Source organism: Podarcis erhardii (assembly GCF_964252035.2).
Source record: "Podarcis erhardii genome assembly, chromosome: 14".
NCBI classification, from domain to species: Eukaryota; Metazoa; Chordata; class Lepidosauria; order Squamata; family Lacertidae; genus Podarcis; species Podarcis erhardii.
The window spans coordinates 9,720,340-9,846,202 of NC_138503.1; the positions used below are offsets into that span (position 1 = coordinate 9,720,340).

The 125,863-nt window shown below is 45.8% G+C and overlaps 3 protein-coding genes and 1 long non-coding RNA gene across 5 annotated transcripts; 2 read left to right on the forward strand and 2 right to left on the reverse strand.

Annotated features, from left to right (window-relative positions):
- Positions 1 to 16,476: 16,476 nt before the first annotated feature.
- On the forward strand, positions 16,477 to 22,825 carry LOC309328921. Its single transcript, XR_014150876.1, has 3 exons — positions 16,477 to 16,810; positions 20,493 to 20,545; positions 22,695 to 22,825. It is a non-coding gene; the product is annotated as an uncharacterized lncRNA (long non-coding RNA).
- A 14,608-nt stretch (positions 22,826 to 37,433) lies between these two features.
- LOXL1 (lysyl oxidase like 1) lies at positions 37,434 to 73,494 on the forward strand. 2 transcript variants are annotated; one of them, XM_081838982.1, is made up of 7 exons: positions 37,434 to 39,152; positions 61,471 to 61,579; positions 64,488 to 64,625; positions 67,489 to 67,645; positions 69,343 to 69,438; positions 70,050 to 70,207; positions 73,270 to 73,494. In XM_081838982.1, the coding sequence occupies exons 1-6, from the start codon at positions 37,943 to 37,945 to the stop codon at positions 70,167 to 70,169; spliced, it is 1,830 nt and encodes a 609-aa protein (XP_081695108.1). In that variant the 5' UTR covers positions 37,434 to 37,942; the 3' UTR covers positions 70,170 to 70,207; positions 73,270 to 73,494. The 2 variants fall into 2 exon arrangements, with proteins under 2 accessions (XP_081695108.1, XP_081695107.1); XM_081838981.1 differs by having other exon boundaries at positions 37,442 to 39,152; positions 70,050 to 70,165.
- A 14,558-nt stretch (positions 73,495 to 88,052) lies between these two features.
- Positions 88,053 to 95,081, reverse strand: LOC309328757 (zona pellucida sperm-binding protein 3-like). Its single transcript, XM_081839095.1, has 9 exons — positions 94,557 to 95,081; positions 93,328 to 93,446; positions 93,138 to 93,241; positions 92,689 to 92,866; positions 92,476 to 92,596; positions 91,250 to 91,341; positions 91,005 to 91,153; positions 88,809 to 88,928; positions 88,053 to 88,216 (listed from the first exon to the last, which is right to left on the reverse strand). The coding sequence occupies exons 1-9, from the start codon at positions 94,968 to 94,970 to the stop codon at positions 88,059 to 88,061; spliced, it is 1,455 nt and encodes a 484-aa protein (XP_081695221.1). The 5' UTR covers positions 94,971 to 95,081; the 3' UTR covers positions 88,053 to 88,058.
- Positions 95,082 to 101,689: 6,608 nt separating this feature from the next.
- On the reverse strand, positions 101,690 to 111,265 carry LOC309328599 (uncharacterized protein). Its single transcript, XM_081838667.1, has 9 exons — positions 111,007 to 111,265; positions 109,182 to 109,315; positions 107,349 to 107,407; positions 106,467 to 106,603; positions 106,241 to 106,365; positions 105,654 to 105,712; positions 105,120 to 105,274; positions 104,608 to 104,717; positions 101,690 to 103,007 (listed from the first exon to the last, which is right to left on the reverse strand). Exons 1-9 carry the CDS (start codon positions 111,056 to 111,058, stop codon positions 102,747 to 102,749), a joined length of 1,092 nt encoding a protein of 363 aa, XP_081694793.1. The 5' UTR covers positions 111,059 to 111,265; the 3' UTR covers positions 101,690 to 102,746.
- Between the last annotated feature and the right edge of the window lie 14,598 nt (positions 111,266 to 125,863).

The following is a 125,863-nucleotide window of genomic DNA, read 5'->3' on the forward strand; positions in this document are numbered from 1 at the left end:
CAGCTTCCAGGTGAGAGCTGGAAGGGTTAATAATAATAATAACAAAATTTTATTTATATCCCGCCCTCCCCAGCCGAAGCCAGGCTCAGAGCGGCTAACAACAATAAAAGTAACACAGCCTTTCTCTGCATGGGACAAATCAAGATTTATCTGTAAAACATTGTTTTGTATTCTTTTTCTCTTTCCTTTCCTTTTTTTTAAGTTTAATTTTTTTATTGTAATGTCTTAATAAAACTTTGTTTAAAAGTGGAAAAGGAAGACACCAATGTAAGCCTCTTCTTGCTTCTTAGGGCTCGTATTTCCTTCAAACCGCTCCATCTTCAGGAGGCAAGGCTTCAGTTGACACTTCCCGGGCAGGGATGGTTGGTGCAGAAGGCCCAGAAAGTTTGGAATCTGCAGGAACAAGATCATGTGGCTCCCTTCTTGCATGCTCCATGGCCTGGGGAGAGAGGGGGTGCCTGAGAAGGGTGCGTGGCATGGGCAGAAATCCTAAGTAATCCGAGAAGGTCATCTTTTCCCATGCTGTCCTGTACGCACTGCATGCAGTGCTGCTTCCGTTGTGCTGCGGTTCGTTTTCTGCAGTTCATTGAAAGCACTCCCCCCGTCATCTCTGAGGATCACTCTCCCAGGCTGCAATGCCTTCTTCTCCAGGGGACCTTTTTATTACCCTGAGATGCCTTTTCAGTGGACAAATGCAAAAGTTTGCCTCTGTTCAAGACTTGACAGGGTGAATGATGGCGAAAGCCAACAGCAAGTCAACTTGGATTATTGCTATGAGTCCAAAGTCAACCTTGGAAATCTTTTTGTTTTTATACGTGTGCAGAAGAAAGCCTGGGGAAAGGGAAGGCACTGTGGCCTTTTGTTAACAGCATGTACAGGTTCACGGCACACGGCAACTCTGGGGCTTGTTAAAACACAGCCATATTGGAGACCGGCTCGTAATTGGCATCTCAAATGTGAGCTTGCTGGACGCAATGCATTAAAAAAGAAAACCATACAGCACCCAGAGGACCATGTACCGATGAGCAGCTGGACAGCTCAGGAAGGCAAAAGCCCTTTATGAGAAGTCCACTGCTAAAGAATCCCAACAGAAGACGTCCAATAAATCAGGGCAGATTCATGCGGTGCTCTGAAATGCACAAGAAAACGAGGGCCAAAGAAGGTTCAGGGCAGGAGCGATGAGCCTCTGGGCTTTCAAGCCTCTCTTTGTGGCCCTGTGAACACACCCCAGGTCATGTCCAGGATTGTGGGGGGTTTCAATACAATTCAAGGTTAAAGAGCGAACTTTCGCAAGGAAAGCACCAAGGCAAAAAGAGAGAGAGGAAAGGTGGGGGCTTGGACAAGCACTGCCTAGAAATGCAGCACAAAATGAAATCTGGGTGAGCCTTCGAGCATGTCCACCAATTTCCATTGTATCAGAAAGAGTTTTAAAGGTAAAGGGACCCTTGACCATTAGGTCCAGTCGTGACCGACTCTGGGGTTGCGGCGCTCATCTCACTTTATTGGCCGAGGGAGCCGGCGTACAGCTTCCGGGTCATGTGGCCAGCATGACTAAACCACTTCTGGCGAACCAGATCAGTGCACAGAAACACTGTTTACCTTCCCGCCGGAGCAGTACCTATTTATCTACTTGCACTTTGATGTGCTTTCGAACTGCTAGGTTGGCAGGAGCAGGGACCGAGCAACGGGAGCTCACCCCGTTGCGGGGATTTGAACCGCCGACCTTCTGATCAGCAAGCCCTAGGCTCTGTGGTTTAACCCACAGCGCCACCCACGTCCCTTAGAAAGGGTTTTACTAGCATCCAAAATATGGGAATGTCACAAAATCTGGGCTAGAAGACCTGTGGCCCTCCAAATACTGTTGGGCTCCAATTCCCATCAGCCCCCCCTGTGTCCTGAAAGATCAGAGATGATGGAGCCCAACAAAATCTGGAGAACCAGCTCCAATTTATTATTTTAAAGCACAACTCTCTGGCCCAGAAGTTGTCTGATATCCATTTATTTGAGGGGAACCCACGACCCAGAGCACAAAATGGGAAACCTCATTAATTTGCCATCTATTCAATCCTGCTTTTAATTCCTACATTGCTTTAGCGGGATTGTTTGGTTGCATATTTTAATTACGGGTGTTTATATTTAAATGTTTTTAATAGGGTCGGTTTATTGCGTCGTTTGATGATGGGTGTTAATATTTCGGTGTTTCTGTCAACTGTTTTTATACTTGGAAACCACTTAGAAGCCTACAATGGCATTAAGTGGTATATCAATAATTCAAGTAATAAATAAATAAAATAAATGAATATCACGCTTTGTCAGCCCACTTCTTGGTTTACCGGACACGGCACGCTAGACACTTCTAGCTTCTTGTGGATTTCAAATATGCATAGCCTGAGCCCTAGCTCAAAGTAGCCTCCCTGCAAATAGAAAAAAGGGGGGACAAGGGGTGTTACACACCCCACCCCCCAGAGTGAATAATGGGAGGTATTTTTTCACCTAATTAGCTCCAACCACACCTCGCTGCTTCTGGAATGCCTAGGAAATGGGCTGCAGGAATAATGAAAGCAACCTCCTTTGCATGTGAATGAGCTCTCCTATGTTTCCAACACCAGCATCTTGGCTGCAGCAGCAAAAAAAACCTAGCATTGCCAGGGCAAAACCTGGGCCCACATTTCACCCCAAACCCTAAATGGGCATCTCAGTTTCCTCCACGATGTGTGCGTTATCTTCTGTGTCATTTGGCTACTATGTTGATACTAACAGTAAGTGACAATTGGCACCAGTCTAATATTGTTACATACCTTCCAGTATTTTCTCACCCAAATCCAGGGCGTTCTTCCCCCCAAATACACACTCACACACCATGCCTCTGCCACCGGCCCTCGCCCGCCACTGCCATTGCCCCAGCAGCTTCTGTAAATCCCAGATGCCCTGCTCAAAGCGAGACTACGGGGTAGTAAGTTGTTAGGGGCCCTGGCAAGCATTTCTTATTAAGCAGATTGGTGGTTAATAGTCCACAATCTCTTGGCTGATGTTTCATCAGTGATAACTATTCTTCAGGTCCTCGGATAGGTAGAACTCTTTCACATGCACGCATGCTGGCACACTAAAACTCTCTGGCAGCTCCTAGTTAGGCCCCTTCCAGGCCCCTGCCTTCCTTTGTTAATCAATGACCTCCATGGGCCTTTCTCCCTTAGTGGTTCTGTGGGTGCCTCTGGCAGGGGGGTTGCAGTATTAGGATATTCCGTTCCACCTTAAGTACAGGCATGACTGTTGTGTGTCACATGCCTGTTTACACTCCAGCACAGCTTGCTGGGAACCTCCATTTGATGCTTTTGAATTATGGTGCTGGAGGAGACTCTTGAGAGTCCCATGGACTGCAAGAAGATCAAACCTATCCATTCTGAAGGAAATCAGCCCTGAGTGCTCACTGGAAGGACAGATCCTGAAGCTGAGGCTCCAATACTTTGGCCACCTCATGAGAGGAGAAGACTCCCTGGAAAAGACCCTGATGTTGGGAAAGATGGAGGACACAAGGAGAAGGGGACGACAGAGGACGAGATGGTTGGACAGTGTTCTCGAAGCTACCAGCATGAGTTTGACCAAACTGCAGGAGGCAGTGGAGGACAGGAGTGCCTGGCATGCTCTGGTCCATGGGGTCACGAAGAGTCGGACACGACTAAATGACTAAACAACAAATTGCTTTTGCTTGCCTGCTTGGACACGAAGGAGAGAAGACATGTTTTCCTCTTGTCCTGATGTATGCTGAATAAACTGCTTGTAAATATGCTCAACACAGCCTCTCCCTGCCACTTCTGTTGCGTAGCGTTTACTCTGCTGATTAGATTGTGCTCCAGCTTCTGAAGCTGGGGTCGCTGATGCTGCACCCAGGACCAGAGATCGCCTGGCACACCGACCGGTGGGCTGGAGCCAGCTGGGGGCCTGCCAATTGCCCCTGTTTCCTTGGCTACATGCCAACATGCAGTAGGAGCAGGCCGCCCCCCCCCCCGTGTCACCACTGAGGGGGGTGACAAAATGCCGGACGGCACTCACTGCGGCACCTGCAGCACACCCGAGCCACACATCTCTCCTGGGAGAGACGTTGTGGTTTGTGCACGTGCAGGCTCTGCACTGCCCAAACAGTCCACCCGCTGCCTCCCCCCCCCCCCCAGCTGTAGGGCGGCTGAGTGAGAGGAGGGAGGCAAACTCCAGCGGCCTCCGGACTGCCAGTATTTTGTGGGAGGATTCAAGCACCTGCCAGGACTTTAGGTCTGTGTATTTAAAAGTGGATTAAATCCATCAGTTGCCCTGTGCAACAAATCCACCATGGGAAGGGTGTGCCACACATTTTTGTACACTATGCTTAGCTGGAGGGACACAGGTGGCGCTATGGGTTAAACCAAACCACAGAGCCTAAGACTTGCCGATTAGAAGGTCGGTGGTTCAAATCCCTGCGATGGGGTGAGCTCCCGTTGCTCGGTCCCAGCTCCTGCCAACCTAGCAGTTCGAAAGCACATCAAGTGCAAGTAGATAAATAGGTACCGCTCTGGTGGGAAGGTAAACGGCGTTTCCGTGCCCTGCTCTGGTTTGCCAGAAGCGGCTTAGTCATGTTGGCCACATGACCCGGAAGCTGTACGCCACCTCCCTCGGCCAATAAAGCGAGATGAGCGCTGCAACCCCAGAGTCGGCCACGACTGGACCTAATGGTCAGGGGTCCCTTTACCTCTAGCTATGCTTAGCTGGAGAACCAATTTGAAAAATTCAGAGGAATGCAAATTCCAATGGATGGATTTCGGTTTGTCTGTGGTTTTGGAAAGCGCAAATTGAGTAAATGCTTCTTCAGAGGGGAACTGAATCAGATTTCTCCCTCTTCCCTACTCTGGTCCGTCTGCTCAGCAGGGCCCAGCTCTGAGACTTGCCCAGGCTGGCTCCTTTGCCTCTTTTTGCTATTGCTCTCCCAGTGTATTCTCTGCTGCATTAACCTGATAAAACTGGGGAGCAGAAGAGATAAAATGTGACAGGATCTAAATAGCTTTGTTCTGCTGTTCGCTGTGCTCATTAGAGCAGGGTATGGATTTATCCCCATCGCGCAGGGTATGTCTCTTTCCAGCGACAGTTCCCTAACTCTTGATGAATCTGTAGCATCCTTTTTTATTACCCCAAAGTTTAGACAAACACACCCAGCCCAAGGCAGCCTGGCTGCTCCCGACGTGAGATTGGATCGGTTGGAGACATCGGCACAACAAGGAGTTTGCAACAGTCAACTTTGTTTCTCAGGAATCTAACTCCACTTCATCTATGACTTATTGGGGTGTGGAGAGAGATTATCGCAGGTGAGAGCAAAAAAACGTCTGCAGGCAAAATTCAGTATTTAGTTCAGCTTCCCATCCCTGAGGTGTGAATTCCTGCAGTTCTGCCATTCCTTCAGCATCACTAGGGCTGTCAGGATTTCAAAGGTGGAATTGACATCTGGGGGTGAAATTCTGAAAGTTGGTGCTTTGTCCTGGATCTTAGGCAAGTCAATCAGAAAATTGTGGGGGTGGTTTTTGGAGATTTTGTAAAAGAAAGCTCAACAACTGTCAGGTTTTCCTTTTAAAAAGCTCAACCATTTTGGTGGTTTCCTAAAAAGCAGCTCAACAATTTTGGGGCCTCCCTTAGAAAAAGCTCAACAGCTTTCAGGATGTCCTGGTATCATCTATCCTAGTATCACCCATTCAGATAATGGTCTCCAATTAGAGCAAGGATGGGGAACTTTTTTCAGCCAAGGGCCACATTCGCTTTTCATAAACCTTCTGGGGGCCACATGCCAAGGGCAAGTGCGGCTCAGAAGGAAAAGCAGACAGAGCAGCAAATGCACATTTTAGCTTTGTCCACCAGTAGGCTAGTTTCTACAAATATTCTCTTCCCCATCCCCCTCTATCATCAATCCAGGCAAGCAAGAGTTATGATTGGAGATCATGAACATATTCCAGCCAGACAAAAACACTCAAGGAGTGTTTGCGTCAGTGTGATCTGGATCTAGGTAGTTTAGTGGAGTTCAGACCAAATGCCGGCATCTAATGTCCTTTCTCCTAGATTCCAGGTGTCAAGTGAAGGCCATTTTATTCTCCCACATGTCCATGGGAAACTCACAAGAAGACCTGAGCGCAGCAGCACTCTCCCCACTTGTGATTCTCAGCAACTCATGTCTAGGTGTATATGGCCTCCAGCAATGGAAGGAGAGAATGGTCATCACGTCCAATCATATAATCAAAGGAAGGTGGTGGGTGTGGCTATGGGATGGAATCCGCTGAGAGCAGTCAAGTACAACATTCCTTGTAATTCTAGAGAAGACATGCGGGGGAATGTTTGGTCCAGCCAGTCAAAACTTCCTGTTCCACCTGGCTGGAGCATCCTTCTTTTGCATGTGATAGAAAGTGGCTGTGATCTTACCTGTCCAGGTAACAAAAGGACAAGTCACACAGCACACCTCTCTCTTTTTTCACTTTCTTCTTCGTTTCACCAGCTTTTAGCTAGGAATGCTCTGCTGGCTTCTCAGCTAGCAGAAGCACTGGGATTATTCCCCCATATGGGGTAGATCCACATGTACATATTTGTAACTAAGTCTGCCTTCAGGAATCCAACCGTGAACTGATGTGAGTAAACTTCTTTTATTGACTTTGAATAAGATTGTCGTGTCTTTATTCTTTTAAGAGGGATTCAATGGAACTTACCAGGAACATACAATTCAATCTGATACAGACTGAATTCTATAATAGTGAGAGGCTTACACAAGCCTGCAACCAGTTATCTGCTGTGCATGTAAGAAAGGGGATTGTAACTCTGCTACATAAAGAAACTAGCTAGCTAGATAGATAGATAGATAAATTTATTGTCATTGTCCGTATATACACAGTATACACAACAACGAAAATCAAACACCCAAGACCGGATTCACATACACATTTGCACGTATCTCCAACACTCTCATCCTATTCAGACATAATCTATTAAAACATACATAGAAGCATAGCATAACCTAAAACCTATCTCATTCCTTACTACTCACTGCTTGCTATTTCTTACAACTGGCCCTGAGATCATTATTTAGTGCAATCAGAGCTCTTGGATAGAAGAGCTCTTGACGACTATAAATTACTTGTCCCTGAGTGTTCACAGTCCATAGCAGCAGTAAGTTCACAGATAAAAATAAAACACAACTCACTGAAAACCGGTCTTCGGAGTGCCGAGCCGCTGCAAGTGCTTGCGCCGCCATCTTCTCCTCCTGGAATTAGCCCAAGTTAGGAAGGATATTAATAAACAATATAGCCTCTCCTGCCACCCTGAACATTCCCACAGTGGCTGCCTTGCCCTGTCTGCTCATCAAAGTGTGTGCGGTGATTGGGTGGTTTTGCTGAAAGGTGGGGAAGACTGTCCGCTTTCAACAAGCCTTTTCAATAGAAATCTTCATCCCGGTCTGCATCTAAGAACATAAGAAGAGCCTGCTGGATCTGGCCAATGGCCCTTCGAGTGCAGCATCCTGTTCTGCAGTGGCCAACCAGATGCCTGTGGGAAACCTGTAAGCAGGATTCAACCACGAGAACACTTTCCTCTGCTGCTGTTTTCAGCACCTGGCCTTCAGAAGCATTACTGCCAATGACCATGGAGTAATGGCTAATACAGTGGTACCTCAGGTTACATATGCTTCAGGTTACATATGCTTCAGGATACAGACTCCGCTAACCCAGAAATATTACCTCGGGTTAAGAACTTTGCTTCAGGATGAGAACAAAAATCGTGCTCCAGCGGTGCAGCAGCAGCGGGAGGCCCCATTGGCTAAAGTGGTGCTTCAGGTTAAGAACAGTTTCAGGTTAAGAACGGACCTCCGGAACGAATTAAGTACTTAACCTGAGGTACCACTGTAGCCATTTGCATCTGTATTAGAACCATTTTGAGATACACACACACACACACACACCTGTTTTTAGTTGTTTTACACCTGTTTTATTGTTTTTAAATAATGTTTTCCTTTTTCTCACTGTATATTTTATTGCTGTAAACTGCCCTGGAACCTTGTTGTGAAGAACGCATAATCTAATAAAATAAATTCTTCATTCTTTTAAATAACAGAATAGCTAAATAAACAAAAAAATGGCCAGCATCAGCCTTCCCCTCTCTGCTTGGGTTCCGGAGGACAGGAGGTGTCCTTATGCTTCAGTTCTAGAACTTCAGTTCTTTCACTGAAGCGTCTTTCTTGGCCTCCAAATGGAGCAGCCAGTTGAGTTGGATCTGGTGCATCCCCTTGGCTCCCTTTCCTAAGAGCTGTGTTGTATTGCAAGAACATTAAAGCAGCCCCTAGGAGGCCGAAAACCTGAGGCAGGAAGTTTGGTGGAGATAAGGGAAGGGATGTTTCTCAAGCAGAACCATTTATATTAGGGTGACATCTTTATTAAATTTACAAGAGCTGAGAGGAACCTCCAGCAAAAGCAGTACAAAGAGTCGTTTTGCTTTGCGGGGCTCTGCTGTGCCACGTCCTACTTCTTCCATTAAAAGTGCTCCTCTTAAATGTGGCTTCAAGGCCGAGCTAAATCCCATTAGTCTCAGAAAGAATTTAAAACAAATTATATATTCAACGATGGGGTTGGGGGGAGGAGGAGGTAGGAAACTTTAAGGTAGAATTGTGGCGCAGGCACTTGCATGTCTCCCGGAGTCTAAACGCAGACCCTGCAAGTGCCCCTGTTTTCCAGGGACAGTCCCAGATTTACAGAAGGCATCCCAGTTTGTGATTTGATCCCGGCTTAGGACAGCCCTATTTTCATTGGAGAAATGTTGGAGGGTATAGAGTTATGTGATCCCCGAGCCAAGGCTCCCAACATACATATAAAAACATAATAAAGCACTTTAAAACTTCCCTATACAGGGCTGCCTTCAGATGTCTTCTAAAGGTTGTATAGTTACTTATCTCCTTGGCTCGGGGGTCACATAACTCCATAGCCTTTGACATTTCTGCCTCAGGCAGAAAAATGTCTTGAGACTGACCTGCTCCCAAGCCTATTTATTTGGTAATACAGTGGTACCTCGGGTTAAGTACTTAATTCGTTCTGGAGGTCCGTTCTTAACTGAAACTGTTCTTAACCTGAGACACCACTTTAGCTAATGGGGCCTCCTGCTTCCGCCACACGATTTCTGTTCTCAGCCTGAAGCAAAGTTCTTAACCCGAGGTACTATTTCTGGGTTCGTGGAAGCTGTAACCTGAAGCGCCTGTAACCTGAAGTGTCTGTAACCCAAGGTACCACTGTATATATTTCTGTGTGTGTGTGTGTCCCAATTCTCCCCCTGCAAAATGGAGGTGCCCAAGCTGACAAATGAAACAAGACATACAATGAAAACCAAAAATGAAACAAGACACACAAATAAAACCAAAAATACAAACTGGGATGGGCATCATGAGATGTGATCCCTCTTCCAAAGCATTCTCAGCTGCCTAAAATTTTGTGTGTATGCCTTAGAGGGTTTTTTTCCAACAGAGGGCAGTCAAACATAGACCTGGTGAGAGATTAAGCCAGTCGTTTTTCAGGCCATATTAATATATTTCCGAAGATGAAATTTGAGAGCCCTGCTGATTTGTGGCTTCCTATGGCTCTGTCCTAGGCAATTCAATTTGGGGGAGTGCGTCTGTAGGTATTTCCAGACAGTTGCTATTTTCAGGTGGGATGCAATGACAAACCAGCAAATTCAGATTAGGCAACTGAAGTTGATTGTGCAGCAAATTCAGCCCACCACCACCACAACAACAACCACACACGTGAAATCTGACTTTGTATAATATGGAAAGCAAGGGGAAACTGCACTGGAAACTCTGGGAGATCCCCTTGCTTGACACAACATTGTCTAACACCTGTACAAAAAGAAAATAAATCAGAAGGAAGGCTCATCTATCCTTCCTGCAAACTGCTCAATAAAGCAGATGTCCAGGAGTGACCTACGTAAGAGCACATGGCACTGAAAGGGTGCTGGTTGTATTTCCACTGAGCTGGCAAAGCATTTTCCCCCCTTTATTGAGATGCAGGGATAAAGGTAATAAAGTGTGTTCCATTTAGGCTGACACACAAATGAGGTTGAAAATACATTGCCCTGCTGAAAACACTTACCGGCTGCCACGGCTGGTGTGTAGAGCTGAGAAATAGGGAAGCCTTGCCTTACCATAATGATTTTCTCGCAAGAAATCTTTACAAGTCATATTTCCCCATTGTCTTTCCAATAGGAAGAGTTAATGGGGTAGCACATGGCTGGCCTGAGATGGCATTCATGCCCCCAGAAGGAAGGCAATGATCATCATCCCCAGTTAGGCCTTGTCTGAATCCTTGGAGAGGGGCTGGGGAGCATGTGGGTCTTCAGATATTGATCAAGTTCACACACACCATTAGGCCAAACTAGGGCTGGATGAATCCGCCAGTTTCTCTCAGTTTCTCACATTTCACAATCTGAGATTTTCTTCCATTTTAAAATCCTCATAAACATTTGCTGGCATGCTAGTACAAAGTTCTCCCAATAAAAACATGTTTGTATGCAGCTTTGGGTAACGTGCACATTTTTGCAAGTGATTTCCCTGAATACGATACATTTTGCATGACTACATGCTTTTTTTATCCATAATATATGCATTTTTGTACAACTGTCTCACCACAGATTTGGAAACGTGCAGATTTTGAAGAACAGCTGTGTTTTGGTTCATGCGTTGGCTCAAGAAGTGCAAATGGGGCAATTGCTCATGAAAATGGAAACAAAATCACATTTCTCCCAAGAAGCAAGCCAGCAATAAATCACACAGTGCAAGTTGGAGTTAACTCTTTATTAGCAAAAAAAACATGATCTGTCCAGACCTATTGAAATATCACGCCTAATGAGCAGAGCAACTCAAGGTGCCTTCATTATGCTGATGACCCAGCTCTATTCCTCCATAATGTCTGAATCAGGTGAGGCTGTGCAGTCCCTGGGCCATTGGCTGGACGCAGTGGCCAACTTAAAAATGGAAAGTGTAATGCTGGTGGTCAACAAAAGAGGTTTAGAGACTGTCTCAAGGCAAATCTAAAAAAAAATGTAGTATAAACACTGACAACTGGGAAACACTGGGCTGTGAGTGCTCCAATTGGAGAACAGCCTTTTCCAAAGGTGTCATGGACTTTGAAGACACTCGAACTCAGGACAAAAGGGAGAAACATGCTAAGAGGAAGGCACGCTTGACAAACCCTCACCGTGATCAACTCCCACCCGGAAACCTATGTCCCCACTGTGGAAGGACGTGTGGATCCAGAATTGGCCTCCACAGTCACTTACGGACTCACTGTTGAAAGTGTGTTCATGGAAGACAATCTTACTTGGCTACAAGGGATCGCCAAAGAAGAAAGAAGAAGCAGTGGTGAAATGGATGGGGGGAAACAATATGAGCTTGAATCCTGACAAGACAGAGGCCCTGTGGGTGAATCGTTCCAGTGTCCAAGAAATTGGTCAGTTGCCTACCCTGGATGGGGTCGCACTCCCCCAGAAGGAGCAGTTTCATAGTTGTGGGGATACTTCTGGATCCAGATCTGTCACTGGAAGCTGAGGTAGCCTCAATGCAAAGGCAGATCTATAGGAGCGCAACCAGTTCCATCGCAGCGCGCATGGAGCTTTGGGGGCACTGCAGCAAGCACCGCAACTATGAAATCCAATGGAAAGCGAGAGATGGAGGGCACTGGATTTTGGCATCACCCAGGGCGCCACTGAAATTGAGAGGACAAGACCCGCCGCTGCTCAGTGGCAATTACTATTATCATCATCATCATCATCATCATCATCATATTTATACTCTGCCCATCTGGCTAGAAATGCCTTTTATCAACTGAGGCTGGTTTGACAATGACGGCCATTCCTGCACTGGGAAAGCCTTGCCACAGTAGTTCGTGCATTGATTACTTCAAGAATGGATTACTGCAAAGCGCTCTATGTGGGGCTTCCCTTGTGCTTGATCCGGAAGCTGCAGTAAGTTCAGAACGCTGCTGCACAATTGCTGACAGGGCTGAGGCCTTGTCAGTACAGTGGTACCTCGGGTTAAGTACTTAATTCATTCCGGAGGTCCGTTCTTCACCTGAAACTGTTCTTAACCTGAAGCACCACTTTAGCTAATGGGGCCTCCTGCTGCTGCCGAGCCACCGGAGCACAGTTTCTATTCTCATCCTGAAGCAAAGTTCTTAACTCGAGGTATTATTTCTGGGCTAGCGGAGTCTGTAACCTGAAGCGTATGTAACCCGAGGTACCACTGTATATGGCACCGGCGCTTCAAGATCTGCACTGGCTGCTGATTTGCTACCGGGCCAAATGCAAAGTGGTACAATTACCGTATTTTTTGCTCTGTAAGACTCACTTTTTCCCTCCTAAAAAGTAAGGGAAATGTGTGTGCGTCTTATGGGGCGAATGCAGGCTGTGCAGCTATTCCAGAAGCCAGAACAGCAAGAGGGGTGGTTGCTTTCACCGCACAGCGATCCCTCTTGCTGTTCTGGCTTCTGAGATGCAGAATATTTTTTTTCTTGTTTTCCTCCTCCAAAAACTAGGTGCATCTTGTGGTATGGCGCGTCTTATAGAGCGAAAAATACGGTAGTTTATAAAGCCCTTGATGGCCTACAAAATCACCTTACCCCACATGTGCCTACACAACTGCTTTGATTGGCATAACTGGCACTACTACAGGTGACACATAATACCCGTTCCACAGCGGTAAGAACTCAATCATTTTAGTGTGACAGCACCTATATTTTGAAACTCCCTGCCTATTGAGATCAAACAGGCACTCTCACTGTACTCTTTCTAGCTCCTGCAAAAAGCATTCCTGTTTAGACAAGCCTACTCAGATGCTTAGAACATTAAGGTAATTTTAATCTAATTTAGCATTTTAACTTTGGTGTGTTTCAAAGTAAGGTTGAGAGATTTTCAAGTGTGTGTGTATAATTAAATTTTATATTTTACAATTTGGAATACGCATTTAAACGTCCTTAAAATATCAACGACTTCCCTTCCTCTCTTTCCGTGGTTCATTTTGCATATCATAAATCCCTGCATATTTTACAAAAACTAAACCATTCAGTATTCCATTACGAAATCCACCAAAACTTATTTACACTGTTGAATTTATCTTAATGCTGCCAATGTTTTCAAGTGTACACAATTTCCCCAGATATATTCAATAAACATTTTCCAGTCTTCTCTAAATGTATGTTCTTCTTGTTCTCTTATTCTATATGTTAAATCTGCAAGCTGTGCATATTTTATCAGCTTAAGTGGCCCCAGCTTCCGTCAGCCCCAGCCAGCATGGCAAGGGTCAGGAGTGATGGGAGATGGAGTCCTACAATATCTGAAGGACCACATGTTCCCCATCCTCACTTCAGGCTTCTTAGTTGAATTCTGCACATCAGGTAGACAAACCTATTTCGAGAAGGGTGGTGAGGATGGGTTAAATTTAAGCCCAGCTTGCCTCACACCATGTGAGACTTATACGCGATACCACAATACTACGCCACAAATCATTGTTATTTTTTCCTTCTGTGGGTTTATTTGGGACTTCAAAGGGAAACACAAATAAATCGGGAGGGGGCTGGAAGTAGAATGGCAGGACTGCTGATGCGGGAAACAAAGCTGCCCTTTCTCTGAGTAATTCTCCATGAAATTGTTCTGCGGTAGCGTATCTCGAGAATTAAATGGATCAGAAGGAAGTGGAGAAAATTCGGGGGGTTTTATTTTCTTTTAATCTTGATTGTGGTTTCTTTCGAATGCTTTTGATGATTGAGGTTGGTTCTTTCAGAACTGAGGAAGGGAAGATCAGAGCAATGGAAAAAGTAAGGCAGGGGGGCGAATGCGGCCCTCCGTGACTCTCTGTCTGGCCCTCAGAATGCTCCACACCTTTCACTGTCTCTGTTTTCCACCCGAAATGTTAGTTGTAGTTGTGTTGCCTGGTTTTAATGTATCCTTGATCTCTGATCATGCCTTGATCAGTCTTGCTTGACTGGAGGAAGAATGGGGAGATCTGTGTGAGTCTGTGTAGAAACGAAGGTCAGAGTTGCATTTGTTGCTTCTCTGGCCTGCACCTGGCATGTGAGACACACACATACACACACACACACACACACACCCCAAAGCAAAGCAAGATGAATATAAATTGAACTGTGCAATTTAAAATACTCATTTTACATCCTTAAGATATCAGTGACTTACCTTCTTATTCTTCCATGGTTCATTTTACATATCATCAATCCCTGCATATTTTACAAAAACGATACCATTCTTTATTCCATTATTGCATCCATCAAAATTTATTTACAATGCTGAATTTATCTTAATGCTGCCGGCTTTTTCAACTGTACACAATTATTTCCCATATATATGTTAAGTCTGTGAGTTGTGCATATTCTGTCTACTTATGTTGCCATTCTTCTTTAGTTAGGACCTCGCTCGTTTTCCATTTTGGGGCTAACTAAACATGGGCTGCAGTACAGTGGTACCTCAGATTAAAAACTTAATTCATTCTGGAGGTCCGTTCTTAACCTGAAACTGTTCTTAACCTGAGGTACCACTTTAGCTAATGGGGCCTCCCACTGCCACTGCGCCACCGCCACGTGATTTCTGTTCTCATCCTGAAGCAAAGTTCTTAACCTGAGGTACTATTTCTGGGTTAGCGGAGTCTGTAACCTGAGGCGTCTGTAACCTGAAGCATCTGTAACCTGAGGCGTCTGTAACCTGAGGTACCACTGTATATCTAACTGTTGACCACTTGTGTCTAATGGAGAAAAATATACCACCCCACCCTCCAAAGCAGCCATTTTGTGTCTGGCACCCACAGCACTTTCTCGAAATTGCAAATGTCTCCACTGGCCACAAAAGGTTGGCAACCCCTGAATTAGCTCATCAAGGAAAAGAAAGTGGGAGATCCTATTCAAAGATCCTCTGCACCACCATTTTGTTTGGCCTCGTCTCCCTTGCAGTAATGACATTCAGAAAGCCTTGTGTACAGTATTTGCAGCCTTTATCCCTGCTTGTTTCCTGCGGTCAAGATATCTGCAAGGTGATATTCTAGTTTGAAATGCTCCATATTACAGTCCAAACACCATCATGGTCTCCTTGCTGGTATCATCATTATTAATTATTATTACTTCATACATTTGACTCTACAAAAACCCCTAGTAATTTGATAACATGATATCCAATTACTCGCCTGACTAGTTATTGCAAATTACTTCAAAATATTTAGGCAGTTAACTTGCTAAGTAATTGAATCACTTCTGATGTAAAGGAATGCAAAACACCAGCAATTACTTTAATTTATCAGAAGCTGTCAGTCAAACGGAAAGGCTGCCTGATCACAGTTTGATCATCACGCACTTTTACCTGGTGGTATGCACCTGGAAAAATGTCTCCAGGGTTTTGCTTTTTGAACAAATGCAGGTGTCATGATACTACACCTATAGTTTTGTTTTGTTTTTTTACTACTATGTGTTTTTTTTAAAAAAAACTGATTTTACTTATTACTCTGGATTATGTTTTGCTTTTTAAGTCATTTTTGTTTTTTTCAAGTGAAAGCACACACATAATGCCTGCTTTGCACGAGATGATAAGCCAAACAACGGCTTGCCAGGACTGTACAAACATGCAAACTCCTGGAATCTACAGCCATTTTGCTCCTCTCTGCCCCTCTTGGTTTAGCTTAGTATATTTGTTGTCTGAACCTGGGCTCATGGCTAAGCTCTCTCCTCATTAATCATTGTTAGCAACATCACTTAAATAATGTGAGAATTCATTGTAAGGAGAGCTGAGCATCCTTAAGAGATCCTTAAACCCCTCTCTGAGCTACAAGTCCCCTTGGAAGAGAGATTGGTTATTAAACCACACTGGGAATTGCAGCTCAGTGAGGGAAGTCTCCCAACAACTCTCAACACCCTTAAAAAATTATAACTCCCTGAATTCTTTGGGGAAAGTCATGATTGTCTATTGTAGTGTTTTAAATGTATGTGGCCACAGATAAGACAGATAGTAATGAAAGCTCTAGAAAGGCCACCTTAGATACAGCATCATTTTGATCAGAGCAATTGACAAAGGCAGAAGCTGGAATGTTTTGCTATAACAGTTTAGCATTCAGGTTTTGTTAGCCACTGTAATATGATTATTCACATACACACACACAGCCCAAAAACCATGTAAAAATTTAAAATCAGACGATCCGCTAACTATTACGGAAGATATTTTCTTAGTGGTCAGCATAAGTGTGGTGGCATAAACAGTTTTTAAAAATTGATTCTGTAAAAATGACTTTAAGTTCAGTACAGATATTGACTAGGATTTTTTAAAAAAGTTATTAGTAGTTTAACTTAGAATAAATTCATCTGAAGTTAAAAAAAACTGTGGGTTTTTTATGCACTCTCAACACAGCCAAATAGGGGATGGGGGTTCCAGAATGTTCTAAAGTGTTCTGTGTGTTCCCAACTGCCGGATATATATTTTCCACAGAAGCCCCTCTGTTCCAGCTCCAGGTGGCCATAGGAAGAGGGAGCTCAAGGGAGCAAGAAAAGAAGGAGGCACGAGTGAGGAGAGCACACCGAGAGGACAGGGAAGCATGCCTTGGACCACGTGTCGTGGGGATATGGTCAAGCGGCGGTACCTGTGGTGGGCTTTGGGCTGGCAGTTTAGGCAACTGCTACCACTGCCCTTCCTCGGCCGAAAAGTGCACCGCAGAACCTGGCTGGGCCCAAGCGGGGAATCAGTACTGAAGATCAACCAAGCCAGGCCATGGGGACCCAGGGAGCGCCCACAGGTCAGTCACAGAAAGATGGGTGGAGATGAGACTGAGGAGCCAACCTGGCCAGGCTGCACCACTTGTGGAGATGTGTGTGTGTGTGTCTTTGAATTCTACTCAGGGCCATCTTTAGCATATCCAGCACCATGGTGCAAATATCTCTCTGGCACACTCCCCATTTCCCAGAGTTTCTTTAAGGGGGGGGAGCTTCGGTCCAGCTTGTTTACATCATGTGGTCCAGCACACACTCAGTGTGGCATGTAAGTAAGAGGCGCCCGGATCATAGCTGTCAACCTTCCCTTTTTTTGTGGGAAATTCCCTTGTTCCAGCACCATTTCCCGCTGCTATCCTGGATTGTTAGATATCCCGTAGACTGTCCCCAGAACAGGTGAGGCTGCTGATCCCTTATTTTCTTTTTTTCAAAAATAATATTTATTAAGATTTTGGAAATTACAAAAAGAAAAAAGAAAAGTTAAACATACAAAGACAGAAACAAAAACAAAAACACTACATAAAACATTAAATTAACAAAACAAAACAAAAACAATTAAAAACACTTCCAATATTTTCGATCTTAACTTTCATACATCCCTTTTAATGCATTAACAATCTATCTGTACCTAGTTCCTTCTAACATTTCTGCCAAAGCCATATAGCTTCATTCCACCTTTTTTCTAACATTCATTAATTTTACAATATTTCCGTAAATAATCTTTAAACTTTTTCCAGTCTTCTTCCACCGACTCATCTCCCTAGTCTCGGATTCTGCCAGTCATTTCCGCCAGTTCCATATAGTCCATCAACTTCAGCTGCCATTCTTCCCGGGTGGGTACTAATCCCTTATTTTCGAGGCTGCTGATCCCTTATTTTCAAATCTGAAAGTTGACAGCTATGGCCTCCGGGACTGCAGCCCAGATGGCCTTCCATGAAGCCTCCCTCTAAGCGCCTAGTGCCCCTTACCTGCCCCCATCCAGGGAAGTCTGTGCCACATGAGGGCCAGCAAGCAGATCAGGTGGCTTCCCGGCTGTGCCATCCTCGCTCGGCACTGGGATCGCGCAGGGCGCTTCCCTGCTCCGCTCGCAGACTCCGCAGGGAGGCACGCAGGCAGCGACATAGCCAGAGAGGGGTGCCCCGCGCCCACCCCCAATCGCACCTGTCAGGCACCCAGGCAGCCCCGGTGGGAGGGGACGTGAAGGGGATTCCCTGAGCCAGATGCAGCATGCTCCAATGGGTGGCTGAGAGGAGAGGAGTGGGCTGCCCCAGAGCGGGGAAGGGAGAGCACCCTGAATCTCCTTCCCTGACACTCAGCTTGTGGCCCCCTTCAAAATCTGGCGCCCTGCGCCACTAACGTCTATGGGTAAAACACCCCTGATTCTACTCAATATTGATCCAGAGCAGATTCCAATATATAATAATAATAATAATAATAATAATAATAATAATATTTATTTATTTATACCCTGCCCATTTGGCTGGGTTTTCCCAGCCACTCTGGGTGGCTTCCAACAAAATATTTAAAATACATTAAAACATCAGTCATTAAAAACTTCTCTAAACAGGGCTGCCTTCAGATGGCTTCTAAACTTCAGATAGTTGTTTATTTCTTTGACATCTGATGGGAGGGCGTTCCACAGGGTGTATAGTTAGCAGTGTAAAAACTTAAATTTGTTGCCCAAAAAATAGACCAAAGGCAATTATATTTCATCCAGCAGAGCTTTACTGCTGCTGAAGACAAATGAGCATAATGGTCACAAATCCAATACATTCAAGATTGGCACTGCCCATAAGAAATCCAGTTGCAGCGGACTTAACTTAAACTTACAATAACTTATTAAAGTTAGAAAGTTATAAGTTATATATATATAATAAGTTCAGTTCCCTGGAAGAAGGACTGATTCCTAACTTGCTGTGTGAACTGTAGCTCTGTGAAGGAAATGGTGGGGTCTGCTAGCAACTTGTGGCACCCTTATCAAGCTACAGTTCCCAGGAATCTATGCGAAAGCCATAACTTTAAAAGTGGTATAATGATACTTTAAATGTAAGGTTCAAGTGTGGCCTTGGAGTTGTATTAAACCAAGTTTAATTCAGAGCCAACACACTGAAATTAATGGCCATGGTAAAGGTAAAGGTAAAGGACCCCTGGACGGTTAAGTCCAGTCAGTGGTGCCCATGGGGTTGTGGCGCTCATCTCGCTTTCAGGCCAAGGGAGCTGGCGTTTGTCCACAGACAGCTTTCCTGGTCATGTGGCCAGCAGGACTAAACCGCTTCTGGCACAATGGAACACCGTGATGGAAACCAGAGCGCACGGAAACGCCGTTTACCTGCTTGTCACAGTGGTACCTATTTATCTACTTGCACTGGCATGCTTTCGAACTGCTAGGTTGGCAAGAGCTGGGACAGAGCAACAGGAGCTGACCCAGTCTCATGGATTTGACCCGCTGACCTTCCAATCGGCAAGGCCAAGAGGCTCAGTGGTTTAGACCACAGTGCCACCCACATGCCATGACAAATGTATGGCAATCAATTCCCAATAGGTCTATTCTGAGTAAATGTTAAATGATGACTACCTTTCGTTTCCACTTCTCACATTCCTTAAGGAACAGAGGAAGCTGCCTTACACCAAGTCAGACCATTGGTCCATTTAGCTCAATGGTTGCCTTCACTAACGGGCAGCAGTCCTCCAGGTTTCAAACAGGGGACATTATTATTATTATTATTATTATTATTATTATTATTATTATTCCTATTATTATTATTATTATTCCTATTATTATTATTTGAATTTATATACCACCCTATACCCAGAGGTCTCAGGGCAGTTCACAGAAAAGACCAACATGAAATCACAATATATATAATCAAAATGAAAATAACAACCCAATAGCACCCCGGCCCAAAAAAGAGCCACGTTTTAAAAGGGCATAGGGACATTCCTAGTCTTAACTGAAGGTAAAGGTAAAGGACCCCTGGACAGTTAAGTCCAGTCAAAGGTGACTATAGGGTTGTGGAACTCATCTCACTTTCAGATTGAGGGAGCCGACGTTTGTCCACAGACAGCTTTCCAGGTCATGTGGCCAGCAGAACTAAACCGCTTCTGGCACAACAGAACACCATGATGGAAGCCAGAGGGCACAGAAACGCTGTTTATCTTCCTGCCACAGTGCTACCTATTTATCTACTTGCACTGGTGTGCTTTTGAACTGCTAGGTTGGCAGGAGCTGGGACTGAGCAACAGGAGCTCACCCCGTTGCGGGGATTTGAACCGCCAACCTTCTGATCGGCAAGCGCAAGAGGCTCAGTGGTTCAGACCACAGCACCACCAGGGATTGAACCTAATACATTCTGCATACAGAGCAGATGTTCTAGCACTGAGTCACATCCCTTCCCCAAAAGGCCCGTCGCTTGATTTTCCCAGAACATTTAGGAAATAATAGCCATCCAAACTAACTCTTTAAGAAATAATTTCAGAGATCCAACACTCCACCAGTCCACTTTGACTGAGCATAAATGGGGCCAGATACAAATGGCTTAGATTGTTTAATGGAAAATAGTGGATGAGGTAAAGATTAGGGAAACGATATAGGGAGGGGGCACAGATTAAAGAAGAAGAAGATAGAGAGTCGGACGTTGCTGAGGTGATGAAGAGACGGTGGTTGGCCAAAATTGCAAAAGAGCTAAAATGTAATTATTCTATTTGCAGGCTCAATTGTAAGAACAGTCTGACCATTAAGTTATTGATGGCACAACGGCAAGGTAGGTCATGAGTTTTTCTCTCCCTTTGAAAGTGCCAGGGTGTAGAGAGAAAATGATAGCTTCTAATCTTACCCAGAAAAAACTGTGTGGTACTGTCAGCCACGTCTAGATATTTAAACTGCCACCTGCTAGGGATGCTGGAGTTGCAAGATTGCTGCACCGAGAAAAGAATTTGATTAGATAGCTCCACAAGATCCCTTCCAACTCTACAATTCTATTGTTTTATGTCTTCATATTATTCTAATTATTGCTACTACAACTACTACCTGCAAAGTCCCAGGGGAGGCTGCAACAATTTAAAATTAAAAAATGAGAAGAAAGATGCAACAGATTATAATCACAGGAGTAAGAAAGCCCTGAGATGTCTTTTTATATAACAGCAGCAGCAGCATCTTCAGGTTGGTAAGATTTGTGAGGCAGGCTAGGCTGAGAGAGTATGGCTGCCCCAAAGTCTCCCAGTGAGCTTTAGGGTTGAGTGGTGATCCCTCAGTTCACTGGCTCCAACTCTAAGGGGTCCCTTTGAGCCCCCAATAATACATCAGACTGAGCTCCTTGCAGGATAAAAATATAGTAACTAGAATAAGGTGGTGACAGGATATCTGGGAGCATGACTAAAGACAAGCAGTACTGATGTAAAAAACTTAGGATTTTGGTTTGGGGCCCTAAAGGGGTCCACTACAATCAGAGAAGACAGGTGATGTCCAAACAGGGAGAGAAAGAAGCGAGCAGCTTTTTAAAAGCAAGTTCCTTTATTCAGTTGCCACCAGATTCCCTACGTGAAGGTGATAAAAGGTACAAGGAACCCCGCCCAAAGGTAAGTCCAGAATTTTATACAGTCACAATTGTGGGTGGTCTTATTTCTTATAAGAAAAAAACTTGCTCCTTTTCCCTTATGGGGTACCCAAGAGCCCGTATAGAGACCTTATGTAGGTTCCCTATCAGTAGGAGAAAATAACAGGGGCCAACCAGAGAATATTGAGAAGCAAAGCAGCTAGTAAGCCTGATCTTTATTAACTGTTGCAACAGGGTGCTCTCAACCACACAGTGGAGGCAGGAGGGACCCAGAACATTGGTGTGCAAGCTCTTATATAGACTTTTGAAATTGCCCACCCTGTAGCCCAAGACCACCCCCCTGAAACATCATACATACATCACAGAAGGAGGCGGTCTACAGCAGAAATCATGTTTGCCAGGGTACCCGATAATGGTCACTGATTGCTTTTACCTTTTATTGCTTTTATCTGAAGAAGTGTGCATGCACACGAAAGCTCATACCAAGAAGTGACTTAGTTGGTCTTTAAGGTGCTACTGGAAGGAATTGACGACAACAGGCTCATCACAGCTATCTGCCAATCACCCATTCCCACCACCCTTCTGAGTAATACCCCTCCCCACCTTCTCACTATATAGAAGGGTCTGGAAACTTCTGTTTCATGTATCTGAAGAAGTTTGCATGCACACGAAAGTTCATACCAAGAACTGACTTAGTTGGTCTTTAAGGTGCTACTGGAAGGAATTTGTTTTGTTTTGACTATGGCAGACCAACACGGCTACCTATCTGTAACTGCTTTTACCTAGGCAGTCTGGCTACTCTTTTGTGATGGTAAATACTCAGTTCCTGAATCCAGGTCACAGGCTCACCCTATTCATACACAGATACACCCTTAAGACAGGATTTGTGAGCAAAGAGACAATGGGGAGGTTTTCCCATTTCGAAACATTTGAGGTCAATTAGGGAGAAACTACCGTATTTTTCGCTCTATAGGACGCACTGGTCCATGGGGTCACGAAGAGTCGGACACGACTAAATGACTAAACAACAACAGGGAGAGTCAAAATGGTTTCAGGACTAATTTCCTGTACTGTTTTCAGACATGTGGTTTATACTGTATATATTTAAGACCTTAAATTGTTATAACATATTTGTCACAGATTCGTCAAATTACAAAGTAAGGGGGAGGCACATGGGTGCAGGGTACAAAAAGGGGGGTTGGGTGCAAGATGCAAGGTGGGGTGCAAATCCTATCCACATGAGTTAGGTAATACCTAGAAATCCAGGAAGAGATGGCAAATGATGTGGTAATCCGTTTTTCAAGATTAGCAATAGGGATGAGAGTGTCATCCAACAGTTGGATTTTTCTCCCTACAGGGTCAAAGGAAATGGATCTGGTCCTCTGGCACTTTACGGAAGAAGGAAGGGGAGCTGAGTGGAAATGATTAGTTTGAGGCTAAAAAGAACATTTATCCTTTCATGGTTGCAATAAAGTGGTGCAATTTGAATACATGGGTTCCAGTTCTTATTTTCCTGAAAGTAGTTACATTCATTGAGAAGTCGAACGAATGCTGATAAGGCACAAGGATACAAAGAGGTCAGTTCCATTTGCAAAGACGCCGAATGTTACAATTGCAAAAGGGTCACCTTAGGGATTCACATTTACAAAGACAGAATTATGAGAAAAATACCTAGATACTTTAAAATTACCTGGATACAATTACAAAAGAATACAGTGGTGCCCCGCAAGACGAACGCCTCGCAAGACGGAAAACCCGCTAGACGAAAGGGTTTTCTGTTTTGGAGGCGCTTCGCTAAACAAATTTCTCTATGGGGTTGCTTCACAAGACGAAAAAATCTTGCGAGTTCCCGCGGGTTTTTTTCGCTCCCCCCCCCCTTTCCTAAGCCGCTAAGCCGCTTATCAGCTGATCCGCTGATAAGCCGCTTAACAGCTGATCGCTAAAAGCCGCTAGACCGCTAATAGCGCTAATCCGCTAAGCTGTCAATGGGCTTGCTTCGGAAGACGAAAAAACCGCTAGACGAAGAGAATCGCGGAACGGATTCTTTTCGTCTTGTGAGGCACCACTGTACTTGGATACAATTATTAAAATAGAAATAGGGTAAATTCAGGCAATAGGGTAATAGGCAGTGAAGGGAAGAAAGAAAAATGCTTTACAGTGGTACCTCAGGTTAAGAACTTAATTCATTCTGGAGGTCCGTTCTTAACCTGAAACTGTTCTTAAGCTGAAGCACCACTTTAGCTAATGGGGCCTCCTGCTGCTGCCGCTACACCACCACCGCACGATTTCTGTTCTCATCCTGAAGCAAAGTTCTTAACCCGAGGTACTATTTCTGGGTTAGCGGAGTCTGTAACCTGAAGCATCTGTAACCCGAGGTAGCCCTGTATTTGACAGAAAGGAAAGAAGGGATTTGAAGGAGGGGAATAATGGGAGAAGCAAATTAAAAGGAGAGCAAACTAAAAGGCAAAATTCAGACCAAGGTTTATATATATATATATCTTAGGTTGTCTTCATTTGATTTATTTGGTCTTGATTTTCAGCTTCTTTAGCTTTTTTTCTACACCAGTACTTAGACAGGAGTGCATGAGATAGTCTTCGTGTCTTTTTCTCCATTCCTTCCATTCAGCTTTTGCAAAGGTGTTTACTGGTGCTGGAAGATTTCAGAGGCCCTGGAAGGACACAACCTCCACCCATGAACCTGACCCACCACAAGTAGCATCTCAGCGAATTTCATTCTCATCTGTCTGGCCTATGCATCTCAGTCAGCTCGAGGCATAGAGGACTCCAGGGTAGTAGATTGCTCCCAGAGGTCATGATGGACGGATGTTTCTTGCTAAGACATTCGGCAAATGAGACCGTGGGGCCTGGCCCACAACTCAGCAGATGACAAGACCATGGAAGAGCTGCTGGGTGTTGAAACATGACTATTGCTCTTGTTACAAACCCTGTTCCATTCAAGTGTGGGGAGGAAAATGGAGCCATGTCCTTACCCATATCATCCATCCATCCATTAATAAATTACCATTCCCCCAAGTTTGCAATAGCATTGTCTTGACTAACGACATCATGGATGTCGGCCCTATCACAGTGGCCTTATGAACTTCTCAAGGTGTCATTATGAAGTGACTCCTTTCCTTTAAAAGCTAGGAGCATAGCAAATCCCACAGGCAGGATATGAGTAAAGACCATTGTCCTCTCCTGCTCTTGCCTCCAACAGCTAATTGTCAATGGCCTACATCCTTTGAACCTGCCGTCTTCACAGCTTCACGAGTTTGCCTAATCCATTTAAAAATACTCGAAACCATATGAATCTGTTTAAAGACAATTATGAGAAATGCTGGTTGGAAGTGAAGAAAGATTTTGACATATGGTCTAGACTGAGATTATCCTTGTTAGGCCGAATTGCTGTTATTAAGATGAATGTATTGCCGAGATTGTTGTTTTTGTTCCAGACACTGCAAATTATAGACAAGATGGATTGTTTCAAGAAGTGGCAGAAAGATATATCAAAATTTGTCTGGCAGGGCAAAAAACCCAGAATAAAATTTAAGATTTTAACTGATGCAAAAGAAAGGGGGGGTTTTGCGCTGCCGGACTTAAGACTTTATTATGAAGCAGCAGCTTTTTGCTGGTTGAAGCAATGGCTACTTCTTGAAGACACAGATATTCTAGACTTGGAAGGGTATGATAACAATTTTGGCTGGCATGCATATTTATGGTATGACAAGGTAAAGATCTACAAAGGCTTTAAAAATCATATTGTCAGGAAAGCTTTATATAATGTTTGGAATCGATATAAGGATTTGTTGGAAAATAAAACACCCAGATGGTTGTCACCAATGGAAGCTAGAGCGGTAAAAAAACTTAACATGGATTCTAATTGGCCAAAATATAGTGAAATTATAGAATATGACGGTGAAAAAGTTAAATTACAGAGCTTTGAGAAATTAAAATCCAAAGTTCGAGACTGGTTACATTACTATCAGATAAATGAGACTTTTAAGCAGGACAAGAAACTAGGATTTCAGAAAGAGAGGTCAAAATTGGAAACAGAATTGTTAGAGACCAATACTAAGAACTTGTCTAAAATGTATAACTTGTTGCTGAAATGGAATACACAGGATGAAACAGTTAAATCAGCTATGATTAAATGGGCACAAGATTTAGGTCATGATATTATGTTTGCTGACTGGGAACAGTTATGGACCACAGGCCTTAAATTTACGGCATGTAGTGCCTTGAAAGAAAACATAATGAAAATGATCTATAGATGGTACATGACTCCAGTCAAGCTTGCAAAGATATATCATTTGCCCAGTAATAAATGCTGGAAATGTAACGAATGCGAAGGAACTTTTTATCATCTTTGGTGGACCTGCCCAAAGGTTAAAGCCTACTGGGAAATGATCTATAATGAAATTAAGAAAGTCCTTAAGTGGACATTTATAAAGAAACCGGAGGCTTTTCTCTTGGGCATGGTCGGCCAATTGGTACCAAAGAAAGATAAGACCTTTTTTATGTACGCAACTACAGCAGCAAGAATTCTCCTGGCAAAGTATTGGAAGATGCAAGAATTACCTACTCTGGAAGAATGGCAGACGAAGGTGACTGAATTCATGGGACTGGCAGAGATGACCGGCAGAATCCGTGATCAGAGGAGGGAGACAGTGGAAGAGGACTGGAAAAAATTTAAATTATATCTTAAGAACTGTTGCAAAATCTCGGACTGATAAAATGTTAAGGGTTAAGAAACAGAGAACTATAGCTGTAAATATTTAAGTTAAGAAAATTTGGAGGGAAATCAAATTTTGAAAAGGAATGAAGGATTGCTAAAAGTTTTTTGAAACAGGGGTGCAGTGAAGGGGAGACATGGGGAAGTCATGTATTGTTTGTTTATTTGTGTGTTTTTTGTTTTATGAAAATTAATAAAAATTATTTAAAAAAAAAAAAATACTCGAAACCACAGTTAGGCAAGAGGCGAGGCTGACCCCTATCATCAGGTAGAGTGAAACCAACCCCAAGAGATCTGGGAGACAGTAAAAGGTAAAGGGACCCCTGACCGTTAGGTCCAGTCACAGACGACTCTGGGGTTGCGGCGCTCATCTCACTTTACTGGCCAAGGGAGCCGGCGTACAGCTTCCAGGTCATGTGGCCAGCATGACTAAGCCGCTTCTGGCGAACCAGAGCAGCACACGGAAACGCCGTTTACCTTCACGCCGGAGTGGTACCTATTTATCTATTTGCACTTTGACGTGCTTTCGAACTGCTAGGTTGGCAGGAGCAGGGACCGAGCAACGGGAGCTCACCCCGCTGCGGGGATTCAAACCGCCAACCCTCTGATCGGTAAGCCCTAGGCACTGTGGTTTAGACCACAGCGCCACCCTCATCCCTCTCTGGGAGACAGTAGCAGATGCCAAACAACACCAACCCTAAATGTCAGCCCTAATGATAGAAAGCAGAGCCAGGGAACCTCAGACTTAGGAGTCAAATGCGATCTTCTAAACTGCTCCATCTGGCCCTCAGGACTCTCCCTAGGCCAGTGGCTCTCAAATTGTTTTCCTCTGGGCCACACTCTCAGAATAAAAATTTGCTTGCGCCACACCAATTTTTTTATTGAAAAACGAGCAGAAACAACTCCTAGCAGTGCCTGATTTATAACATCGAACACAGCTATTTTATAATACGATCATGGGACACCCAGAAAGTATAAAACAATGCAGCAACATAAGAACATGAATCACTCCCAAAATATAATTATAAATGAGCCTCTTACGTATGCACCTTAGGTATGCATACAAACTCAGTGAGGGGCATGAGCTTGCTTTTGCAGGGTAATCTCGTTTATATTAGGTCTAATTTGAGATAAACAGACTTTCTTCTCATCAACACAAAGAAGCCTTTCTCTTCTCTGGTCTTTCATATTTGTCAGAGTTGAAAATCCATGCTCATGATATGGATATGTCATGGAGAATTGTAGAAGAATAGCCAAAGCTTTTGAAGAGAGGCGTGGATACTATTTCTGGCCTCTGATCGGTAAGCCCTAGGCTCTGTGGTTTAACCCACAGCGCCACCCGCATCCCTAAGGCTGGCTTATGCCATAATAAAATCTACCACTTCTTAAGGGGACACAGGACTCTTGGTTTGTAATGCTTTCAAGCTATCCGTTTTATCCAATTGTCGATGCACGCATTTTAAAACTGAGAAAAGAAAATGTCCATTTCAAAAAAATAAATAAATTAGGAACTACAGTGGTACCTCGGGTTAAGTACTTAATTTGTTCTGGAGGTCCGTTCTTAACCTGAAACTGTTCTTAACCTGAAGCACCACTTTAGCTAATGGGGCCTCTCGCTGCCGCCAGAGCACGATTTCTGTTCTCATCCTGAAGCAAAGTTCTTAACCTGGGGTACTATTTCTGGGTTAGCGGAGTCTGTAACCCGAAGTGTCTGTAACCTGAAGTGTCTGTAACCAGAAGCGTATGTAACCCGAGGTACCATTGTATAGAATTGCTCTTCCTTTGAAAAAGCACTGTGAGACTTATCTCAGCTGTGGCAAATTCAGCCACAGAGACCACGTCTAGGACTAGGTTTTGCTAACCTCATCCGTAATCATTAGCAGTCATGGATATTGCTAGTCAAGTAAAGCAACGCTGGGCTAGCTAGCAGCAAGGGTCCTGCCACCCTTGTTTCATTTCATTACCCAGTTTAATTGCGTTTTATAAAGGTTGCTGTATAGGGGAATAACAAGCACAGTGGAATACCTTTTCTGCCTCGTCTCTGCTTGCACTTACACTCACCCCTGGTGGAATTCATTCTGCTCCTTGTCCCCTGGGGAGAGGACTGGCTAAGATCCTCAAACTGAGCTGAATTTTCAGAAGCAGGGGAGCCCAAGTATCATAACTGAGATGATACACAATTCCTGTACCAACTGTTGAGAATTTCCATTCCACCTTAAGGAGCAGACATGGGATTATTACGTGTCACATGTCTGTTTACATTCCAGCACAGTCTGCTGGGAACTTCCATTGTGTGTATAACTTTTGCTTTTCTCTGTCTCTCTGAGGAGAAGAAAGGGAGACGACATGTTTTCTTTGTCCTGATTTATGCTTAATAAATCTTTAGCTGTTAGTATGTTTCCAAAAGCCTCAAGCCTGTTCTGTTTGTGCAGTATGCTCTGCTAATATAGCATGCTCAGGCTTTTGAAGTCTGAGTCGCTGATTTATGTCGCACCAGAGATCGGGGGATCGTCATGGCTGGAAGGGCATGATCCAGCTGGGGGCTAGCCAGCTGGCATTTGGCCCCCTAAGGATGCTGACACCAACATGCTCCCACCAAAATGTCTTAAGAGCCCTTCTGGGTAAGAATTTAGTCCAGGGGTGAGGAATCTGTGGCCCTCCAGATGTAGTCGGATGCCAACTCCCATCAACCCCAGTTAGGATGGCCAATGGTCAGGCATGATGGGATGGAGGTTCAAAGGTTCCTCACCCTGATCAGCAGTCAACGGGACACCTCTGGGAAGGTCACAAGAGAGGTATGGAAGCAACACAGCCCTCCCTATTGCTGCTTCCCAGCAGCTGACCAGCATACTGTGTCTTCTAATGCCAGTTCTAATGCGAACCAACGCCAGTGTACTGGAAGAAGCATAGATCGCCAGTGTTGAAGCAACAATTCTTCAAGATCAACTTCATTGGACTGGTCATGTTGTGTGGATGCCTGATTATCGTCTTCCCAAGCAACTACTCTACGCCAGACTTAAAAATGGAAAGTGTAATGCTGGTGGTCAACAAAAGTGGTTTAAAGACTCTCTCAAGGCAAATCTAAAAAAATGTAGTATAAACACCGACAACTGGGAAACACTGGCCTGTGAGCACTCTAATAGGAGAACAGCCTTTACCAAAGGTGTCATGGACTTTGAAGATGCACAAACTCAGGACGAAAGGGAGAAACATGCTAAGAGGGAGGCACGCTTGGCAAACCCTCACTGTGATCAACTCCTGCCCGGAAACCTATGTCCCCACTGTGGAAGGACGTGTGGATCCAGAATTGGCCTCCACAGTCACTTACGGACTCACTGTTAAAATCGTGTTCAGGGAAGACAATTTTGCTCAGCTACGAGGGATCGCCAAAAAAGAACTGTGTCTTCTCCTCTTTATTATTATTTAAAGGACGTACATACTACTTTTGATCAGAAAGGATCACATAGCAGTTTACAGCATGGAACAAAAGACAAGAAATGAAACACCGGATGCCAAACAGAGGCTTAGAGGGCGTCTGCAGGGTTTTCCAATGGTGTCTCAAATATACGCGATGTCCCTTAAATGTGCGGGGCCTCGGAATGTGACCCCTGTGTAAATGGGGAGCTTCCTGGGTTCACACTTCTCTGAACTTTGCAGTGCTGTTCCCCAGCCAAGTAATGTGTAGAAAAAGGCATAACTAGGGTCAAGTGTGTATAAAGTGAAACTTTCAACAACCATCTGCTCAGGCTTGGGATATTTGGAATCACCCACTGAATGTCATATGCTATCTACATGCTTCCTTTCTTCTGTGTTTACTGAAATTGTGGTGATCCAGATGTTTACTGCTTTACTTTGAGTTTTATAATGTGCATGCCAGGAACAGGGGAAGTCGCTTAATCTAGTTTTATATGGTTTTCTCTCCATATATTTCTTTCTTTCTTTCTTTCTTGGTAGGCTGTCCCTGCTGAAAATACAACAAAATTTTATTTACCAAAAATGCTTATATTAGTGAAGATAATATACAATAAATGCATTATATTATATTCACTTGCAAAACATGTATATTAGGCAAAGTTGCATTTTAAAAGGTGTATATTGGATGTAATTCACACTAAATTAAAAATCAGATGTGGAACTGAACTTAAGATTGGAACAAATGAGCAACAGAAAAAACCCGAAATGGACTGATTTGCCTATTATTGAGAGCTGGACCATAAAGAAGGCTGATCGCCGAAGAATTTATGCTTTTGAATTATGGTGCTGGAGGAGACTCTTGAGAGTCCCATGGACTGCAAGAAGATCAAACCTATCCATTCTGAAGGAAATCAGCCCTGAGTGCTCACTGGAAGGGCAGATCGTGAAGCTGAGGCTCCAATATTTTGGCCACCTCATGAGAAGAGAAGACCCTAATGTTGGGAAAGATGGAGGGCATAAGGAGAAGGGGACGACAGAGGACGAGATGGTTGGACAGTGTTCTCGAAGCTACCAGCATGAGTTTGACCAAACTGCGGGAGGCAGTGGAAGGCAGGAGTGCCTGGAGTGCTCTGGTCCATGGGGTCACGAAGACAACAACAACAACAACAACAACAACAACAACAACAACAACTGCAGCTTAAACCTATTGACAGGTTTTGGGGTGCAAATTCAATCTTCTCATTTGGATCAAACCCTCTATATATATTTGTGTGTGTGTGTGTGTGTGTGTGTGTGTGTGTGTGTGTGTCAGATTGTTAGCCAACATAGCCAAGCCCCCAGCTGTAAACTACAACATGAGCTAGAAAGAGAATTCCTCATTTAGCAATGGCACCCCAACCTTTTCCTCCCTCTCCCCACCTCCTCTGTTTGAAAATAGGCTCACCTGCAAACAAACAAAAAGGAGATAACTTTTAGTCTGTTGCAACATCGGGACTCATTTCCAAAGTGACAGAAAGCTGAGCCAAAGGTATCATTATGCTCAGCCATATACCTTAGCAGAGTGTTGACGGCAGCTCCTGCAAAGTTCAAGTAGGCATCCATGGCGGGGAGGCCATTGTTTCTCTGAGAAGTAAACAACGGATAATGGATACCTTGCCCAAAGTCAGCTGAAAGGTAATCATTTCCGCATCCTTTGACTGGCAGGCAGATTGCTAGCTTCCATACCCTTTCACAAAAGGAAAGGGAGATATAATTAATCTATTTCTTCTTAACCAAGTTAGGCAACTCATTGTTTCCTCTCTGTGTGTGGAAGCCAGCTATTAGGAGAAGGAGAAGGAGGGTTGCACGCTCAGGGCACTTCAAACTAGTGTGCAAGCAGCAGACCTTCCCACAAAGGGCACTCATCCAACAGGACACTCTCTTTCACAGATTCCCTGTTCAAATTCCCCTCCTGCTTGCTTGATATGTTATTGGGGCAGGCCCAGGATGAAACAAAGAAGTACCACCCTGTCAAAGGCAGCCATTGCTTTCTCATCGATGGATCTTTCAACCAGCTGGACTAAACTGTTGGATTATGGCACTACCTAGTGCACCATCCTTTCCAACATGGTCAGTGTCCATATTCGGAACCAAGGATGTTTTAGCACAGGCAGGGGAATGAGGGAGAATCCCAGGTCCTGGGAGCAGATGGGGACTTGAAAGCCTCTCTATCTGGCTCTTGGGACCCTCCCCAGGTCTTGCTTCATACTCACTTTCCCCCAAAAAATAATAATTGGGGAAGGGGTTTCCTCTGGGTGAAACACATCCTTGAACTCTGATGATGCCTTCTGCTTGCATGGATGGAGGATAGAGGTGTGAATGCATGTGCGTAAAACCAGCCTGCTGTAGAAAGCTACAAATCACATTTAGGCCTCTACCCACACTTGCCTCCTGCCTTACCCATCACTGGCATGTGACCTCCAGAAAGTTGCCCAGAAGGGAATATAGCTTTCAGGTTCAAAAGGTTTTTCCACCCCAGGCTGTATATACACCAATCACTTTTCCATTATTATTTTGTTGTTGTTGTTGTTTAGTCATTTAGTCGTGTCCAGCTCTTCGTGACCCCATGGACCAGAGCACGCCAGGCACTCCTGTCTTCCACTGCCTCCCACAGTTTGGTCAAACTCATGCTGGTAGCTTCGAGAACACTATCCAACCATCTCGTCCTCTGTCATCCCCTTCTCCTTCTGCCCGCCATCTTTCCCAACATCAGGGTCTTTCCCAGGGAGTCTTCTCTTCTCATGAGGTGGCCAAAGTATTGGAGTCTCAGCTTCAGGATCTGTCCTTCCAGTGAGCACTCAGGGCTGATTTCCTTAAGAATGAATAGGTTTGATCTTCTTGCAGTCCATGAGACTCTCAAGAGTCTCCTCCAGCACCATAATTCAAAGGCATCAATTCTTCAGCGACTTCTTTATGGTCCAGCTCTCACTTCCATACATCACTACTGGGAAAACCATAGCTTTAACTATACGGACCTTTGTCAGCAAGGTGATGTCTCTGCTTTTTAAGATGCTGTCTAGGTTTGTCATTGCTTTTCTCCTAAGAAGCAGGCATCTTTTAATTTTGTGACATCAAAGATTATTTACACTGTTGAATTATCCTAATGCTGCCAGCGTTTTCAGCTGTACACAGTTATTTTCTGTATACCCAATTAACGTTTTCCAATCTTTCTTAAATGCATTTCTTCTTGGTCTCTTATTCCACATGTTAACTCTGTGCATAAGTTGTGCATATTTTGTCAACTTAAGCTGTTTATTCTTCTTTGGTTGGGACCTCGCTCACTTTCCATTTTGGGGCTAATAAAACACGGCCCCAATTGTTGCATACATAAATAACATTTTCTGACACCTGGGGATTGCAGTCTGAGTTATCCCCAACAAAAAGGACTCGGGGGGGGGGCGGGTTGGGGGAAAAGTAATTTTAAACATTTTTTTTCAATTCATTATAAATCATTTCCCAATACTCTTTTACCTTTCTACATGGCCACCACATACGAAAGAATGTTCGCTCCACCTCTTTGCATTTCCAGCGCTTATCTGATTCAGTCTTGTAAATCTTAGCAAGCCTACTCAGTTAGAGACCACCTATGAATCATTTTCAAATAGTTCTCCTGCAAAGAATAACATGCTGTAGATTTCAAGTCCACCCCAGGCCTTTGGTCTGATTCAGAAGGGCTCGTGTTGTTGTTCCTATTGTTGTCATTGTTGTCATATTTATACTCCACCTTTCCCCCTGATAACTTACTTCACAGTGGCTTGGAATCCTTCCCCCAGCACTTTGGACTCCACACATCACAGTCTGAAAGATCCAGCTCCCAAGAGGGAAATCTCCCATTTCTAAGAACCTCCTTGCTCACTCTCTTGGCTGAGTTTCTCCTGTCATCAAAATTAGGTCAGCAAGCTGTCCGCATTCCTTAGGAACATAAGACGCTGCCTTACTCTGAGTCAGAACTTCGCCTGGGGAATGACACCACCCGCCACCCCATGTTCGGCTTGCTTGTTAGACGATGCTTCACAGAACTATGATTCCCAGAGCAGATTAACGTACAATCCCCCTTCCCAGGGAACAGGGGAATATGGCTCTCCTGGAAATTCTCAGCACCCTGCATTTTCTTTGGAGGAAGCCATCAGCCTTTAAAGGACTTTAAATGTAAGATGCAAATGCGGCCCTGAAAAAAGTGCCCATCTGTGATCTAAAGGAAAGACCATATTTATAGTAACTGTTTTGGATCTTAAGAGACCTATATTAGATCCTTCCTACTGCCACTAGCACATGGGTAGGCAAACTAAGGGCCGGGAGCCAAATCCGGCCCAATTGCCTTCTAAATCCAGCCCGCGGACGGTCCGGGAATCAGCATGTTTTTACATGAGTAGAATGTGTCCTTTTATTTAAAATGCATCTCTGGGTTATTTGTGGGGGCCTGCCTGGTGTTTTTACATGAGTAGAATGTGTGCTTTTATTTAAAATGCATCTCTGTGGGGCATAGGAATTTGTTCATTTTTATTTTTATTTTCAAAATATAGTCCTGCCCTCCACAAGGTCTGAGGGACAGTGAACCGGCCCCCTGCTGAAAAAGTTTGCTGGCCCCTGCATGTGGCCCCTGAAAACTTGCCCTGAAGGGAAAGCGGACCTTGGACCGAAGAAGGTTCTACATCCATGAATGGGAGATCTGGCTCACAAAATGATCTGCAGTACGAGACTAAGGGGCATTAAAGTGTGCCCTTATTTCCATCAGCTGGGGGGGGGGCCTCAGAGGCAGGAGTTCTGCCTGCCTGCCGTCCCCAAACTTCAGGCTCACTTGCAGTCAACTGAGCCTTGTGTCCTGTGTAACTACATGGGGAGCCCGGCTGTTGAAAGAAAATGTTACAAGAGGATTTTGTATCTTTAAACTCTGACCGTGTTTTAATTTATTTTCCCCCTGCTGCTTCCAATTCTCAGCTTGAGCGCAGAGGAATGGGGCCAGCTCAAGCAAAGGGAAGAGGGAGATGTTTGGAGGCCAAATGGAGCGCATTTGGGAAGGCCTTGTCAGGCCACCGGTTTCCTAACACCCTGGAGTGGGTTGCTGGCAATGGGATCCTTCGGCCAAACAACAGCTCAGCGTTCAGGACCCCAAAGAACTTGGTGCCCTTGTGTGCTATTTTCCTGTTTATTCTCTCCCCCTCTCTCTTCCTCTCCTCCTCCTCTCTCTTCCCCCCTCTCCCCTTCCCCCCTTTCTCCCCTCAGGGATTGGAAATACCAGAGCTGATGTCACGAGCAGACAGCACTCGCCAGAAATAAAATCTTGGATAAACTCACAGGCTCCAGCCAGTCCTTTTCAGTCCCTCTCTTTGCCATCTATATTCTCTTCCCCTCCCAGCGCCACTTCCCAACAAGATCTCAGCCTGAGCCAACCAACTTCCTCCCCACCCTCCCAGGAGGAAGAAATATATATTTTTTTTAATTGCATTAAGGCATTTCAAGCAGTTGGTCTTAGAGGGCAGATCCCAGACCAGAAACCAGTTTTCATGTCAGAGTGTATGGATAGGAGTCACCTTGGCTTGTGCCTGGTAGCTGTGGCCCAACAGGTTTGTGGACAGCAGCCTACTCACAGGGGTGTTGGAGAAGTACTTGAAAGAATCAGGGTACAGCCCCCTGACATAAATCTGTACCAAATCTGCATATGCTAATTTATATATCTAGAGAGGTGCATATTTAAGGCAATGGACGGTTGGAGATCTCACTGGCAATGTGCTTTGCAAAATGCCCAGCAGCTCTGCAAGCAAAGGCCACAACTTCACCATACATTTAAAGCCCTCTTATACCAGTCCTGGCTTCTCCAAAGAATCCTGGAAACTATATTTTATTAAAGGGGGTGTGTCCATTGTTAAGGGGCCACCACTGAGAAAGCCTCTCTTGTTTTTAAACCGATGTCAATCTAACATTCATTAATCTTATAATATTTATTAAGATAGTCCTTAAATTTCTTCCAATCTTCTTCCACTGTCTCTTTCTCCTGGTCTCGGATTCTGCCCGTCATCTCTGCGAGTCTCGGTTTAAAAATAATGTGGTTTTCAGAGATGTTGAGTAAGAAAAGGAATGGAATTAGTAAAAAACTTTTGGGAAATAAGGGAATGGATTTTCTGATGGGATAATGAAATTAGAATACAAAACGGGGAGGTATGAGGAAGTCGGGGAAATTAGGTTGAGAAAATAAGGTTTGAAATTATACTTGTTGTCCTTTGTTTGCGTTTGTTCTTATTGTTGTTGTTTGTATTTGTATGTTCTTATTGGAAAATTTAATAAATATTATTTTTTAAAAGAGAGAGAGAGAAAGCCTCTCTTGTGCTTCCCAGGGAAACCTCTAGATCTTTAATGGTGGGCTCCCAAGAAGGACCCTTGAGCTAGATCTTTGTATATGGGAAAAATTATTTGACCGAAGATGACTGTTTAGATAAGTTACCCCCATGCTGTTCAGGCTTTGAACAAAAGGGGGTAGGTATCTAATCTTTCCTTCTCTCTTCCTGGCTCCTGTTGCTTGCAGCTCTTCAGCCTTGCCAAGTGATGCCTGTTACTACTGACCAAATGGCATGTGATGGAGGCATGAGCAGGGCATGGCTCATAGAAACCCCAATGTCATCACACATCCTCTGCATGGGAATACATGCGGCCTGGGTGACTCAATTACTTCAAGTGTGGTGCTGATAACACCAAGGCTATAGAAAACTCAAACTTTTATTTGGCTGGAAAGTAGCCTATTCTACAAGTGTCCTGCCCATCACTCTGCCCACTTCTGCCTCTGGTCACACTGATCACCAGCATGTGGTTCCTGGAAGTTTCTCCATGAAGGAATGTGGCTCTTGGGCTGAAAAAATCTTCTCCATTCCAGCCTTTGCCAGTGCCTTGAGTGGTGATGGTGGTTTCCTGACAGAAGGAGGAAACTGGCGGTGCAATTCATTTCCTACTCAGACATTAAAGATTCAACAGCCTCTGTCAGGAAAGGAGAGGTCAATTGTGAATCTGGGCTCTTAGTAATAATGTTCAGGAACATCTGGGCCAATGCCAACCCTCCCAGATGAATATTCTATAAACAAGCCAGCTATGTCAGCCCCTCAAATTCCCCTCAGGCTACAGCAGCATATTTATTGATGCCGGATTCATTCCTCCACGACGACTGATTTCCATAGTTTCCTCCATCCCCAAGGTACAATCTTCAAATTCAATTTGACGACCAAAAACACACACCTGGTTGCAATATTTCCTCTGCGCACAACTGGGTGGTTTCCATCCCGAGAAGCATCAACGCACTAAGAATGTGATGCTTTCAAAGCTGGGATAAAATCATAGGCAGAGACTAACCTCTTGAGACCATGGCCTACAAATAATGCACAGTTGTGAGGGCCCCATCCACATCCACCCAGGGCAGCATGGGACCCTGTTCCCTGTGATGCAATCCTAAACCCTTTCTGAAACTGCATCTCCTCTATTCCATCTTTCAGGTTGCATGTGCCATTGGTCATCAGGGCAAAAAGGCTGGTGGAAGCTGGAGTTCACCAATGTCTGAATGACCACAGGTACCCCATGCCTGTCTGACACAGCAATGAATTTCTCCTACATAGCAATGCTTCAACCCTTTCCCTTTACCTCCACCCAAGAAAAACCCTTGAATACAGAGTCAAATAAAAAGCAAAGTTTCCTTGCATGCTGGAAAACCCACGCTCAGCTGTATTTTCTGGGTATGTTGCTTGTGTGCGTGTACACATTCATTTTGCCCTTCTATCATGGCCTGGCAAAACATAAGGACATGTTTCAGTTGCTCTGTCTAGTTCTTTGGGGGTGTTCACTGTTATCCCTGAAGACGGAGTTTGCTTTGAAACATTCAGCTGAAGCCGTTTGGTCGAGGTGCTTTGAGAGTGGGGGGTGGGGAAACACTGAGAAGCTAACAAAATAAAAGTGGGCGGCTTTTAGGACCCTGCATACCAGACACTCGCAAAAGAGTCCTGAAACTTCCCAGCATTTTTTCAGAGCCTGTTGCTTATTCATTCAGACCAGAAGCAAAGACATTCAGCCAAGAGTAAGCAGGCTCAACTGGCGTCCCCTGCGATGGGCAAAGCAGCAACGTGAAGACGACGACCAAGAGCAAGAAATAGACAAGGAACAAAACTTTCCAGGCTCTCCTGAGTTCTCAAGAGACTCGTTCATCTTCCTCTCTCCCTTTCTCTTTCTCCTCCAACAAGCTCAACATGAAGCTTGCGGGAGACCCCTGGAGCAGCTTCAAACAAACAGGGAATGGACAGAGTTGAGACCGATTCACCTAAAGAAGAAGAGAAGGCAGCGGAGAAAGAGAAAGGGGACAAGCTGTTGCCACAAGCCCTCCAGGCTGCTCTTCCACGACTTCCTCCCATCAAAAACACCCCTTAAGGTCATTGATCCCTTTCATCACCATGGCACCTCTCAGCTTCTGGGACCTGTGGGCTTTGATGGGCTTTGGGGCTGTCCTGCTGGTCCGGGGGCAACATCCACAAGGCAGCAACGTAGACGCCGGTCGATGGAGGCAGATGATCCAGTGGGAGAACAACGGCAGAGTGTACAGCCTCCTGAACTCAGGCTCCGAGTATGTCCCGGCCAGCCACACAAGGGCAGACAGCAGCGCAAGGGTCATGCTGGCTGACGCTGCCGCCAGCCAAGGCAGCAGAAGGGTCCCGGGGAACACCCGGCGGCAGGCTCCCACCTTGCCAGTCCGGGCAGGATCCGATACCATCCGGGGCCAGACACGGCATCCGTTTGGCTTTGGACAGGTCCCTGACAACTGGCGGGATGGGGCCACCGGGGATGGTCACTCCAACTCTCCACGTCCCTGGTCGCCCACCTATCGGCAGCGTCAGGTGGGCTCCTCTTCCTCTTCTTCCTCCTTTGCACATTCATCGTTTGGACAGCTCTACCCGCAGGCCTCTTACCCCCAGCCACAGCCGCCGTTCGCCAACCAATATGAGGCCTACGACCCGCAGGTCCCCCGTGCGTACGACGAGAGCTACACCTACTACCGCACCACGGGAACCGGAGGGGGTGCTGTCGCTGCAGCTGCAGCCAGCGCTGGGGTCATGTACCCTTTCCAGCCCAGGGTGAGATACGAGGAACATGCCGAGGAGCAGAACCCCTACAGAGCCCAAGGATACTATCCTGCGCAGGAAAGACCCTATGTCCCTGCTGTGCCCCAACAGCTACAGCCCTCGGACGGCTTAGACCGAAGGTACTCGCACAGCCTCTACCATGACACTGGGACTAGCTATGACCAAAGTGTCCAGGACCCTTATGCCCAGAACCAGCAGTCTGCGGGGCAAGGGGTGCCTGTGGCAGACAACTTGCACATCAACTCGGGGTCCCCCGTGAGTGCTGGGACCAGGTATGGGAACGAGCCGTGGGCAGGGCAGTACCCTCCCTTTGGAGAGGCGCCCGCAGAACCCTACGTCCCTCCCCGCAACGTGGAACCTCAGCCACCTTTCCGGCCCTTAGACCCCCATGGGGTGCCTAGACCAGAGCCCTACCTTCCCATCCGGAACGCTGAGCCTCCCCAACAGATTCCAGACAGCCAAGGTGCTAACCAGGCCCGGGTCAGCGTGGGCAGCATCTACCGGCCCAATCAGAATGGACGGGGTGAGTCACGGACCCCAATGATTGGTGGGAGGGGTGCTGGGGAGGAGAGGAAGCAGTGGGTTGTGGGGTGATTCCTTTCTGTAGACCTCTAGGGACGAGGCGGTCCAAGAAAGAACCTTCAGCACCTTGTCTTAGCTTGAATCCCTCCTACTCTTCTTAAGAAGAACAGCTGGGAAATGCCATGTCTTCTGGTAAAGCTACTTGAGCAATGAGCTGCAAAGCTACAAGAGCTGCATATAGTAGGTATAGGGTCTAGGAGAAGAGGGTCAACTTCACATTGGGGCATATTTGTGCTATTGCTTCCTGAAAGTGTGAAACAGTTGTGTTGGTGTGCAGGGACTAGCACATCTTCCCCTATGGAGGCTGTGCCATTGCCATTATCTTACTCATTTGTTGGTGGCTCCTGCCAAGTTAATCTAATCAGCTAATAGAAATCTCTTTAGATGGCACCAAATTGGGCAAAAACAGGGATGGGAAACTGATGGACCTCTGGATATTGTTGGACTACAAGTTGCATCACCTGTGACAACCGGCCGTGCTGGCTGGGGTAAATGGGAATTGGAGTCCAACAACACCCGGAATGCCACAGGTTCTCTATCCCTGGGCAAAAGCAACTGATAGCTAATTCCTAATAATTTGTATGGGATTTGCATAGGGGAGAGTATCGCCTAGAACAGGCATCCCCAAACTTGGCCCTCCAGATGTTTTGGGACTACAACTCCCATCATCCCTAGCTAACGGGACCAGTGGTCAAGGATGATGGGAATTGTAGTCCCAAAACATCTGGAGGGCTGAGTTTGGGGATGCCTGACCTAGAACGTCTGCAGACACAAGGAAAACGCAGAGACGATTTGGGCAAACAGAATACTATGGTTAAGACCAAGGGAAAGCAAACGTTGTGTCTTCCAAATGTTTAGGCAACTCCCATCAGCCTCAACTATCATTGCCAACAATCACAGATGATGGGAGTTTTAGTCTACGAAATTTGCAGGGGATATTGGCTACCCCTGGTTCATAAGATCAGAAACAAGCCACAAGTGCAGGAACACTTTTCCTACTCGCTTCATTTCTGATGTGTGACTTCCCTTGCACTTTCCTGTTTTGCATTAGCTGCAGTTTTCAGTTTCCAACATCCAAACCGAGAAAACACATTTCCTATTGCTAGGGTTGCTGTTTATTTCTTTCATAACTATTTCTACTTGCGTGTTAGTTATTTTTTTTAAAAAAACCCTCAAAGTGGTTTACAAAGAGAATAAGACAATAACACGATCAGCATACCGTATATCAGAATATAAAATTATCAGCAACTATTTAAAACATTAAAAAATGGTAATAAAATAATAACAGATTAAAGCATGCATAGGCATTCCACATGCCTGGGTAGGCTTGTCTGAACAAAAAAAAGTTTTTAGCAGGTGCTGAAAGGCGCATAGCGAAGACGCCTGTCTGATGCTGTGGGGAATGTGCCAGAAATTCAACAGGCATAGCTTTCCCCTGTACTGGGTATAGGGAGGGAGGCAGATAAGATGCCGTTTTTAATCTTGCCCTGCCTGTCAAGCAACTGGCTGGACAGGGTTAGGGAACCTCAGGCCTGGGGGACCAAATGAGGCCAACTGAGCTTCTCTGTTTGGCCCTTGGGATGCTCCCCAGGCCACACATCCACACACCTGAGCCGCACACCTGAGTCTCACCCATCACCTGCCCTGCTTTGCACCTTGCTTGAGCATTTCTGCCTGGCTGGAGCATCTCCTTGAAACTTCGACCATGCTACTTGTTTGCCCAGATGGAGGGTAGAGAGGGGTGGGTGAGTGTGAAGAAACTGGCCCGCCCTACAAAGGTAAGATTTGCCTGGATTGCTCTGTCCACTTTTGCCTCTGTCCCACTAGAGATGGGAGAGAAATCAGATTCAGTTCACATTTAAAGCCAATTTATCAAATTTGCACTTTCGAGACCTGAAGCACAGCCCTCTTTCAAAATCAGCAGTGCTCCACATTTTGCAATGCGGTTCTGCAGCCCAGCGTTTACAAAAATGCATACTCTATCAGGGTGGAAATGTGCATAAAATTCATATATCAGTGAGAGTCACAGACGAAAGACACTGTGTTAGGTTGTATTACATTCCTCAGAATGCAAGCAAAAAGTGTGTTCACTGGGGGAAATCTGCACAAAAAGACGGGAGAATTTTCAGGAGGATTTACAGAAGTTGTTGCAGAAATCTGGAGAAGTGGGAAAATGAGAAACAGAGAGAGAGCCAAAACGGACTGATCCTTCCATTCCTAGTCTCCACCTACAACTGATAAGTGACACCCCAATAAAAAAGTTGCCCAGAAGGGAAGGTGACCCTAGGGTTTAAAAAGCTTCTCCAACCGACTTGTGAAAAACAAAGAAGGCTAAGACCCTTAGCACTATAACACACACACACACACACACACACACACACACACACACACAATCCACCCTTCTCCCTTTCCTGGCCACAAAGAAGTTTCTGCACGAGCTGTAGAGGAAAATGAAGGGGAAATGGGGCTCATCAACATGGGAAAGTAGCCCATCTAGGAAAAGGAAAATGCTGGTCCTAAATCTCCGCTGCCTTGTGGCTATACTCATCCCATCTTTGGGAGAAGAAAAGATTAAGGACTAAACCCAACACAAATTCAGAGTGGAGTCCCTAAGCAGTGGTGGAGCTTCATGCTCCGGCACCGGAGGGGGCAGACAGCAGGCGGGGGCAGGGCTGGCAGGTGTCCTGGGGGCATGGCATGCCACCCACAGGGGCGTGGTGTGCGTCCTGGGGACGTGGCACACCGCCTGCAGGACGTGGTGCCTAGCACGGGGGGGGGGGGCAGCCACGATGGCACCCCACCGGGATCATGCTGTCAGGGGCAGTACACTCCCCCCACACTCCTCTTCCTCCCCCAGTGTCCCTAAGGCAGTTGGACGGCAACTTGTACACCTCCTTTCGGCAACTCCTGCAGCCCAGCTAGTGTCAAACGTCTCGCTCTGCTTTTCTTTGGATCACATCAGCCTATTGTTGGAGTCAATATATCCCTGAATGCCTGTTGCCAGCATGGGCATAGTCAGGATTTGCGGGGGGGGCAGAACCGATGTGATTGGTCAGTTAGTTAAGTATTTCTATGGTTTTACTTGATTTTGAGGGTGGGCAGCTGCCGCCCCCGTCCCCTTGGCTACGCTCATGGTTGCCAGGAGTCACAAATGGAGGGCGTGGTTTTTTGCTTAGCTCCTGCTTGCAGACTTCCCATAGGCTTTTGGTTTGCCACTGTGAGAACAGGACGCTTGTCCGGATGGGTCCAGCAGGGCTTTTCTTGAACTTATGGAACTTTCTTAGCCCTGCAAAGCCAGCACCAATTACTTGTTCTACAGGGGAATGTGCAAAGAACATGTGCCTACAGCCTGAGGCTGTGCTCCTGAAGATCTGTGGGTTGTGGTAGTGATCTGCCCTTCACCATCTTGCATGTGGTCTATTCATTTCCTCTGCAATAACTCCATCCTCTGCTTCTTTAAAAGCCAAGAGGGTGATGTTTCTTCGGTTTGTTAAAGATATAGTAGGAAACCAGGGTTGTCCTACAGTGTATTATTATTATCGGTTGGAAGCACAGTAGCTGCAGCTTGCAAAATGTCAGGCACAGCATGATGACTTACAGCACAAATGTATATAGCTTATTCAAAAGTGAGGCCCACTATGTTCCATGGGACTTATTCCCAGGAAAGTGTGCATAGAAGGCTGTTTTGCAGCTTTAGAGTTTGCATGCATTGTTGTTGTTGTTGTTTAGTTGTTTAGTCGTGTCCGACTCTTCGTGACTCCATGGACTAGAGCATGCCAGGCACTCCTGTCTTCCACTGCCTCCCACAGTTTGGTCAAACTCCTGCTGGTAGCTTTGAGAACACTGTCCCACCATCTCGTCCTCTGCCGTCCCCTTCTCCTTGTGCCCTCCATCTTTCCCAACATCAGGGTCTTTTCCAGGGAGTCTTCTCTTCTCATGAGGTGGCCAAGTTATTGGAGCCTCAGCTTCACGATCTGTCCTTCCAGTGAGCACTCAGGGCTGATTTCCTTCAGAATGGATAGGTTTGTTCTTCTTGCAGTCCATGGGACTCTCAAGAGTCTCCTCCAGCACCAGAATTCAAAAGCATCAATCCTTCGGCGATCAGCCTTCTTTATGGTCCAGCTCTCACTTCCATACATCACTACTGGGAAAACCATAGCTTTTACTTCCAATTGCTGTTGAACCAAAACACCCAACAGACCTAGCCAGTTTGACTAATAGTCAGGGATGATGGGAGCTGTAGTCTGGGAACATCTGGAGGGCCGCAGGTTCCTCATCCCTGCATTTACCCATGTACCCAGTCAAATTCAACCTTATCTGGAACAAGTCCCATGGGATACAATGGGGCTTACATCTCAGTAGACATGTAGATGATTGCACCATTAACTGCTTGAGACCAGAGCTGGACTTTGGACATTGACAGCTATAGCTAACAAAATTGAACAAGTACCTTGGAAGGCCCCAGGTTTACCAGAACAGGCTTGTTACGTCTGAACCCGAGAGAATTCCTTTCACGGTGCAACAAGACCATGCTTGAGTAATGGCAGAGCCAGCCTTTGGCTCTCTTTTTCTCTCCCAAGGCCTGGTGCCTCCTGATTAGATAACCCCTAGCACCGGAGTCACAAACTGTCTCTCAGACTGGTGGGAAATCCCAGCGGTCCATGAGGATGCCAAGCTCCGAGCATGTTCCTGAGATTAGACCTCCTCCTAGGAGTGCACTCCACGTTTTGTGCAAGCAAGAGTGAACAAAAGGCTAATTTCATTAGCTTGACCTCATCTGATTTGGGCCTGGCTCCAAGAGCTCTAGAGGCTAAAGGGAGCCATGAGTGTGAATATCCTTGTCAGCTCTCTCTGACATATGTTAGCTTCTCTAAAATAAAAACAAACTCCTACTTTACTCCCCTTCGTTCCACTGGTACTGCCCTTTGCACTCTCCTCCCTGTATTAGCTCACACCAGTTAGGGATGATGCAAACCTTTCTCTTCAATCAAGCCCTGAGGAGAATTCAGCTGTTCAGCAGAATTCAGATTACAGGATGTGAAGTCAGGTCTGTCTTCAATGAGTCGCATTCCAGAATGCCCCTGGATTTTATTTATTTATTATCAATTAACTGAGTACAGTGGTACCTTGGTTTACAAACTTAAGCTGTTCCGGAAGTCCATTCTTAAACCAAAGTGTTCTTAAACCAAGCCTTGCTTTCCCATAACAGTGGGGGGCTCAATTTACAAATGAAGCACACTCAACAGGAAGCAAAACATGTTCAGCTTCCAAGGCAAAGTTCACAAACCGAAACACCTACTTCCAGGTTTGTAGCGTTCTTAAACCAAGTCGTTCATAAACTAAGCTGTTCTTAAACCAAGGTGCCACTGTACCGTTATCAGACATCTCATCACCAAGCTTCTCTGGACATGGAACCATTTGTTATAAACAGACCCAAATATAAAACATTGACAGATCACTGCTCAGAAACCCAGCCTTTGTCAAACCAGAGCTGAGCAGAGTTCATTCCATTGCAGCCTGATTCAGCAGGGCTTTTCTTATGTCCTGAACTTATGGGACTTTCTTAGCCCTAATAATGCAATGCAAAGAGTCCTAAAACATTAATGCAGAGCTAAAACACAACATACAGCAGAGTTGTGCAGCCTGTGACCCTCCAAAAGTTGCTGGACCACAATTCCCATCATCCCTGATCATTGGCCATGCTGTCTGGGGCTGATAGGTGGTAGCTCAGTCGGTAAAGCATGAGACTCTTAATCTCTGGGTTGAGGGTTCAAGTCCCATGTTGGGCAAAAGATTCCTACATTGCAGCGGGTTGGATTAGATTAGGGGTCAGCAAGGTTTATCTTGCCTGGGCCAGATCAGTCCCACAGAGATCCCTCTGTGGGCCGGATTGCGGGCATGCGTGAGTTCGTGCATGTGATGGCCTGGGACTCGGGCTCGGAACTGGAGGAGTCTCGGTCTGCACCGGATCCTCTGCCTCAGGTGGCATCTGAACCAAGTCTGGGGCCTGATCCTGAAGAGCCCCAGTCTGCAGAGGTTCCCCCTGCAACAAGCACCAGCTGGGCTGAGTCAGGGGCCTGAGCCTGCGCTGGCTCCAGGTGCAGGGATTACCTCGTTGCCCTCTGCTGGGCAATCACGTGCAGCTGCTCCACTACCAGTTGGGTCAGGAGAGGCTGAGGTGGCCTCTGGGTCTAGTAACCCACCGACATCTCCCGAGCTGCAGAGACTCAGGTCTGAGAGAAGGAGAGTGTACTGGACCCTGACCACGTTGCTCGGGTTAACCCCCAGGCCCAGCACAGTGCGCCCGCGATTTTCAGGCGATTTCTGGCGCCGCAGAAGTGAGTCCCTGCTCAGCGCACAAGCAGGCAACTTGGTTCAGGGGCAGCTCGGGGGCCGGTCAAATGACCTCCGCAGGCCGCTTCCGGCCCATGGGCCTTAGGTTGCTAACGCCTGGATTAGATGATCCTCAGTGACTCTTCCAACTCTACAATTCTATGATTCTGTGAACATCCGGAAGGCTACATATTCTCCATCCCTGTCCTAAAACCACAGCAAGTAGCAGAGATTACTTTGCTAATATAAATGTGCTTCTTCTTTTTTTAAGCCTGGGGTTTTTCTTTTAAAACTCTGTTTAATGTACACACTAGGCAAGTCTCCCTGAGAAGAGTGTTCTACAGTCAGGGAGCCAATACTGAAAAGGCCCCAAGGATATGTAACCAAGGTGCCAGGTGAGCCTCCCTGGGGAGGGCATTCCACAAGCAGGGAGCCACCGCAGAAAAGGCCCGTTCTCGTAATGCAACCCTCCAGGCCACTTGTGGAGGAGGCACATGATCATCTCAGGGCTGGTTCCTATGGTGAGAGGCAGTCCTTGAGTATTGTGGTCCTGAACCATTCCTCCTGTTCTGAACCTATAGGCACAAACGTCTCTGCCTCTCCCCTTTTTCTTTCTTTTTTTCTTGGTGGGTGGTGCCTGCTGGAACTGGTGAGACAGAAGACAGGAGGTCCAACAGGAGGTGGCACCAGAGCCAATGACACACAGAGTCAATGAATTCTAGTTTTGTTCCTGTCCTCCTTCTCCTCCGTGCTGAAGTCTACAGAGTCAACACGGAGGCTAAGGAGCAGGAAGCTGACAGTCACCCCCTGGACTGGATGTTGTTAGGATGCTGCCAGCAGTTCCCGGCTGGTTGCCCAGAAAAGTATAATTTATTCAATAATTACAGAGAGAGGCTCTAGAACCCAGCCTCCTGGATAACGGCGCTGTCCCGAGTGAATCTCCAACCCCGTCTCTCCAGCTTCCTCATTCGTCACTTCTATGGGTGTTGCTATGTTCCCTCTGTCTTTGAGCTCTTTGCTCTCCTACTTTCAAGGCTCACCGGGCTCTAGGAGAGGGTGAATCTGGAATGATTTCTAAAGGCACAGTGTCCATCAGCTGCCGCTCTGCTTATGTCCCATTCTCCTCCTCCTCTCCCATTATTTCCCATCTTTTCCCCTCATCTGCCTCTGAGCTGTGACCTCCGCAAACTCTCCACAAACTGTCTTACTCTTCCTCCTCCCTGGAGGGATCAGGCTGGAGAGGCAGTCTCCACCATTCCTCCTATGCCCTGTCCCTGAATAATAATAATAATAATAATAATAATAATAATAATAATAATATGTATACCCCTCCCATCTGGCTGGGCATCCCCAGATGTACATCAAAGGCAAGCTGAGGTTGATGGGGCAGGGCCCTGTGTTCAGTGGTGGGTCAGCCTGGGTGGGTTAGTAGGGGGTGTGGACCTACAGCCCTCAGCCTAGTTTCTGGCAGCCTGAATCTTAAGCACTCCAGAGATAAGGAGGCAAATACAGTGGTACCTCGGGTTACAGACACTTCAGGTTACAGACTCCGCTAACCCAGAAATAGTACCTCGGGTTAAGAACTTTGCTTCAGGATGAGAACAGAAATCACACAGCGGCAGCAGGAGGCCCCATTAGCTAAAGTGGTGCTTCAGGTTAAGAACAGTTTCAGGTTAAGAATGGACCTCCAGAACGAATTAAGTTCTTAACCCCGAGGTACCACTGTAGGAGGGAGAGGGCTTTACAATCCAGCAACGTTGTGAACCCTGCCCATTTTTTACTCTGGCACCACCCACTGCCAGCATGCAGTCTTCAGTAGAAGACAGAGAGCGGGGGGTGGGGGGTGAGCAGTGCTGGACAGGGGTGGGGGGAGAATAAAGTTTCCCCACCCCCTGTTCATCATGTGCCAGGTCGTATCAAAACAAGCCTAGACGTCTTGCCAAAGAGTTTAGGAACCATGGAGAAAGCAAACAAACAAACAATGGAACTTTTGAGGCTATGAAAAGAAAAAGTTATTAAATGCAACCTTACGAAGCAATAGGGGAAATCTGCCCATCTTGAAAGGCTTATGTGGGAGACAGCAAACAGGAAGCAAGACCAGGACACAATTGTTTCTCCCTGACAGGGACGGAACAGCAGCAGGAAACTCCTGACTCCACCCAGAAATAACTACGTCTAGGGCCACCTAGTGGTTAAGCTATATAACAACAGTATCCACACGCCGCTCCTTTCATTTGCAATGTTCCTTCATTCAAACCTTGAAAGCACAGGAAGCTCAAACCAGCCAGGACATACATTTGATGTTTCTTCCACATTCTCTTGCACGTTGGTAACATTCAATAGCCCGAGAGTCAAAAACATTCAGTGTTTTGCCATGAGAAGCATCATTTTATTTGTTTAATAGGATTATTTAATATTAAAAAATGTGAAAGCATTTTTTAGCAGAATCTCCTCACAAAGTAGCAAACATAGGATGCAGCAGCAAACCAAATTATAATCTCCAAATGTCTAAACATCAAATTGGGTAACACAGAGGCAAAAAACAAACAATCTGGCCAGCACAATTAAAAGCACTGCTTAAAATCACTTCATAAAAGTGTAAACATATTGACTGGTACCCATTGAGACTGGTAGAGCAGAAGACAGGGAGCCCTCCAGTTGGTGGCGCCAGAGCCAATGACAGGCAGAGACAACTAATTCTAATTTGGTCCATTTCCTCCTTCCTACTGAGATCTAGGAGGCCAAAGAGGAGGAAGTTAACAGGCAGGGCAACCCCTGGATAGGCTGTAAGTAAGAAGGCAGGCAGGTAGGGCCTGGCTGAGGGCAAAGTGAAGTTGGTGAAGCAGCGTCCCATTTTCTGCTAATGGACCAGCCTCTACTGCACGACAGATGAAAAACTGTAGATGGCAGCTGAGGAAGAAAGCTGTGCAGAACAGAGATTGCATGGAGATGTCAACACATGTCCAAAATGTGTGGATGTAGACTGTATATAGGTAGATGAGCTTATCAACATATGGAAAAAAATTATTAGTATTAGTATTAGTATACCCCACCCATCTAGCTGGGTTTTCCCAGCAACTCTGGGCAGCTTACAGCACCTATAAAACATAGTAAAACATTAAAAACTTCACAATACAGGGCTGCCTTCAGATGTCTTCTAAAATTTAGATAGTTGTTTATTTCCTTGACATCTGAAAGGAGGGTGTTCCACAGGGCGGGTGCCACTACCAAGAAGGCCCTCTGCCTGGTTCCCTGTAACTTCGCTTCTCACAGTGGGGGAACAGTCAGAAGACCCTCAGAGGAGGACCTCAGTATCTGGGCAGAACGATGGGGGTGGAGACGCTCCTTCAGGTATACTGGGCAGAGGCCAGAATGGGCTTGATGTTTATCTATCCCTCCATACATTAATTATCCCCAGAACTGTCATCTGTGCAGGGCTCTAATCAGTCCATGCATACTTCAAACAAATTCCTAACAACATATTAAAACCAGCACCATTATGGCAATTCAGCTCTCAGAGCTAATCTACAGATCAAAGTTGCTGTTGCTGCTTTTTTTTGTCCTTCTACTGTGGTTGCATTTTTATTTAAAGTTTTTCTCTTCCTTGTGTCCATTAACTGGCCACTGAGGAGCTGAACTCTTGCAAGAAGCTCCTGATTGATGTAGCAAGTTAGCTCTTGCAAAGCTGATCTTAATTCTGTAAGCCTGCAGGAACAGCTTTCTCGGAAAAACAAAAAGAGAAACACCCCAAAGCCACAGGGACAGTGGATCAGATCGAAAGCAACCTAAAACCTAGACCAGGCCCTGCAGTGGTAATCTACCATTTTAAAAGAAAACACTTGCCTTCTATATTCAAGCCTGACCCAATGACCAACAGAGGCATTCTGCTTGAAGCTGCCTGCCTTCTCCTCTGCAGCCTCCACATGTCTCTGATTAGATTTATTTTCATTTTATTTCCGTATATGTACGAGGATCACTTAGCAACAGCTTGGCTTTGCATATTTGTCTTGGATTCCCACCGGGATTTTGATTCACCGCGTGGGCGTTGGGGTGGTTTTTGTGTGCCCCCCCCCCTCTTTTTCCCATTTGCAAGTTGGTCTGAATCTCAGACCCTAGGATACTGGCAGCAAGATAACCAGGTCCCTACATTCCTTCCCTGTTCCCCAGGTGCTCACTTAAAGTGGATGGTGATTCCTTGGGTTTCTGCTGAGAGGTAACACCAAGGTCCTGACCCAGGGTGCCCTGAAAGATTCCTTGACAGTTTTTGCAGGCGGGAGAGGGAGAATCTGCGTCTCTTGGACGCTTTTCCATCTGAGTAATTCGTTTCTGGCTTATCGGAAATTCCCCGGGCAGTTCCAATTACCGAACTTCTTCTCCTATAAACAATATTTGCAAAGCACTGCTAACACAGAAGAGCTGTCCATTCCACTTAAGAAGGGGCTGGGCTCAACATGCCCAGATGTTCCCAGGCTGTATAGGAAACCCAACAGTGCCCAAGCCTCATTAAGTGAGCCCAGAGAAACTTGCTTTTAGGGCCCTCTTCCCACAAAAAAGCCTCCCCTGTCTTGAAAGGCAAAGAGTATCAGAAACTGCCTTATAAAGATGCACACACACCATAAATTTAAAGCCCATCTAAAGCACATGCATTCCGCTAGAGAATCTCAGGAACGGCAGTTTATCCCTCACAGAGCTACAATTCCCAGCACCCTTAGCAAACAGCAATCCCCAGGGCTTTGGGGGGGGGGGAGTCATGTGCTTTGAACATATGGTGTTTGCACAGGCAGAGTCTGACAACTGGTCCGTGTGGCATAGTAAGATTTATTCCAATGCAAATCACCCTGTGCAAGTTAGCCTAATTAGTCTAAATTAGCCTAATTTCCCGGAAAAAAATCTACATATCCTTCCCTCCCACCCCGAAAACCCACATCACTGGTCTTCCTTCTTCCAGATCCACCGACTCCAGTCCATTCCTACCTGCTCCCAGTTTCCCATTTCCCCCAAAAAATCAACAGTCGACATTAGAGGAAGCACCGTGGTTCAATGGCAGAGAATCTGCTTTGCATGCAGAAAGTCCCAGGTTCCATTCCTGGCAGGTAGGGCTGGGAGAGAGCCTTTCCTGAAAGCCCAGACAATACAATGGACCAATGGTCTATATATAAGGCATATTCTTGTGCTCCTGTGTGGCAACTGCCCATGCTCAGTCTTTGTTAGGCTGCTTTTGCAGGTTCCCCCAAAAGCAGTACTCCTGAAAACCTTTGGGAACCCCCAACCGATGGGCATGGTTGGTGCTGTTTTCACTGTTTTAACTGAGTACCCGCTGGGCTTTTAAATTAGCAGAAGAGAGGCTATGTCACTGTACCATACAGTAGGTGGAACGCAGCCTATAGCAGGGTGAAATAGCAAACCAGGGCATGTTGTTGGATCCTTCCTTCAAGACCAGGGTTGTTATATAAGCACATTTTCACCTGTAACACGTTGGGGGTCCTGGTTGATTGCTACCAAGCTGTCAAAGCAAAAACAGGAACTGATGGTGAAGCCTTATTTACCTAGGGATCCATTAGCCTCGCCATCCCCTGGACCATGGAGGGAACAAAAGTACCAGGAAAGCAACTTCTTCTTTGGAGAAAAGAGTTTATTGCAATCTGCGCAGAGTGACAACCAGCAGGATCTCTCCTGAAAGACTGGCTGTGTCCCAAGACACTTCAGCAGACTTTCTTATACTTTTCTGAACACTCTTCCCCCCTCCCATACCCTTTCCAGATTTGCCCAATCAGCTGGCAAATGTTCAACTTATTCCCTTATATGGCACATCTATATTGCTTGCTTAAACACATTTAATGCTTGCTAAACATTCCTTATACGTGCCTTTCTGCTAGCTAAGCACTCCCCCCTCCCCTCTTGCTTACACGTGTCTTTTCTTATCTTTGCATTAGTAAGCATAAGACAGGAAGAAGGGGCCTGGTTAAATCTGCAAACAGCAGCTAAAATATTTTTGCAAGCTAAGAAATGGACTTTTGACCTGCCAGACAAATTTAGCTGGCGATGTGCTAATCGTCTGGTAAATTTGCAGAAGTGAGATTAGCACAGGAATTTTTACTGCAGACAGCATTTGAGAGCAATCTTTCTTAGGTACAAAATACAAGGCACAGAGAGTATTGAAAGAAATCCTTCCCATCTCCCTTTACTCCCTCCTCTTCTTTTGAACAATCTATTACTTAGATTCGTTCTGGGGTAAGGGTCTATATTCTCTCATTACAGCAATCACGCGAGGTCCCATCATGCGAGACATCATTTTTCCCATCATATTCTGCAAGCATTGCATCAAGCAGGGAATACAAAAGCAGAGAAGCAAAAGGATTATAAGTGGCCCTGCTATAAATACCATAATATTCCTGATCCAACCACCATCGGGCAGCCAAGAATATAACCAATTCCATGGATCACCTTCTGTAATTTTTAGCGGGTTTTCAGCTATCATTGTTTCCATGTGGTCAATGGTGGCCGAAATGCTGACATTATTATCTGGGATAAACATGCAGCAATGAGAATGAATTAACGCACAAACTCCTCCCTTCGAGGCCAACATTACATCTAAAGCATAACGATTTTGCAAAACGACCTCCCTCATAGCAGACACTTCTTGGTTGAGGTCCTTTAATGCCTTAATGGTATCATTAAATAGTCCTTCTGTCCAATTGGCGAGCAAATGAAGATCTTTATAATTCATGGCTGCCCCTAAGGAGGGTAGTAGGGCCCGCGATATCTGGGTCCCAACATAGTGGTTAATAGGTGCGTTCACTGCCCTGCGGTTACGCAGTCTGAGAGATGTTGGTAACTCTCCTATTTTATATAAAAGGGGAACCACCACTCCTAGGGTACAAACTCCAGTAAGATCTCGGGGAACGGATTTAAATGCTGCATCGCCACAAATTAGCCAGAGCTCTTCCGGAAGAAGGCGACTGATGTTTTGGTGTTGCTCCGACCACTTGAAAGCTTGTGAAAACAGAAGGCTTACGTGCCATAGCTCCTGGGTAAAATTTAATAGGGTCTGAACAGAGGAATTGGAAATAGAGCTTTTGTGGAGATGGTGCATATCAGTCATTAACTTGGCGCTAGTATCGGATTGATAACACCGGGAGGTATTTCCATAATTAACGAAGGCAGAGCAGGCCCTATCAAATACAAAATTCAATACATGTAAGCAATCAGGGTAAATCCCTCGTGGGGTTGACCCTTCAGAAAATTTTAAACAAATAAAAGCTGGCTCGGACAGGGCCAATTTTACGGGCGGCCACTGAGCTTCTTCAGGGTTTTTTCTGTTTTCTATATTGAAGATATCATCAATGGGAATTCCATGTAGCATCAAACCTGGCCTTTTAGCATAAGGTGGTATGTGCATACACAGCCAACAATTGGAAAGATTTAACATTGTGGTGAACTTGAACATATCCTTGATATAAATATTGTCTTTCCACATCTTATGATAATTTTCTCCTCGTGATATTTTACTCAATAATCTAGTTCCCATCTGACCATGTTCACCAGGTGCAGCACCCTCCTTGTCTCCTGCAACTAGGAGAACGAGGAACACTAGGAGGATCATCAAGGGGATAGAAGGATCGGGCCGTCGTCTCCCGCAGAGCCTATGACGCTCATGCCAGCAGAAAAAGAGACACATCCATGTGGCAAGGGCAGTTGAAATAACTCCCATCCACCATCCCCAATCACTCCATGGTTCCTCCCAGCAATATTCAGGGGGTGTGCTCATTGTTGAAGAGCCCACTGATATTTGTGCTCGATTACCTGTTGAGCCTCAAGGATGAGAGCCCACCGGTGAGCTGATGCTCCCACTATGTGGGTCAACTTTTCTACTAACCCTGTTGGGTGGATTGAAATCTCGTGCTGCCTCCCTACTGACCAGAGCATATGGAAGCTGAAATCCTGGGGTGGCAACTCTTACTGGCACTTGTTCAGCAATTTCAATGCACACCTGGTTAAGGCTCCCACCCCTGCAACACTTGCATTAAGATAGGTTCCGTCCCATCTAACGCCTGGATTAAGAGTAGGACCTGGTCTATCAGATGAGGTTGGTACAGTGCTCTACCCCCCAGATAACAGTTGACTACCCTCCCACAACAGCAAGAGCGGTCCAGAACTTGATAGAATTCGACCGTTTCTGCAACTTCCCGTATGAGCACTACCCACGCGTGCTGGGCAGTGGTGTGGGAGAGGAGCCACAACGGGGCAGTGGGGTGTTTCAATACGGCAATCTCATCAAACCCCAGTTTCCAATAGCCAAAGAGCACACCATCTCTTACCACTGGCAAGACGAACCATTCGTAGCAGAGGCCAGCAGGCCAGTAAGGGCGATATGGCTCAGTGGGGTCAGGGCTGTGGGGCATAGAGCAGATAACACACACACAAAAAAAGAAAAAGAAAAGTCCTTATGAAAGTATTAAATGTCCTGGTGGACTTCCTGGATCAGTCCCTAGCACTGGGTTTTCACGTTGGGGACGCTGCCCGCGGGCGCCCCTCCCATCCAATTCTTCAGCTGTGCGTAGAGATATCAGCTTCCGGTGTGATATCAGCAGAGCGGTCGTCAGTGGAGGGTCTGGAGATGGTCAGCCGAAGGGTTTAATCGGGATTTAATTGCACAGTCCAATCTGTAGTGGTCACTCTGGTGTGGTGGACCCAAGGGGTGATGCCGGCAACTTTCACGGCTGTGGGTGTGGAGAGCAGGACGGTATAAGGTCCCTTCCAGCACGATTGTAGCTGCGTCCGTGCCCAATCTTTTACCCACACTTCATCACCTGGCTCGAACTGATTCAGCCAATACACAGGGGTTGTGAGCCTGGGTCCACCTGTTGAGACAAAAGAAAACTCGGAAGAATGTCTGGACATAATTATTCAATTGCATATCCTGATCAGCATGTGGGGACAACATTCTGACATATGGGACCGGTCTCCCAAACACAATTTAATGGGAGATTGCGGACCCTGAGTAATGCCAGAGGTAACATTGTCACCCAATTAGACCCAGTTTCCTGTGTCAGCTTGGATAGCCGATTCTGGGGTCTGTATGCTGTATGCAACTTTCAGTTGATTTGTAGTGCCTTAGCTAATTCCTGCAACATTAAATGAACAAAGGCTGGTCCATTATCAGCTTCTGCCCCTTTGCCAGGTTTAGGGTTCTGGTGAGCGCTGTTATTTCTACCAGTTGTGCTGATATTCCAGGTGGGAGTGGCTTTGCCTTGATCACCTGGTCTTCCAGGGCTACCACTGCATAACCTGCCTTCCGGTGTCCAGCCTCAATGAAGCTGCTTCCATCCATAAACCATGATGGCCACTGGGGTCTGCTTCATCTTTAAGGTCAGGCCTGCTAGAGTACACCTCATCCATTACTTCAATGCAGTCATGCGTGGGCTCCTCACCTTCTCCTACCGGTAATGGGGCAGCTGGGTTGAGGGCTGTGGTGACTTGGAATTTCTAACGCGGATGTAATAATAGCATCTGACATTTCCTCATTTTAGCCTGGGAGAGGAAATAGGTGCCTCTCGGCAGATGGCATGCTGATTCTTTCCTAAGCGGCCTCGCCCTCCTCCCCGGGCGGTTTCTCCTAACGGTGGACCTCCCATCCTCAGGGCCATCACTTCTCCTTTTTCTTCTGGGCCTCTTCCTCCCTCTGATTATAAGTGGTTTGGGCTATTTCTAACATCCATTTCAGGGTGTGGCCCATCTGGATTTTTCGGCGAATATCGGGCGCTGCCTGGGCTACAAAGGCAGTTTTTATGATAGGGACATTGGCAGCCTTATCTGGGTCCACAGGGGTATACCGGCGGTAGGCTTCCTTCAGCCTCTTTAAGTAGGCTCCAGGGGCCTCCTCTGTCCCTTGCACTATTTTTCTGGCCTTCACAAAATTGGTGGGTTTTCTGGCTGCCCTTCTCATGCCATTTAAGACATTCTGGCGATAAATGGTGAGGGTATTTTGCCCTTCAGTGGTCTGATTTGCTGGGTTTTCCTCAAACGAAGGGTTTTGGTTCCTCTAATTACAAACTTCTGCACTAGAGAAGGGGGCATGTTGAACTGTATAAGTTCCATTGGGCACCACCCCATCAGGTCCCGTGGGGGCCGGAGGGTCATATACTCTACGTAGAGGCATCACTCTGGCCGCGCCCTTTTCCTGTGCTTCATGTGCCCTATGGAGGGTCACTCTCTTCACTGCCTTCCCCACTCTTTCTGCCACTTCCTTCTCTGTTCCCCTATATATCCTGCTGTTCTTAACAAATGGGGACTGACGTTCACTTCTCATAAGGTTCCACATACTTTCTCAAACGTTCTGCCTGTTCCTCTGTCCATGTCTTTCCATCACTTGTCAATTTAACCAATCTTCCTACAAACTCTTCATCCTCATCATCCTCTTCTCTTTCTTCCCTTTCTTCATCTTTGCCCAGATCTAACAATGCATTGTCCACGGGATTGGGGCTGGGGCATCTGCTCCCTGTGGCGGGGGTGGTGCCAGGGCTGTTGCCGGGGCATAAGGCGGTGGGGGCATTAAAACTTTATCTTCTTCCCTCTCTGAATCCTGGAGGACTGGGGGTTGTCCTCCTGTCTTCCTGACTGAGCAGATTCAGCTGCCTGAGGCTTCTTGGCAGCATGGGGGGTTCTTTTCCACATCTTTACATTGGTTTTCCAAGTAGAAATATAAGGGATCTGATCTGGGTGGACATTCAAGATGTTCTAATATAATGGGCCGATTAGCTGCAAATCAAAGCTCCCTTCCGAAGGCCAATTAACTTCACATAATGTCTTCATTCTCTACTTTCTTAATTTAATTCCCCAGTCATCATTTTTCGTGGCTGCTTTCCAGTTGTTTAAAAAGCATTCCAGGGGACTACATTGGCTTGCCCCAGACCCCATTTTTTTTTTTTTCCAGATACTCCGCTCCTAACTGGGTTATAAATTCTTTCACACTACACACACTTCAGGTTGTGACTTGATCGAGCTCGCGCTGCCAAGAAATGCACAACCCTGCACTCGCTCGGCCAAGGGGCACTAATACCCCGGCCCACACTCGACAATTCAATCACCGGAGTATCTGACATGCAACATACTACATACAAATCACATCAATATAATTTCCCCTCCTGCTTCTGTTCACAGTAAAAATTCTCTCACACACTCAATCGCTTGGCCCAATTAGATTGGGTGGGCCAATCTAATTCGCACACCAAACCAAACACAAGACAGTATAACAATAACTAAAACCTCAACAAAATCCAACCATTAAAACATAACATAATACCTGGTACACACACACCACACAGAACACATCAAAAAATCACAATATATATATCCCTCCCTCTTCTGTTCCCAACTTCTGCTGGTGGCACTCTCCTGTACAACCAGTCCCCTTTGTTTCCCTTTTATTTAACCTTACTGGCACACTTCTACCACAGCCAGTTCCCTTTTCCTGGCGGCACTTTATTTGCCACGGCCAGGTGAGGCTGATCAGGCCTCGCCCTTTCCCTCGGGCTGCCCTTTCCGTCGGGCTTACCTTTTCCGCTGCGGACCCCTCCTGGCCAGTTCTCTTTTCTCCCTCGACCTGTGTCTCCACTCCGGAGCGGTGTGGCCGGTTCCCCCCACGAATTGGCAGGGTGCGCGCTTGGAGCCTGCACCACCGATCCGAGCTGTTCACCGAGGTCGAGCCTGGCCCTCCGGTCCGTATTGGGGAGGAGGCTGATCCCGGACGAGCCCCCAAAGAAATGAAGCCTTATTTACCTAGGGATCCATTAGCCTCGCCATCCCCTGGACCATGGAGGGAACAAAAGTACCAGGAAAGCAACTTCTTCTTTGGAGAAAAGAGTTTATTGCAATCTGCGCAGAGTGACAACCAGCAGGATCTCTCCTGAAAGACTGGCTGTGTCCCAAGACACTTCAGCAGACTTTCTTATACTTTTCTGAACACTCTTCCCCCCTCCCATACCCTTTCCAGATTTGCCCAATCAGCTGGCAAATGTTCAACTTATTCCCTTATATGGCACATCTATATTGCTTGCTTAAACACATTTAATGCTTGCTAAACATTCCTTATACGTGCCTTTCTGCTAGCTAAGCACTCCCCCCTCCCCTCTTGCTTACACGTGTCTTTTCTTATCTTTGCATTAGTAAGCATAAGACAGGAAGAAGGGGCCTGGTTAAATCTGCAAACAGCAGCTAAAATATTTTTGCAAGCTAAGAAATGGACTTTTGACCTGCCAGACAAATTTAGCTGGCGATGTGCTAATCGTCTGGTAAATTTGCAGAAGTGAGATTAGCACAGGAATTTTTACTGCAGACAGCATTTGAGAGCAATCTTTCTTAGGTACAAAATACAAGGCACAGAGAGTATTGAAAGAAATCCTTCCCATCTCCCTTTAATGGCTCCAATACCAATCCAGGAAGAATGCAGGGCATTCAGATATCATGCATACTGCAAAGGAATCCAGCTTTCTCCTGCCTTCTGTTTCTTACCAGTTATTACAGGAATGGGAAACCAGAGGTTATGCCTTGGCCCCTGAATGGTTTCTCAAAAGTTTTGAATCATCTAGCTCAGTACTGCGACACAGATGGCGCTGTGGTCTAAAGCACTGAGCCTCTTGGGCTTGCCGATCGGAAGGTCGGAGGTTCAAATCCCTATGACGGGGTGAACTCCCGTTGCTCAGTCCCAGCTCCTGCCAACCTAGCAGTTTGAAAGCATGCCAGTGCAAGTAGATAAATAGGTATCACTACGGCGGGAAGGTAAACGGCGTTTCCGTGCACTCTGGCTTCCGTCACAGTGTTCCGTTGCACCAGAAGCGGTTTAGTCATGCTGACCACATGAACCAGAAAGCTGTCTGTGGACAAACGCTGGCTCCCTCAGCCTGAAAGTGAGATGAGCGTCACAACCCCACAGTTGCCTTTGACTGGACTGAACTGTCCAGGGGTCCTTTATCCTTTTGTTTACCTTTTTTCTACACTGACTGCCAGTAGCTCTCTGGGAGAAATAAGAATGCCCTTGCACATCCACTTCCTTATAAATATATGTCGCTTGTAGTCCGACGCCAACCATTTGTTCTGCAGGTGGATATGGGCACTGTACCCCATCATGTGCAGCCCACTGCTGAATGTGAAGATCTGCAGGGTGGGGCACCAATCCAGGGATGGGCAACCTTTGCATCGCCCAAGTTGTTGCTGGACTCATCAGCCTTGACCATTGGCTGCGCTGACTAGGATTGATGCAAGCTGGAGTCCAACAACATCTGGAGAGCCATAGCTTAATCATCCCTGAGTTATTACAAATAAGGGGAGTGTGTGTGTGTGTGTGTGTGTGTGTGTGTGTGTATGCATGATGACAAATCTCTCCCCACCCCCACCCTCTTAATGCATGTATTAAATCACTGAGTCATAAAGATCCCTTCTCCTTAAACACTGACAATCAGCTCAAGGAATTGGGGGGGGGGGCGAGTCTCACGTTTCACTTTTTAAGAAGGGAATAGCTCAGTTAAAGAAACCGTTTTCCTTCCCCTCCACAACACCTCCCCCCCCCCCCGGTCTTCTCTTAATGTGAGAATCCCTTGGGGATTACATCAGCAGAAATGACTAAGCATAGAGGCAGGAAACGAGAGCCAATGTGGTGATGTGATTCCTCCGGGGAGAACAGCCCATGAAACAAGAAAGCATTGTTCTTGTTCACTCTAAGTAAAAATAAAAAAAAAAATAAAAATGAAATCAGGGGCCAATGGTGCTCCCATTAAAATCTGGATCAGAGGAGAGCAGGCTTTCCCCTTGAACAGTCAGCATTCGTTTTCAATCAGAATCTCCATGGCCCATTAGCAGGTTTCACATTTTACACAGCAAGAGTGCATCAAGAAAGGACATTGGGCAAAAGCCTGGGGACCCCGCCCCCCAGCACAATGAGCTGCTGAGGAGTGGGGGACAACCACAACAGAGCTGGCTCAACCCACACATGATCAGCTTAAGAGGTAGGTGTTGGAGACAAGATCATTACGACCAGAGTTTAAGGTCGTGTGCACATTGCTGCTTACCCTGACTCCAGCATGCTCCCACTGCTAGGGGCAAGTGGCGTTAGCCACTATCCATAGGTATCCCATAGGTTTTTGAGAAATACTTCTGTTTGATGCACTTTCCTACGAACCAGCTTCCATCTGATTTGAAAGCAGAAGCTGCCGTTAAGTTGAGGTGTGTACATTTCAGGCAGCCATTGAGCATGCTCAGATGACAGCTTCAGGGAATAGGGAAACACATCAGGGAACAGGCATCAGAATGTGACTTGGAGCACTGCAAAGCAAAACCTCGCAAACCACTGGTATGAGCATAGCCCAGAGTCACCAGTGGGATGTCTTCACACTACTGGCAAAAACCACAGGACCCTCCGTTGTGCGCCTCTGAGGGCATTTCCGGGTGACGTGCTCATCGAGCATTTAACCTAAGGTTAAATGATGTTGTCTATTTAACGAACATTCACTTCAATTTGTTTGCGGGGCAGTCAGATGACATCTCAAAGCAAGTGTTATCCCACACATTCCATCAGATTTTCCCCATCACTTTCCTTACAGTAAAAAGCCCAATGCTTTTTGAGTGGGAGTGGGAGAGAGAAGGATTTTTCCCCCCAAGAGCATCCAATCAGCTTCAGTTGCATGGCCTGGATTCATTTGGTTGAAAATAACCATGGTCTGGAAGTACCCAATATCAGTAAATCTCCTATGAATATAGGGCTGGGCCAAAATGGCCCCCTCAGTGTGGTGGCCCCCTTTGCAGACTGAGACATTGGGTGGGGGATTTTCAGGGGTAATAACAACAATATTCAAGGCAGGGAGGGGAAATTTCTCACGAGCTTTTATTAGTGGTCATCTCCCCATCCCTACCTTCCCAAATTCCCATCTTTTGAGGTTTATGCTCAGGGTTGGCATCAGTGAGAGGCCACAATCCAGTGTCCACAATCTTGCAGGGCATCCTGCCAACCCTTGGAGCCTGCTGCTTGGGCTGCTGCTCTTAACTTGATGTCATTGCCTGTTCACTTGAGGCTTGTTCACACATTACACCAAACACGGGTCAACACCGTCCATGTGTTTTTGAGGAAGTTTAAACAGAAATAGAGTAGATCTCACCATACCAGGAAGAAGGCTTTGTCCAGGTGGACTAGGTGGACTAGGTGATAAGGCCTCTGAGGTCCCCACTTGCCCTTCTTGTGGTTCCTTCTCTTCAAGCCACACATGAGCAGAGAGAGCCCTTGGGACAGAGGACTCCTTCAAACAGGGGCCTGTCATCTAACAATCCTCTAACCTTAGAGAGAATGGTGACAGTAGGACCCGTGGCCACCCTGAGCTTACAGGGGGCAAAATCACCACAGATGCTCTGGATGGGGCCAGCCTAGCAAAATGAAAACACTTGATTTAATCAACTCCAGAAGAACAGCTAAGTGGTCTTGGACAAGGTACGTTTTTTATTTGCCAACACACACAAAATAAACTAAAAAAGGGTCAGGCTTAGACAGGCAGGCTCTTTAGCTAAAAATGAAAGCTGTCTTCTGCTTTGAAATTTTTTATAAGTCCATCTTTGGCTGGTTGCTCTTGCACAGGGGTAGGCAACCTAAGGCCCGTGGGCCACAAGTGGCCCACATGGGTCATTTAACCGGCCCCCGAGCTGCCCCCGAACCGAGCCGCCCACTCGGCGAGTCCCTGTGCACTGCTCTAAACTGGCACTGCGTGGCACGGGGGCTCGCTTCCGCAGCACCGGAAATTGCGTGCACATGCGCTCATGCACGCGCATGATCCAGCCCACAGAGGGATCTCCTCTGGAGTGAACTGGCCCAGGTGAAGTAAACCTTGCCGACCCCTGCTCTTGCACCTACATCACCACAACTAACTAACTCCTGCCTCTCTCAACAGGCCTCCCTGACCTTGTTCCCGACCCAAACTATGTCCAAGCTTCCACTTACGTCCAAAGGGCTCATCTCTACTCCCTGCGTTGCGCTGCTGAAGAGAAATGTCTTGCAAGGTAATGTCCCTTCCTTCGGAACAGTCCTGTCATGGCTGCCTTCATTCCGCAACCCCCCACCCCTGAAACAACTTTCTGCTGTGTGGTTCATCTGTCTCATTGTTCATAATCAGATCTGCCATTTTAGGTTGCCCCTGGAAACAGCCTTGTGATGCCTGTTTGAGCTCATTTGGAGGGCCTTCCCGGATCGGCCCACTTTTCCACCACTAATGTAGGAACATAGGAAACCATCTCATACCGAGCCAGACATCCCTCTGGCTCAATATAGCCTAGACTATGACTGGGACGCAGTTGGCGCTGTGGGTTAAACCACAGAGCCTAGGACTTGCCGATCAGAAGGTCGGTGGTTCGAATCCCCGCGATGGGGTGAGCTCCCGTTGCTCGGTCCCTGCTCCTGCCAACCTAGCAGTTCGAAAGCATGTCAAAGTGCAAGTAGATAAATAGGCACTGCTCCAGCGGGAAAGTAAACGGCGTTTCCGTGCACTGCTCTGGTTCGCCAGAAGCGGCTTAGTCATGCTGGCCACATGACCTGGAAGCTGTACGCCGGCTCCCTCGGCCAATAAAGCGAGATGAACGCCGTAACCCCAGAGTCGGTCACGACTGGACCTAATGGTCAGGGGTCCCTTTACCTTTACCTATCTGGCTTTACCTATCTCTCCATGATTTCAGGCAGGGCTCTCCCCCAGTGCTACTTGGAAATGTCAGTTCCTGACATCCACACTTAACTTTGCTCTGCGTTTCTGGGCACAGGTCTGGGCTTTCCAGATCTATGTTGGAGAACTTCTTTTTTTCTTCTTTTCTTTTTTCCCTTTATTTTGCCCCACCGCTTTCACTGCAAAAACTCTGCAAAAACCCTTTACAGCTAAACCAGAGCAAACAGCAATACATAGAAAACCCACATTGCTGTTTGTTCTGATTCAGGGGTAAAGAGTGGGTTTTCCTGGGGAAAGCAATGCGGGGGGGGGGGACTCAAAGTGCTCAGACATGGACTAGGAAAGCACAGAACTGTCCCTGGAAAGTGTGGGGCAAAATGTAAGTGTGGATAAACCCTAAATGCAGACATGTCTTAAAACCTACCTGCCTCTAGGCTCTAAGGTAGTGTTAAGATAAATGTGATGATACCTTTAAGGACATTTTCACTATCTAGTTTAGGAGGTAGACCCAAACATGAGGCAGAAGGAGAAAGTAGCTTAAGGAGAGAAGATGTGTTGTACATGGTTCTTTCATCAGACTATTTCTTACTCAACTCCTCATTAAACAGAGTATGTTACAGATAGCAACCAATTCACTAGGAAACAATGGACCTCTTCTCTCGACACCTGCCCTTGTTTCATCTGTCAGATGTTTGGGAAAATACTATATCGATGAAGCAATGTTTCACGACAGCAATATCATGACTTGCGGACCACAGACTAACAAACCAGCAATTAATTTTTAATGCTTCTCTGAGTGTTTTTGATCGCCAGTCCAAGGCGACTAACCATCCAGAGGATCACTGAAAAGAAAGAGAAGAGCATTTTAATGGAAGATGCCTTCATGCACAGGTACAGCCTGCCAATAAGGTCTGTGCTGTGTGCATAAGTATGGGGAGTTTGTTCCATGGCTGCAGAAGATGGCACTGAGCTTGAATGACCTTGGCGAAGGGGCCAAGCTCAGTGGTAGAACATCTCCCTTGCTTGCAGAAGAACCCCTGATACAATCCCTGGTATCTTCAGGCAGGTCTTGAAGGAAACCCAGCCTGAAACCCGGGAGACCCACTGCCCATCTGTGTATAAAATACTGAGTTAGATAGACCAAGGGTCTGACTTAGTATAAAACAGCTGTCTTTGTTCCTAAGCCAGCCTGGGATCTGGATGTTCAATTTATTCAACAGCATGTCTCCAGCATTTGTGGTTACAGAGAAATTTCGAAACATCTTCGTGTTGTTTTTTCCCCATTTCCTCAATTCCCTCTCTATCACCCTTTCCTTTCCAGAAAGGTAATATTATATGAATCAATTATTCCTTATGGTCATCGACCAATAAAATTAAGCACACATTTAAAATCATACAACTAGATATAACAATTAAAAACTTAATATAGATAAACATGCATTTTTTAAAAGAAGACAACAAAATATATCTCCTAATCTGCACTGCAGAATCTTCTTCCTCTTCTTCTTCTTAATATTATTAATAATTATTATAATTGCAACTCTTAATGAGATGGAAGAAACAATACCAAAATCTTCCCAGTTCTTAACAGTGGGCGAATCAAGCTCTCTCTTCATTCACTATGCAAGTTATAATGCAAAAGGAAATGATATCAATATTAACACTAATTTCAGATTATTTTAACTCTAATCATAGAGGATTCCAAGCGCTTACATGGGAGTAAGCATCACTGAGGCCAAAGCGACTCACTCCCAAGTAAATATGCCTGGGATCACAGCCTAGGTTGTACAATACTAAGCAAGCCATGCTAATAGGTGTGAAGCAGTGGCGTAGCGTGGGGGGTGCAGGGGGGGCCGGCCGCACCAGGTGCAACATCTGGGGGTTAGGGTTAGGGGGCGCAAATCCACAGGTTAGGGGGCGCAAATTACTTGCCTTGCCCTGGGTGCTGACAACCCACGCTACGCCACTGGGGTGAAGTACATACACCAGTCCTTCTAACAGCAAACTCATGTGGTGGGTGCCAACAACAATGAGGCCCACTGAAGAACAAGAAGCGGGGAATCCTGATTTTTTCAGAAGCATTTTTTTAAAAAATCCAATGAGGACCCCAAAGCTGGGGGTGCTATTTTATGGCATGGAAGTAAACCCTGGGTGCACTTCGAAAGCTGGCAGTCCTTCTGCATTTGCACCCAGGACTGATCCTTTCCCAGAAATCCTCTTACCTTGTCCTGCTACCTGCTTTAACGTCCTTCCAGCACCGCCTACACCCCTGAAGCAACAGACTACGACGTCCGAGTTCTCCTGCGTTTCCCGCAAAGAGTGAAGAACCAGGGCACAGCAGACTTCCTGCCCAACCGAGCCCGCCACACCTGGGAGTGGCACAGCTGCCACCAGTAAGTAGGGGGACTCTCTGAATGGGGCTGGGAAAGGGCTGGGCGATAAACAGGGTTCCCTGTATAATCCCATTGTTCCATGGGATTTAATAACAGTTTTTCATTTATTCATGACACTTTTATCTCACCGGTTCTCCAAGGAGCTCAAGGTAGCACGGATGAATCTCTTCCCACCCCCACTTCCTATTTTATCTTCACAATAACCCTTTGAGGAAGGCCCAATGTCATCAGAAGTGAGCCCAGTGGGAATTTGAACCCCAAACTTCCAGACCCTAGTCCGACATTCTAAAACCACCACCCTAAGAGCCAGGTCCCTTCCTTGCTAATTTTATTAATATATTATTAATAATAATAATATTTGCATTTTTCTTTTACTCAATAAGCAACTTCTGAGCCCAAGTCATCTTCAGATTTTTTTGAGGAGCGGCTTGACAAAATACCTTCTGATGGACTACACTGGTTGACTACAAATCACAGGCTTATCTGGCTGGTGGGAAAAGCTGCAGGCAGCAATTTTAAATTCCCCACCATGCCCTGGAGTGGGAAATTTTAGTAGGCAGTCCTCAGAGCGGCATGACTCCTACTTTACAGAACACAATCCTCTCGCTGTTCTCATCATCCTGTTTGTCTTGCACATGCTTGAAATCCTTGTATCGAATCATAGAATCCTAAAGTTGGAAGGGACCCAAGGGTCATCTAGTCCAACCCCCTCCAATGCAGGAATCTCAGCTAAAGCATCCATGACCGATGGCCACCCAACCTCTGCTTAAAAACCTCCAAGGAAAGAGAGTCCACAACCTGCCAAGGGAGTCCGTTCCACTGTCAAATAGTTCTTACTGTCAGAAAGTTCTTCCTGGTGTTTAAAACTCTCTTGAAAACATTTTTTCCCCCTGAGGCCGTGGGTCTGAATAGCTAGTTTTATTAGCCCTGATGTAATGGCTTGTGAATTGTACATTTTAAACTTTTGATTTTCACTGCATCGATTATTTGTTGTTTTAGATTGTGTGCTCTTTGGGGTAGAATATTTTTATTACTTATTCATTCATTTTTAATTTTGTGAAAAACTATGTACATTGATGGAACAATGAGGATGAGGATAATAACAACAACAACAACAACAACAACAACAACAATTTGAAGAGGTGTCAGAGGAAAGTCCTCCGTTTGAAAGTGTCCTCTGTTTGAAATGCTGTCTGCTCCAATTCCAGTTAAAGGATTTCTCCCACTATGGGGAGAAATACTGTATATTGCAATTCTATTAAAATTACAGCCATTGTTCCCAAATTTGCATGTAGGTTTTCCCCTTTGGTGATTTATTAGTGGCCACCCAAGACAGCTTGCACACATGACAGCTCAGCACAGCTGCCCAATAATAGGGATGTAACAAGGCAGCAAATTTCGCCCCTACCTATATTCGTCACAATCAACGCTGTTTCCATTTCACTGCAATTCAGCTTCTGCCAAAAACTGTTTTCCATCTCCCTGTCCACTATTTAACATACGGTACCCAAGTTAAATAACTTACATGACTATTTACATAAAATGCATTAATTTCTGTGTAAAGGGAACACCAAAATATGGAAATAAAAGAAGCCTGTATTGTTTGTGGACTTAAAAACAACACAACGTGAATGAATACAGATCGCATTCCCTTAGGTGATTTATGTTCTGGACCAGCAGCAAACTTGTAAACTGGAGCAATTTCCACTTCCTTTCCCATTTTCACTGGGATTCTTTAACATCCCTATTAGAGAGTGGCCGGTACTTATGCCAGGCCTGTTCTTAGGGCTTCGGTAATATAGAACACCTGGGACGCAGGTGGCGCTGTGGGTTAAACCACAGAGCCTAGGGCTTGCCAATCAGAAGGTCAGCGGTTCAAATCCCCGCGACGGGGTGAGCTCCCATTGCTCAGTCCCTGCTCCTGCCAACCTAGCAGTTCGAAAGCACATCAAAGTGCAAGTAGATAAATAAGTACCGCTTTGGAGGGAAGGTAAATGGCGGTTCCGTGCACTGCTCTGGTTTGCCAGAAGCAGCTTAGTCATGCTGGCCACATGACCCGGAAGCTGTACGCCGGCTCCCTCGGCCAATAAAGCGAGATGAGCGCCACAACCCCAGAGTTGGTCACGACTGGACCTAATGGTCAGGGGTCCCTTTACCTTTCTAATGCAGAACAGTAACATGAAGAGGTGGCTCGTATAATGATCTCTAGCATTAGAGCAGGTGTGGGGAAACTTTCGACCTCCTGAGGGTGATGGAAGTTATAGTTCAGCGGCAATTGTTGGCCAAAGGTTTTTGACACCATTTTTAGAATCTGGATGCTCCAAGTACATCCCTATTTGCAAAAAAACAACAACCGGGTTATGTCTGTGCCAGGCTCACCCCATGCACTCCTGCTGCAGATCGAGGGCTGGATTTAGGTTTGTTGAGGCCCTAAGCTACTGAAGGTAATGGGACCCTTTATATGTCCAGCTGTCCTTTGTCAACAACTTGTTGACAAACCAGTGATATTTCAGGGAGGAGGCTAGCAGGCAGGGCCCATTACTTACATCATAGGAGCCTACACAAAACAAAACACTGTTGCTGTATGTAGGTTTTATTTGTTTTTTATCTTATATTTTGGAAATGTACATCCAGTGGGGTTTTCCTTTAAATTTTTTTGGGGGGGCCCAAGAGAGTGGGGCCCTAAGCTATAGCTTGTTTAGTTTATCAGGAGTGCTCTGATGGTGTTTCCTGCTTGGCAGGGGGTTGGACTCAATGGCCCTTGTGGTCTCTTCCAACTCTATGATTCTATGATTCTATGATTCTATACGTAAATCCAGCACTGTGCAGATCTGTGTGTCTATCCTCCTGCTGCCATCCTCAGGCATTACCACAGCATGGATGAATTCAGCCACTATGACCTGCTAGATGCGGCCACGGGCAAGAAAGTGGCCGAGGGCCACAAAGCAAGCTTTTGCCTGGAAGACACAACCTGTGACTTCGGGAACTTAAAGCGCTATGCCTGCACATCGCACACCCAGGTGAGGACTGGGAGAGGGAGGTCCTCTGCCTCGGGACAGGTCCTCTGCCAGCTGTTGCTCGCGAAATAATTTAACCCCTGTGTTGCAAACAATAGTCAGTAATATCCAAAGCAACACAATGACCAAATACAATGATACGATATCAACAGACACTCTTTATATAATATGAAATATATGAAATCACATAAACAGAAAACTTATGAATCTCTGAAAGTCACAAATTATGCACTCTTAATGGATTCTCTTGAAAACATAAAACCAAATAAACATAAGTCTTATAAGTCTCTGAAAGTCTTTGAAGACTATGCAAGTCTCTGAAAGAAGAAATGCATCAGATTCTTATCTGGGGAAAACAGGCTGTAAAGCTTTGTTCATGGCGTCCAACGCTGCCGAAGTAGTTTGCAAACAGATGTTGTGAACAGTGATTCCGGATATACCCACTGTTTCGTGGAATTCTTCTTCAGCACAGCATAAGGATACAGAAATGCTTCATAAACCCATCTATATGTTGAATGGAAAGTATAACAACAATTTCTATGGAGCAGTGTATATTGATATCGTATCATTGTATTTGGTCATTGTGTTGCCTTGGATATTACTGAACTATTGGTCACAGGCATGCAAGTAGCGATGCCCAAGGCCTCATGCTTAAGACTAAAGCAGACATGTTGGAAAGTCCACGGTTCAACTCCTGGCAGTTTCTCAGGTAGGTCTGAGGGGGAAAACCTGAATAAAAACCTGGCCAGCCACTGCCAGTTAAGTGAAGACCAGGGATGGGGAACAAGATGCTGCCAGGAGGCTGATTCCTGATATTTCCATCCACCAAAGGCCACCGGGATGGAAGAGTGATGCCATCCATTTGTCTGTTGCCTGACATTACCATGGCATCAGGTAGAGCGTTTGCCTTTGCAAACTGGTTTTTCAAACCACACAGGCAAAAGACACGTCGAGCAAAACACTTCCTTTGCGTGCGCAGTTCAAAGTTAAACCCCACAGGCAAAGGAAACAGGACTGGCAATCATTGTCAATCTGTTGATTGATGGATGCCAGTCTTGCTTTCAGCAGGGATCAACCTGGGTAGGTCCTAGGTGGACCCCATCCCTGTTTGGGCTTAATAATAATAATAATAATAATAATAATAATAATAATGCAATAAAATATCAAACATTAAAAACTTCCCTAATGAGAGCTGACTTCAAATGTTTTCTAAAAGTCAGATAGTTGTTTATTTCCTTGACATCTGACAGGAGGGCGTTCCACAGGGCAGGCCCCACTACCAAGAAGGCTCTTTGCCTGGTTCCCTGTAGCTTTGCTTCTCGCAGTGAGGGAACCACCAGAAGGCCCTCAGAGCTGGATTTCATTGTCCAGGCTGAACAATAGGGGTGAAGATGTTCCTTCAGGTATCCTGGGCCGAGGCCGTTGAGGGCTTTAAAGGTCAGCACCAACACTTTGAATTGTGCTCGGAAATGTACTGGGAGCCAGTGAAGATCCTTCAGGACTGATGTTATATGGTCTCGGCGGCCACCCCCAGTCACCAGTCTAGCTGCCATATTCTGGATTAGTTGCAGTTTCCGAGTCTCCTTCAAAGGTAGCCCCACATAGAACGCATGGCAGTAGTCCAATCAGGAGATAACCAGAGGATGTACCACTCTGGCTTTGTGTTTGGCGCCAAATTAAAGTTGTGTTTTCTGTGTTAGGGTCTGAGCCCTGGTTGTTATGACACTTACAATGCTGACATCGACTGCCAGTGGATTGATATCACAGATGTTCAGCCTGGGAATTATATCCTAAAGGTAAGTCGTCCTCTTCATTGAATTTCTAAATCTGTCAGGACAAAACTGAACTGGTCATAAAATGAAAAGCAATTTCTGTGTTCTACTGTGCCAGTAATATTCGTGGAATCGATTCTGCTTTTTCGCTGGCATTTTGGATGTTTCATAGCCAAAACACTTATCTCCAGATTTGCCATCTATCAGTTTCCATTCTTAAGGAGAGAAAATTTCACAGATTGGGAGGAAATTTGAACATTTTTAAGTTTCTTTTTTAGAGTTTTATTGAGCAACGAAAACAGACAATACACACAAAGAAAAGAAAACCAAGAACAAAATAATATAAGATAGGCATGAGGAGCTTTTGATAATTAAGCCAAAAGGGGGGAAGCAGGAGCGAATAAAATGGATACAATTATTACATTATAAATTGGGTATAAAGCAGAGCTATGTAAGAGGCAGAGACAGGGGGGAAAAAGAAAATCAGAAGGTCTTCCTGTTTATAGATGCTGCCAGATAAAATAACATTTCTAAGGGATTTGACTATTCAAATGAATGATGGCTATACAATACACAATATACAATACATTCTTCATCCTGCAGTCTGACTTGTTCTTTCTGCTTTGTTGCCGCAGGTTCAGGTGAACCCCAAATATATTGTGATGGAGTCGGACTTCACCAACAATGTGGTGAGATGCAACGTTCACTACACCGGGCGCTATGTCGCCACTACAAACTGCAAAATCTCACAGTAAGAGTTCTGAGAATCATAGAGCTGGAAGGGACCGCAAGGGTAATCTAATCCAACCCCCAGCAATGCAGGAATCCTTTGCCCGTGACTTGAACCCACGACCCTGAGATTAGGAGTCCAGTGTCAACTGACTGAGCAATCCTAGAATTTTAGAGCAGCGGTTCCCAACTAGGGGTCCATGTAACCCACACAGGGGGTCTGTGGCACCATTCACATAACAAAAACTACCATAGAGATATCAAATTTTTCAAAAGTAGAGAGTCCATGACTTGGCTTTGGAAAAACAGGGGGGATAGTACTTAGATAACTGGGACCCACTGTTTAGAGACTAGAGGGGATCTTGTAGGTCATCTAGCCCAACCGCCTGCTTCAGTACAAAAGTCCAATATCATCTGGAGGTCCACAGCAGTGGTGTAGCGTGGGTTGTCAGTGCCTGGGGCAAGGCACTGCCCGCCAATAGGCTGCAATGAAGGGGCAGAAGTGTGGCGACCTATCTGAGTGACAACCACAGCATCCCATGAGCATCGAGCAGGGCGGAGAGCAGGACAGGGGATTGGTCGGGAGCAGGCATCTTTCCAAAGCCCATGCGAAAGGTGCCGTAGCAACCAGACGCTGCCCAAATCTGCTTCTCAGTCTACCTGTGCAAACATTGGGAGATTTTTTGTGTGAAGATGAGGACACACTATTTTTAATTTGTTATTACTGTTTTACTTTACTTTACTTTACTTTACTTTACTTTACTTTACTTTACTTTACTTTACTTTACTTTACTTTACTTTACTTTACTTTACTTTACTTTACTTTTGACATTTTGCACCCCTAAGAATTTTGCGCCCAGGGCAACCGCCCCTGTGGTCCCACCCACACTACGCCACTGGTCCACAGCATCCTCATCCCTGAATGGCAGCATGCCTAGCAGATGGCCACCCAGCCTCTTCTTAAGCACCTCCCAAAGCAGGTCTCTTCCACTGTCAGAACAGCTCTCACAGAGTTCCCTGGGAAGAGGGACTGACAGTTAAATCAATCTGAGAATTGTAGCTCTGTGAGGGGAACAGTGGGGAGGTGTCTCAGCACTCTTGACAAACTACGGTCCCTAGGATTCTCTGGAGGAAGCCATGGCTGCATAAAGTGGCACAATACTTTTTAGAATGTATGGCTCAAATAGGGCCCAAGTCACTATGTCCCTGCAGATGCTTAGAACAAGAGGAGCTAGTGGCAATCAAAGTCCCCACCTTCGATCATTTCACTCATGACCACTAGCTGCAGCTCCCATCTTTCCTTTGGCCTCTTCTGCCCAGCCCATCCTTTCTGCATGTTTTGGTTCCTGAGGCTGACCAGAGTCAGCTTTTTCATGCTTCTAAAGCCTTTTCATGCTCCTAACCACATTCGCTGGACCGCCAGTATAAACAGGAGCCTTCCCAGAACTGCACTGCAATGCTTGTTGATTTTGACAAAGGAACTGAGAGGGGAAAGGAAGAGGAAGGGAGTGTTTTCCCCTAAAATTATGTAGTTGTGTTGCTGCTCTTTTTTATTTTTAAAAAACACATAAAAATGCATTCCTAGCTTTGAATTCTCATAAAAAGTGCATTTCCAGTGTTTTGCTCCAACTTGGGTTTTGAATGGAAAAGCAGGAAGACGCCTGTGGTGGATTGGGATTGGACCTGGGGATATGGTGGTGCTCAGAGCAGAGTTCCCTGAGCAGCCACAATCCTGGATTTGCAGGGGTGCCAATTCTGGCTCCCCAAATGTTAAGGAAGGAAGATGAATGGGAGTTGATCCATACTAAACCCTGCTGCAGACCATCTCAAACTGGCAGAGTATTCAAAACTGGACCTTTCTTGGGCTCATTTGGAACACTGACTTCTCCTGTTGAAGCTAAGCTGCTTTAAGAATTTAAATCCAACATAGCATTGGGAGGGGTGGCACGCCATGCCTTAGACCAGCGGTTCTCAACCTGTGGGTCCCCAGATGTTGTTGGACTACAACTCCCATCATCCCTGAGCTCTGGCCTTGCTAGCTAGGGGTGATGGGAGTTGTAGTTCAACAACATCTGGGGACCCACAGGTTGAGAAAGGCTGCCTTAGACTGTAATCAAGAGGGTGTGACGAAGGCATGCACAGATGGGAGCATCCACTGGCTTACACACACACCTGCGCGACACTATATTCAACCGTTTTTGCTTCAGCCATGCGCCCTCTGCTGAACTGCTGCCAATTGTATCAACTCCCCAGTGGGTTGTAAGCAATGTAGTTCTGAGTTAAAGTCACTTAGAGGTCTACTTTGTCCCACTGACCAAATGATTTGCTCCAGTGGAACATTAATGCGCAAGGGGATGCGCATGCAGGTTGCTGGTAGCTTTGTGGCACAATAGCAGCAGCTTCCTGCTAGCACAACTTTTGTGTTGGATTCCTCTGTTGCACAACATAAAAAAACCTCACCATTCCACTCATGCAAGACCCCACTTAATCTCCATACCATAGGAATATAGTTTAAAAGTGTGTGAGTGTCAGGGACTGGGCAGAGGAGGAATGGTGGAGACCCCCTCCCCAGCCTGACCCTTCCAGAGAAGAAGAAGACAGTTCAGAATTACAGTAGGGGTTTGAGGGAGGTCACAGCTCAGAGGTAGATGAGGGGGAAAGCTGGGAAATGATGGGAGAGGAGGAGGAAGAAGCACCAGAGGGGGGACAGCTGATGGACACAGTGTCTTTAGAAAGCATTCCAGACCCCCACCTCCCCCAGAACCCAGCAGGCATTTAAAGTAGGAGAGCAGAGAGTTCAGAGGCAGAGGGCACATCTCAGCAGCCGTGGTGATGATGCATAATGGAAGAGAGAGGGGGGGTGGAGACTCACTCGGAGCACTGTCATTACTCCAAGAGGCTGCATTGGTAAGCCAGATGGGCGGGGTATAGATAAATTATTATTATTATTATTATTATTATTATTATTATTATTATTATTATTTGTTCCTGGCAACCTATCATGGGGGTTTGACTCTGACACCTGACAATGAGCACAACAAACATCAAGGAAGTTGCCAGTACAAAACTGATGTACAGTTGCTGTCCGTAGCCTTAGACCTTTCTCCCTCGCTCTTCCTTTTACAGGTCTTGATTCCAACCAGGGTGGTAGAATGGTAGAGGCCTCACTCTTCCCCTGTCCCCAGACCCTGCAAAATCCAAACATCTCTCAAGCTGGTAGCACACCCAGAGGAAACGGCTTGACTGCCACCAGCATCTGCGTGAGAGGACAACCGTTCGACTGCTTCGTTTTGAGAACACAATTTAAAGAGTTGTCACTTTAAATACTTTTATAAATACTTTTGTCTTTAATCTCTGTGTCTGTTTTGCGCAAAGGTCATCAGTCATTTGGAGTGAGGGGGGCATGTGATACGTGTGAATGGGACACAATAGTCCGCTCTTCATTGAATATCTTCTATCCCAGAGCAGGGAACAAAGCAATAAGATAAACAGGGGGGAAATGGTATATGAAAATTGCAAAATTATATAAATAGGTCCAATAAACAACAAAACTGAACAATCCTGCCATGGTAAGCAAGCAAAACTACAAGCAGCCACCATAAGTAGCAATCATGTTGGACCTGGGCAGTGTGGGCCCCTGTAAATTCATGGGCCCTTTATCTTCTACTGTAGCTTTGCTCTCTTTCAAGCAGAGAAGAAGCACTCCAACTGTGCTGGTCCCGGGGGGTTACCGTGCGGCGTGGTCCGTGTCCAGTCCAAGGTCGAGGGTGTGGTATGGAGGTTGTCTGTCAAGGCTGAAGCGGGGTCCAAGGCAAGGAATCGGGTGTGGTCAGGAATTCTGGCAGAAGAGCAGGATAGGGTGCCGGCAGGAACAGGTTACCAACAATGTTGCTCCTGCAACCTGGGACTGGGCTGACTGGCTTTTATCTGCCCTGAGGCATAGGGCAGCCCCGGTCCACAGGTAACTCGCCTCTCTTGGCCTGGAGGCGAGCACTCCTCCTGTGAGAACTTAGTTCCCTCCGCCTCTCTGCCCTGAGCCTCTGCAGCTCAGGAGAGACTGGAGGGTTACCGGACCCAGAGGCAACCTCACCTTCCCCTGACGGGGCTGAGAGTGAAGCAGCTGCAGGCAATGGGTCCTCCATCACCTCCGGAGCCAGAGCAGATTCTGCTGGTGTCTGCTCCTGAGGATCTGGCACAGGTGAGGGCCCTTCAGGTTCAAGCCCCAGCCCCGGCTCAGCTGGTCCTGGAGGCGGGGACTCCTGTGCAGGCTGGGATTCCTCTGGTTCAGCCTCTGAATCTGATTCCCAGGCCATCACTCCAACACTCGATTCAACTTAGCAGTGTTCACAGTGGATTCTACAGCACAGTCATCTTGCTTCACATAAAATGGAGTCTCTCCTTCATGTGGTGTCTTTAGGATACATGGTTTTATTTCCACATGCAGTCAAACCTCGGTTCCCGAACAGCTCCGTTTTGGAATGTTTCACCGAAACGCCGAAAACCCGGAAGTAAATGCTCCGATTTTCGAACATTTTTCGGAAGCCGAACATCTGACGCAGCTTCCGCTTGACTGCAGGAAGCTCTTGCAACCAATCAAAGCCACGCCTCAATTGTTGAACATTTCAGAAGTTGAACAGGCTTCCAGAACGGATTACGTTCGACAACCGAGGTTTGACTGCATATACAACCTGAGCATAGGAGTATTAACACCCCAACAGATCTTGCATCTGTATGAGGTTTCCAGGGGAGCCCCAAAGCCCAGAATAGAGCAAATATGTCTCTGTGTCTCTAGCTTCCGGCCTCCTTCCAACTCACTCACACACAACTCCGGCTCTGGTTTTATGTCACAGCTAGAACCCAGAGCAAATTCTTTGCTTATGCTGAATCGTGGAACTTAACCAGCCACGCTTGACAAAGGAACAGGTTTGGCAAGCTTTGCCCTCACAGATATAGGGTCCCAAGTTTGGTAGGGAATCTGGGGTTTCATCCAGACTCATAACAGCATTGACTGTCTGAAGGAAACCTGATGCATTTGTAACACATCGTAACACTCTAACTCTAAAGTGACATCTCTTGTATCAACAGAAGGTGGTCTAATTGCAGGCATTGTTCAACCTGCTGTTCGTTTGTTTCTTTAAGGTTCTAACCTTTAATAACTGATTAATCAATGTTAAGCTTTTTCAGCCAACTGAAAAGGCATCTGCAAGTCATCAGGAAACACATTTGTTTGTTTGCTGGCTTTGTTTTTGCATACCAGCTGGTTTTTAGGACAGTTAGCAACCTGGTAAACAATACAAACAAAACAGTTTAAACATAAATGGACACTTGGGGGGGGGGACAGGCTTCTTACAGTCCGAGTAGAACCAGTATAATTAAAGGACATGGCTAACTTAGATGCATTCATTTCAGGACTGAGTAGAACTTAGTTGGGTCCAATTCATTAAAGTCAGAAATGAACAGGGCAGCTCTATCCATGTCTGCTTATTTTCTATGACTGGTTGTAAGTGATCTGCCTTGCTCTTTAATAACTGTGCTATGAATATGCATTTGTTTTAACTGTAACCCTCTCTCAAATTACAACTGCAATGAAGAGCAGGTAATCACAAGAGAGCCTAAACCAGAGGAAAAACCTATGCCCATGTATCCAACATCTTCAACAAGCAGGAATCAAGTACTGATGGGGCTTCTCCTTTCACCTCATTGTAACCACCAACACAACACAGTACACGGCCACCAACATACCTGAAGCCCTGCAACTACTGGAGAACCTCAGACTCGATTCTCCGCCAGAATGGCAACCAACAGACCCACCAATTGTCAGCCATGACAAAACAACAGCAAGCGACTGTACAACAGTCAAGAGGAAGAAGAAATTGCAGAAACGACACGCAGCGCAAAGCAGTACAGTCAAGGACCACTCACAGAACTGTCCCGCCGAACACACAACACAGGACGGCAAACCAACCTCAGCTAAAATAACATACCATAGATTGAAAACCCTGAAACAACAACCACATATGAATGAAGCATCCTGAAATCACCTCAAACCGATGGACTGGTGACCCCCCCCCTCCCTTTTTCCTCTCCTCTCATGCCATTAATATTGCCAACACCACCATTTCCCCCCCCCACCTCATCCTCCACAGAAGTCCCCCACTCCCATCCCCACCCCAATACCAACCCAGACGACACCAAATCATACTCCCCCAACCCCAACCACCCCAAAAACACACAACACACACACTCAGCCCCCCATTCCAAGGACTCTACCCATAGCACAAAAAGAACCACACATAGAAAAATAGACACACACCCCACCAACATCTCCTCCTTCAGCACACAAAGGCAAAAAACAAAATAAGCAGGTAAAAGGAAAACAAAGGAAGAAAGAAACCCATACCAACTAAAACAATACCCCCAACCTCAATAAAACAAATCAACAAACAGGCTAAAATCTGACACACAACCAGCACAATGGTGGCGCCAGAGTGTGCTAATACCCATATCCCCACTCCAACAAACCAATAATGTTGTTAATAACACTGACAACATTGCTTATAAACCTTATACCCAACACAGGCATCACAAAATACTGCTCCAAAATCCCACAACCCCCCTCGACGTAATCAAAAAACAATGGGAGGATTACATAGGCTATGAGATTAACCCCACCCAATGGAATAGAATGTGGTCTAAACTTCCCTTTAAATCCATCTCAGCTAAAAGAAAATAACTCACCCTGAAACTCACTTACAGATGGTACTTAACACCATGGAAACTAGCGCTGATACACCCAGGAACAACACCAAAATGCTGGAGAGGCTGCACCTCCACAGGCACATACCTCCACATGTGGTGGGAATGTCCAAAAACCCAACTCTTCTGGACATCAATCATACAAGAAATATGCAAAATAACCAAGCAAGTATTAGAAGTCAACCTAGAACTGGTCCTACTAAACATCTTCCAAGATAATAATGCCCACTCACATTATAAAGAGCTCATAACCCACCTACTCTCAGCAGCCAGAAGCCTTATAGCCAGACACTGGAGAGACCTGTCAGGAGTAAGCATGGACCAATGGTATCAAATAGCATGGGAAACAGCCTTACTAGAAAAGCTAACCAATAAACTGACACAGAGACAAATAGAAGAAGACTCCTTTACCCCAGTATGGCTCCCCTTTATCACATACATAGCCCAACAGGTCAACAACAAGAATCTGCCAACAGCATACGAATCAATCCAAACACACGCATGCACCCCACTCACACACAAAAACAAATCTCATTGTGGCCAACCAAAGACAACCCACCACACCCTAGGCCACCACCAAGGAAATACAACAAGCGAACTGTAAGAGAACCAATACAAGTGACGCTGACACAAAACCCCACACATACACTAAGCAGAAGAATAGAAGCATAACCACCCCACCCCAATCACTATCCCCCCTCTTTTCTTCCCAACCTAATATTGCACACAACACTAATGTCTCGCAAGGAATGAAACTGATCTGTAAAAAACAGAACTCGAAAAAAGAGACAATGCACGTATTTTTGCGAACGGAGAAATCTTTAATAAAAATATATTAATAAATAAATGAAGTGCAGGTAAGAAATGCAGCAAATGAATAAAAGCAGAATAAATACTCAAGAGTAAGCCCTATTGGTTTCAACTGGACTTGCTCCCAGGTAAGTGTGCATAGGACAGCAGCCCAAGAACAGCTGATTAAGGTTGCAAATCTATGCCTGATTACTAGGGGAGTTAAGTCCAACAGAACACAGCAACGTTTACTTTTGAGCAAGCCTTAATAGGATTACACTGGAAATTGCAGTTCAGGCTCAGAGCTTAAAAGCTCAAAAGGTGCAGGAGAACAGAAAGGTCTACTTCTGGCACCAAAAAAAAGACGACAGCAAAGTGAGTGCCAAGACCAGACAAGCCTCTTTGGGGAGAGAGGTCCTTAAACATGGTGCTGCCACTGATTAATATGGCTATGCACGACCCCCTGACTAAATCTCTGATCAGATCAACTCTTCCCTGGGCCAGCCCAGGGACCCCCCACCTCCACCATGGATCTGGCCTGAATCAATTAAGGGGATGGAACTAATGTTCATGGGACATGGGTGGCGCTGTGGGTTAAACCACAGAGCCTAGGATTTGCGATCAGAAGGTTGGCGGTTCGAATCCCCGCAACGGGGTGAGCTCCCGTTGCTCGGTCCCTGCTCCTGCCAACCTAGCAGTTCGAAAGCATGTCAAAGTGCAAGTAGATAAATAGGTACCACTCTGGCAGGAAGGTAAACGGTGTTTCTGTGCGCTGCTCTGGTTCACCAGAAGAGGCTTAGTCATGCTGGCCACATGACCCGGAAGCTGTACACCGGTTCCCTTGGCCAATAAAGCGAGATGAGCGCTGCAACCCCAGAGTCAGTCACAAACTGGACCTAATGGTGAGGAGTCCCTTTACCTTTATCTTTACTAATGTTCATAATTTTAAAACACTGACTAAACAAATAGTGGGGGGAGGGGCGGGAGAGGAGCTTCTGTGTGAAAACAGCATCCCAAAATGCAAAATCGCATACAACAATGTGCATATTGGGAGGAATTTGCATTGAAATGCCGCTGAATTTTTCATAATAATTGGTTTGCATACGTCTTGGTTTGCATACGTTTTGGATTACAAACATGTCAAACCCGGAAGTGCGTGTCCTGGTTTGCAACCTTTTTTTGGATTACAACCCATTTTTTTTATTACAAACAAATTTTTTGGGAGGCCCCATTGGTGAAAGCATGCCTTGGCTTACAACCTGTTTTGGCTTGCAAACGGACCTCCAGAATGGATTATGGTTGTAAACCAAGGAATAATAATAATAATAATAATAATAATAGCAGCAAACTGGTGTGGAAATGTGAAGATCTGAAGACTGGAAAGATGAGAATCTGAGAGAACCGAAATGGAGAGGTTTGCTCCTCCCTAGGAGGCACCTTCAATTACGTTTTGTAGATGTCACATTCGGAAGCCTGCCAGGCCATTCTACATGCTTTCCATTCATCTAGCGCTCCTGAGATTAGACAGTAATCCTCCCTCCGCCCTCCCCAAGAAAGAGCAGCCAAGTTCCCAAGCTGCAGGGCCTGGGAAAGCAGGTCAGGGCAGAGACAGTCAGGAATGAGTAGAATGCAGTGGCCGATTCAGCACATTCCTCTCGGAGTTAACCCCTTGAAAGAAGCAGGAGAGGACACAACTCTGGTTTTATGCATAATCTCCAAAGCCAGACCTCTGTAACTGAATGTTTTAGGACAGCGATGAGGGATCTGTGTCCCTACACCCTTGTGCAAATTAACTGAAATAAAGTCGGCATGTTCGAAGGTCACAGGGAGAGAAGCTTCGTGATTGCCACATCAATGAGTCTGTCAAGCACCCACAAAAGATGTTTCGGGGGTGCTTCAGTTGTTATGGTGTCGGAAGCCTGCAGCCAATAGAAGGAATGATGCGCTCGCCACAATATATTGAGGTTCTACTAAAGAGAGTTATTCCAGAGCTGGAAAAGAGGTACTGTATTTTTCGCTGTATAAGATGCACTTTCCCCCTCCTAAAAAGTAAGGGGAAATGTGTGTGCGTCTTATAGAGCGAATGCAGGTGGGAGGCTCTGTCAGCGCTCCCTTTAAAGAGCTGCGTGGAGCATGTGTGTGGCTCTTGGGGGCTTTTCCCCCCACTCCACGTGCTCTTTAAAGGGAGCGCGGCTCTTGGGGGAGCCTTAGCCGCACGCAGCCTCTCCCGGGCAGGGGATGAAGGCTCCCCTTGCCCGGGAGAGGCTGCACGCAGCTAAAGAAGAAGCCAGGACAGCGAGCGGGATCCTGGCTGTTCTAGCTTCTGGCTTAGCGCGTGGCTCTGTCCCTTCCCCCACCTCCCAGAAAAGCCCCCAAGAGCCGCACTCCCTTTAAAGAGCGTGCGGCTCTTGCAGGAGGGAAGCCAGTAAGCTTGCTTTCGCTGAAGCCAGGAGGGCAAGAGGGATCAGTGCGCACTAATCCTGCTTGCTCTCCTTGCTTCAGGGGTAGCCCCGCAAGGCCTCCTGAGCGAAGATGGAGGAGCGCTCCCTCTTAGCTCAGGATGTTTTGCGTTACTTTCTTATTTCTTGTTTTCCTCCCCTAAAAACTAGATGCGTCTTATCGTCTGGTGCATCTAATAGAGTGAAAAATACGGTATCCTGGTGGTACTGGGATATTGCAGCAGGACCTAGCCCTCTTTCACACATCAAAAGTGGAGAAGAAATTCATGACAGAGCAGCGAATACAGGTACTTGATTGGCCAGGGAATTCCCTGGACGTAAATCCCATTGAGAATTTGCGGGCTATATGCAAAATATGTACAGATGCAGCAGAACTCCCAACTCAGTTGAATCCCCAGCAGCATGGTCAGTAAGGATTTCAAAAGAGGCCGACTTCTGGATCAGGCCCTGGGCCCACAAGCAGGATACGAGCACAATAGCATTCTCCCCACATCTGTTTCCCAGCAACTGTTGTTTAGAGACCTCCTACTGGAGCTGGATTGTACCCATCATGACTAGTAGGCACTGACAGCTTTATTCTCTGCGAATTTGTCTGGCCTCTCCAAAAGGGTATGGGAAGATTTGATGCTAATGACCAGGTGGGTGATCTACCAGGCTCGCATGTTAAGCACACTGCTTTATGGAAGTGAGTCATGTGTTAGAGGGAACGTTCTTTCATATGTGGTGGACTTGTAAAAGGGTAAAAGAGTTTTGGGAAAAGATCCGTAATGAATTGGGGGGGGGGAGAGTTTAAAAGTACTTTCCAAAAAACCCCGGAGTCCTTCCTGTTGGAGATAATTCAGACTAAATTCATTCTGGAGGTCCGTTCTTAACCTGAAACTGTTCTTAACCTGAGGTACCACTTTAGCTAATGGGGTCTCCCGCTGCCACCACGCGATTTCTGTTCTCATCCTGAAGCAAAGTTCTTAACCCGAGGTACTATTTCTGGGTTAGTGGAGTCTGTAACCTGAAGCGTCTGTAACCTGAAGTGTCTGTAACCCGAGGTACCACTGTATTTAAAATGGGGGCTCATCACGGGCAGTTGAGCACATCAGGATGTTGATGCCCTTTGACTTCCAAAGCACTACACAGACACTTAGCAAGAGAGGATCCGCCCTGCACCATACAAAACTCAGCCGGCCTCCTTACCGCCTCTGAATTCCAAGCAGAAAGTGCTTTGAACATGAAAAGGCATTCAAGCCACAGGGGAAAGCGGGTAAATATGGTGAGGAAATGGCTGTGGCGAGAGTGTGCAGGCAGATCAAAGAGCTTGCAAAGCACCTTTGGCAACGGCAAGCAAAGCCTGCCGAGCCCCAAAGCAGCAGGTGCAAGGTTCTTTCTCCGCAACTAAATAAAGTCACACGTACCTATTCCAGTCTGTTTAAGTTACAGACAGAACTACACCCCAGGCCACATTTTGCACGTACAGTTGTCTCTCGGGTTACAGACGCTTCAGGTTACAGATGCTTCATGTTACAGACTTCGCTAACCCAGAAATAGTACCTCGGGTTAAGAACTTTGCTTCAGGATGAGAACAGAAATCGCGCAGCAGTAGCACAGCGGCAGCAGGAGGCCCCATTAGCTAAAGTGGTACCTCAGGTTAAGAACAGTTTCAGGTTAAGAACAGACCTCCGGAACGAATTAAGTTCTTAACCCGAGGTACCACTGTACTTCTAAACTCAATGTGGGATCTGTTCCTTGTCAGGTGACAAGAGATTCTGACTAAACGTTAGGAAGAACTTTAAGGCAATAAGAGCTGTTCAGCCACGGCATGGACTCCTTTGGAAGGTGGTAGACCCTCCTTCACTGGATTTTTTTTTTTTAAGCAAAAATGTATAAAACAGGATCAAATGTTTGTTGGAAATGTAAGCGAAAAGAAGGCACCTTTTATCGTACGTGGTGGCTATGTAAGGTAGTAAAAGAATCTTGATAAATGATTTATAATGAGTTGGAAAAATGTTTAAAATAACTTTTTCTAAAAAACCTAAAGCTTTTCTTTTAGGAATTCTAGGTGCCAAAATCCCAAGGGAGCAGAAAAGACTATTTATGTATGCGGCCAAGGCTGCACGGATATTATTGGCCCAGAGATGGAAAGAAGATAAAGTCCCTACCAGAGAAGAATGGTAGATTAAATTCATTAAATTGATGGATTATGCCGAATTGGCAAAAATGGCTGGAAGAATCAGAAATCAGGAAGACCAAAATTTATAATTTATCTTAAAAACCATTGCAAACAATGAAAACCAGGTTTTTTTCTGGGGGGATGCATACCCCTAAACATTTTGTGAATCTAAATTTGGCCTCATTGAGGGGCAGTATTTCAATATGAGTAGGAGAATGAGAGCACCCCTAAACATTTTTTAAAGGAAAAAAGCATTGGTTAAAACCATTAGTAGGACTGGAATAACACTTGTAGTTTAATGGTGAATTTCGGACATAGAGAGATAAAAGATATGGATTATTATAAAAGATGCAGGAGGAAATGATTCGTAATAGGACCCTCAATGGGGAGGAGGGAAGTCCAAGAGATTCTTTGGAATCTTGTTTTTATGTTGTATATTGGATATGTGATTGTAAAACATTGATCCGAAAACTAAATAAACAATTTTTTTTAAAAAAGACAATGTTGAGCTGGACAAACCAGTATAAGGTCGTTTACTACGCCTTCCAGTCACAGTGCGCACATTGGAATCCTGCATGCGAGACAGCCTCCCGGTGGAAAATAGGAGTTTTGCTAATCTAATAAACTCCAAACTACCACTAAGTGGCAGTCAAGGACAAGCTATCGCAGGCAATTTAGTTGATTTGTTAAACAGCAGCTATTCTAGCAGGAAGGCAGGAGAACCTCTTAGCTTAATGGAAGGTGGATAAACATTACTGGATAAAAACCATCCCAAGTGTCCCGCAGCAGGCCCAACCTGTGATTCATCAGGCGCTGACCTCCAGAAGTCTCTCTGAAGCATCAGCAGCAACGGAAGAGACTTCCGCAGTGATTTCAGGCGCTCACATTGCTTCGCAGACAAAGTTCTGTTGCAATCCTTACAAGCAGCCTGAAAAGGTAAGTCAGCTTTGTTTTCATCCTGCGCAGTTCAGGAAATAGCACCCCAAAATGGTTTCCAGAAGCAATATTCGGGATTAGTGTTGCTTGGGAAACTGAAACCAAGAGATTGCTGTTGGTTCATGTCCTATCTGACTCTTTTAAGGGTTCATAAAGCTGTTTAAGTTGTGTTTGAATTCTACAAATGATAAGCGTGAGTCAAAGATGATGTCCTCCAGCTGTTTTACATTATATTACATTTTAAAATTACCAAACATCAATTATCATTATCATTTCGCTGCTTAATGCCGGTATATAAGTGGTTACAAAGTACAAAAAGCAGTTGGGCAAACATTTAAAAAAGAACATCCATGTTTAAAACACACAATAAAACTGGGGTGAGGAACATAACGCCCAAAAGCTGAAAGTGGCCCTCCATTCTTATCTGGCCCCCAGAAAACTCTCCTTACCACCCCACCCTCTCCCCCCAGGCCACACCCTCTCATCACCAGCCCTGCTTCACACCCTCCTTGTGTGTTTTTGCCCGGCTGGAAGGTGCCCTTGAACTCTGATCATGCCTCTTGCTTGCCTGCATGGAGGATAGACAGCATGCACAGAAACTAGTCTAGTGTGCAAGGAAAAATTTACATTAGTTGTTCCACCCACTTTGGCCTTCCAAAGGTTGTGGAGAATGGAATGTGGTCCCTGCACTGAAAAACACCGTATTTTTCACTCCATAAGACACACTTTTTTCCTCCTAAAAAGTAAGGGGAAATGTCTGTGCATCTTATGGAGTGAATGTCTGGTCCCGGGAGCCAAATTGCCCAGGGGCAAAAAGGAGATCATGCTTTTTTTTTTTTTTTAAAAAGAAAGAGGGAGGTGGGTGTTGAAACAAAGCCGGTGATCAGTAAGCGATCGGGAGGGAGATAAGGCTGCTGGTAAAGGAGGCTACCAGGGGAGGGGGGAGGTAACTTGCAAGGAGAAGAGACAGGAATACTAAAAACAAGCAATGAGCAGAGAAATTAGAAGAAAAGGAGGAGCAAAAAACTGCTCCGGCTAAGGAAAAGACACTAAGGCAAACAAGAGGGAAGGGGCTGTTGAAAGGAAGCAGCTGATTGTGATCAGGAGGGAGATAAGGGAGGCTAGCGATAAAAGAGGCTGCCTGGGAGGGGGGAGGTAAAAGCCCATGGATCCTCAGGATTTTTGTATTGGGTCACCCCAAATTCACCATCAGATCACATAGCATGTCCATGGCTACAGCCTGCACCCCCCGCAAAAAAAATCACACACCCACTGTTGCACAATGGTGTAAAAACGTGGTTACAAAGCACAGATCCACATGGATCCTCAGGATTTTTGCATTGGGCTACCCCAAACACACCATCAAATCACACATCATGTCTGGGGCCACAGCATGAACCACAAAAATCATATATCCACTGTTTCATTCAGAATATTTTTTTTCTTATTTTCCTCCACTAAAAACTAGGTGCGTCTTATTGTCAGGTGCATCTTATGGAGCGAAAAATACGGTATTGCCCTCCAATGCAAGAAAATAGATTATGCAGTTCATTTGGCAAAAAGGAGTCAGTTCCACCAACTTAAAGCAAACAGGAGACAGATCTGCATATCAAAAGTTTTTATTTTCCTTTCCAGACAGATTATCGCTTTTGTATATCAATACTTCAGAGGATGGGTAGTACTGGACGTCCCAGGGGATTGTAAACATGCCAGCTCTTTTCCTGGCACCCCTTGTGCCTTCAAGAACCACATGCCCAGCAGGAATTCACCATGCGGTTTGCCCTGGCACCAGGATGCAATTCTCATGAAGAGCTTTATCTGCTCTAGCCTGCAGATCTGGCAGCCAAAGAGAGAGCACAGCTGGCAGCTGTGAGCCACTCGGAAGGGATGCCAGCCCAGACGCTTGAGCTAGAGTAGGGATTTGGCAGGGCCAGAGGCAGATTTAGGACAGAGCAGTGGCGTAGCGTGGGTGGTGCAGGGGGGCCGGCGGCACCGGGCACAACATCTGGGGGGCGCGCTCGCTCTCGAGTGCTAAAATCCACGGGGTTAGGGGGCACAAATTACTTGCCTTGCCCCGGGTGCTGACAACCCACGCTACGCCACTGGGACAGAGTTCCACCGCGTCTTGCTGTTTGCCCTACACTCTTACTTCATTTCCATTCCTTGATTCTTTCTCCCCTCTGTATGCACTAGTTTATGGAACAAGTCACAACAGACCGGGTTAAATATGCTTCAGGTTGAGCGCTTTCGGGTTGCATTCTGCGGCGACCTGGAAGTAACGGAACGCATTACTTCCAGGTTTCGCCGCTCACGAATGTGCAGACGGTCAAAATGACGTCACGCACATGCGCAGAAGCGGCGAATCATGACCCATGCACACGCAGATGCAGGTTGCGTTCGCTTCAGGGTGCGAACGGGGATCCGGAACAGATCCCGTTCATACCCAGAGGTACCACTGTATTTGTTTTGCTGTTATGCTTTATTGTACTGTTTACATCATACAATATTCAATAAGATAAAAGGTAAAAGGTAAAGGGACCCCTGATGATTGGGTCCAGTCGTGACCGACTCTGGGGTTGCGGCACTCATCTCGCTTTATTGGCCGAGGGAGCCAGCGTACAGCTTCTGGGTCATGTGGCCAGCAGGACTAAGCCGCTTCTGGCGAACCAGAGCAGCGCATGGAAACGCCGTTTACCTTCCCATCAGAGTGGTACCTATTTATCTACTTGCACTTTGATGTGCTTTCGAACTGCTAGGTTGGCAGGAGCTGGGACCGAACAACGGGAGCTCACCCCGTCACGGGGATTCGAACCGTCGACCTTCTGATTGCAAGTCTTAGGCTCTGTGGTTTAACCCACAGCGCCACCCGTGTCATAAGCAGATTTTGTCTTCCAATACAGTACATCGGGCACGCCACTTTTCCCATCTCATCAGAGGTCATGCCAGAGTGCCAAAGATCTGGCACAGTCCTTTGAGGGGGGCCCGCAATCTTGGGTGCAACTGAGTGCCTCTGCAGTACATCACGTTTAACTCCCCTTCTTCCCCTTTTCTCTTTTAATTTGGCCATTTGTCTACCTGTCCTGCAAAAAAAAATTTAATCTCTCGGATAAGCCCCTAGCAGGGTCTGACAGACCCACCTGGCATAAAGCATATGGATGAACTTGAGAGATTTATGTTGGCTACATGCCAAGTACTAAGTGGTCCTTTGCCTTACAAAAATGTATAAACATCAGGCTGCTGAACAATAATCTGAATACTAGGTGTGATTTATGTAAACCTGACAGTATATAAGTCTGAAGAACACCTCTGTCAGGTAGAACCTCAGAGCAGGCTAGATTTGGAAAGTGATGTGTGCTGGCCAAGCTCCAGCTTCAAGAGGCAGAAATGACTGGCAGAATCCGAGGCCAGGGAGAAGAGTCGGTGGAAGAAGATTGGAAGAAATTTAAAGATTATCTACAGAAATATTGTAAAATTAAGGAATGTTGGAAAGATGTTGGAATGAAGTTACATGGCTTTAGCAGAAATGTTATAAAGAATTAAGTATAATGAATTGTAATTGGATTAAAGGGAAAAAATAATGTTAGAATTTGTTAAGTTAAATGATAGGACAGAAATTTGAGGAAGATGGAAAGGATTTACTGAAACAATTCATTGAAGTGGAATACAAAAAAAAGGGAGGTGTGAGGAGGTCGCTGAAACAAGTAAAAGAAAGTTAATAACATTGAAAGTATTGGTTGTGTTACTTTTTTCCTTTTTTGTTTTTGTTTTACTTTTGTTATGTATATGGAATATTTTTGTCTTTGTATTGTATTGTATGGTTTTGTTATGTTTAATTCTTTTTTTTCTCTCTGTAATTTTCAAAACTTTAATATTATTTTTTTTTTAAAAAAAGCTCTAGCTTCAAGAGTCCATTGCTCTCAGGGCTCCCAGCAACCAAAGGAAAGGCAGCAAGAAAATAAAGCTTTTTTCCCCAGCTATTAACAATATGTTCAGCTTTCACCTAATCTGCGTGATCACTGTGTTCTGAATCCAGAAATAACCTCTGCTCAGAAAAATATGGAGGGCCAAAGGTTCCGAACACCTGTTCCGGGGGTGCATCTTGGAAAAATATTAACCGCTTATAACTGTAGAAAGAGAATAATCCCCTCTCCTTTTGCTCATGCTCAATTTAAACTATCATTTCTTATTTCAGCTACCTCCAGAGATCACTTGGACACTCTTTAAACTACAAACCTACCCATTCAAGAGGTCCCCTAGGTTGGACAACACTGAGGTGGACAGATTCTTGCATCCTTTCAAGGTCAATAAAAATAAAGCTCTGCCATAGATACTTGGATCTAGTGACTCCAGCCGCTGAGTCATGTTACTGAATTTGTAGACTCTAGAGAATGGAGTTAGCACAGCGTTATTTAGGGAGGGGAGGAAGTTGTCAGGGCTACCACACACTTTTTAGACACAGATGCCCATGCAACTCTTAGCATTACATTTGGACATCGCTTCAAAGCTCAAGTATCATGTGGAAATTAACAGCTGAGGAAGCTTCAGGGAAATTGAATAAGCCAACATGTGAATGCAGCTGTCATGAGTACACTGAGCAACTTAATTCAAGAGTGGGGAACCAGTGGCCTCCCAGGTGTCCCTAGAATGCACCTCCCATCATCTCCAACTATTGATCATGCTGGTTGGGGCTGATGGGCACTGTAGACCAATGGCTTCTTGGAGGGCACATCCCATTGGCTACTATTACATACTCCCCTTTCCATTACAGAAGAAGAGTGCAAGTCACAGTCCATTTCACCCATTTTTATTTTATTTTACACAGCTTTTCCAGAAAGCTCTGAGATTGGAGTAGAATTGGAGTGGCTTTTTCTCTTGCAGGCAATGAGATATCCCAGAATCCCCAATGTCAAAGCTAGGAAGACAGTTGCTATGGACAGTCCTGCCATTGTCAACAGAGACATCTCATGGGTACCTGAGAAAGAGAAGTGGAGATTGAATATGGGCCCTTCTGCATTTAGAGCATGTGCACTACCATAAAGGTAAAGGTAAAGGGACCCCTGACCATTAGGTCCAGTCGTGGCCGGCTCTGGGGTTGCAGCGCTCATCTCACTTTATTGGCCGAGGGAGCTGGCGTACAGCTGTAATGTGGCCAGCATGACTAAGCCGCTTCTAGCGAACCAGAGCAGCACATGGAAACGCTGTTTACCTTCCCACCAGAGTGGTACCTATTTATCTACTTGCACTTTGATGTGCTTTTGAATTGCTAGGTTGGCAGGAGCAGAGACCAAGCAACAAACCCCCATCGCGGGGATTCGAACCACTGACCTTCTGATCAGCAAGCCCTAGGCTCTGTGGTTTAACCCACAGCGCCACCCACGTCCCTTTACAATCACCTACCATGGGCAAAAAAGATTGCAGGGGGTTGAATTAGATGACCCTAACTCTATGATTCTAGCTCTCTAAGTGTCAAGCAGAGGTCTTTTTTTAGCCCTACCTAGAGACGCAAGAGTTTGAACAGCAGACTTTCTACATGCAAAAAATGCCACCCAAGAGTGCAGCCTTACCTTCTTCCATTGCCCCTATGGTTCTTTGGTTTTCAGGAAAATGCCCCAAACTCTTTGGGACACCCAGGACAACAGGTCCTATCACCACGTCAGCTTCTGCTCTTCCCACCGAAGAGTCACCTGCAAAAGCATAGAAGCCTAGAAACTTATTTTGATCAGGTTTGAGTTAAGCTCCTTTTAACACATTTCCTCCTATAGGACAATTATAGCCAATCTAGACACTGACGATGCAGAGGGGTTGGTGGCAGCAGGTGGTGGGGGGTACGACTGGATGAGCTCTAATGGGATCATGTCCCAGGAGGAGGGTATTTATTGGCTGAACATTAGGAGAAACATCTTGGATGGCAAGAGCAGTTGACTGGAACCAGTTGCCTTTTCGTCCTCTGAAAAATTGGAGCCAATAGGAAGCTTTTTTTTTTTTTTTTTAAATAATATTTATTAAAGTTTTCCAATTAATTACAAATTAATAAAACATCCAATTTCAAATCTTTTTCCAATTACATCCTTTCAGGACTTCCCCTTCCCTCCCCCCCTTGTATTCCAAATCTCTCAAATAATCTCAACAAGTTCTTCTCCTCAATTCAAACTTGTTATCCTTAACCCAAAAATTTTTTTTTTAAAAAAAAACAACATTATTTTCCATTCCCCTAAAATCGGTTTATTCCCACCACGAGTTCCCCACTTTAGAATACCATGTAGATGTATATAGCCTAAATAAAACATAGTTTACGCCTTTAAGGATTCCACATTTCCCACCCCCCCTTTTCCCGGTTGCGTTCCCAATGTTCCTCAATGTCCGATATTTCCACGTCTCTCTAAATCATAGTCCTTTGCCAGTCCTCTTTAGTTTCGAATGTCCAATCATGGAAGGATTCTGTCTTAAAGAGAGGCCCATTTTTTCCATCCAGATTTTTATATCCAGGAGTGAAAAACTCCAAATTATAATCCTTAAGCTTGTCAAATCTGGATGTCCCAAATGTCCCCACTTTTGACTTGGTCCAATTCTTGTTATTTTGTTGTTCTTATTGATCACACTCCTCTTTCTATTTCTTTCTGTCCCTGTTTTCCTGCACAAATGTCCTAATTCCAAAAGTTAGTTCCTTTACAGAGGCTTGTTATTCAGAAACAAAACATTACGTCAAGTTCCTTTCATTCCACAACAGATGATTCCATTGTCTTCTTCGGTGTAGTGACCTCTGTAGTCATAATAATGTTCCATTTCTGCAGTTTCCCAGGAGATAAACAGTTCAGTTCCAATTTCCAGCTAAAACTTGTAATATCCCTCGGCTCCTCTAGGTGGATTGCAAAAACTGAGTTCTCTTCCAGATCGCATCCATTAGCCCTAGTAACTTTGTAATCCTTATTTAAGACAATTTGTATCCAATTTATAACAAATATAACCAGCAAAGTCCTTGTAACATAGTCTCTATCTTATTTTCCGCTTTGACAGCTCTTTGACAGCTGTCAAAACTTGCCTTTCTCCTCTCCAAGCTCCGTCATCGATCGCTCCCGGGGTTCCAGGGGGGGTTGTTTTTAAGTCCGAATTCTACTTTCCTCCTCCAGCTCAATCTCATATTCTTCACTCGTGAGGTTAAAAACTTGCCAAAATGATGTTACTCCGATCTTAGTTATCAGATCCTTTGCTTTGACCCTTCTACAATGGAGGGGGTGGCTGACTTCCTTTTTTGCGCCTCCCCCGCTCGCTCCGAAATTTTTAAAATTTTTGTCCCTCTTTTTAATCCAAGTTCCAATTACTTACAGGTTGTTCTTTTAGGTCCGAATTTTCAATGGAAGAAGCCAGCGCTCTCCGCCGAATGGCATGCGGCTTCGCACGGCAGGGATAGCAGAGGACTCAAAACACCACGCTTCTCCCCGGCACCCGATCCGTAGCCTTTAAAAAGGCTCCTTCACGAGTCGGGAGGGCGCTAACGGTGTCAGCCGAGTCTCCATGTCCACGGCCCCCGTGGCCGTGGTTTTTAAGGGTCCCCGCATCGCCGGTGCGGTAGGACCCAGCCCCTGCCGTGCAGGCTCCCTCCGGAGCTCGGAGGGAGTCCGCCATTCGGCGATGGCGCCGACCCGGAAGTCGTCCAATAGGAAGCTTTTTTGACCCATGCCTAATTGCTATGCAGGAAGCAAGGCCTCATGACCTGGAGTCACCACCCCTGTTCCATAAGTCACTCTGGACACAGAATTTACCATGCACAATAACAGGAGCATCTCTCTGGAAGCGTCCTCTCGTCTCTCTCCACCAGGGATCCATCCTTCCAGACCGGCCTCCAGGTAGCATACAGTTCCTCCTCTCACAGCAGCTGCAGATGTCTGCAGCACCTTCAATGGGAGTCCAGCTGCAGCAAAAGGGGGGTACAGGAATCACTCCTCCCATGCTGCTCTCAGCTTCTCAGACAGCCCCACCATCCACAGTTCTCAACTGCTTCCCTCACCTGTTCCTTGCTTTGTTGAAAGAGCAAGCCTTGTTCAGAGGACCAAGAGGCTGATCAGCTGCTGTGACTTTCAAGTGGCAAGTAATGTACACCTGGAGAAAGTAAGGGGGGAGAAAGTGAGGGGGGAACCCCAAAGAAAGACCATTGGACTTTCCAGCATTGCAGCCTATTGAGCAACTCAATGCTCTCCAAATGCCATTGGGCTCCAAGTCCCATCAGCTCCAGCCAGCATGACCAATGGCCAGGGATAATGAGAGTTCTAGTCCATCCACATCTGGAGAACCACAGATTCCCCCACACTCATGCTCAAACAGCTCTGTCACAGTGGCTTCACCAAGTCACCAAGTTTATTTATATACAGTATTGAATTTATAGACCACCCTATTCCCAGAGGTCTCAGGGTAGTTGACAGAACAAAATCAAAATATAAAACCACAAAATATATAATCAGAATAAAAACAACAGCCTAATAAAAGGCTAAAAACACAGCACGTAGCTATATCTGGAATCCATAGTGTACAACGCAGCCTCTCTAGCCATCAAAGAACAGGAGGCACAAGGAAGTTAGCCAGTAGTTTGCCCTTGGGAAGCACTGTGCAAGGGGCTTTTGCAGGCATTGACAGTCAGCTGACCGGCATTACCTGCAAAGCCCCTTTCATCCATGCCCTGCTTTTCCTGTAGGTAGGGATGGAGGAGAAATTCAATTCTATACACATTCAAAGGCAAATCTTCCAAATTTGCACGTCCCTAAATAATATGAGAACTGAAATGCAGCTATCCTTCAAAATCTGCACCGATTTGAATGTTTGCAATGCAGTTCTCCTAGAAACATAGAACTGTAGAGCTGGAAGGAACCACGAGGGTCATCTAGTCCAACCCCCTGCAATGCAGGAATCTTTTGCCCAATGTGGGGCTCAAACCCACAACCCTGAGTTTAAAAGTCTCATACTCTACCAACTGAGCTATCCCAGCTGACAATTACAAAATTGCACACATTAAGGAAAGTGGATTTTAAAAAACCAAGATATTAATGAAAACAACATACAAAAAAGGGGGTGTCCTTGCAAGAATGTATACATTAGTCAAAACTGCATATAAAATGTATTTATTACAATAAATTCACACTAAAATGCTGGTGAACTTTCATGGGGATTTTTTTTAAAAAAATGCCAATTGCTGCAAAATGTGCCAGATCAAGAAGCTTGCTGTGTTCAGTAATGTCTCACCAAGCCTTCATTATCTCCTGCAAACTGGAAGGCATCAACTGTGAACTGGAGAGAATCTTGCCTGCGTCTTGGGGACACAAAAGCTGAACTGGAGTCATCTGATCTCCCATCAATCAGGCATCTAAGACAAAACATATGGTTAGCAACATTGCCCCAGTAGTTGACAGCCAAATAAATGCAACCCAGAGATCCTGGCAAGAAAGACAAACTTACCCATTGAAGTCAATTATAGCATAACTGGGAGAAGAGTCTCTGTCTGGGCTCAGCGTGGCCACACAGTTGTCAATGAAGAGCTTCAGAACCACGTGATTCCCAGTATTGACATCAGCCTGGATGTGCATGGCATCTCCCAGCTGATACCTGTTAATGGTTCTCTCTGCACTCCAGTCATCTAGAATGGAAGCCTTATCTTAATACAGGGATGGGATAATCCAAGTGCCCTATGCAAGCACCTGAAACACCTGGAATCTCACATCCCTCAGAGATTGGGGTAGCCTACTGTACAAAAGTTAAGATTTATGTTCATTACTCCACACTTTTGCCTCTAGCCTCACCCATCTCTGACATACAGCCCTTGAAGGCAATGCATCCCTTGGACTAAAAAAAGGTTCCCCATCCCGACTTATGAAGCAGACAGTATTTTCCCCAAGGCTGCCACCTACCGTTCATCAGACGCAACGAGAAGGCCAACCTTGCTTCTGCCGAAATGGTAGAGCTAAAAGGAATCCACGTTGGCCTGATAGATTTGCTGCTCACATTGTCTTTCCTGAAAGGGACAGTCTTCACTGATCAACCAGTTCTCCAAGGAACAGTCATTGGGAAGGCGCAATCAGAGAACAAAGAGCCACTCACCTTGGATAGTGACATTCAATAGGAACTTCAGCTGGGCTGGTCCTGATGATTTGAGAGTTACTTCCAGGATTAGGACTATAGTAGAGGCTTATGCTATAGACAAGAGAGTCTGGAGTCATCTGGAAGGAGAAGAGTAGTGGCAAATATAGATTCACAACAGGCTTTATCAACCTGGTGCTCTCCGGACGTTATGGACTCCAATTCCCATCATCTGCTCTAGTTGGGGCTGATGGGAGTTGGGAGTCCACCACATCTGGAGGGCACCAGGGTAGTGAAGGCTGCTCAAACTATTGTTGGTTCATATAAACACATCATATTCCTAAAAATAAATGCCATCTTAAAAATACGGACTTGACCCTTGGATCTCTCCCAACTCTGCAAATCTATTATCATTCCATTGCTAGTTTCAATATATATTCCCTATTAAGTGTAGGGAGGTGCAATCACACCAGAGGGATGTCCTCTCCATCGTCTGTTATAATGTGGGAGGATAGTGAGGGACCATGCAGAGGTGGCCTTGTGCAGGGCTTAGCACATGGACACAAAGAACCTAGGACCACCCACATCCCTTTTCTCACTGTTACCTGCCCCATTAAAAAACAACACATTACCAAGCATTTTACAGTTCCAGGGTTTGTTAAAGCATTTATATTTCTGCAAATATTTAAAAAGGTAAAGGATCCCTGACAGTTAAGTCTAGTCGTGAACGACTCTGGGGTTGCGGCGCTCATCTCACTTTACTGGCTGAGGGAGCCGGCGTTTGTCCTCAGACAGCTTCTGGGTCATGTGGCAAACCAGAGCAGCGCATGGAAACGCCGTTTACCTTCCCGCCAGAGTGGTACCTATTTATCTACTTGCATTTTGACATGCTTTCGAACTGCTAGGTGGGCAGGAGCTGGGACTGAGCAACAGGAGCTCACCCCATCGCAGGGATTCGAACCACCAACCTTTCGATCGGCAAGCCCAAGGCTCAGTGGTTTAGACTACAGTGCCACCCGTGTCCAATATTAGGGTTCCCCCAAAGCCATCAATACCTCCCTCTCATGCACGGGCAGTATCTTTTTAACCACACAAACAAACAGTAGCCACAGCTGGAACATCAGAAATATGAGGAGTCTTTCCACCCCCATTTTACTTCTTTACTCATTCAGCTTTTCTTGTTACTTTACAACAACTAAAAGAAGCTCAAGGAACTCAAGAAGCACGTGCATTTCATAAGTCTGCCTTACCTGTAAGATGCTGCCACACTCATGGAGCCCAGCTTCAAAGACCACCAAATTCTCTGCATTGTCAAGGGAGGTATATGGGCAACCAAGAGAGCCCAGGATCAGGTCCGAAGCTTGGATGAGCCTCCCCATCCCAAACAGATCCCTGTTCACAGTTACAACCACCTGAGCCTCCATGCAATGCACAGTCACAGGAGTCAGGAGGGATAAAGCCCTCAGCTGGGGAACGTCCACCCAAGCCCAGGGTGAAGACTGAGACAAGACTGAGCCACGAGGCTGTCCCACCGGAGGGACAGTCCTGGAAGGAGATCTCCAAACTAGATCATCCCCAGACAACTCCCAAGGGCCTGCGATGTCCACCACACTAATTACTACACACAACAACAGCACACCGCTAACAGAAGCTAACAGTCCCATTCTGACTGCAAAATTAACCCACCACCCACTGTGCCCCAAAGAGGGCCAGGGCAGGAGAAGAAGGCTTTAAATGCTGCAGAACCAGCCCTTTCACAGCTGCCTTACGTTCCAAGCAGCCTTGCCTCCCCTGCCAGCTGTAGAGAAGGAATAAGAGCAATGAGCCTCAGCTGGAGACAATGCAGCTTGACTCGCTGGGACTTTATCCTGTCTTTTTTAAAAAAAAAAAAATCCTTATTGAAAGTGCAAAAAGCATATAATTATATGGGCACTAAACATGGTGAGATGTAAATAAAAGAGAGAGAAAGAGAGAGAGAAACAGAACCCATGTAGAAGGGTAAATAAAGGGGGGAGGGGGAACCCAAAACTCTGTATTTTACAAGGTTGTTACAGTGGTACCTCGGGTTAAGAACTTAATTCATTCTGGAGGTCTGCTCTTAACCTGAAACTGTTCTTAACCTGAAGCACCACTTTAGCTAATGGGGCCTCCTGCTGCTGCTGCCGCACCACCGGAGCACGATTTCTGTTCTCATCCTGAAGCAAAGTTCTTAACCCGAGGTAATATTTCTGGGTTAGTGGAGTCTGTAACCTGAAGCGTATGTAACCCAAGGTACCACTGTATTGTATTTCACCAGATCTTAACCTATTACAGTATTTGTAAGAATGGATTCCACATATCAGTGAATTTGTCCACGGCAAGTATGCGTTTATATGTAAGTTGTTCATATTTTGCAAGTTTGTATATAAGTCTTCAATCCAATTGTAGAAGGTACTTTATCCTGAAAACACTTAGCCCATGGGTAGGCAAACTAAGGCCCAGGGGCCGGATCCGGCCCAATCGCCTTCTCAATCTGGCTTGCAGACAGACTGGGAATCAGCGTGTTTTTACATGAGTAGAATGTGCCCTTTTATTTAAAATGCATCTTTGGCTTATTTGAGGGGCATAGGAATTTGTTCATTTATTTATTTTTCAAAATATCGTCTGCCCTCCCACAAGGTCTGAGGGACAGTGGACCGTCCCCCTGCTGAAAAAGTTTGCTGACCCCTGACTTAGCCCAAGGGCGCTTCCGGATGCTTTTACTCTCAACTGCCATATATTAGTACATAGCTCTGAATAGACTCTCTAAGGACTCTGATCACACAGGCACAGAGCAGGTGGAGTTCAGGGGGTTGGACTAGCTGACCCTTGGAGCCCCTTCCAACTCTACAATTTATGATACAATGATTCAGACTGCATAGTTGAACTATATTGTGTATTTCACACCCAATAATAATCTGCCTGTGTTCTCCATGTTGCTGCAAGGAATAACCCATGAACAAGAGCTTTTGATTTAGTAAGTAAAACTTTTAAAACTTACTCAACAGTGTGTGGCCTGTGCTTTGCTAGAGGGGTAGAGAGCAGGGGCAAGACCTATAAAGCAGACTAAACAGGATCTGCAAAAGTGTTTAACAACTTGTATTCCACACTATGCTGCTGGTTAACTCTATAATAGTGTTTTTAACTTTGCTGGGAGCGCTCTCCCCCCAAAGAGTGTGCAGTGCCCCGTGTTTTGAATCTAGATGCTTAGCTGATTCTTTTGTTAATTGCCCACACACGGCTCGGATCTATTTTCCACTCCCACAGTTTGAACTTTCATTATGCAGTCCACTGTGCTTGTATTGACTTTTATTGGACTGCGACTGCCATAAATTGCTGATCATTCAACTGTTTTCACAACCAAGCAAATCATTGCTGGAAGCAGAGTCAACGTGGTGCTTTAGAGAAGTACATTTTATCTTACTACTAAGGTTTATATTAGAAACCCTTTTATATTAGAAATCCTTTCATCAACAAAATGCATGGATTTACTATAATTTTAATAATAATAATAATAATAATAATAATTTCATTATTTATCCTGTCCATCTGGCTGGGTTTCCCCAGCCACCCTGGGTGGCTTACAGCACATAAAAAAATGGTAAAACATTCGATATTAAAAATTTCCTGATACAGGGTTGCCTTCAGATATCTTCTAAAAGTCAGATAGTTGTTTATTTCCTTGACATCTGATGGGAGGACATTCCACAGGCTGGGCGCCACTACCAAGAAGGCCCTCTGCTCCCATTATAATGCCCCACTACCACCAACACACTTACATGCCCCTTAAAGGGAAACCATGTACAGTACAGAACATCATTTATGTTACCACCCATCTGACAAGATCACATCAGAGGATGCATAGATGGCATGGCAGCACACAGCCTGAGGTGACCCCTCCCACGTAAGATGATCCCACCAGATTTGGCCAATAACCCAACTACTCCAACTTCCTGTTCTCACAGTGGCTGAGCAGATACCTGTGGAAACTGATATTCAGGGGCATAGCACTTCTGACAGTGGAGATAAGACATAGCCTGGTCTTCCACGAATTTTCCTTTTTTATGATTTTCAGTTTTATACATTTCAATAATTTTACAATCATTTTAACATTTCACAACTCGACTTCCTCCCCCCCTTTTTTGCAGTTCCTTAAATTTATTTTTAATATTTTCTGCATATCCAAATTAACTTAATTTGCTAATTTATTTACAATAATCCTGCCAATGTTCTTATCTGTTAACAGTTTGTAAATATTCCATAAACCATTTTCATTCTTTTATTAGAAGTTTATCTTGATTTCTTATTTTCCCAGTAAGTTTTGCCATTTCTGCGTATCCCCTAAGTTTTTGTATCAATTCTTCTTTTGCTGGGACTTCTCCTTCTTTCCATTTCAGGGCGAGTAACATTCTTGCCGCTGTAGTCGCATACATGAATAGATTTCTATACAGTTTGGGTAGTTCTGTCCCTATAATTACCAAAAGGAATTCCATGAATTTGCTTAATCCTCCTTTAAAGATGACCACCACCACAATTTGGAATATGCAGAAAATACAAAAGACAAATTTAAGGAATCGCAGAAAGGTGGAAAAGGAAGTCGAGTTTTGAAATGTTAAAATGAATATAAAAAATTTAAATGTATAAAACTGAAAATCATAAAATAATTGGGGGGGGGGTTGACCACCACTACCTTCTGTGGGGGACGCGGGTGGCGCTGTGGGTTAAACCACAGAGCCTAGGGCTTGCCGATCAGAAGGTTGGCGGTTCAAATCCCTGCGACGGAGTGAGCTCCCGTTGCTCGGTCCCTGCTCCTGCCCACCTAGCAGTTCGAAAGCACGTCAAAGTGCAAGTAGATAAATAGGTACCGCTCCAGTGGGAAGGTAAACAGCGTTTCCGTGCGCTGCTCTGGTTTGCCAGAAGCGGCTTAGTCATGCTGGTCACATGACCCAGCAGCTGTATGCCGGCTCCCTCGGCCAGTAAAGCGAGATGAGAGCCGCAACCCCAGAGTCGGCCACGACTGGACCTAATGGTCAGGGGTCCCTTTACCTTTACCTTCTGTGGGAGCACATTCCACAGTTAAACTAGAACTGAAGAACTTCCTTCTGTTGTGACTCCTCCAACATGCAGCTTCACTGGATGTCTAAAAATGCTAGTGTTGTGAGGGAAGAAAACTTTTCCCTCTCCACTTTCTCCATGCCATGTATAGTTTTATGGAAATCTATCATGTCAGAAGGGGTGTGGTGGCCTTAGACTAGCAGCGGTTCTCAACCTGTTGGTCTACAGATGTTGTTGGACTACAACTCCCATCATCCCTGAGCTCTGGCTTTGCTAGCTAGGGGTGATGGGAGTTGTAGTTCAACATCATCCGGGGACCCTCAGGTTGAGAAAGGCTGCCTTAGAGGCAAAGAAGCAAACTTGTGAATGGTGATGCCATGGACTGGCTAGACGCAGATGAATGGTGAGAGGTACCAGCTGGGAAACTCCAAAGGGTGGAAGGCTCAGAGCCCATCCAGGGAGTGGTGGTGGGACGATGAGTGGTCATAGGAAGAAGACTGGGAAGAGGTGGTGTTGGAAGCTGAGAAGGTAACAGGGCTTAGTGAGCTGAGGGAATCTGTAGCAGAGAGAAGTCTAGAATCTGCGGCAGAAGTTGAAGTAGGAGAGGAGAGAGGGCAAGAGACTGAGATGAGTCAGGCTGGTGAAGAAAAACAAGCTCCCCCCCTCACTTGTCTCTCAGAACCAGAAGAGGCATGAAAAGGGCAGAGAAGAGATGGGTGACATGCAGGCGCAATCTCCAATTGCTTGGGTGGGGCGGACCTGGACAGGAGGGGGCTTAGGCATCTGTAGGAAGCAGGAACCTTCAGCCTCAGAAACTGCTTCATTGGGGCACTGGGGTCTAAACCAATGAGCCTCTTGGGCTTGCCGATCAGAAAGTTGGTGGTTCGAATCCCTGTGACAGGGTGAACTCCCGTTGCTCTTTCCTAGCTCCTGCCAACCTAGCAGTTCAAAAGCACGCCAGTGCAAGTAGATAAAGAGGGGCCGCTGTGGCGGGAAGGTAAATGGCGTTTCCGCACACTCTGGTTTCCATCACGGTGTCCCGTTGCGCCAGAAGCGGTTAAGCCATGCTGGCCACATGACCCAGAAAGCTGCCTGTGGACAAATGCCAGCTCCCTTGGCCTGAAGCGAGATGAGCGCCACAACCCTATACAGTGGAACCTCGGGTTGCGAACATAATTTGTGCAGGAGGCACATTCGCAACCCTCAGCATTCGCAACCCACAGCACCATGTCTGTGCACACACGGGTCACGATTTGGTGCTCTGTGCATGCGCTACCACCGAAACCCGGAAGTAACCCATTCTGGTACTTCTAGGTTCGGCGCAGTGCGCAACCCAAAATCGCATAACCTGAAGCATCTGTAACCCGAGGTGCCACTGTAGTTGCCTTTCACTGGACTTAACCGTCCAGGGGTCCTTTACCTTTTTTTTACCTTTCATCAGGGCAAGAGCTACTGGAGAGGAGTTGCTGTGCGCATTAGGCCTGACACTCCTATATCGATCGTGTTTTAGATAATAAAGGGTTAACTCCAACTCGCAAGCTGTGATTTATTGCTGGCTGATGCAAGTGAAAACTAGAGCAGGGTTGGGAAACCTGTGGCCTCCAGTTGGTACAGTCTCCCAATTCAGTCTCAGCAAGGACAGCCAATGATCAGTGTGGCGTTTGCCTCCTAGGTGGGTCATAAGGAAAGGGTTAAATGAGTGTGAAGTGATTGGCCAGTGGCAACCCAAGGGGAGGAGTTAGAGTCAGAGTTAGAGTTGGAGTTGTGTGGAAGTCAGTTGAGAGTTGGGAGTTGGAGAAGGAAGAGGGAGAATAAGTCTGTGGGTTGGTCGAGTTGTGTTGTGAGAGAGTGAGAGAAACTGATAGGAGTCAGATAGACAGTTGGGTTAATCAGTTAGCAGTTATTAGAAAAGGTATAAGCCAGTATAGAAACTAAGATTAAGAAACTGACAAGAAAAATTAACTGAAACCATAAACTTGTTAATGCTTATAAAATAAACTTGATTATTTGTTAATGTTAACAAGCTGTCTGGACTCTGTGTGTACCCGAGAGAAACGGGTTGGTGGCAGTGAAGAAAGCAATCACAGTGCTGGCACAGGGATCAATAGACCATCAAACGTCCGGGGACCCTGTGTGATCGCCACAGTCAGGGATCCCGGGAGTTACACATTATGTGTTCTCTTGTTTTATTCTCATTTATAAAGGCTTTCAGAACAATCTTAAGTAACCTGCTTATTTTTGCTATTTCCTAAAGAAATAGCAAAAATAGTCAGCATGGTGCCTTCTCATGGAGCTTCTACCAATGGGGGGGGGGGAATATTATGAACATATGAAGCTGCTTTAACCCGACACCACTGCTGCATCTATTTCAGCAGTGTTTCGTATCCACACTAGCAGCAACACGCCAGCATTTTGAGCAGGATTCTCCCCCAACATACCCCACAAAGACTTTTCCAAGACAGGCTTCAAAAAAAAAAGCTGTTACAGTTTATTCAGAACTATATTTTAATACATAACATCATTCTTTGGAAATAATGGCAATGAGCCCGAGGGGAGAGGGGAGGAAGTATATTGTGTTTACTAACCAGGTTCAACTTAATTACTTTAAAAGAAAGGCACTTCTGCCAAGTGATTTGGAGGGGAAAACCATTTGCCAGGGATAAAAGCCAAAATGAGGTACTGCGTTTCCTCAGGAGGGACCTTTTAAACCAGAGGCAGGGAACCTGTGGCCCTCCAGATATGGATAGACTACATCTCCCATCATCCCCAACCATTGGCAATGCTGGCTCAGGCTGATGGGAGTTGAAGTCCAACCCCACTCCCAGTTTAAACGAGACATTCAAAAAATACAGACATAAGACACCTCCATTAGCAAACGTGTGAAGCCAGGGATAGATGTCTTCCTCAGATTCCTGCAGTAGCAAAACTGAAGCTAAAGATCTCACCTGGAAATTAGTGCACCTACAAATAAAATCTTTTGGATCCCAAGATGGGCTGCTGAAATGCATGTTATAACAAGTTGACTCTTTGGGATCACTGGCAGTCTGTATCAGTTTCACCCTTGTGACATCCTAGCTAGAAAATTGAACTAAAAGCGCCTCTCAAATTCCTCATGCTATAGAAACCACCTGGGTTCTGCACAAATTTGGAGGAATAGCAGCAAAGAGGCACATGCTCTCAAAAGAGAGGTGTGTTCAGAGCTTCCAAGTCTGCAGGTTGTTCAAGAGAGACTGTTACCATCAGATATACCCAGGGCTCTATCTGCCCCCACCCCAAATCTGCCTACCCCCACCCCAACACACCTTGAGTTCTTATCCCACCAAGATCTGGTCAGGAACAGTAAACATCCAATCAGGAAAAACTAACAAAAAACTAGCTTCTATGCCCTAAACATACAAAGTAATAAGAAATGTTTCAAAGACATACATAAAAGATCAGCTTAGTCATAAAAAAAATACGAGACTTCTTTGCTGGTTCGGGAGGAAAGATCTTTACAATGAAGGCCTCAAGCACAGGCACAAGGGAGAGGTATAATAAACCTTTTGACCTGTGTGCTTAAGTTCTGGGGCCACCCTTCCTCAAAGCTACAGAACACAACCAGCTACTGCCTTGCACTCTCGTTCTGGACCATTTGCCTTTCCTGGCGTTAAAACCTCACTTCTAGTTTTAAAGAGATGCCCAGTAAATCAAATGTGGAATTTACAAAGGGAAGCCATTACACACTCCCCTCTTTTTAAAAAAAGTTTCGTTGCTTCCACATCCCCCTTCCCAATTCTATTCAAGACACTATGCAGAAATTTTGCATTGAGATCAGTATTTGCATTTCTTCTTATGACCAGTCACCGGTCGACACCTTCCTGCATCCTCCGCCGCTCTGGCTCAGACACCGTTTGGTATCACATCAGCAGACCAAAAGGCCCCAACTCAGATGTTATGAAAACATCCCATCTTCATCCCAAGCCTTTGATTCTTCTAGTCGAGTGATTTTGTAGAAGACTAAGAGCATCTGGCACCATCCTGTGGACAAAAGGCAAAACAGATCGCTGTCAACTCCAGAAGCCCGTGAACTGGGAGACTTTCAATGCTGGACACACTGAAATCCCCCATCACCATCTCAACATTTCTAATCTGCTAGAATTTAAAAATCTAAGCTACATCAAGAGAGTGTGTCTTCACAAATTATTTTGTTTTTATTCAGATGCATGAAAGCCTGATATACTCTGCTCATAAAAAGGAATGATGGTGCCTTGGTTAGTATATTCAGTTATCAGCACATTGCTAATTCAGATGTTGTGCTTTGGCAATGCACAAAGAAGTTTTTTCATGGCAGAAGCCCTTGTCTCTTCTCCCCCTGCCAAAATAAAAATTTAAAAAATCCAAGGCATGTAGTGCCATATAACCAAAATACCAAAGATTTCTAGATTCTTCAAAGGCCAGTTTGGGGAACTTTCAAGTCCTTTGGAGCTGTCTGCACACTCACATTTTTCCATATGTTCTGACAGTCTGGAGTATACCTCATCCGGAGTTGGGTAGAATCCTGGGTTATCTAGTTCAAATGTCTCCACGAACGTTTCATGGTCACGCCACCTGTTGATAATAATCTTGTCTCTCCGGCCACGCACCTTTCGCTTAGGAGAAGTTAGCAGAGCTGGTTAAGGGACTGTAGCCTAGCAAGTTGCCAGTTAGAATAATAGAGTTGGAAGGGACCCTGGTCCAACCCCCTGCAATGCAGGAATATGCAGCTGTCCCACATGGGGATCAAACCTGCAACCTTGCATTATCAGCACCATGCTCCAACCAACTGAGCCACCCAGACTTCCAAACTAAGTGGCGCTCAATGGAATAGGCTGCTCATAGTACAAAAGAAAGCTGCTTCCAGAAGTCTGGAGCAGGCATGCCCCTACCAAAGATGTACATCATTCCTACATTATAGGATCATCTGACGATCTCGCCTAATACAAGATTAAGCCTTTAGTGCTTTACCAAACCACATTCTGCCTGTAGACCAGGGGTGCCTGTTGGGTGCTCCCCAAGATGTTGCTGAACTACATCTCTTGTCCCTGGACCATTGACCACACTGGCTGGGACTGATAGAGAGAGGACAGCCACAGGTCTCCCAGCCTTGCATGGCCAATCCCTGCAGAAAGCAGGATTCAAGTGATGGCCCACCAGCAGATAGGCCTGTGCTGTGCTCTGAAGTCTTGGTGATCATCACCGGATGTCCCTGTGCCATCAGGTGACTGACGGGTGGGTAAAGCTAAAAGGTAAAGGACCCTTGGATGGTTAAGTCCAGTCCAAGGTGACTATGGAATGCAGTGCCCATCTTGCTTTCAGGCCAAAGGAGCTCGTGTTTGTCCACAGACAGGTTTCCAGGTCATGTGGCCAGCATGACTAAACCACTTCTGGCACAACGGGACACCGTGACAGAAACCAGAGTGCACAGAAACGCCGTTTACCTTCCTGCTGGAGCAGTACCTATTTATCTACTTGCACTGGTGTGCTTTTGAACTGCTAGGTTGACAGGAACTGGGACAGAGCAACAGAAGCTCACCAATTGCGCAGATTCGAACCGCCGACCTTCCGATTAGCAAGCCCAAGAGGCTCAGTGCTTTAGACCACAGCACCACGCGTGTATCAGGTGGGTGGCACTGGCCAGTGAGGCACAGAGGAGAAAAAGATCTGGCCCTCTGTCCAGATCAGGTTCTGCATCTCTGTCTTGCAGTTTGCTCAAAAACCTTATTTTCAGCACACTTTGCCTTCTACATGCCAGACTCAGAAGGAAACAATCAAAAACATTTTGTGATATAAAAAGTGATTCCTGACGTGGGTGAGGGAGGAGGGGAACTCCATCAAGCTCCCACCTGGCTTGGTGGGCATTCTAACTGCCATCAGGTCAGCTGCCTAAGGGAAAAACTGAATAGCAGGATCTGCCTTGACCCACTGGACATTGTCACCCTGGTTCTGAGTGGGGCGCAGGCAGGGAGATGCTCTTTAACTAGGATAGTGTTTCATAAACTAGAGTCTCCAGATGTTGTGAACTACAGTTCCCATCATCCCTGACCACTGGGGTCCTGCTACTTGGGGATGATGGGAGTTGTGGTCCAAAACCAGCTGGATGGAGACCCAAGTTTGGGAAATGCTGATCTAGGGCAAGACAAAGCCAGAACCCTTACAGGAGGCAAGAGCAATGCAAAAAGAATGATTGTATGGTTCATATGAGATTCTTACCAGCAGAGCCAGGATAGGAAGAGTAACTATTGCAAGGACACAGAGCACAATGATGGCTACCACATAGCCAGGGACACCTCGATGTATAACGGGAGGCTCCAGCCCATCACCTAAATAAATATTTAAAATTAAGAGAAGTCACAGAATCATCGAGTTGGATGGTTCCTAGAAGTTCATCTAGGAAGTTCATCATCCACCACCCACTGCTAATTGCAGGGGGAGAAAGCAGATTATAATTCAGAAGTGCTTTATTGGTCCAGTTTCAGATGGGGTTACAGTTTGTCTGAAGGAGCAGGTTTGTAGCTTGGGGGTAACTCCTGGATCCTTTGCTCTCACTTGAGGCTCAGGTGGCCTCAGGAGTGCCTTCCATCAACATCGACTGGTGGCCCAGCTATGCCCCTATCTGGATGAGGATAGCCTAACTACTATTGTCTATGCTCTGGTAACCTCAAGATTAAATTACTGCAATGCTTTCTCTTTAAGGCCCCTTTCTGAAACTTATACTGGCATACCTGCTACAGTAAAGGAGAATGGGTCCACTTGGAGATCTGAGGAGTCCAGATAATCCTTTGGGCCAACTGAAAGAGCCAGAGTCTGTAGGACATCCTTGCTTGTTGGAGCTGGGTGCTGGAATATCACATCTCCATGACATATCAGGGATCCACCGCTGCAGTCAGGACAAAGAGATAGGCTTAAGGATAGGAACCTGTAGGAACCGAGTTTTCAGCACTACCCTAGTGTAGAAACTTGGCTAAATTCCCAGTTGTGAAGAAAGGGCAGACCAGGCAAACTTACAATTGTGGAGAAGGGGTAAAAAGAAAAGCCCACTAATATATTTGGCTTCACACAATAAGAGGTGCAGCTAGTGGGAGAGTCACCTTGGTTTTAAAAGAGATAAGCTTAGCCTTTAAAAAAACAAGTCCAGTTTACCTAGGTTAAAAAGGTTGTGCAGGTTTTGCAAATGTAAAAAAGACTCACCTGCGAGTTTCAGCTTTCAGTGCCTAGTCTGTATTAGAGCAAGTGAAAATCAAGACAGAATTACTTACGTGATGTCTCGGATTGCCACTTGCAGGAGGTTTTTGTACTTCCCCAGAATATGTGTTAGCTGGAATAATAATAATAATAATAATAATAATAATAATAATAATAATAATAATAGAAGATGTTTACAGTTGGTCACTTGCTCTGCGAATCATTACTCAAAATCCTAGGAAATCATAAAGCTTAAATTCCTTCATTGGCTTCCTGCAAGCAGCAAGATCCTGCACAAACACCTTGCTTTGCCTTTTGAGCCTTTTGTGGCCTTACCAGCCTCATCTCTGCTTGAATATCCTCAATACGTCCCTGCCCCATAGATGGCCAGTTGCATCCCTTTTCATCATCCAGTGGTTTCCTGCTCCTTCTCAAGCAATTCCATCTTACATCCCTTGCTGTTGTTAAAGCAGCAGTTCACGTGCTTTTACCTATCTGGAATGTGTCTTTAGAGGGCAGGATGGAATGGGGCTAGTGAGAGTTGAAGGGCCAGACAGAGAGGTCTGAAGGGCCACATCCAGCTTATGGGCTGGAGATCCCCTGTCCTTATATTAGAGACCCTACCAACCATTAACGTTTAGTATTAACATCTCATGCCTACCACATCAGATATATCCTTAGCAATGTTCTGATGCTCTACAGAAGAACGATCCATCATTCTCTCATTGAATATCCTATTGGTTACCAAGAAAGACACTGGAAAGACCTGGAGACTTAGGCGTGACCCTGTAAGCAGAAAGCATGGGGTTAGGAGCAGAGAATTAAGCTTCCCACCTACTGCCCATCACCATCCCTAAAAGCAAGCCAGAAGGCGAGTGGCTACTGACCATTGATGGAGAGAGACGTGAGGTCCACAGAGTAGTTTCTAAGCCCCATCAGTGCTTTTAGAGCCCAGTCAATGTCCACATGAGCACTGGTATCAATATAGACATCTCCATTTATATTGACACCACCTTGGCTATATCTGCAAGCAACAGAAGGTGTGTTACCCTGTGCACATAAGAGAGTATCCCTACCCCCAAGTGGTGCTACAATACACCCTAAGGAACCCAGCCAGATGGGTGGGGTATAAATAATAAAATTATTATTAAGCAGGCACCTGACCAAACATGTTGAAAAACATTGACTGTTTTAACAGTTGGGATTGGTTTTGATCAGGCACCCAATCATACAGGTCTTTGAGGTCCCGCTCAAACAACAAGTTACTGGTGAAAAGCATTTTATTCCTAGTCAAGTCCAAAGGTTCCATCAATACATACCAAGACTACAACCAAGAGAAGGTTATCCAACTTTGACCAGCCTAGGCATTTAGGTACTAGATAGCTCATACCTCCAGCTCAAAAAGTATACACCAGCACTTTCTAGGGTTCAGATTATAAAGTATGGAAGAGGAACCTGTGAAAGCATCCAAAATATTGCCAGACTACAAGTCCCAACCATTGGCTATGCTGGCCTGAAAGTCAGGAGTTGGGAGTTGTAGTCCAACACTGAAGACTGCAGGTTCCCCTTTCCCCATTATAAAGCTTTGCTGAGATACAAACTGTTTGCTTGAGCCAGTACAAATCTAGTATAGGAGATGCCATGACCACAGATTTACCTTCTTCAAGAGTGGATCCTTCCCACTAGGACACAAAACAAAAGCCGATGCTTGTAAGCTGCCCAACAGCACCACTGCCCAGCCCCTAAAGGAGATTAACTCATGTACATACCCGACTTGATTAAGAGAGATATTCTGGACTGTGTACCGAGTTCCAAGCAACAGGAACACCTACAGACAAAAGTCAATGTTGTTCTTACTCAGAATTCATCAGCATGCAGATGTTAAACCTCAAAGCTGGAGCCATCACCGCCGGACAGAATCATAGAATTGTAGAGTTGGAAGGTTTGAATCCATGAGATTAATCCTGAGATCAAGAGTCTCATGCTTAGCAGAGTTTAGGGTTTCTATGGCAAACAAGGGAAGATGAGGCCACAAGAACCCTGTGAGCAGAGCTTGGGGGAGATTCCTCTTCAATGTGCCACAGCGTTGGTGGTTCAGCTGGAAGGTGAGCCAGTTGGACTGGAAAGGATAAAGCGGGGGGGAGCCTTGCAGAGGATGCAGCACTGCTCAGCCCAGCAGAGGATAACGGTGGGATGAGAGATCCATTGGGTGTGGATCCCAGCCACTAAGTAAGGGAGAATGGGGAGAAAGTGGGAATGTGTAAGGAAGCATGAAATGGAGGAGGAACAAGCAGAGATTTGGGAATTAACAGGAGCGGGAACAGGGCAAGTAACAAGAGATGAGAGCAAGGTGCTGACTGAAGCAGGAATAAGGGGAAAGAGCAGACACAGGGTTCTGAAGGCACTTGGGACTCACAAAGAGATAAGACAGGAATCTTCCCAAAGCCATTCCAGCCACGTCCTCCTTTGCTTCCTAATGAGGGCAAGACCTGACCATGGTATGTAAAAGCAGCACCTGACTCCAGGTGAACTTGCCCATTCATCCATTTGAAGGCCTTCTCAGATGCTGCCACTTGTGGAGGTTAGGCAGCTGCCAGTCAGAGGGGGCCTCCTCTATGGTGGCATGCCATTAATTATTAATAATATTAATAATTTATTTATACCCCGCCCATGTGGCCGAGCTTCCCCAGCCACTCTGGGCGGCTTCCAACCGAATATTAAAAACAACACAGCATCAGACATTAAAAACTTCCCTAAACAGGGCTGCCTTCAGTTGGCTTTTAAAAGTAAAATGTTGCTTATTGCCTTGACATCTGCTGGGAGGGTGTTCCACAGGGCAGGCGCCACTACCAAGAAGGCCCTCTGCCTGGTTCCCTGTAACCTCACTTCTCGCAGCGAGGGAACTGCCGGAAGGCCCTCGGACTGGACCTCAGTGTCCGGGCTGGATGATGGGGGTGGAGATACTCCTTCAGGTATACAGGACTGAGGCCATTTAGGGCTTTAAAGGTCAGCTATGTACTTCCCTCTAGATCAGGAGCAGGTGCCCAAGAGATTATGTTTCGACCCCCAGCTCCCATTGGCCCCAGACAGCCTGTTTGATGGTCAGGGATGATGGAAGCTGTGATCCTCCTAACTTTTGGGACTGCAGGTTTCCCATCACTGCTTTAGACATGACTTCCGGGCTTCTTCAACACCACAGATGCCAAGCAACCCCAAAGCACTGCTTACAAAACTTCATTATTATCTGCAATCTATACCTTCCTTTTATCCTGCACTCTTTTTTCCTGCCTTTTGCTCCCATCTGGTATTCTTAGGTGGCTTGCAATTCACTAAAACCAGGGTTGAGAGCTATTGTGGGTAAGGGGGGGTCAGTTTTCTAAGTAAGGAGTTGTCACCAGCACCAATAAGCTTAAGCAGGATGTGTCAGCCACTCTTAAAAGATTAGGCTACACTGCTGCAGCCACCAAACTACATCTGATTTAGCTGTAAGAATGAGAAAGGTAAAAAGAGAATTATTGCAACTAACTCACAAGAAGGACAGCATCTTCCAGACGTTAAGTCTCCCAAACCTGAAGCCAAAGATCCTTTCACCTCCAAATTACCTTGCGTCTTAGCTTTTCCATATGTTCCAAGTTCATCATGCCATCAAGTTCATCATGCCATGCTGAAGATCCCAGCCCCAGAACAGTGAATGATATAGCCAGCTTCTCTGGTTCTAGGTTTTTCAAGCTGAACCCTAGTGGAGATACAGTTAACATTCAAGGGACATAGCAATTAATAATAATTGCTTTTATTTCTCATGTTTTTGATTTGTTTTATAATTATTAATAGAAAAAGGAACATGCTTTCTTTCTTCCTTCCTCCCTCCCTCCTCTAGCTTATCAACTGACTGCTATTACTGCTGTATAGACAGTTGATTTTTTAAAAAAATTATTACTTTTCAGGTTTATACATTTCACTAATTTTTATACATTTCACTAATTTTACAATCATGTTGACATTTTAAAATTTTACTTCCTTCCCCCTCTTTCTGTGGCTCCTTAAATTTATTTTTAATATCTTCTGCACATCCAAATTAACCTAATTTACTCATTTATTCATCTTCTTTAAATATATAGTATAGGCAGTTGATCTTGAGACAGCGTGTGTGTGTGTGTGCGTGTGTGTGTGTGTGTGTGCGCGCGCGTGTGTGTTTAAAGAGAAAACTGCAGTAGAGACTTGGGTTCAAACCCCCTACTCAGTCACAGAGCTGACCTTGGGCAGGCACTCTCCCAACAAAATCTACCCTGCAGGGCTGTTGTTGAAGCAGGACCCTAGAGGATTATTATCCTTAGGCTTTTCATATAATCAGCTATTCATATAGCTGGTACAACTCTCTCCCTCTAGTCCAGACTAAAATTGTACACGAAACAGGAAGGGCTGACCACAATACCCCTACATGAACAGATGCACGGGGGAGTTATCGTCAGGAGATCCCCTCCTAGCCGAAGTTTCAATTCCCTGCAGTGGCGTAGCGTGGGTTGTCAGCACCCGGGGCAAGGCAAGTAATTTGCACCCCCTAACCCGTGGATTTGCGCCCCCTAACCCTAACCCCCAGATGTTGTGCCCGGTGCGGCCGGCCCCCCCTGCACCCCCCATGCTATGCCACTGATTCCCTGTTCCATCAACTAGGGAAAAGGTCAGACTGTACAGACAAAGGAAAGCAGAAGTTGGGAGTTGTACTCTGCGCATGGTCAAGAGCATGGCAGAATGCGCGCTCATTGGTTATTTTTCGCTGGCGTTCATGATTGTCTCATGATTGTCTCATGATCTGTGATGCTGCACTCAGGTATATAACTCCTGAACTCGAATTCTTTGGGGTCCCAGTCTTTTGGAAAGGATTCCAACTGGGTCCATTATTGCTCAGCAATAAACTTCACCTTTTTCTCCAAATTGCTGTGTCTGTCAATCCTTTGTCTCCACATAAGTGGGTACCACTGCCTAAATTTTGCAACATTGTGAGTGTAAAAGAGAGACCATGCACACAACTAAAATACTTGCAAAGCAAGTATTACAGTGCACAGGTAACATATCAAAGCGCTTGAGTGGGCAAATATGGTATACAGCTATCTTACAAGTAAACTGGCCTCATACTGTTAATATAAGGCTGAACATACTGTAGTTGTTCCAATATTCAACAATTACTATTCCCCCCCCCCCCAGTAAATTCATTTGCTACACGTCCTTCAATTACTCATCTATATAATACACAGGTTGTGTCAACTATGCTACATTCCATATAGTTTTATTCCATTGTAAGACGTCAAATACTTTATCACATTTCCAGTTTCTTGCTATGACTAGTCTGGCTGCAGCGATCATAGCTGTTGCAACTTCCAGATCCTCCTTGTCTTTACGATGGCTTTCAGATATTCCAACAGAGCTCACCTTTTGACTGAAGAGATTTCAGATCCACCCTCCAGCCAAAGAAGGTGTCCATTTCCCGCCTCTCCACCTCTGTGACAATTGTACGGATGATGTCCGAGGGTGTGGGAACAGGGCCTCCAGCATGGAACACAGCCACAGCCTCGGCGATCACAGAGCCATTCCTGTGGAGAAGCCAGGACCATGATGTATTTGGCCACCTCTTGTAGACCTCCTAGCATAACCCCATTGCAAGGAGGAAAGAATCCACTAGTCTCTGGAGTGCCATCAAATTGATCAATATGATCCCTTGTTCCTAGAAAAGCAAGTTTGGGATGACGTGCTATGACTAACCATTTTAAACTCTACTTGGAGAGCAAAGGTTTGGCCTCCATGCATTCTCAGAATGCCAGGAGGAAATGGGCCCTGGAATGTTCCCATTAAAATACTCATTTAAACATCCTTAAAGTATCAATGACTTCCATTCTTCTCTTTCCATAGTTCATTTTGCATATCATAAACTCCTGCACATTTTACAAAAACTAAACCATTCAGTATTCCATTATTGCATCCATCAAAACTTGTTTACACTGTTGAATTTATCTTAATGCTGCCAACGTTTTCAAGTGTACACAATTTTTTTTCCATATATTTCTCTAAACGTATGTTCTTGTTCTCTTATTCTATATGTTAAGTCTGCAAGTTGTGCATATTCTGTCAGCTTAAGTTGCCATTCTTCTTTAATTGGGACCTCGCTTATTTTCCATTTTTGGACTAACAAAACACAGGTCACAGTAGTGGCATACATAACTAAGCTTTTCTGACACCTGGGAATTTCAGTTTGGGTTATTCCCAACAGAAAGGACTCTGTTTTGGGGAGGGGGGGAAGTAATTTTAAACATTTTTGTTTCAATTCATTATAAATCATTTTCCTATACTCTTTTACCTTTTTACATGTCCAGCACATATGAAAGAACGTTCCCTCCACCTCTTTGCACTTCCAGCACTTATCTGATTCTGTTATTTACATATAGACTCTTCCCATTATGCAGGCTCCCCAACTTTGGGGAGAACTCTATGCCTGATCAACTGAATGAGAAGATTGAGACTTCCCCATTGAATGTGTGATGGCTAGGATGGAGCTTGTAGGCATGGGTCTCCTCCATTCGTCCTCCTCTGTTTAGATCTGGTGCCCCTCCAGATGTTTTGAACTGCAGCTCCCATCAGCCAAGCCAATGTGGGCAATGGTCAAGGCTGACTGGAGGTGCAATCCAGCAGTATCTGGGTGAGAAAGTCTGGTTCAGATACTCCATGTCTTGGTGCCACTCGCATTTCCAAGCCACCCAATGGTATTTGGCGGTAATTCACAGGCGCACTGGTGGTGAAGACCCACCTGCACTATACACTCAAAGCAATAATGTATTATTTAATACAGTTGTGATTTCCCCCTCTCCCAAAGAATTCTGGGAACTGTCGTTTGTTATGGGCGTTGAGAGTGGTTAGCAGATCCCTCTTCCCCTTGCCATGTTGCAGTTCCTAGAGTGGCGTATCAATCAAGCCCTCTTCCCAGGAACCTCTTGGAATTGTAACTCACAGCACCCTTAACAAATGGATTCCCAGGATTCTTTGTGGGAAGCAGCGAGCGTTTAAAGTGGTAGACTACGGCTTGAAATGTATAGCAGTGACCTGCTGAAGAGTGTAGGTCAAGTTGCACCAACAAACATAGATGAGGAATGAATGAGTTCTCTCTCAGCTTAAAGTGCACCTCAAAAAAGGCCTTTTTCTACATTGAAGGTGAATCCTAAGTTCACAGCTAAGCAATGTGTGATAATGCTCAAGAAATGAAAGCCAGGTACTTTCTGAACAGGCCAACCTTTTTCTCTCTGGAAACACAACAGTGCGGTTGATAAAGAGTAACTTACAAGAAATGGAGAATGTTTGCTTGAAGAAAGGTCTCATAGGTAGATAGCATCTTGTTTAACTAAAAGCAGAACACAAAGATGCTTATTTGTGCAGGGACTGTTTGCCCAGAAGAACATTTAGAATGCAGAGTTCCCACAGAACAAATATGCAGATGGAGATGAAGCTCAGTGTTTGCTCTTCCAGGACAGCAAGAGACAAATTGGACCAGACACATAACGATGCTGTTTTCACCTTAACTGCAGGGGTGGAGAACCTTTTTCAGTCCAAGGGGGACATTCCCTCCTAGGCAATTTTCCAGGGGCCACTTGCCAGTTTCAGAAGAGCCAGAGCACAAAGAGAGAAGAGCAACAAGTGTAGATGTTATAGTTTTACAGTAGGCTTTCTGGCCCTCTTTTTAAAAATTGCCGTATTTTTCGCCCTATAGGACGCACTTTCCCCCCTCCAAAAATGAAGGGGAAATCTGTGTGCATCCTATGGGGCGAATACAGGCTTTCGCTGAAGCTTGGAGACTGAGAGGGGTCGGTGCACACCGACCCGTCTCACTCTCCAGGCTTCAGGAAGCTATCAGCAAGCCTGGGGAGCCCTGTGGGAGTTCCCGCAGGGCTCCCTAGGCTGCAGATAGCAGCCTGCCACCCGGCACGCAGGGTGCCCTGAAGCAGAGCGCCCCGCGCACACATCCGCAGCCTGGGGAGCCCTGGGGGAGTTCCCGCAGGGCTCCCTAGGCTGCAGATAGCAGCCTGCTGCATGGAGCGCGGGGCGTGCTGAAGCAGAGCGCCCCATGCTTCGGGCAGACATCGGCCAGCCCCACAAGCTTGCGGGACAGCGGGGAGGCGCAGCGCCGCCATCCCGCTGATCCCCGACCTGGTTTGGTTTCCCCGACCTGGTTGGGGGGGGGAAATAAAGGGGGAAAATTTCTTTTATTTCCCCCCCCCAAAAAAAACTAGGTGCATCCTATGGGACGAAAAATACGGTAATTGCCAAGAGCATAAAGCTGAGTGGGCGCAAGTTAAATGCACGTAAGTTGCAGATCTGCTGTACAACTGTACAAGTAATTGACTCAAGAGGGATAAAAATAATAGTACGGACTCCTAGAGTTGGCCTCACCCATGGTTAGAGGGCCCACCACCAACAATCCTGTAGGACAAAGTGGTGGAAGGGTAGATTACCACAGTGATAATGTCAAAAGTGCGCCAAAATCTGATCCAAAGTCTGTTAAATAGGTGTGGTGGTGTGTGTTTTTTGAAACCATTGTCTAGAATACTTACGGTCAACTTTACTTCTTTCTCCAGCTTCTTGTAGCTTTGAGAGGACTTGTTCTGCAAGGATTCTTCATAATCAATTCCAATGAGACGGAACTGCAGAGGCAGATTATGCACAGCCAGAACAGGTGGCGTAGATGTTCTCCAGGTCAAACTCTCCTTCCTGGTGAACTGGCTCAGTGCTGGAGCCTCGAACTTTGACACTGGCTGCTTTGGAGTGTTGCCGTCTTGGTTTCCAGACACCATTTGTGTAGTTGTGCTTATCAGATGCTCAGGGCTGGTCTTCTTGGTGCCAAGAACTGCACTGGCCCCATTCTTCATGGCATCTGTTGACCCCAGTAGAGTAACTAAAAGCTTTCTAGTCGTAAGTGCTTGGGTAGTAGTTGGAATCTGAGTTGATGCACCTTGAGACGGAGTAAAAGATGCTGGGATGGTACTCACTGTACAAGGGGCATTCCTGCAAGCTGCTCTTGACAACTCACCAGGAAGAATTCTTGGGCTACTTGGCAGATCTGTTGTAACAGATGACACAGGGACAGCCTGGGTAGATGTGGTCTCTGGGAGAGACAGATATGCAGGGCCTTGAGAGGCAGTGGAACTTTCATACCCTGAGCTGCCAGTGTGCAAAGCCATTGTGCTAACTACTTGTGGGACAGCTGCAGTAAAGGCATCTGTGATCTTGTATCCTAGTATGGTCCCCAGTGTAGTTGCTACAGCAGAGACCTTGAAGTCAACCTCAGAGGCCCTTGTAGGCAAAAGTGTGGTTGTATCTGTAGTGTTAGCTGCTGTTTGAGAAGAAGTGATGGCTTTCAAATCATGTGTCCATGCTTCTGCACTGGACGCAACAGGCAGCATTGTGTTGGTAGGTGTCCCCTGCTCTTTCCACCAGCTCATTGGGCCCTCAGTAGCCTCATCATTTATCTTCAAAATTGACTCAGGAATGCTGCTCCTAGAGGAGCCCACTGAGATAAAGCTTGTAGATACAGACCCATGGGTTGGAATGACCAAAAATCTTCCTGGTTCTGTTATGTTTCCATGTGAAGCTGTGGCGTGAGATGACATTGGAATGGCAAGCTTCCATCCCTGGGAAGTCACACTGAGAAATTCTGCTGCAGACCTGGTTGTAGCATCTCCTGTAGCATCGACATGTACCGTACCATCAGAAACATCTCTATTTGGCAGGGTAGCCTCTGCTGTTTCTAGGTATGGGCTAGAGAGGCGCATAGTGTCACTTCTTGCTGTAAATGTGTGCACAGTGGAATCATTAGCCATCTTTGTGATCGAGGACACTGTTAGAGTCTCTCGCTCAGAAGGCTCCTTGGACTTCCGCACAACCCTCGATGTGGCAAGAGAGGTAGAATTTGGAGAAGGGGTTGGCATCGATCCACTCCTCCTCCTGGGCAAAGCATGGTGCTCATCTGTCAGCTGAACTGGGGACTCTGCAGAAGTTAAGCTAAAGACCAAGTCTTCAGCTGGAGTACCTCCTGAAGCCATCAGTGGGACCTCCGAGGAGAATATAGGCATCAGTTGAGCAGCAGCAGTTATTTTATGGGGCTCCCTGTAACTAGCAGTGTTGGTTACACCTTCCAGTGAACCAACATTATATCCTGTTTCAGCATCCCCAGCATGCAATGTGCCAAGTGAAGACCTTGAAGCTTGCCAGGGTGGGGAACTAATGCCAAAGCTGGTCATGCCACTTTTGCTGTTTGAGATGGTGCCATGTGTAGAGGCCTCATTGAAACCAATAAGCTCCTGTGGTACAGGAGAGTTATCTTCCTTAAATTCCAGCCTAGCTTCTTCGCCTGCAGAAGTGCTTATCACCCCAACAGTGGCTAAAGAGTCCTCTTCAGTAGTACTAGGAGATGGCGGCAGAGATGTGACCTGCTCTTTCATCCGAGAACTCTGGGATCCAACAGACAGGCCAGTTGCTGCATGAGTGCCAAGGCCGAGTGACATAGCAGCAAGAGAAAGGCTGAACGCTGCCTCCCCATCTGCTGATGAATGAGGAATATGTGTAGTAGTCTCCAAAGCCAGCTTGTTAACACTGCCATGAGCCACATCAGCAGAAGACTCTGCTGTCAAACTATGAGAAACGGGTAAAGTAGGATTTCTAGCTTTGGACCATGGGAACCTGTTCATGGTGGATTCTGTCATGGTTGGTTGGCTTGAAGAGCTAGTCAGAGCAGCTGTAGATGGTAAGCTATGGATGGGCGGGATTGTGCCCTTACCCTCCCAATAAGGGAAGACAGAGTTCAGAGGGACCTCAGTGTAGTTCTCTGGATTGACATGGGCTCCATCCGTGGCAGCCGACAGTGAAGACACAAAAGGAGACTCTGTAGTCATGGGGATAGGTCTATGTGGAGAAAAGCCAGTGCTTAGGAGTTCAAGCTGCTGCAGAGTGGGAAACCCTCTGGACTTTCTAGAGCCTGTGGAGCCTGCCAAAGTTGTAAAAGCGGGTAAAGTAACAGCTGGCAAAGCTTCTTTTGAATGACTAAGTGAGGGCCAGAGGGAAGACTGGGACAAAGTTACAGGAACAGCTGCAGGGGGCTCTTTACTCAATGATTCAGTGGTATCAAGTTTCTGGCCATTGGACACAATTTTTGGCTCAGAGTCAGCCTTGTGTGAACTTGCACCAGAAGACTGTGAAGAAGAACCAGGGAAGGTATTGGCAGGAGTATGCAGTGTGGAAGCCAGAGAACTATGGGATGCATGCCCACTGCTTGGGTGGAGAAATTTCATCCTTATATTAGTGGTTCCAGGAGAAGTTGTTCCAACAGAAGAGGTCATCGAATCTTGACGACTGGTATGCAGTGTCTCATAACCTACAGATGTTAGGTAGGACCCTTCTTTGTTCCTGTACTGCTCACTGAGGAAGTCCCTATGTGTAGAAGTAGCTATGCCAGCATACTCAGACATTATCCTACTTATACTGGTTTTGTAGACCATTTCAGTTGAAGACAACAACGTTTCATGTAGTCCCTGTGCATCCCTGGTGATGTGTTCCAGAGCAAGTGGGCTTCTTGAAGTTAAGATCACAGTGTCAGCAGCAGTTGGCTGATCAGTAGCAGCAGTATTTTGGAAAGCAGGTGCAGACTGGTGTGTTGTATTTGGATCCAACGGCAAGGAGCTGCTCGTGTTTAGAAGAGGCAATATTAGGGACAATGTAGGAGTTACCCTTATGGTGTAAGCAGTCTCCATTTTTTCGGTTCCTACTGCATGTGATATGAGAGACAGAGGTGCCGTGGTAATTTCTAGCTGCTCAATCCCTTTAGAAGCAAGCTTAAGAGAAATGCTTGTAGAATCAGGCGCGAGTGAAGTTGCAAGGTCCAGAACATTAGAACTGTTCTCGTCCATCTTCAAGACAGTGGAGTCAACACTCAGGGGTCCTTGCTCACTAAAGTTTAATTCCGTATTTCCAGAGACATTATTTGAATCCCATTGGGTATTTGCAACAAAGGACCAGTCAACAGTGCCAGCTGTGCTGGCTGATAAGTTTGCAGTATACAGATCTCTCCCTGTAGCAGGAAAACGTGGTCGGCCACTGTCAGACCAATCTTGCAAGTCTTGCCTAGTCAACTGCTGCCCATCAGTAACGTTCTGGAAAGGCAAGGAATCGGAAGACCCTGGTTTTGTGCCAGGTAGAGTCTGGTAAGTCGCAGCTAAATAGCTTTCGTTATAAGCAGCAGTGCTGGCAAAAAGAAGAGGAATGATGGACAAGACAGTTTGCCATGTCTGTCTTTGGGCAGTTGTTGCCAAACCCAAATTAAAGCATGAGGATGTTCTCCTGGCTTTACTTGAGCTTCCGGAAGGGGCCAGTTTGCCACCAGGTGGTCCTGTTGTTTGACTTATCATAAAAAACCCCATCATGGTTGCTTGGCTGTGAACTGGAAGGAAGCGATGATTTATTTAAACAGAAATAAAAGTATGAAAACAGTAGTTCTCCTAAATTATAAATCCTATAGGCTAATAAGGATTCACATTATGTAGCCAGAACAGCACCAGCCATGCGAGGGATTCTGCAGATGGGTGCCATCACTGAGAAGGCTCTCTGCTGACCATTCACCTTACTTTGGTTGGCAGCAACACCTGTGCTCCATGGAAAAAAGGCTCTTTAAAATGGATTTTTAAAGCACATTCCCCATCATTTTAGAATATGGGGTAAATTGTGTGAAGTGTCCCTTAGGACACCAGCCCTGCCCACTCATAAAAGCCAGTGTTGAGCAGTGGTTAGAGTAGGGTTTCCCAAACTTGTAGCTCAAAAACAGCTGGAAACTCAACTCCGATTATCCCTAGCCACCAAGACCAGTGGTCAGGGATGATGGGAATTGTAGTCCAAAAAGAGCTAAGAGATCCAAGTTTTGGAAATCCTGGGTTAGAGCACTGGATTAGAATCTAGGAGACAACAGTTCAAACCCCCACTCAACCATGAAGCTCATTAGGTGACCTCAAACCAGTCACTGTCTCCCAGTCCAACTTACCTCTCAGGGGTTGTGATGCTAAAATGGGGAGTGAAGGGAGAACCACATATATGCCGCCTTGGACTCCTTGGAAGAAAGGCAGGATAGATTAAAAAAATACTAGTCTGAACAGAAGAGGACTTCCCTCTTCTAGAAGCCCATTTGATTTCTATGCAAAGCACAGAGGATGGATGCAATGCTCCATCCATGCTGTGCCAGCCTGCTCACTCGCCTACTGTACATTCAATTCCTGGTCACCCATTGCTACTAAACACATACTAAAGTGCAAGGTTGGAATAAGACAGCTCCCTCTGGCCCTCCAGATTGTGCTGGACTCCCACCAAACCCAGCCAGCATGGTCAGCGATCAGAGAAGATGGGAGCTGCAACCCAACAACATCTGGAGAGCCACAAGTTGCCCACCCCTGACCAAATGAGACCCGCCTATCTAAATTGCACACCCACAAACATGAAGTGACAGCCAAGGCCATAGCACACTTGGGGAATGGGTGATAGAGCATCTACTTTGCATGAAGAAGGTTCAATCCCCAGCATTGCAGGTAGGGCTGGGAGAGACCCCCATCTGAAATCCCAGAGCTGCTGTCAGGTGGTATAGATCATGCTAAGTGAGATGGATGGATGATCTGACTCTGTGCAGGACACCCAACTCCCCTTTAAGCAGCTTTTTTCCCCAACCCTAGTGCCCCCCAGATGTTTTGGATGACAGCTGCCATTGGTTGCCATCCAAACGATCTCGAGGGCACTAGGGTTGGCAGGGGAAGGCTGCCCCTCAGCTCACACCAAGACCCAGAGGCAAAGGACCTCTTCAAAGCAACTGAGGTGTACTTAGGGGAAGGGGCTGCCTGAGGAGACTGGAAACAACAATACAGGCCAACGGATTGGGTCCTGAGTTCCCCCACTGCCCATCCCGTTTCTCCATCCCTACCACAGACTGCTGAAGATACAACAAGGCTTCAAGGAACAGTTCTTCCTCATCACAAGATATTACAACTACCTCCTCAAGTTCTTCTAGACCCCCATTTCCCAAACTTGAGTCTCCAGCTGTCTTGAGACTACAGTTCCCATCATCCCTGACCATTGGTCCTGCTAGCTAGGAATGATGGGAGTTGTAGTCCAAAAACAGCTGAAGACCCAAGTTTGGGAAACACCGTTCTAGACTTGCATTCTGAGGGCTTGCCCACATGCAACCACGAGCAAGCCATTAAAGTTGTAGGGTGGGCCCTCAGCTACTATTTACTCTAAACCAGGGGTTGGCAAACTATGGCCCCCAGGCAGGATCAGGCCCACCTGGGTCCTAAATCCAGCCCGCACCGCAAAGCCAGAACCCATCGCGAAGCCGAGACTCCTGGCGATGGCAACGGGAGGAAGAGGCTGAGCGGCGGCGGTGGCTCTGTCAATCAAACACTGCATCTGGTTTACCTCAGTGGCATTTGATTGGCAGAGACATCCCCGTGCTGAGCTGAGGTAAACCAAGCATGGCATTTGATTGGCAGAGCCACCGCCACTCGGCCTCTTCCTCCCATCGCCGTCACCACCCTGGTGCTCCTGTGGGCCAGAAAGCGGAGCAGACAAGCTCACTCTGTCTACCTGCTTCATGATAAGAAGCAGCAGCAGTGGTGGTGGTGGTGGCGGCAGCCCCTGAGAAGGTAAGCACAGCACGGCCTCAGTCCTGTATACCTGAAGGAGCATCTCCACCCCCATCGTTCTGCCCGGACACTGAGATCCAGCACCGAGGGCCTTCTGAAGGTTGCCCCACTACAAGAAGTGAGGTTACAGGGAACCAGACAGAGGGCCTTCTCGGTAGTGGCGCCCGCCCTGTGGAACACCCTCCCTTCAGATGTGAAGGAAATAAGCAGCTATCCTATCTTTAAAAGACATCTGAAGGCAGCCCTGTTCAGGGAAGTTTTTAATATTTAACGCTGTACTGCTTTTAGCACTTGATTGGGAGCCGCCCAGAGTGGCTGGGGAAACTCAGCCAGATGGGCGGGGTATAAATAATAAATTATTATTATTATTATTATTATTATTATTATTATTATTATTAATTATTTCTTCCTCTAGGCAGGGAGGAAGCCCATTTCGCGCCACTGCCTCCAGCCCTTCGGCAAATGAGGCTGGCAGGATACAGAGAAGGGGGCCACAGCTGGGGTGGGGAGGACTACTTGCCCCTCTCACAGTGTGCATAGGAATTCGTAGGTAGATATAGATGATAGATAGATAGATAGATAGATAGATAGATATAGATAGATGATAGATCGATGATAGATCGATGATAGATCGATGATAGATCGATGATAGATCGATGATAGATAGATAGATGATAGATAGATAGATGATAGATAGATAGATAGATAGATGATATAGAAGATAGATAGATAGATAGATAGATAGATAGATGATAGATAGATACATGATAATAGATAGATAGATTATAGATAGATAGATGATAGATAGATAGATACGGTAGATAGATGATATAGATAGATAGATGATAGATAGATAGATAGATAGATAGATAGAGATAGATAGATAGATAGATAGAGATAGATAGATAGATAGATAGATAGATAGATACATGATGATAGATAGATACATGATGATAGATAGATACATGATGATAGATAGATAGATAGATAGATAGATAGATAGATAGATAGAGATAGATAGATAGATAGATAGATAGATAGATAGATAGATAGATGATATAGATAGATAGATAGATAGATAGATAGATAGATAGATAGATAGATAGATAGATGAGAGAGAGAGAGAGAGAGAGAGAGAGAGATGGATGGCCCTCCATAAGGTCTGAGGTACAGTGGACCTGCCCCTTGCGGAAAAAGTTTGCTGACCCCTGACCTAAACATCCCTCAATGAGAGGGATTAACTCTCTGCAAGACCACAGTTTCCCCCATCAGACTACTTCCCTTCTATATGCACTAATGGCATTGGCACCAAATCATGCTTTATTAATCACACTATTTGAAGATGAGGCAAATGGATGCCAGCCATTTCTAGTTAGCTACCTAATGAGAAGCTGACATGATGCACTGTTTAAAACACCTGACCTTATTAGAACAAAAACACCATGGTGGCTTCCCCACTGGAGGTGATATCTCCCTTAAGAGAGAGAGAGAACCGATTGGGCAACTGATAAATAATTATTAATTATTAATGAAATTAAAGAGGTTGGAAGATATAAGAGGAGTATTAACTTATCGGTTACAATACCATCAGCTTAATGATATCTTTAAGATGGACAAAAAGAAAGGCTTTTCTAATGAAACCTCTAAATTTGAAAAAGAGCTGTTAGAAAATAGGAATAAATTGCTTTCTAAAATGTATAAATTAGTATTAGAACGGCATGCGAAAGTCGAACAGGTCAAATCAGTTATGATACACTGGGCAAGGGACTTTGGACATAAAATGCAACTTGCAGCATGGGAGAAGTTATGGAACTGGAATTTAAAGTTTACAGTATGTTATACTCTGAAAGAAAATTATATAAGAATGATGTATCACTCGTATTTAACCCCTAGCAAATTAGCTAAAATGTATAAAGCAAGGTCAATGGGAATGTAAGAAGAAAAAAAGGCACCTTTTACCACAAGTGGTGGACTTGTAAGGTAGTAAAAGAATTTTGGGAGATGATAATAATGAACTGGGATAAAAATGTTTAAAATAACTTTTTCTAAAACAAAACAAAAATCTGAAGCTTTTCTTCTAAGAATTCTAGGTGCCAAAATACCAAGGAACAAAAAGAGACAATTTATGTATGTGCCCACAACTGCCCAGGGAAAACAGAGTCCCTACCAGAGAAGAATGGCAGATTAAATTGATGGGCTATGCCAAAATAACAAAAATGACTGGAAGAATTAGGAATCAGGAAGACCAGAATTTTAATAAGGAATGGGGCAAATACATAATTTATCTTTAAAATCATAGTAAACAATTAAAATTATCAGTAGGATTGGAATGATACTTGGAGTTGAACATTGGGCTATGGTTATAATGGAGATTTAATAGAATTGTATTAATAGAGAAAATGGGGGGGGTGTTAACATGAGAATCCACAAAAGGGAGGCGGGAAGTCCATGAGAATTTATTGAATTCTCTTTTTGTTTTGGTTGTTTGACTATTGTAAATGTCAAATTTTGGAAAATTAATTTTTTTTTTTTAATGAATAAAACGCCTGACCTAAGAATCAGAATTCCCTGGCTCAAATCTGCTGTCCACCAGGAGCTCTTTGAAGCAAGCTGTTCTCAGCCTCAGATCCCTCCATCTACAATATGGAGTCAGGAGAAGGATAATCATTAGAGCTGTTGGCAGGATGGCAGCCAGAACAAAGCTTGTGTGGCACTTTCAGAAACTTGAATAAGCGCAATACAAATACTAAAGCACTGTTCGATGTGGCTCTGCCTTTGCTGCCTTGGAAGCACCCTGCAGACTGACAAAATTGGGGTGGGGGGGAGGACTCCCTACACATAGGAAGGCAAAAGGCTAGAGTAGGGCTCACCCCTGGCAGAATTTATTTAGGGCATAGAGGCAGGGCTGGATGAAGACCTTTAGAGGCCCTAAGTTAGGCATAGGCAAACTCGGCCCTCCAGATGTTTTGGGACTACAATTCCCATCATCCCTGACCACTGCTCCTGTTAGCTAGGGATGATGGGAGTTGTAGTCCCAAAACATCTGAAGGGCCGAGTTTGCCTATGCCTGCCTGTACTTAAAAGATTTGGGGGGGGGGCCCACAGATATCCAAGTCAAAATATGAACAATAATAAATCATAAAATAAAATTTTATTTTTCAAAATGAAGCAAAACCTACAGTAAGATGGAAAATAAAGTTTATATTTCTATAAATAATGTTTATTTTTGTTCAGCTGCACCATCTAGTCCATGGTAAATCTGGCAATGGAAAATTTCTGGAGTGTTTCCCTTCCCTTGATGCCCTAACCATGTGCTTATTTCGCTTACTGGTTAATCCAACCCTGCATACAAGCACACAAAATCATGCAAATACAGACTTAAGCTGGTACAGTCCATACACCAGTTTATGGGATAGTACAAAGTTTGTGCAAAAATTAGGCTCAATATTTTTTGTCCCCCCTTTTGCTTATGCAAGAAAGTGCCTTCACACGTGTGTGTGTGTGTGTGTGTGTGTGTGTGTGTGTGTGTGTGTTGCCCTCATCCGAATTCCCCATTTCCCCTTTCACACAAAGGATCCCATCCAGCCAACACTCTGTACCCAGCCTTAAAGCCCCTTATGGCAGGCCAGCCTCAACCCTTGCCCTCCAGATGTTACCAGATCCTGCCATCAGCAAGAACAATGGTCAAGGATGACGGGAGCCCAACATATCTCAGGCCCAGATGCCCCATCTTTGGCAGGGGTGGCCAACGTGGTGCCCTCCTGCAAATCCCATCATCCCAGACCACTGATCCTGGCAACAGAACCTGATGGCAGTTGTAGTCCAAATGCATTTAGATATTGCCTCCAAGTCAGAACATTGTTGCTCGCAAACCAACCTATAGCAAACAAAAGGAAAGCCAAGAAGATCTTTATTTTCCTGTTGCAACAGAGCCCCCCCCCCTTTTTTTTCTCAATAGGAGGAGAGAAAAGAACAAAGGCCTGCCCTGCAAAAGCCAACCACAAATTTTTCTACAACAATTGCAAGCCAAGTGCAGGCCCTAACCTTTAATGGAGGAGGAAGAGCCGCCAGGTATGTTTTGGTGTGCTCCAGTCCTCTCTTCATGGATCACTGCCTTGCCGTAGCAAAGGGGCTTGAATAACTCAGAGAAGCTATGAGCTATGCTGTGCAGGGCCACCCAAGATGGACAGGTCATAGTGGAGAGTTTTGACCAAACATTATCCAGCTGGAGCAGGAACCGGCAAGCCACTCCAGTATCCCTGCCAAGAAAACTCCATGGACAAAGACAGTATGGTGCTGGAGGAGACTCTTGAGAGTCCCATGGACTGCAAAAAGATCAAACCTATCCATTCTGAAGGAAATCAGCCCTGAGTGCTCACTAGAAGGACAGATCGTGAAGCTGAGGCTCCAAGACTTTGGCCACCTCATGAGATGAGAAGACTCCCTGGAAAAGACCCTGATGCTGGGAAAGATTGAGGGCACAAGGAGAAGGGAACGACAGGACGAGATGGTGGGACAGTGTTCTCGAAGCTACCAGCATAAGTTTGACCAAACTGCGGGAGGCAGTGGAAGACAGGAGTGCCTGGCATGCTCTGGTCCATGGGGTCACAAAGAGTTGGACACGACTAAACGACTAAACAACAACAACAACAACGTCTTCCAAAAAAGCTCAAGACAACATGTCCAGATGGTGCTCGTCCTCCTTCCTCAGTTCTCAACAACCCTGTGAGGTAGGTTAGGCCAAGAAGCAAATTTTCAACACGCCTTTACCCAGCTGAGTGGGAGATTTGAACCTCGCACTCCTTACCTCGCGATTTGTAGAAGCTGCATCTCTCTGGGCAGCCTTACAGGCGTGGCAAGGAGTTTGCGTCTGCCAGCTTGTTCACCGACTTAGAATATTCCTCTACCACCACCCCCCGTTAAAAAGATAAGGGCAGTTCAGCCCAGTTCAATACTGCTCCAACGACAGCACAGCATTAAACTGCAGGCCATCATCGTCCTTCATTTATTATAGTTATTATTAGAAGGGTGAGCAGATTGGGAAGAGGGAGTTCTTGAGACAGGGCTAGAGCAAACCAGGTCGCCTGCTCGCTCCCCTCGACCCATTTCACAGAAAACACCGCCGCCGTTTTCTTACCTGCAAGGAACTAATCTAAGCACAGAAACGAAGACTTGCACCCCCAGCCTGCTCCTCCGCGCCTCCTGTTATTGCATTTGCCCCTGGAGGGGCGGAGACTGAGATTTCCCAGAAACCCAGTGCCTGCTTCAGGTTGCAAGCCCAATTAACACCTTTTTGCAGGAGATAATCGCCTCCAAGCCAAAGGTGGCCCCATCTCAACAAAGGTTTTGCAAAACAATCGCGGTCACCCGGCGGGTCGTCTTTTTTTTTTTCTGGTGTTGACGCCTCCCCGGCTGTCTGAGCAAGTTTTACTCATGAGGAGGAAGAGGAGCCAGGTACGTTTTGGTGTGCTCCAGTCTTCAAAAAAAAAAAAGCTGCTGTAAACCGCCTTGAAACTTTGGTACTGAAAAGCAACATGCGGGTTGCAAAACCATCACAACAGCGACACTGTAACAGA

Excerpts from the sequence above, each read along its gene's own strand:
- LOXL1 (XM_081838981.1), top strand. The coding sequence starts at position 37,943 with ATGGCACCTCTCAGCTTCTGGGACCTGTGGGCTTTGATGGGCTTTGGG. Across the intron at positions 39,153-61,470 it reads GCCCAATCAGAATGGACGGG|GCCTCCCTGACCTTGTTCCC; the intron begins GTGAGTCACGGA and ends CTCTCTCAACAG. Across the intron at positions 67,646-69,342 it reads CCTGCACATCGCACACCCAG|GGTCTGAGCCCTGGTTGTTA; the intron begins GTGAGGACTGGG and ends TTTCTGTGTTAG.
- LOC309328757 (XM_081839095.1), bottom strand. The coding sequence starts at position 94,970 with ATGGGACTGTTAGCTTCTGTTAGCGGTGTGCTGTTGTTGTGTGTAGTA. Across the intron at positions 92,867-93,137 it reads CTCGTTGCGTCTGATGAACG|ATGACTGGAGTGCAGAGAGA; the intron begins GTAGGTGGCAGC and ends CTTCCATTCTAG. Across the intron at positions 91,154-91,249 it reads TTCAACAAAGCAAGGAACAG|CTGGACTCCCATTGAAGGTG; the intron begins GTGAGGGAAGCA and ends CTTTTGCTGCAG.
- LOC309328599 (XM_081838667.1), bottom strand. The coding sequence starts at position 111,058 with ATGGACACCTTCTTTGGCTGGAGGGTGGATCTGAAATCTCTTCAGTCA. Across the intron at positions 107,408-109,181 it reads TGGAAAAGCTAAGACGCAAG|GTGTTCCTGTTGCTTGGAAC; the intron begins GTAATTTGGAGG and ends TTTTGTCTGTAG. Across the intron at positions 104,718-105,119 it reads ATTCTCCTTTACTGTAGCAG|GTGATGGGCTGGAGCCTCCC; the intron begins GTATGCCAGTAT and ends ATATTTATTTAG.